The 134,134-nt window shown below is 42.3% G+C and overlaps 1 protein-coding gene across 1 annotated transcript; it reads right to left on the bottom strand.

Moving 5' to 3' along the window:
* Positions 1 to 13,890: 13,890 nt before the first annotated feature.
* On the bottom strand, positions 13,891 to 120,126 carry LOC142202753 (tetraspanin-15-like). Its single transcript, XM_075273054.1, has 8 exons — positions 119,980 to 120,126; positions 88,458 to 88,643; positions 73,462 to 73,536; positions 61,434 to 61,529; positions 50,808 to 50,924; positions 30,053 to 30,106; positions 18,518 to 18,634; positions 13,891 to 14,376 (listed from the first exon to the last, which is right to left on the bottom strand). Exons 1-8 carry the CDS (start codon positions 120,064 to 120,066, stop codon positions 14,167 to 14,169), a joined length of 942 nt encoding a protein of 313 aa, XP_075129155.1. The 5' UTR covers positions 120,067 to 120,126; the 3' UTR covers positions 13,891 to 14,166.
* Between the last annotated feature and the right edge of the window lie 14,008 nt (positions 120,127 to 134,134).

The following is a 134,134-nucleotide window of genomic DNA, read 5'->3' as shown; positions in this document are numbered from 1 at the left end:
GAAAGTAGATCCTGTCTTGGGGAAAGAAATTTCTTCAAGACTCCCAATTGTTTATAGCAGGGCTCTTCACTAGAGATGAGCGAGGACTGTTCAGATCAGCCGATCCGAACAGCACGCTCCATAGAAATGAATGGATGCACCTGGTACTTCCGCTTTGACGGCGGCCGGCCGCTTAACCCCCCGCATGCCGGCTACGTCCATTCATTTCTATGCGAGCGTCCTGTTCGGATCGGCTGATCCGAACAGTACTTGCTCATCTCTACTCTTCACCATAACAGTACCCTGTTTCTCCAAAAATAAGCCCTACCCCAAAGTAACCTTTTCCCGACATCAGCTGTACTAGAAGAGTGGATGCCAGGTGTTTAAAGATGGTGGGTGCTCAGGAGACCGGTGGCTGCCATAGCCACCGGGTATCTGCTGTTTAATACAGCAGACATCCGGCGCTAAGGCCCAAACTGATCGCCAACATTAACCGCTCTAGCGCCTTGGTCAGCTTTTACCATTGTAATGCATTGTACTGGGATCAGACCCTGGGGTTCAAGACCCCTAGAGGGTCTAATAAATGCATAAATTAAGAAAAAAAAGTTAAAAAATTTAAAAAAATAAAAGGTCAAATCACCCCATTTCCCTAGAACACATATAAAAGTACATAAGTACTGTGAAACCCTTACACAATAGGTATCCCTGTATTCGAAAACGCCCGTTCTATAAATCTATAAAATATTTTTAGCAGGAAAAAAAAAAGAAAAAGTGCAAAACCACCGTTTTGTTCACTGTTTTGCCTCTTATAAAAATTTGAATAAAAAGTGATCAAAGCAATAACGATTCCCCAAAATGGAATAACTAAAAAGTACACTTGGCCCCACAAAAAAAGACGCCCTATACATCCCTGTATAAAAGTATAAAAAAGTTACGGGTCTCAGAATATGGCGACTTTTAGAAAAAAATTTTTGGGGGCACTTATGGATTTTTGATAAAGGGATAAAATGTAAATAAAACCATAGAAATTAGATATCTCCGGAATCATACCGTATTTTCCGGACTATAAGGCGCACATAAAATACTTCGATTTCCTCAGAAATCGAAAGTGCGCCTTATAGTCCGGTGCGCCTTATATAAGGCTTGAAGCGGCGGCACGCGAGGAGTTAAGCGGCGGCCGCCGGCAAAGTCTCCATGCCGCTTCCATACATTGCAATGGGAGCGCGCTATTCAAATAGTATTCGTTCATCTCTAACTATTTGAATAGCGCGCTCTCATTGTAATGTATGGAAGCGGCATGCAGACTTTGCCGGCGGCCGCTGCTTAAAGAGATTCTACTAGAGATGAGCGAGTACTGTTCGGATCAGCCGATCCGAACAGTACTCGCTCAACTCTAGATTCTACCATTAAAAGAACTTCTTCCCCCTAACCACGTCGGAATAGCCTTAAAAAGGCTATTCGTCTCTTACCTTTCCCATAGCCAGCGCCGCCTTCTCCCTGAGCTGTGTTCGCGCCTTCCGTGTCGTCTTCTTTGGGCCTCATGGATGACGCATGCGCAGTCGGCTCTGGCTGCGAGAGCCTGTTAGAGCCGACTGCGCATGCGTCATCCATGAGGCCCAAAGAAGACAGAGACGGAGCTGCGGAAGAAGGCGGCGCTGGCTATGGTAAAAAGGTAAGAGACGAATAGTCTTTTAAGGCTATTCCGACGTGATCAAGAAGGAAGTTCTTTTAAAGGTAGAATCCCTTTAACTCCTCGTGTGCCGAGCGCTTCCATTCATTTCAATGGAAGCGTGCCATTGAAATGAATAGAAGCGGCTGGCACGCGGGGGGTTAAGCGGCCGCCGGCAAAGACTGCCGGCCGCCGCTTTCAATCATATAAGGCGCACCGGACAGCGCTGCGCCTTGTAGTCCGGTGCGCCTTATATATGGACCTAGGCAGGACTATAAGGCGCTCATGGGTAATGCGCCTTATAGTCCGGTGCGCCTTATAGTCCACAAAATACGGTACATAGAATACAGGTGACATGTCATTTTGGCTGTGAAAAATTAAGCCGTAAGAAAGTCGCGCAAGTACACTTTTTCTCCAAATCCACCCCATTCTGAATTTTTTTTCCAGCTTCCCAGTACATTGTACAGAATAAATAATGGTGGCATCATGAAGAAAAAATTGTCCTGCAAACATTAAGACCTCATATGGCTCTGGGAGCGGAGAAATAAAAAAAAGTTACGGTGTTTGGAAGGAGGGGAGTCAAAAATGAAAATCGCAAATTTCCCGGGGATGGGAAGGAGTTAAGCCCTAGCCTGATTGTGCAGAGGTTATTTTTGGAGTAGGCTTGAAATATAAGTCCTACCCTAAAATAAGCAAGTTACAGTCAGGGTATGCCATGTGATGTCACATAGAGGAAGAATAGGCATATTGTAGCTCTCACCTGTCCTGGACAAGTGCCCTGCTAACCCTCACCATGGCAGGGTAAAATCCGCTCCCTAGTCCGGCTTCCTGTCTCCTGGATCCCCCTCCTAGCCACTACTATGCTATGGGCTTGACTACCTATGTGACCAGATGTCAGGTGCCGCCCCTGCTCACTAGAGCCCCTCCCTCTTAGTGTAAAGGAGAGGAGAGAGAGAAGGCACGAGCCAAACAAATGGCTTGTTCACAATGAGTTTTTTGGCAGCGGATTTTGATGCGGAATCTGCCTCAAAATTCACTGCCAAAATCGTCTCCCATTCACTTCAATGGGAGCCACTTGCTTCTGTTTTCCGCTACCTAGTAGCGGAAAAAAGAAGTGAGGTAACCCTTCTTGCCCACAGTGGGTGAGGTTCCCTACCGATTAGACTCATTATTTTGGGCCTAATCCAGAGTGGAATACCGCGCAGAATGTTCACATGGCGGAATGCCGTGTGAACATACCCGAAGAATTTAGATTTGTATATTCTTCCCATGATCCTCTTCACAGTGGAGCATCTATGGCTTAATAAAACTCCACATACCTAAATGGTGGTCTCTCCCTAAGGAGTGACGATATCCCCTTAATCCTGTCTAGAAACCCCTCACCTCTGCCAAGTCAGTCTTCTCTGCGCCGGGCTGATGAGTTCCAATCAGATCGAAACAGCTGTCCTCGGCTGAGAAGACTGACTTGGTAAAATCCCAACATTATTTGCAGCAAAGGCCTCTGGGAAGGTCAGGCATGATGTTAAAGGGAGCGCCCCCTATTGGGCTGCATGACTGAGGCACTGTCTTCCTATTTACATCATGGAAGACAGATTTGCATATTCTTCCAAAGAATTTAGAGTGAGAGCACTTAAGTATAAGACCCACTGACCCTGCAATTGTGCAATTGTTAATGTGTTAGATTTGGGGTTACTAACCCTAACAATTTTACAAGATTCATCCGCACCAAATCAGAAAATAGTTTGATTCACTCCGGTGCCTGGAAAATAAAACCTACCCTAAAAATAAGCCCTAGCACATTCTTTTTGGAAAAAAATATTATATAAGACCTTGTCTTATTTTCAGAGAAACACGTTAACTACAAAGATACTAGAAGAAAGGGACCGGACAATCCTGTATTGGCGAGCACGTGTATAATGTCAAGGCTAGCTTTAGAATGACTGTGTCTCTTTGCGTTTCAAAAAGTAGCAGGGGTTCAAATTTTGGGGGGTTGAGAGGGTTCCTTTGATGGAAGGGTGTGAATGACAAGATTGTGATAGAACATATATGACATGGTGGATATATATTAACCCCTATGGGGCTGAATGTTAATTGTGAAGTGACACTTTTACATGTAAATGTTTCTATTGTTTGTATTCTTTACTGTGGTATTGTCAGTGTCCATGCTGGCCTCACCATGGGGGCATGAGGTCAAAAACCCTCTTATATTAATATCACATTTCCAAAAAATTAAGGATTTACATATATGTAACACAAGAGGTGAATGTGGAGATAAATTATTTAGTGATGGATAAGTAACAGAAAAAGGAACATAAAATTAGAGATGAACGAACAGTATTCGAAACAGCCGTTTCCAATAGCACGCTCCCATAGAAATGAATGGAAGCGGCGGCACACAGACTTTGCCAGCGGCCAGCCGCTTAACCCCCCGCGTGCCGGCTACGTCCATTCATTTCTATGGCAGCGTGCTATTCGAAACGGCTGTTTCAAATAGTGTTTGCCCATCTCAACATAAAATAAGACAAATGCATCAACTAGTCTAATTGTGAACCTTCCAAATCTGGCCTAAGGTCTCATTCACACAGCACATTGTAAGTTTTTTTTCAATGCATTTTCCAAAAATGTGAAAGGATGGAAGTGTAAAGGAGAAGAATAAGCGCTTAAAATATCCATGGGAGAGTATGCAAATCTGTCTTCCATGATGTAATTAGGAAGTCAGGTGCCTCAGTGTTGCAAACCAATAGAGGGCGCTCACTGGAATGTGCAAGCCTGTCTTCCCTGATGTAATTAGAAAGACAGAATCTCAGTGATATGGCCCAATTTAAGGATCAGGTAACAAAAATATATATAAAAAAAGCCTAAACCTTTTATCTCTTTACACACAGTAGTTTCAAGATGATCCACAAGATGGCGCTGTTTGCTTGCCAAGATCCTCTGCCTATGAATTCACTTATCCTCCTGCCTAGTAATTCTGTTGCCATTGGCATAGTTACATTTTATCTGTAATTCCCCACTTGTTTACCATGGAGGGACCCTGGAGAAAATGTCCCCTCATAACAGCAGCTCCAACCTACTTAAAAAATGGCAGCTCTTCAAACAGAACCAGCGTGTAAGCAGTGGATTATATCAGGATCTATAATTCTTGTATTTTGTACTTTGTGTGATATAAAGCACGTTGTGTCTGGTTTACATTACGTAATCGGAAAGTAATTGAATTATAATATATACAGTACTCACTGTACACATACTATATAACTATATCATATATAAATACATACAGTTTATACAGTCAATAGGGTCTAATAGGTTATTGGAGAAAGAGAAGGGCTTGGCAAGTGGTTGGCTCCATAGTCAACTCCTCATGTGGTTGCTTTCTGCTGGACTTTTGGGGTTCATTATTGTGTTAGAGACTGAGCCACTGGGGGGATCCTCCGTTCTGTTGTGGGTCGGTCCCTGCTCCAGGAATTTGTCAAAATTAAAGGGGTTTTCCAGGTTAATATATACTGATGACCTATCCTTAGGGTCATCTATATCAGATGGGGGGGGGGGGGGTTCTGACTACTGATAACCAAATCAATCATCTTTTCTTAGTAGTCATCAATGTTGGAACTAATACAGAGAGCAGATTTGGAACTACAGCGCCATTCTCTGTGTAGTGGCAAGACCTGGTTATTGCAGCTCAGCTTCCGTTCAACAGTGAACTGACCTGCTATGGCCACTACAGAACAAACAAAGCTCTATTCTCTGGGTTAGTTCCGTTATAAAACAAAGCCATACCTTGCACGTTCTTCTAGCAAGATGAACCCCCAAGTACAAAGCGAAGGGACACATGACTTTAGGAGAGGTGGACCAATAACTATTCCCTAAAGGTTTCCTCCACAGGGGGTTTTACTCTTCTTGATTCGAGGTCAGCGCCTTGTTATAGATGACGGCTTGATGTTAACGCCACATTCTTTAGAAACAAAACTTCTAAATTAAAGTCAATTTATGAAATCTTGTTGGTCCTATTTATTGCTCCTGCTATAACATTGCAGTTGGATGTCTGGTGCAGGCAAGTTATGGTGGGATCATTTTAGTTAATGGAAGCGAGAGTTAATGGTGAACACGCTGTGGTGGTAATGGTAATGTCATTCAGGGACGGTTTGACTGTTAAAGGGGTTGTCCCATCACAAGGATCCTATCTATACTGCTTGTTAATGTGAATGTAAGACTTTTCCTAAATACACTGCTTCAGCAAAACTGCTTTGTTTGTCCACTATCTTACTTTATTCATTTTTTTTTTTTGAACACATCCCTTGACTTATCTGGTCATAAGTCAAGTGATGTATCTGCTGCTCTGAGGGGGGAGGGAGGAGGGGCTAAGTGCACGGGAGCGAGCCTGGAGGGGCGGGGGGGGGGGGTAGTTTACCCTTTGGGGGGAAGGGGCCGCCAATACAGACCCAGCATCCGCTGTAATAGAGAGGCGGATGCTGGGGACTGTTAGATGCCAGCACAGATGCACAAATGCCTGCAACATCGCTATGCTCCTGCCCTGCATGAAGCCAGCAGCGGCAGGAGCGATGCTGCTATTCCGGGGGGGGCGGGCGGAATAACAGCATCACTCCTGCCGCTGCTGGCTTCATGCAGGGCAGGAGCATAGCAATGTTGCAGGCATTTGTGCATCTGTGCCGGCGTCTAACAGTCCCCAGCATCCGCCTCTCTATTACAGCGGATGCCGGGTCTGTGTATTCACATATGCAAAGTCTCATAGATAGTGAGACCAGTCTAGCCTTCACAATGCGAATACAGACCCGGCATCCACTGTAATAGAGAGAGGCGGATGCCGGGTCTGTATTCGCATTGTGAAGGCTAGACTGGTCTATGAGCATGCACGCAGGGCCAGCGGCATCTCGCCGCTGGCTTTGCATATGTAACTCCGCCCACCAATGACGCAACAAAGCAGGAAGACAGAAGAATTTACAGCAACGAAGACTGGTGAGTATGCGACGTGGGAATACCCCTTTAAGGACAGAAGTGAAGATATTGAAGAGGACCTTTCATCACCTCCAACAAGTCCAGCTCTTTATATCTATTAATGGCTGCTGCTCCACCGATTCTGGCACAGTTGGAATTTTTTCTCTCCCCCTCACCATGCCTGAGCAATCAGAACAGTTCATTTTAATAATATACTATTTAGACTCTGTACTGTCAGGAGGGCGGAGTCATTGGCTGTCTCTGATTGGTGCTCTGAATCACACCCCCTGTCTGACACCGCCCTTCTGATATACAGAGGATAAATAGTACAGTAGGCACCAAAATTAACTGAATTAATTTCTCAGGAATAGTGGGGGATAGCGAGAAAGTTCTAACTGTGCTGGAATCAGTGGAGCAGTGCCTATTAAAAGATGCTATGTAATTAGTGGAGGTGGTGAAAAGTCTTCTTTAAGTAGTGTCATTGATGCCTTTAAAGTGGACTGGCTTTGCTAGAATGGCAGGCCAGAGCTTACCGCTCCCTTATTGCTGTAGGTCGGGCATCTGGTGGATCTCAAGGTATTTGTGAATATTTACTTAGAGTAAACATATTCCACAGCTTTTTACATATTGTCACACTGTCCAGCAGAGCTGACAATCTAAACTCCCTCTCAGGAGGAAACCCATGCAAATATACTAACTCCATGCAAATGTTGTTGGTTTGAGCTTATGACTCCAGCACTGTGAGGCTACAAGGCTAACCACTGAGCCACAGTGTTGCCCGGTAGATACTTCCCTAGCTTCTCACCTAACTCCTACTTATGTGGTTTAAATAAAGCTGTGCCCATTTGACATCCATAAAATAATGTCTTGTGTATTTATTTGGATCATAGATTCACTGTAGTTTGGGTCACTACTATGCCAGTGAGTGGGGGTCCAGGTTACAGGGGCTATCCAGAGGCTTTTTTTTTGGATGTCCATGTTGGTTCCAAGTCAGGGTCACATGGTCGGAACTGACACCTAATACCCGGGTTCCTCTGCCTCCAGTGTTGGACTGCGGTAACAAAGGCCCACCAGTAAAATTCATTGATGGGATAAATCCATGGTCATCCAATGATGCAGTTTAACCCTGACCTAATATTAATTCCCGGTCTCATCCTTTTACCGAGAAAGGGTTAAACGTACTCATGTCTATTCTGTCCAATGTTGGAAGCAAGTGATGCAGAGATACATTATGTAGAAGATGAAACAAATTATTTTTAATAATCTCAGCAATCACATCTCGTACGGCCGTACACAATCCGCTCATTTCCTCCTCAGTGATGATATTAATTTTCAGATTTGTTTGGGACACAGACACACTATGCAATTACAGCCGTCTTAGAGATGTGACGACCTCATCTCCCATCAGACTAGCTCATCTGCATACGTGGACCAGGGTCAAGGACAGCAGGGGTTAACTCCTTCTACACCACGGCAGATATCACATCTCAGAAGGAGATAAGGATTCACTGCAGCCATGTTCATGTATAGCCATATTAAACTGTGTCGTAATCCCATTATAAGAGGGACAGAACCCTATATACCCGAACATTGCCCAATCTGGGCTGACACTGTATGTACAGGAACACACCATACGGATAAAAAACCTATTGTTTACACATTCTTACATTTCCAGGGAGAATAACAGAGGAATAGTATTGGCTTCCAGCCAGTCATCAGAATGTTTAGGTTCCACCACTGTCATGATTCTGCGGGGGCCCAGTCATCTCTAGCTGGCTGTGGGCCCCCTACCCCTCCAGGGCCAGTAAGATTGCACCATCTACAACTGGGATTGTTACACCCCGAAGCAAGGTTCTTCGATGAAGCTGTTCACAAGGTGTTCCATCTCTAGTGGTCAGCTGTATATTGTCTTGTTTAGAAAACTCATTGTCTCGATCAGGACCCTTATTTTATAGCGAGGCTGGAGCATAGCTACAAATAATATGTCATCTGAACTCTTACCGACAGGTTTTCCCACAGATCACGGCTGATCACTAGAGGTCCCTTCAGTGGAACACCTTGTGAACAGCTTCATTTGGTTTAATGCATATTGCACATTTTCTGTTAGTACAATAAACCTCATTTCAATCCTGAAATATTACTGTGTCCATCAGTTATTAGATATATCAAACTGAAATGGCTGTTGCAAACACCAAAATATTTAGAACAAAAAATGATTAAGATTAATAGGGGTGCCCAAACTTTTTCATAGGACTGTATATACCGCTAGAAAGCCAACAGTGCACTGAGTGTCAGGAAGGAACTTTAGCTGGGCTGTGAGGAAGCCCCTTCTGAATATACTCGTCCATAGCCCTGTACTGTCGGAGTTGGAGTTCAGCCATGACACTAAGCTGTGAGGAATGCCCCTCCCCTGACAATACTCATCCATAGATTAGTACTGGGGGACACTCCACACAGCCTAGCATCATCGCTGGGCAATAAGAAATGCCCCTCTGATAGTACAGAGCTATGGACAAGTACTGTCAGGAGGGTCGGTCCTCACAGCCCAGCTAGACTGTCAGGAACACCCTTCTGACAGTGAAGAGATATCAGTAATGGCACTGGTATCTCCAGCCCTGGGACACATAACGGGAAAGCCAACAGTGCGCTGAATTCAGCGCACTGTTGGCTATCTACAGGTGTATAAAGCCGCATGTGCCTGAGAACATGAAAGGAATTTTTTTAAGGAACGATCATGTTGATCAGGAGGAATGACTTGATGAAACCTCTATTGTGGTGAAACGCATAGAGGGTGTTTTTTGGATTGTTTATCTGTGGGTGCCGGAGCCTTCACGATCACGATGACTGCAGGTATATAATGTTCAGGCTCATTGCCTTATGCTGGAAGGATTGTCCACCTGTGATTACAAGTTCATCTCAAACATCGAACCTTGGATAGATATTTTGTATATGAAAACTGTGGACTTATTGAGTTGACCTCTATCAATACATATATACTCTGCACAATCTCGAATGACGATGGTTTATTTGATGATGCATGTGCAGGATTATTAGGTATATACACTCTAGTTAACATATTCCTAGCCAGCTCTACTTGTGCTTTTTTTCCATTGGTGTATATTACATATATGCATTTGACAGGATCCCTATATACTTACACCCATTTGCTAGCACTTCTGTACTTTCAGTGAAGGCTCATGTGCACCTATGTGGTGTCTTGAAGTATTGTTTTGGCCTTTTGGACATCTTCCTTGCTGCTACAATTCATTTTAATTATTTGATAAATATCGATTTATTATAATATTGTGGTCTCCTATTTTGTAGTTTACAGTCTTCTTTCTGAGTTTTGTTGTGTATTTCCTTGGGGGTTCTGCACATTATGTGCTTGAGTATTCTTTTTTGTGGTTGTTCAATATAAATGTACAACCAAAAGGACGCACTCCAAGAATTGATCAGCCAATACTTTTTTTTTTATTTCTCCATATAAAAAGCATGTAAAAAATACAATTTTGATAAATAAAAACTACCAAATATAATTCACACAAATTAACAAAAACACAATATTTAAAAAATAATTAAATTAAAAAACGTATCCCAAACAATTTTTTTATCACTTGTCCATGACAAAGATCACACACAACTGAAGCATCTAAGAGTATAAAGTCTTCATCCATCCAAGACACGATAAACCTTATATAGAGATGAGCGAGTAGTGAAATATTCGAGATTCGATGTTCGTTTCAAGTAGAGCCTCAATATTCGACTACTCGATCGAATATCGGATCCCATTATAGTCTATGGGAAAAAAAATGCTAATTTCAGGGGAACCCACTATTTGACTAAAGGAGAGTCACCAAGTCCACGAATAGCAGGAAGAGAGTGTTTAGGAGGAGCGCTTTGCAGTTAAAACGCACGGACCCCATAATAGTCTATGGGGTCTGTGCGCTTTAACTGCACAGCACTTGCAGTTGCGCTGATAAAAAGTAAGCTCCCGTGGAACACCAAGCTGCCAGCTCTCCTGACTAGCAAGGACGCGAGCCTGCTGCAGAACCAGCGTTGATTTGCCGCAAGCTCGTCCTTGCTAGTCGGGAGAGCTGACAGCTTGCTGTTACGAGGGAGCTTACTTTTTCTCATAGGTATGAATTGACCAGCGTTGATTGGCCAGTGTACAGCATTCGGCCAATCAACGCTGGTTCTGCCGGAGGCACATCTGTGAGGAGGTGGAGTCTAAAATCGGACCACAATGGAGACTGCTGTGGTCCGATCTTAGACTTCGACTCCTCACAGGCGAGCCTCTGGCAAAACCAGCGTTGATTGGCCGAATGTTCTACAGTGGCCAATCAACGCTGGTCAATTCATTCCTATGAGAAAAAGTCAGCTCCCTCATAACAGCAAGCTGCCAGCTCTCCCGACTAGCAAGGACAAGCCTGCTGCAGAACCAGCGTTGATTTGCCGAATGCTATACACTGTATAGCATTTTGCCAATCAACGCTGGCTCTGAATTGAATATTTACTACGAATAGCTAGTAGTATTCGATCGAGTACGAATATTTTGAATACTGTAGTATTTGATCGAATACCTACTCGATCGAATACTACTCGCTCATCTCTAATCTTATACATTGTAAATCAGGATTAACTCGAATACTTCAGAAATCTTAAAGATTTTTCAGTGGTGGTACATGAATAACATGCTCACAATAAGTCATCTGGATTAGGGTTGAGCGATTGGGATCGGAAAAGACCGGATTTCGATTGGCGATCGAGTAAATTTTACAATTGCGATCAGAATTCCGACCCGATATTTTCCAGCGAGGTAGGAGATTATTTCAAGATTGGCTCAACCCTCAAGTGACTTTTCCCATAGAGAAGCATTGAGTAGGGTTGAGGATCGGGATTGGAAAAGATCGGATCCCGATCGAGCAAATTTCACAATCGTGATCAGCTGGAAAATGATCAGAAATCGGATTTTGAAATCGATCCTTAAATCTCAAGATCGGCTCAACCCTAATCCGGATACATCCCTTTAACAATAAGTGCTCTGGTATTCTTGAACATGGGAAGACAGGTAAAATAGGAGGTACGGCCCCTTACTGTTTCAGCCATGTTTACTATAAATTAGCTCTGAATATAGTACTGTGGAGACCAAGACCTTTAAAAGTCAATGGAGTTGGTCGACCATGGCTGGTATCCATCATCAATGTGAACATAGCCAAAATTGATCATAATCAACTAGGGGAGGAGACACAAATGACTTATTTTCCTTCTACTGATCTAATGGAAGTCAAAAAACCAAAAAGAATCATAAAAGCAATGGTGCACCTATAGTAGTGTAATATAGGTTGAACCCAAACCATGGTGCCGAAGAAGGTCCAAAGACTCCTCTGCTTCATAGAAAGATAATATTATAAATGGTGCATGGTATTAGAGCACCCTGCCGGTAGGGCTTACAGTCTGCAAGTTACACCCTATCAGCTTGATACATGTAGCCTTCTTATCTCCTCTAGCCAACCAACTGGCATCTCCAAAACTGCACAATGCGGTCATTAAAAAGCATTCTTTCCTTTTTGATGTGGACGGACTTCATTATGTCCTGACCCTCCAAGGCTATGAAATGTACTTCATGTACACAGGTAATTCCATTGGGACGCCTCAATACACATGAAATTGTTGGTGAACTGAACAAAATTGGAACAATTTGCCAAATTGTAAAATATTTTTACAGGTCCAAAGAGCTTGGTGTCTCTATGGTAAGTAAACCCTGTGTAGTCTGATCCAACATTCATACATCGATTTATCTAGCCAGTACTTCTCGCTAAATATTCAATGTTTGTTAGAAGTAAGGATCAGACCTAAGGGAGTATGGCCGCACAACGTAGCAGATAAGGCGGATATCCAGTAGACAATGTGATGCAGACATTTATTCTCCTACTGAGTTGAACTGATGAAGCAATTTAGTTGACTACTGAAACATCTTTAAGATTTCATTAAGAAGTCTAGTTGATCTTGACTTACCACTAATTACCCTTGTGTATACCTAGGCGTTTGTTATAGTGATAAATCTAGTCACTAAATTCGGTTCCCTTTATAGAAACTACTGTGATGTTCTCTCAAGGTGCATTGCCTGTAAAACGCCTTACGCCAGCTGCTGGATCTACGAGAAGAAACTGCATTCCTCAAGAGGTATTTTACATCATAGGCTTGTTAGCTGGGCAACCAGTGTCCAGCTCTGTACCAACAAGGGGCAAGAATCCCAAAACTTCTATCTTCGTTTGGAAGGACATTGTGGCTTGGGTACAATCCCTAGTCAAGTTTCAAGGTTCTTTAATGGGCTGGACATTGACATACTGGGTAGATACTTAGGGGATATCCAGGGAGAGAGCAAATTTGCATACCTTTTCCCAGAAAGCATTGCCTATAAGTCTCTCTAAGCCAGCTGTCCTCTCCGCAAGAAGAAACAATACCCCTGAGAATACTGCACATGAACACAGTATATAATATTGATAAGGTAAACAATGGTGGAGTCCATAGCAGTGGGATTCCAGTTCCATGTGCTACTCTTGTCTATGGGCTAGGTGCCATATGGCAGGTCCTCTCCATTCAAGTGAATGAGACTGAGCTGTAACAAAAATCACAGCCTATGGACAAAACTGGGGTAAGTTCCAAAAGTCACAGTGGGAATAACCACTGTAGCATCCATATACTCCTAGTTCAGAAAGTGCCTTGGACTACTTGTTTTGACTCATATATGCCAAAAAGTAATAATGTTCTATAACTGGAAACATGCACTGGGCGTTTTTACAAAACTTAAAGGGATCCTATCATTATCCGAGCCGAATTCATTTGCATACCGACGAAAACCGAGATTTATACTGAACGACGGCGTGGAGAAGATATCTAAAGGTAGGAGAAGAATAGCCTTTCTTAAGGCTATTCCTACTTGTTAGTCACAAAAAAATTGTGTTTTAATGATAGGATCCCTTTAAAGGGAATGCCAGTATTAGAAACGCATGGCTTTTTTTTCTGAAAAAAATGTGCCAACAGGTTGTGCATAAGACAAACGCCATTCATTTCAATGGAACTAAGTTGCCATATCAGGCATAACCTGTGAATAGATGTGGCACTGTTTCAAATGGATAGTCATGTCTTTCTACTATTGGACAACCCCTTTAGAGATGAAGCTATACTAAGCAGAATGTAGGCGTCACTAAAATATTGCAAGTATAACTTACGATGTGCGTTCAAGCCCTTTTCACTAAAAATTTGCACAGAAATTATTAAACAAAAATGTAAACATTGTACGCAGGCGTCGCAGGTACGTGAACATCAAGTTGCTTCCTTGTTATTGCATTAGAAACATCTTTACCGTGCCCTTACCAAGAGCACAGTTTATTCTAGTAAGTTTGGTTCACCTGCAATCTTAAAGGTATAGTCTGAGATCAACCTGTCGGCAAGAGTAGCGCCCTTTCTAGGAAAATAACCACTTTAAATTCTCAGACAATCCCTTTAAGCATCACGGCTGAGCCATTTGTTCCCAGAGGGATTTGGATTTACTGGATGATCTTCTAGCTCGCTGCCTCATCATCACTGTCCATATTGACTGGGAGGTAACCTCCTTCCCGTGGTAAGCAGAGGCAGCAGCCCGCACCAGACAGGTCAAGCTCCTTGAAGTTAAAGTCTTTTATCTTAAGACATCTGAAGTCCGTCTCATCATAAACACTGCAGATATCCTTGAGTTTTGTCCAAAATAGATAAGACAATCCAATACCTAGAGCCTGTAATGAAGACCAGGAGAAAACAAGAATGCATGGTTATATACAAAAATCATAAAGTAGAGTATTTTTGTACATACAGATGACTGACAGCCTTAAAGGAGCACCTTTAATATATATATATATATATATATATATATATATATATATATATATATATATTTAAACACATTTTGGCTTCTTTCTGTGAAATCCTGCTCGTCTTTATTATGTCCCCGGTTCTCTATTGAGAGCTGAACTCTGTGCACTACTTCTCTCTATGTACGGAGGAGTGGGCTCATGTATAATGCAGGGCAGCTGAGGGTGGGGGTGGTCATTTCCAACAGGTATTATTTCAGGCATTATACAACTAACAACAGTATCCTATCTGGTGTTATAAAACAGATGGGATTCTCATCTTTCATATGACACCAAGATTATGGTTATACCTGTAGAAATTCAAGACAGAAAGTTGGTCCCTTGGAGAAAAATAATAAAACATATCTTTAATGGCGGGTTCACATCTGCACCCGGTCTCCGCTTTGTGAGTTTCCGTCTTCTGCCGGCAGTCAGTGTCCGCCTGTGAGCGTCCGGGAGAATCTTCTGGTCTCTGCGGTGAAACCGTTTTTTTTAACTGGATCCAAAGTCCTGCATGTCCGACTTTGTGCCCGGTTTTAAAAAAAACCCGTTTCGCCACGGAAAGGCAGAAGACGCTCACCGGTGGGCACTTTGCAAACCCATTCAAATGAATGGGTTTGAAAAGTGACTGCCGGTTTCCATCTCTGTCCCGTTTCTCGGGGCAGAAGACGGAAACCTGAAAGCAGAGACCGGGCACAGGTGTGAACCCGCCCTCACTTAGTTATTAAGATAAAGTAGCGCTAATAAGTGTTCAGAGCACTCACTAAAATGAGACGCATGGCTCAAGTAGATCCCTCACACTTTTCAAATAAGAATACAATAGGGGACCAGAGTATTTCTGTTTATCCCGCAAACCCATTTATTATACCTTGGGGTATGAAGAGACCGGAGAGTATAATCATAGAACTTCCATCTCAGACCACAAAATTGTGGTCCTAAAAAAACCTGAATATCACAAAACGAACCTTGGAAGGTTTGTCAATCTCCAAGTAGGAGCATCTGCATATAACTACGCTAGCCGTGACTGTGTTCAACTGGTGAGATCTCTGGGAATAATACAAGTAGAACTGCAATCTCGGTGTCATATAAAAAAAAAAAGCTCTGTTCTATGTTTTATAATGCCAGAGAAGTAACTGTTTGATGTGACCTTCCTCCCAGCCTTGGCTTCCCTGCATTATGCAAGCGCCCCCCACCATACTCCAGTGAGATCCAGGGTGCAGATTAATACTGAGAAGAATAAAATAAGGACGGATGTGCATTGCAGCAGAAGGTTTCACAAAAAGTTACCAAAATTTGTTAATATAGAATATTATTACATTTACTAATGTCACAAATACTTCAGGAAAACAACAGTTGTTTGTAAGTTTAGGTACGCCTTAACTTTGGTGAACTACAAGAAGCATGGCTGATTGTCTAAGACACTGCATAGCACAGACACTGCAAATCTAGCCAAAATCTAAAAGATCTTATCACAAAAATAAGACAAATTTTACTTAAGAGTTTGTTGAAGCTTATTCACATACCCCATTGGCCTTCTTTGCTTACCTGTGATGGATATAGACCAGTAGCAAAGCAAACACTGGGGACCACAGAGCAAAAAAGACTAAGGGCTAGTTCACACGGGGATAAACCCCGCGCATTTTGGGCCTGTTGGAAGTAATTTTGGCTTCCCCCTCCAGAATAGGCTGAAATTAATGGGCCTAGCCTGGAGGAAGCTGCCGCGAGGTGGACGCCGGGGCTGAATCAGCTGTGGAGTCCGCCTGAAGAAAGGGCAGCTCGCTTCTTTTTTCCGTGAGCGGGAACAGAGCACTCACGGAAAAAAGAAATCTAGTGGTCTACATAAACCTCTTGCCCCGTGTGAACGAGCCCTAAAGGGATTTGTGAGTAATCCCCACAAACCAGTAGTCAAAGTGAATTTACAAAAATGTTTTGTGTTTCTGGTAAAAACCACAGAGTTAGAATATTTGGTGTGACCGCCCTTTGACTTCCATCACTTCTATATACATTTGTACACAGTTTTTGAAGGAACTCTGCAGGGAGGTTGTTCCCGCCATCTTGGAGAACTAAGCACAGATCTTCTGTAGATGTAGGCTTGTTCCAATTTTTCTGTCTCTTCATATAATCCTAGACAGACTGGATGATGATGAGATCTGGGCTCTGCGGGGGTTGTATTATCACTTCCAGGACTCTTCCACAAGGCTGGTCACACCAAATATTGTTGGGATTAAATTTCTCTTTTCTTCATTCACTTAATAGTTTATTTTTGTCACGTAACAATAACATTATTAATAGCATAGTATAGCATTGCATATAGTATAAAACAAAACACAAACACATCAATATCAGCATATGTAAATACATCGTAACTGCTCAGACATATTACAGAGCTGTCCAGAGACACAGAGTCCTTGTAGTTCTGTACTCCAAGGTCGTGGACACACCATGTGCCGTGATGCTTGAAGGGGAAAACAGCTCTGTAATAGGGCGTCTGATGGAGCATGCCATGATTTAGATGACATGCCATGACACTGCATTGTAATGAAAAGGAAAACTGGGGAGAATTTCTAATGTAAGTTTATGGCAAAGTTTACTTTTGGGACTAGAAAGAGCTTAATGAAATTCCTGGAAAAAGCCTTGTAAATAAATCCAGTAAGAAAAAAAAATATTATCGATTTATAGATAAATTATTTTACGTCCACTTAAGGGGATCGTACAGGTTGTCTTAGTTTACTTCTGCCAGGGTTTATTTTTATGCTATCCCCGAGCTGGATCAATTATGGGTCTCATGGATGGACCCTTTGTATTATTATTGTATTATCTATGCAGCTGTAACACACTGAAGTTCCCCATGGTGGGACTATTAAAAGGATCTATCTATCTATCTATCTATCTATCTATCTATCTATCTATCTATCTATCCATCTATCTATCTAATTATCTAATATCTGTCTGTCTATCTATCACCTGTGAGAAAAGGAGAGGAGGAAGAAGGCAGAGGGACTGTGGACACAAATGTAAAAGGTATAGGTAGCTACTCCAATAATGTACAACAATTACGTACATGAAAAAGTGGAAGGACCAAAACACAGATCAAACCGGCCCCCACTTTACAGGAAGTTATCAGGTATTGCCACCAAGAACAGGCATGCCTCATATTTACTTCCACCCCATTACCCTTAGAGTACATTCACATGGCTGAATTGTTACAAGTTGAAAAATTCTGCCTCAGGAATTTGCAGCTGAATTTTTCCGCTTGCCCAAATTCTGCTGTGGAATTTGCAAATATTGTACCAGTCAGGGTGGGTTCACACCTGCGCCCAGTCTCCGCTTTCAGGTTTCCGTCTTCTGCCCGAGAAACTGGACAGGAGATGGAAATCGGCAGTCACTTTTCAAAACCATTCATTTGAATGGGTTTGCAAAGTGTCCGCCCGTGAGCGTCTTCTGGTCTCCGCAGTGAAACCGTTTTTTTTAAACCGGACACAAAGTCGGACTTGCAGGTTTTGTCGCACAGGCAACATAACACACACGAGCGGATACTGTCTGCCGAGTTTCTGCCTCCTGTTGGCAGAAGACGGAAACCTGAAAGCGGAGACCAGGCCGCAAGTGTGAACTCGCCCTAAGACAGTAACTTTTCACCACCCATGATAATATCAGCATCTGTATCCCAATTATATGAATAGGAGGCAGTTTCTGCAAGAATTTGGTGCAGATTTTGAGGCGCACTTCTTTCTGAACATTTGGCAAATAGCAGTTCTGCAAAGGTTTTTACCACCTAGTAACAAAGGGAACCAACCGGGGGCCCCACAGTCTGCCTGTATACTATATTCTCCTCTGTGCTCAGTACTGCAGCCCCAGAATTAATATGTAAAATGTCAATTCAGGATTAAAACAACTGAAGTTCAAGAAGAGAAATTTACTCATAAGGGTTGCTGAGAACTTCAGACAGTAGCTCATAACTTCAAGACGACAACAAGGTTCATAAGCACAAGTGACACACATTATACACAGTTACCAAATGTGACATTACCTGAGGGGCCAGCACTGCCGATACTAGACCAAAAGTAATTCCAAAATTATCATTTAACCACAAGCCCACGGCATGGATACATCCTCGGACATGGATGATATTCACAACGTCAAGTCTCTAAACAGAGGAGAAGATAAAACAGAATTCAATGATGTGAACTTGTCAGACTGTTATGGAACTTAAAGGGGTGTGCAAGATGGAAAATTTTCACTTGTTCACGGACTGTCATCTCTAGAACTGTTGTGTACTAGAATATCACACAACCTATGGACAGATGTGAAATCTATTGGAATACAGTAACACTGTTAGCAGCGGGTGGGTACAAAGATGTTATTTCCATTGTACAAGACTGGGTACCAATTCTACTTTTAGGCTTAGATAGCAATTTGCTGAATGCTTGTATCTCTCCTAATTCTCCACGAATATTCATGCCAGTCTTGGCTGAGCGTGCATGTGTTCTCAGTAGTAAGAGAGGAGAAAGTTGATAATCTCCCTGATAACAAAAGTATTAGGCAGTTGAAATCTATTATCTATCTATCTATCTATCTATCTATCTATCTATCTATCTATCTATCTATCTATCTATCTATCTATCTATCTATCTCCAATCCTTATATCATCATGGAAGAGTCAGGGGGCCAATATACACATTACATGGTGAAACTGATGGGTTAGACAGATATACATCTAATGGGGGTTATTTATGACGACCAGCACTATTACTATTACCAGCACAATATTCATTGTATTGCCTATTAAGAAGTGGCCAGGTTAGTGCATAATAGCAAAAAGTCACATTTTTTGCACAAAGAACCAGCGTGCAACAAAATGCAATTTTTCATACACTGTATGCCAGAAAACCCTCATGCCCAAATCTGTATGCCCAGCTTAACATCTTCAGTATCCCATTACACTGAGGCAGGAGATGGATACTTACACACGCAGTATGGCAGTATGAGAACCGTGGGAAATGTCATATTATACGTGAATAGGAGAGCTCAGTTTTCCTGGTAAGTATATAAAGTACTAGAGGGAGGACCCGGCTTCGCACGGGTATATTACATTTTATGTTTGTGTAGTGGCCCCATAAGAATTGTCCAATTTTGCATTGGTGTATTTTGTATGTGGTTTGTGTGTATGTCCATAAGCGTCATGTGATTATGTGTATCTCATTTTGAATGTCAGTGAAAAACCTGTGATCAGTTGTTATGGATACCTGGAGTAAAGCTGTATCTAATCCTTCCCCATGTAGTACTGTGTTTAGATGCAAGTATCTAATCCTACGGCATGTGGTACTGTGTGCAGACGTGTGCATCTAATCCTATGGCGTGTACAACTGTGTGAAGACACGTGTATCTAATCCCCCCCTGTGTGGTATTGTGTGAAGAGGCGCATATCTAATCCTACGGCGTGTGGAACTGTGTGTAGACGCGCGTATCCAATCCACCAGCATGTGGTACTGTGTGCAGACACACGTATCTAATCCTATGGCATGTGGTACTGTGTGTAGATGCGCGTATCTAATCCTCCCCCGTGTGGTACTGTGTGCAGACGCGCGTATCTAATCCTCCCCGTGTGGTACTGTGTGCAGACGCGCGTATCTAATCCTCCCCGTGTGGTACTGTGTGCAGACGCACGTATCTAATCCTCCCCCGTGTGGTACTGTGTGCAGACGCACGTATCTAATCCTCCCCCGTGTGGTACTGTGTGCAGACGCGCGTATCTAATCCTCCCCCGTGTGGTACTGTGTGCGGAGACGCGTATCTAATTCTCTGACTTGTGGTACTGTTTGCAGAGGCATGTATCTAATCCTCCAAAGTGTGGTACTGTGTGCACACACACGTATCTAATCCTCCCCTGTGTGGTATTGTGTGAAGAGGCGCGTATCTAATCCTTCGGCGTATGTAACTATGTGTAGATGCGCGTATCTAATCCTTCGGCATGCGGAATGTGTGCAGACGCACGTATCAAATCCTTCAGTGTGTGGAACTGTGTGAAGAAGTGCGTATTTAATCCTCTGGTGTGTGGGACTGTGTGCAGACCCGTGTATCTAATTCTACGGCATGTGGTACTGTGTGTAGACGCGCGTATCTAATCCTATGGCGTGTACAACTGTGTGAAGACACGTGTATCTAATCCTCTCCTTCATGGTATTGTGTGAAAAGGCACGTATCTAATCCTACGGCATGTGGTACTGTGTGCAGACGCGTGTATCTAATCCCATGGCGTGTACAACTGTGTGAAGACATATGTATCTAATCCTCCCCTGTGTGGTATTGTGTGAAGAGGCGCGTATCTAATCCTACGGCGTGTGGAACTGTGTGCAGACGCGTGTATCCAATCCCCCGGTATGTGGTACTGTGTGCACACACATGTATCTAATCCTCCGCTGTGTGGTATTGTGTGAAGAGGAGCGTATCTAATCCTTCGGCGTGTGGAACTATGTGTAGACGTGCGTATCTAATCCTACTGCATGTGGTACTGTGTGCAGACGCGTGTATCTAATCCTCTGGCGTGTGGAACTGTGTATAGACGCGTGTATCTAATCCTAAGGCCTGTGGTACTCTGTGCAGACGCGTGTATCTAATCCTATGGCGTGTACAAATATGTGCAGATGCGCGTATCTAATCCTCTGGAGTGTGGAACTGTGTGTAGACGCCTGTATCTAATCCTTCGGCATGTGGAACCGTGTGCAGACACACGTATCAAATCCTTCAGTGTGTGGAACTGTGTGCAGAAGTGCGTATTTAATCCTCTGGTGTGTGGGACTATGTGCAGACCCGTGTATCTAATTCTACGGCATGTGGTACTGTGTGCTGATCTGTGTATCTAATTCTACGGCATGTGGTACTGTGTGCAGACGCGTGTATCTAATCCTATGGCGTGTACAACTGTGTGAAGACACATGTATCTAATCCTCCCCTGTGTGGTATTGTGTGAAGAGGTGCGTATCTAATCCTACGGCATATGGTACTGTGTGCAGAGGCGTGTATCTAATCCTATGGCGTGTACAACTGTGTGAAGACACGTGTATCTAATCCTCCCCTGTGTGGTACTGTGTGCAGACGCGTGTATGTAATCCTATGGCATGTGGTACTGTGTGTAGACGCGCGTATCTAATCCTCTGGAGTGTGGAACTGTGTGTAGACGCCTGTATCTAATCCTTCGGCATGTGGAACCGTGTGCAGACGCACTTATCTAATCCTTCAGTGTTTGGAACTGTGTGCAGAAGTGCGTATTTAATTCTCTGGTCTGTGGGACTGTGTGCAGACCCGTGTATCTAATCCTCTAACATGTGGTACTGTGTGCTGATCTGTGTATCTAATCCTGTGATGCGTGTATCTCAGTTTGGATATCAGTGTTGTATTGTGTATGTGGAGTGACCGTGTGTATTGCAGTTGGAATATGAGTGAAAGTCTTGCAGGTTTGTATTGGCTAAGGGGGGGCACTGTGTTTGGAATGCTGTATCTCAGCAACGGTACGTCCGAGCGAGTTGGAGTCTCGTCTTAAACCTTCCCGGATACCTGAAGTATCTCTGTACCAAATTTGGTGAAGATCGGTCCAGTCGTTTGGTTCGCATTAGAGCACAGACAGACAGACAGACAGACAGACATTCATTTTTATAATATAGGGAGATATAATTCTGGCTGTATGCAGTCACCACTAGGGGGAACTAACTTTGCACGGACTTCGTATTTGTTCACACGGTGGTTTTTGGCTCCAAATTTTGCCTTAGCCAGCCTCCATTGAAGCTTTTGCCTGATAATTCCCATTGCAGTGAATGAGAAGCAGAAAAATACCACCTGGCAAATTGACACTGAATTTGGTCAAGTGGAAAAATTCTGCATGAAGCTGAATTTTTTGAGTTAGGTAAAATTCAGCTGTGTGAACGCACACTTATTTAGCTAACACTGTACTCAGTACATACTGTACTCAGTATGCAGAGAGCTCCCCCTAGGGGTGGCTGTAGATGCCGAGCCCACTTCCACCCATCCTGTCTCTGTGATAGGTATACCACTAGGCGCGTACACAAGTTTGGGCGATCAATAACTTTTGCTCAGTTGTTGCTTCCCTCAATATAATCGATGACTAGCATTAACGAATGCTCTTCCCTCCTGACTTTATTAGGCATAGCTTTGTGCCCCATGCTTTAAGCATATAGATCAGCACTTAGAGAATATATGATCATATGGGTGAGTTACCGGATGTCAGACATAGAAATAATGGCAGAGTTTACAAGAGGGATAAAGGCATTACCTGAAAATTAATTATTGATTTCCTGTAATAACGCACTGTGCCATGCAGATATGGTGTATATGGGGACTGTATATATGAATGAGGAATAGGTGGTCCGTCATCCATGCCTTCATTCTTCATGTTGGATCATTACTTGTCAATGTACGGATTATAAAACTGACACAAATCTACTCCCCACAATGTGGATAGACTCCCTCTATCAAGTTATGTCTAATGCCAATGACAGGGATCCTAACAGCAGTTTTATGCCCTTTAGTCTGGTACATTTACTAGAAGGATATTCCTAAATATGCCGTACTCCTGTGACATTAATAGTACAGTTACCCCAGAAAAAGTCATTTTAAAGTGGTTATGATTAGAGATGAGCGAACACTAAAATGTCCGAGGTTCGAAATCAGATTCAAACAGCCGCACACTGTTCGACTGTTCGAACGGATTTCGAACCCCATTATAGTCTATGGGGGGAAATGCTTGTTTCAGGGGTACGCAAAATTCCATAAAATTATGGAATTATGGAGCCGACTACACATGTGAGGGCATGCCCGCGCATGCGCAGTCGGCTCTGCCTAGGCCGAGTGAATTCCAGCCGGAAGACGCCGCGGGGACGCTGCACGGAGAAGACTTCTAAAGGTAAGAGAAGAACCAGCGTTGATTGGCAATGTATAGCATTCTGCCAATCAATGCTGGTTCTGCATCGAACCTTAAACTTCGAACAGCTAGTAGTGTTTGATCGAGTACGAGTATTTCGAATACCGTAGTATTCGATTGAACACCTACTTGATCGAACACTACTCGCTCATCTCTAGTTATGATATACAAAGCTTACAAGTGCTTTCCCTGACTCACTAATATATACAGTCCTATGAAAAAGTTTGGGCACCCCTACTAATCTTAATCATTTTTAGTTCTAAATATTTTGGTGTTTGCAGCAGCCATTTCAGTTTGATATATCTAATAACTGATGGACACAGTAATATTTCAGGATTGAAATGAGGTTTATTGTACTAACAGAAAATGTGCACTATGCATTAAACCAAAATTTGACTGGTGCAAAAGTATGGGCACCTCAACAGAAAAGTGGCATTAATATTTAGTAGATCCTCCTTTTGCAAAGATAACAGCCTCTAGTCGCTTCCTGTAGCTTTTAATCAGTTCCTGGATCCTGGATGAAGGGATTTTGGGCCATTCCTCTTTCGAAACAATTCAAGTTCAGTTAAGTTTGATGGTCGCCGAGCATGGACAGCCCGCTTCAAATCATCCCACAGATGTTCAATGATATTCAGGTCTGGGGACTGGGATGGCCATTCCAGAACATTGTAATTGTTCCTCTGCATGAATGCCTGAGTCAATTGGAGCGGTGTTTTGGATCATTGTCTTGCTGAAATATCCATCCCCGGCGTAACTTCAACTTTGTCACTGATTCTTGGACATTATTCTCGAGAATCTGCTGATACTGAGTGGAATCCATGCGACTCTCAACTTTAACAAGATTCCCGGTGCCGGCATTGGCCACACAGCCCCAAAGCATGATGGAACCTCCACCAAATTTTGCAGTGTGTAGCAAGTGTTTTTCTTGGAATGCTGTTATTTTTGGACGCCATGCATAATGCCTTTTTGTATGACCAAACAACTCAATTTTTGTTTCATCAGTCCACAGGACCTTCTTCCAAAATGAAGTTGGCTTGTCCAAATGTGCTTCTGCATACCTCAGGCGACTCTATTTGTGGTGTGCTTGCAGAAACGGCTTCTTTCTCATCACTCTCCCATACAGCTTCTCCTTGTGCAAAGTGCGCTGTATTGTTGACCGATGCACAGTGACACCATCTGCAACAAGATGATGCTGCAGCTCTTTGGAGGTGGTCTGGGGATTGTCCTTGACTGTTCTCACCATTCTTCTTCTCTGCCTTTCTGATATTTTTCTTGGCCTGCCACTTCTGGGCTTAACAAGAACTGTCCCTGTGGTCTTCCATTTCCTTACTATGTTCCTCACAGTGGAAATTGACAGGTTAAATCTCTGAGACAACTTTTTGTATCCTTCCCCTGAACAACTATGTTGAACAATCTTTGTTTTCAGATCATTTGAGAGTGGGCTGTCTATGCTCGGCGACCATCAAACTTAACTGAACTTGAATTGTTTTGTAAAGAGGAATGGTCCAAAATACCTTTATCCAGGATCCAGGAACTGATTAAAAGCTACAGGAAGCGACTAGAGGCTGTTATCTTTGCAAAAGGAGGATCTACTAAATTTTAATGTCACTTTTCTGTTGAGGTGCCCATACTTTTGCACCAGTCAAATTTTGGTTTAATGCATATTGCACATTTTCTGTTAGTACAATAAACCTCATTTCAATCCTGAAATATTACTGTGTCCATCAGTTATTAGATATATCAAACTGAAATGACTGTTGCAAACACCAAAATATTTAGAACTAAAAATGATTAAGATTAATAGGGGTGCCCAAACTTTTTCATAGGACTGTATCTATAGGCCCTATCGCCCATCTAAGCAGGGGTCCAGAGGTCTATGTATTCAGCATCTGTGCTCTACTCCTGCTGCTTGTACATAAGTTAGAGCGGGGCCAGTCATGTGACCCATGTGATCAGCAAATGAATGAGACTCCCCATTCTCTACTGTGCTCTTCTATTTTTCCAAATCCTGACTGCCTCCTTTAAATGACATGGCGATTCAATTCCTATTAAAGTAAATGTGCATCAATTTAATGAAACAATAATTGTACAATATAATTAAAAATAATCATTTTATTTTGAAGTCGAAATGCTAATACTTCGGGCCGGAGCCTCCTCCGCACCACGCGGAGGCTGACGGCCCGCTCTACTGTCAATGCGCATTAGCGCTTCCGGTCCTATGGAGGAGGGCCAGAACCTCTGCAATAGTCTGCAGGGATTCCGGTCTCCTCCTGGGACCGAAGCCTTACTTCTGGTGTCGGCGAGGTCAGTGGCGGGCCAAAGGCTATTTAAGCCTCATTTTGGCTCTGGCCGTCACTGGTTATTCAGTATTCCTGGTGACAACTCCCTTCTGAACTTCCATTGCTATCCTGACCCTGAACCTTCCATTTGTCCTTCGGTATTCCTGTGTATGACCTCGGCTTACCTTCCAGACTTCCTCTCCTTGACCTCCTGATTTGGCTACCTTCTGGCCTCCTGTGATTGACCTTGGCTTGTTTCCTGGCTACTCCTGCTTGATCTCCTCTTGGCTACTCCGTGAAGTATTGTACATGACCCAGCTCTCCTGACTACGCATTTGCTTCTCCATCCTGCTACCTCATGACCTCTTGTGTACCGACCCAGCTTGATTGACTTTGCTTTGGCTATCCCTGGAACCTGCGAGACCTCCTGTGTATCAACTTGGTTTGCACGACCTTCCTGCAGTGCTACTTCTATCTCCTGGCATACCTCAGAACATCTCTCTCCTTGATGACCAGCTCTCCCGGTTCTTCATCTACTGAGTGTTTCTGGGTTCTCTGCTACTTGGGGTGCGCTGGGTGTGCGGCGCTCTCTGGGTTGTTGCGGTTCTGGGTTTCAGAATTTTCCAAGTCCAACACCACCATCAGGAGCTCTGGCGAAGACCTCTGGTTAGGAGAGCGTCTGGTTGCCCAGGACTAACTGTCCGTTATTGTCGCATCAGGTTCCTAACACGAAATCGGAGTAACCTACGCATGCACAGAATTGATGTATAGACTAGGATTCATCTACTGCACATGCTCTGCTATTGTAGCCTACAGCATATAACACCTCTAGGAAAGATAAGCCAGGTTAGACAGAGGATCACTGGCATATGTATTTTGTCACTTTTTTTTGTTTTTGTTTTTCACCAGTCTCACCATCTTGCCTTCTTCCCTGCACCACCTCCCCTTTCTCTATTTTAGCCATGAATACAACACCTGTACATCGCGCAGAGAATGGACCTGCTATGGGAATGCCACATGTTGATCGGACAGGACAGGGCTGCAGGGGAATAAAAAACTCTTCTCCATAATTTACAAGAGTCCTGTATAATATACACATAGCCAGGGGGTGGGAATGGGCCAGAGGGCTGCTGTAGGGTGGGGATAGCTACTGAAATGAGATTTTATTCTTCAGGAGAAAATCTTAGTTTCAGGATTTTCTGTAATAACATTAAATTGTGCATGATTTGAGGATTTTCTCTGTATAGTATTCGATTTAGTAGTCCATGTTTACTTGTATACTGTAGATTGACCTCAAGCAGTGGCTGCCCAGCTGTGACACGGATGTCATGACTTCAGCATACAGCATGTCAGGCCTATTGGTGTGACCCCCTCCCACATATACTGTATATGAAGATATGCTATGTAAAGCGAATCACAGAGGGGGTGTCTTTATTCCTGCTATCAAAGTGTGTCGCAGAATGGAATAAACCTACTAGAAAAATAAAACTAAACTTTTAATATAGTATTAAACGGTGGACATACCACCAAAACGTGAGCCCCTAAGATAATGTTAATGTACCTACAAATAACTTGTGGAGCTAATCACTGAGACTATCATCCTACACCAGGATATAGCATGAATGGAAGATGCTCACTTTTTGGTGGTATGTCCACCTTTTAATACTACACAGTCCAGTCACATTGATGTGACCACCTGTCAAAATCCAGAACAACCCCCTTTGGCAGAGCGGACCCTGCGAGACGTGCAGGAAGAGAGGGGATGTTGTGATGATGTTCACTGGGATGTTGAGCCATGCCGACTCCAGTGCCGTGGCCAGCTGCGCTAGGTTATGCAGTTGAGCATTCATGGCGTGAACAACCCGATCGAGGTGGTCCCAGAGATTCTCAATTGGTTTCAAGTCCGGGGAAAATGCTGGCCAAGGGAGTATGGTAAACTCATCCTGGTGCTCCTTGAACCACGCACGTACACTGCGAGCTTTATGACACGTCGCATTGTCCTGCTGGTAGATGCCATCATCCTGAGGAAAAAGATTTCGCATGTAGGGGTGAACATGGTCCGCAAGGATAGATACATAGTTGTGTGGATCCATCGTGCCTTCCACAATGATGAGTGCACCTAGATGGCTGATGACACGGGCCTTCTGCGATTGGTTATTTAATGTTGAGTTCGAAATTAGGAGGTGGTCACATTAATATGACTGGACTGTGTATATTAAAAGTTAAGTTTTATTTTTGTTTTTTTTCTAGTAGGTTTATTCCATTCTGTGACACGCCATGTAACGCGGGAGCATTTGCCTAATTCACTAAGGTGACCCTAGAAGTAAATCATCTCATCAGTGACTACAGTGTGATTGTCAGTAGCTAGAATAGTTACAGTATGTCGCACCTCCTACAGCGACACAATAGGAATATTTATGTCTAAAAAAGAATTTTAGAATGTGCTTTAGAACTAACAAGATGCCATTTTTCATCCTGACTTTGTCTTACACAGCACAGCTTGCCTATATCATCCTTCTAATGCTGACCTCCAAAACTTGTCTTCTCAAAGTATTTTTATACTGCATCCAAAATCTGTCTAGTTTAGTAAATAACATAAAACAACTATTCTGCCATATCTTTTCTTAGAACTTCACTTCTCCGTAATTTCTCCAGGAAATTCATTAACACAATGACAAAGAAGTGTTACCATTATTCTTGTACTGGGGCATGCACTTACCCTACTGTTGTCAGATTGTATAGAGACACACCTTAATAACTGTGGTAATGGGAACACCCAGTTGTCAATAATAGAGGAACTTCCCAAATACGGCTCTAAAGGCTGTATGAGGCCAAGACCCCATGTAGCAGGCTGCAGAGAAAAAGCGCAGGGGGAAAATTCGTAACAGAAAAGTATTGCAGTTTTTCCCACAGCGCTTTTCACAGGAAGTGTGCAGAGTTTTCCTCTGTAGCCAATCTGCTTCAATTATACCTATGGGGAAACACCAATTCCATAGGTATAGATGACATGTTGCGATTAAAAAAAAAAAAAAAAAAAAATTATTTAGGAAATTGCAGAATTTGCGCTGCAGGGATTTTTCTGCAATGTGTGAATGGGATTTGGCACCACAGTTGTGTGAACGTAGCCTAAGACAGGGCAATTATCGGCACAAATATTGTCCCATCTAATAGGGCCTTAAAGGGATTCTACCACTAAATAGCTATTTTTTTCTGCTTTAGACCTCGGAATAGTCTTTAGAAAGGTTATTTGTCTCTTACCTTTAGACGTGGTCTCCGCGGCGCCGTTCCTTAGAAATCCCAGTTTTTACCGGTATGCTAATGAGTAATGCGCATAAACGGCAATGGGGGGGGGGGGGTCCCCACTGCTGCCCGAGAACTCTCTCTCCAGCGATGCCATCTTCTTCACCTGCATTCTCCCCTTCTCTGTCGGCTTCTTTCTGCGTCAACTCTGACGCCTTTGCAGTCGGCACTGCCAGCAAGACACTAGTAGAGCCGACTGCGCATGCCGGCGGCCATATTTTCGAGGCTGCAATTGCGCGCACGCGCAGTGCGCTCCTCGAGTTCTTCGCCGAACAGACCTTACTGAGCATGCACAGTACGCTCTATTCGGTGAAGACTTCGAGGAGCGTACTGCGTGGGTGTGCAATTGCGGCCTCGAAAATATGGCTGCAGGCCGGCATGCGCAGTCGTCTTTACTAGTGTCTCGCTGACAGAGCCGACTGCGCAGGCGTCGGAGCTGACGCAGAAGGAAGACAACAGAGAAGGGGAGGATGTAGCTGAAGAAGGAGGCGTCACTGGAGAGAGAGTTCTCGGGCAGCAGTGGGGATCTAATAGGTTAATCTTTGCATTAATTTATTCCTATAGCTATTCAATGGTCTGAGCTTTGTTTTACTAACCTAAATCCGTGAATAAGCATAGAGTAAAACTATATTGATTTCAGTACCGCCAGCTTCCATTAAGGGGCACTCAGGATGTAACCTGTTCCTAAATTACTTTTAGTGGTGACTGCAGATTGGGGTCTCCTTTCGTATGGTTTTGACCCTTCCCAGGTCAATCCTTAGCCATAGCAGTTTCCCGTGTCGAAATTGGCCAGGAACTAAAGACCAGCGCTGAAAATAGTAAACGCACAACTGCGAGGTATTACATTTTGTAAACTCAATCTGAGACTCTTGTGAGAGACAGACAACTGTAAACTTGTCTTTGCGCAGGACTGTGAGCTGGGGATGACATTAGAGACATATTCTATTAGTCTCTATATTATGCACATTTTTGCTGATGCAGGTTCCCATAGCACACTCTGTTCTGTCCTTAGATACAGTGATGGATTCCTGCTAGTGACAATGTATCTTACCTCTTTATCCAGGGTTTGGTAGCCGCACAGAGTATTCTTCACTCCGCCATTGTTCTGAAAACACAAGGATAGCGCCATGTTACTCAGGATTTCCATTGTATAAAGAGGAATCATTACAAGACATGGTACGCTGCGCCCTGTATAAAAGAGCACTCTGAAAAGGAAAGGATACGGATATTGGCATGAAGTCCTATATTTGTCGGCTAGTGTATATTATCCCCCATAGTTAAATGCTCCTGACTGTGCTCAGTGTAACAATGGGTTAAACAAGACCCTATTATTCCGCTGGAGGAATAACAACTCCCCCGAGATGGATATCGATTGGACGTTTCTGCTCTCATTACCCAGTAAAGTCTTTAATGGGACTGCCAGAATTTTTGGACTTTTTCCATCCCTTTGTTAATTTCTCAGCTTACGAGATACAACCCTAATAAAACATTGCTGTAAGTGTAATAACACACAGCTTCCATCCTACTGGTGAAATCCTCCTCATGCGCTGCACGGAGATCTCCATTCTGTCTGTAGCCGACCTCTAGATTTCTATTTGTGGAGACCCCCACCCTCCTGCCTGTTGCACTTTTCAATAGCATTAGATGAGGAGTGGCTACATATGTAAGGACAGAGCTGCCATTGAAGCTGAAAGGCACTGTTATTAAAGGGATTTTCAAAGATTTTTCTTTAGTGGTCTGCCTTACACATCTGATCCCCATACTATACAGTGCACAGAGTCAGAATCAAATAGCTTTGCACACTGTATAGTGGCTGGTCTGAGGCAAAAAAAAAATCTCTTCACATTATAGAGCACCGATAGACATCCAGACACTTGTGTAGGCCATGTATCAAAGGGGAGAAGGAAAGGAGATTAATTTATGTAAGGCCTGGTTCACATCTGCGTTCGGGCAATTCCATTCCCCCCGCCACATGGAAAATGTGGAGAGAAAAGTCCTGCAAGCACCATTTTTTGTGTGGAAACAGAGTGGAAACCACACGGACCCCATTATACTGTATGGGGTCCAAGGGTTTCTTTAGGTAACTGCTTTTATATGTGGAGTAGGTTTCCATTTGGGGGATCCCCAAGCAGTCTCTCTGAACGGAAACCCATGTGAACCGGGCCTTAGTCTCATTACCACCAAATATTCCTAGCATACTTTATGTGCTACTAGTCCAGCCACCAGTCTGTGGAAAACCAAGTCTGATCAATTATTTGTAGGTTGGAGAGAATTTCATCGTCCCAACATACAAAAGCCAAATTTTTATATCTTTATTCATTAGGAGAATTTATTAAGATGGGTATTTTCAATGACTGGCTTATTAATAATTTTGGAGCTCCCGCGTGCTTTGACACCTACGCAGACTTCACGTTATGTTTCTGGCATAAGTTGTCTTAAATTCGGTAACACAGTAACAGACCAAGCCGCCCGGCCTTGCACCTAGATCCCAGCGCGCTCTGCCAAGTTTCCAAAACGGCACCGGAGATGAGATGCGCCATTTTGCATCTAAAATGCACCAAGTCCAGGCACAGTGTTGGACAATTTCCTGGTACAGGCCAGTTAGTAAATCTGGGCCATTGTACTTCTTTTTCCTTGTCTAGACAATGATTGATACACATCCGATGATCTCCATGAATACATTCTGTTCATGTACGCCATTGTAAATACAGAGCTGCAGTAAATTTTCAGGAATGCCGCATTATGTTAAGACCATATTAAGCCATTAATTATTGATAATCCAGTACAATGCCCTGAATATTGATGAGAAAATCACAAAAGGGATCGTCTAGAGAGACAAAAAGTAATGGAAAATCAAGCCGAAAGAGTCACTCCTGCTTTTAAGTTGGTTATTTAGGACGGCGGTTTCCTGATCTATGCCTCAATGAATATTTTTATTACAAAATAATGAGATTTTCATAAACCATCTAGATTATTATATTGTACGATTATGTACAAGGTGTCCCTTGTTGTCATTTCAATTATATACAAGCTTGGTTTGTCCTTGGCATGAGATACATTCTGCTAAAAGGAGTGATGTTCTTTATATTCTGCAGGCCGGTCTTGATATAAAGCAACCACGGAGGTTAGAAGACTTATTGCTCAAGCTTGCGCTATATGGCGACTTGTCCCATAGGTTGTTACACAGCTATAGCAGTATAAATATGTACGACAGACATAGCGTTGGGTGAACATGCATTGGCTAACAATTATATCTAATGCATATATACTATCCACCATCTTGAGGCTATCTTTTGCTAAATACTGAATCAAACTCGAGGATCCTAGAACTAAACGCCACCCCTTCTATTCTATTGCCGATGGATTCTATTCTCCTTCCCTCTCCATAGACGATGAACTATGGGGAGTCTTCAGTGATGATGGAATTAAGCAATAAATTGCGCAGTTTGGCAAGCAGGACAGAAGTTGACAGATGCATTTTATCCTGATGAGATATATTACAAAGTTTCTTATATTCACCTGCACTAGTCATTGCAAAAAAAATGCAAAAATAAAAAATAAAAATTGATACAACAGCTCGTATTTAAGTTTTTCCAGCGTGAATCCTCTGACTTCATCCACTCACAGTAAGCTAGTAATTGCTCCTGGTAGACATAGTGCGATATAAGATATTAAAGTGCTGCCTGACCTATTCCCCTGTGGCCCTGTCCCTGTGATGTCAAGGAGGCCATCTCTGATGAAGAGCCTCTGTCAGACACTGCTGACAAGACACAAAAGATAAAAAGCTTAGCTGAAATAATTGTATTCCTTGGGCTTTCTGCGCCTGCCGGTTACATCTTTTTCTGCTTCAAAGCCCTAGCATGAGCGATAGCTTGACAGCTTGTTATACTGTCCACCTGCCCAACCATCATAAGCCGCAATAACAGGTATAGAGCAGCAATAATAAAAGCACTGGTCAGGCTTTGTATCCCTAGAAATATAGATCATACCTTTATGTTACAATCCCCTTATAACTGGGAACCCCTACCTACTGTACAATTGGCCTGTGACAGTAATTGCGAGGACCATAACCAGGATACGGAGATTCTACCAGATACTTCCGGACGAGACGGCCAACCCTGAAATAGTCTACTGTTACTCAATATGATGATTATAGAGGGAGTCTGCCAGCAGTTTTAACCTCTTGCTATACCGAGGATATGGAGAGCAGGGCATACTGAATATGCCGAGAAATCCACATTTAATTAGAAACAAAAGTTTTTTTTATTATTCCTATACATCCACTGTTTGATAGATGTAACTTTATTTAACTGTGAGCACAGGGGCGCCGTCGTGTTGCGCGTACGCGATGGCGTCACTAGTGTGTCACGTGATATTTGTGGGCTTTGTCGGCGCGTCTACGCGTGTGCGCTGGCAATTCTTCACTTAGGGTGCATTCACACTGAGTAAACGCTAGCTTATTCTGAACGTAAAACACGTTCAGAATAAGCGGCGTCTAAAGCAGCTCCATTCATTTCTATGGGAGCGGGGATACGAGCGCTCCCCATAGAAATGAATGGGCTGCTTCTTTCACTCCGTGCAGTCCCATTGAAGTGAATGGGGAGTGCCGACGTATACGGCAAGCTCTGCTCATGCCGGAGCGTACACGCAGGATGTCTCCTGCTGACGTCGTCGCGTGACGCGTGCGTGATGACGTCATTGGGAGGTGCAGGTTTTTGTTCAGCTGGAGCGCCGTAGGAGATCAGGTGCGAGTTATCCTAAATCATTAGCCTGTAGACATATATATCGCAATGTTACAATGTTAGTTGCACCTCTTGATGAAGCTATCCAGGCGAAACGCGCATCAGGCGTTCTTATTTTTGTCTTCCTGGTAGTGTGCGGTGGTTCTTCCCCCCTGATTGGTGACCATTCACATTTCAACATGACTTTGGGTATGTGCTGTTTATTTATTTGTATGTGATCTTTATACATATTTTGCTATACTTGGCCAGTACATTTCCCTTACATATATATGTTTGGTATCACCGGGGGTTTCCCTCTGCCCACCTATCAGTGAGAAGATTTAGTATTAGTCTGCTACTATGTGGTAGACCGTCTTTTGTTGTTTCCCCATGTCATTTTGTATGTTTTTTTATTCCTGTTAATAAAATATTCTTCTATTTTTATTAGTATTTTTGTTTGTCTCAATTTTTTGGTTAAAATATTTGTTTGGTTTGAGACTTTGTATGCTATATTATTTGAGGTATTTCTTGTGCTGGTTGTATTAGAAACAAAAGTGCCCAGGAGGTACATACATATGGAAGGCCTGTCTCCAAGGCCCTTACAATTGTGACATTGGGGCCAATAAAATGGGAACAACCCATCCTTTATATAGTGCTATGGGCAATTTTGGGCGGTCAAATGTGGTTTTCCAGCCCCAAATGGCCGATTCATACAGAATCCCCAGACTCCACACAGATCAGCTGTTCTAGCATCCTCCGGAAAGTAGATACTGGTGCAGTCTTCTCCTATTCAAGTAATAAGCGGACAGGGCTACAGCCTCGCTCCTAATACTTGAGTAAGAGTTGCCTGTAAGTACTCCTTATCCACTACCACACAGATCACACATGACCCCACAGTATGTGGCCAAAAAACCATTACCGATGCCACTGAGAAAAATTTAAATTTTTTGTAAGTGGTTTAAGTGGTGTTAACTCCGTGCCACAGATGTGGTGGAGACAATGGATAAAATATATATTCCTTTATACCGTATGTACTCGAGTATAAGCCAACCCGAATATAAGTCGAGGCCCCTAATTTTACCTCAAAAAACTGGGAAAACTTATTGCCTAGAGTATAAGCCTAGGGGGGAAATGCAGCAGCTACTGGAAAATTTTTAAAACTAAAATGGTTGGAGTTTTTGGGTGCAGTAGGTGCTGGGGAAGGGGAGGGGGTGTTTTGGTTGTCTGTCTGCCCCTTCCCTGAGCTTGAGGACTGGGGTTTCTCCCTCCACTTGGAATTCAGCCTGACTGAATATAGGGTATCTGCAGTGCTCCTATGAACCCCTTCCCGACGGAACAGGAGCACTGCAGATCCCCTATATTCAGTAGACTGGGCACTGTCAGAAACAGGGATACCTAATGTGTTTGTGTTAGGGTGAATTCACACTGAGTAAACGCTAGCTTATTCTGAACGTAAAACACGTTCAGAATAAGCGGCGTCTAAAGCAGCTCCATTCATTTCTATGGGAGCGGGGATACGAGCGCTCCCCATAGAAATGAATGGGCTGCTTCTTTCACTCCGTGCAGTCCCATTGAAGTGAATGGGGAGTGCCGGCGTGTACGCTCCGGCATGAGCAGAGCTTGCCGTATACGCCGGCACTCCCCATTCACTTCAATGGGACTGCACGGAGTGAAAGAAGCAGACCATTCATTTCTATGGGGAGCGCTTGTATCCCTGCTCCCATAGAAATGAATGGAGCTGCTTTAGACGCCACTTATTCTGAACGTGTTTTACGTTCAGAATAAGCTAGCGTTTACTCAGTGTGAATTCACCCTTACACAGTCATTTTCTACTTTTATATGTATTCAAGGGAAAGGAGGGATTTAGAACTTTTTTTTTTTTTAAGCTTTTTTTTCCCACTATTTTATGGGAGATTCTATACATTGATATTGCGGCTGGTCATAGACCCTCCCCCTCCTTAAAAAAAAAAATTCTTTTTTTTTTTTTTTCTTTTGCTGACTCGAGTATAAGCACAAACTGTGCTGAAAAATTCGGCTTATACTCAAGTGTATATGGTACTTACAGATAAACTGAATTAAATCCTAACTTTTGTAGACACTCCCAGGATTAGCTCAATAAACCAGAGCAAAATCTGCAACACAAAAACAGTTTTTCCACAACGTGGTCCTCAGCCTAAAACTAAAAATTGTTCAAAAAGAAAAATTGATATTTTGTTTTTAGCAAAATGACCCATCTCTGTTACCAGCACTAAGCTAAGCCGTGACCCCTAAGTGCCTAAATAATATATAGGTTCAGTCCAGTAACTATTACGTGTGACCTTCCAAGGCTCATACATAAGGACTAACCAAATGATAACTACAAGTCATTTCTGCAGATTTACCGATTGATATTATTGTACTTCATTCAGGGCTTTAAGCGTCGAGCGATTCACAGGTTGTATTTCAGGGCAAAGAAGACAAGTGGATAGACGTGCCAAATTCTCCTTGTCTGGATGAATGATGAGGCGGTACACGGCTTCATTTGCAATAGTAGAACAGGCCTGGGAAGTCATTTTTTATCTACTGCCCGGGAGCACAGGGATGGAGAAGGACTCCAGACTACCTTTGGTTAAATTTACATAATTTTGCTATTTCTCTTTCATGAGCACAGAACTGCTGAAATAGGCAATCGCTTTTCCTACCTCGACATACATTTATTGACTATTTTTGGTCTAATAATTATGTTATTGCTGCGTGTACTATTGGGTGTTCGGAAAAGAATCTCTGAGAATCATTTATCAAAATTGTCTAATACCAAAAAAATCGGCCTTGTTGCCCATAGCAAGAGTCAGCTTCTGGGGTTTAGGTTTTAAAGTGTTCAAGTAAAAACAAATATTAAACTATGATTGATTGCTATGGGCAACGAGGCAAGTATGAGCGCTAGATGGTTTTGAGAACTGAGGCCCAAGCCTGAATCAAAATAGGGGGCATTTGTGTGACCGTACATAAGTTTATGTGTCAGGGAGGATGTAGACAGACAAAAACGCCCGTAAGGCTAAGTTAACATCTGCACCGGAGTCTCCAATGGAGAAAAGTCCTGCACGGTGTTGTAATGGGGTCCGCCGGGTGACCTCTTTTTCCATACTGAAAGCAGCAGTCACCAGGTGATCCCCATTATAGTCTACAGGGGCTGCTGGTGTCCATGGGTAAGCAGTGTTTTGGTGGTCCAGCTCTCCCTCGTTTGTACGACGGACATCCCAATGCAGATGTGAACCTAACCTAACAGCGTATTTTATATCCATTTATCAGACCCATTTGCACCTGTCATCTTAATCCATTAAACAGATTAGCTAAAATCTTAAAATTTAACCCCCCCCCCCCCCCGTTTTTGTGGGAAAAATGCACTGTATAAATCCATCCTCAACCACCGTGTCTCCAGTGTTTCCACGTCAGAATGGCCTTAAGAAAGACTATTCTTCTCTTACCTTTCTTTTTCTGATGCGCGCCGCCGTTCCTGAGAAATTTCTTATTTCTTCCATATGTAAATGTGTTTTCAGACAGCACAGGATGCGTCCCCTGTGCTGTCTGAAAAATCTCCAGCGACGCCTCTGTCTTCTTCTGTCAGCCGCCTCTTTGCCACATCACCGCTGACTGCGCATGTCTGTCGGCCATTTTCCTGTGGCCTCTTACAAAAGCGCCCGTTCGGCCACAGGACACGCGCAGTTGGAGCTTTTGGATGGTTTGTCCAGTGATGCGGCGAAGAGGCGATCGGCAGAAGCAGACCGAGGCGTCGCTGTATAGTTTTCGGACAGTATAGGGGAACGCCCCCTATGCTGTCTGAAAACTCATTTACATATGAAAGAAATTTCTCAGGAATCAAAAAAAGAAAGGTAAGAGAAGAATAGTCTTTCTTAAGGCTATTCCGACATGTACTTAGTTAAAAAAGGGATTCTAATGATAGGATCCCTTTAAGGGACCTAGTCTATACCCACTATCTCAGAAACCACTCAGAATCAGATATTGGGCCTGCAAAGGGGGAAACAGCTCCAAAAATTAGGCTACAAGTCATATAATGATAATGTTATTCCACATTTACACACGGGACAATCCTCCTCTGCTCTGCTGGGACGGGTCTTTTTGTATTGAGCACCATTCCCTGTAAACTCTGGAGACTATTACACCACAAAGTAGAAGGTTAACCTCTTTATACTGTCTATGCTTTTAAGTGTTGAATTATTGGCACACGAATGGCCTATTAAATATCTGCATTAATGGTTGGATGTGCCGGTGTCACTAATAAAGTGGCCACTTAAGTGCAGATAACCAATGATAATCTCACAAATGCAAAAATAATGGATATATAAGTATCACTGCTGCCCTGGACATTAGTATTAGAATAAACAGAAGCAGCCTTGGATTCTCTTCTGAAACAGTCCAGCATTAGTATTGTGAGTCCTCGGAGATGAAATACTGTAGCGATAGCAGTCACTGCGCTATAAAGCAGCACTCCCAGCATAGTGCAGAAATGTGATATTATTAATGACAGTGTGGTCCCGGGATGTGTCACATGACCAGCAATAAGACTTGCTGACAAGGTCTGCTGTATAGGATTGGAAGTTTTCCTATACATTCCTATGAGACTAACTTTGAGTGTCAGCCAAAATTTTCTTTTTGCTGAGACTGCTTCTTTAATAAAAACCCTAACATATACATCATAGCAGACAAAAAAGGGCCTCTCTGCCTGCAAAAGCCTGTATAAAGAACACGTATAATAAAATTGACAACATCTGATTAACCAAAAATGGACTTTTAAGCCCAGTCAGATGCGGCCACTATCACCATTCACTTCAGGTGGAAGCCGCCCAAAGATCAGGCAATAAATTTCAGAAGAAAATAATCCATCTTTGTCTCAACTCTAGACTTTAATGTCCCACGATTTCTTGCCCAGGTATCACATCAGTCAGAAGCCACATTTAGTAAATTGTTTGAGACAGAAGCAGTACAGGCTGGCTATGACAGACAGAAGAGGGGCAACGTGCCGCAGTAGGCATGTCACAGGCAGAAGATTTGCTCTTCTGGGATTTTATAAGCAGGAAAAAGTATAAATAACTTATACTTGCCCTTTAAAACCAGTGACTCACATAACCAGGGAATCACTGGCCACAGTGGTAATGTCTACATGTATGGCACATGGACATGGAGTCATATGAATGATGAACATGGTGAAATTGCTGTAGGACTGGCAGGGACCACCAGAGCTGGAGTGGCTAGGGATTTAAAGAGGTTACCCTTTTCCTTATAATAGACCTTCAATATAAGAATAGTTGGTGTCCGACTCTTGGTACTGCTCCAAGTGAGCCGATTCAAGGGGCTGGCAGACAAGGGAAGACTAACCCCAGCTCCAATTGGCCCCGAACCTGGTACCAATAGGGCTGGAGGGAAGGACAAGACCAAAAAAGATAGAAGATATGCGCTACACGGGTACCACAGTGCCAACAACTATCCGGGACAGACCTGTCAAAGGAATGGAGAAGAGCCTCAAGGAGCTGTTTAAGATTTACATCTGGTTGCACATCCATCAGTCTGGAGAATGCTTTACTTTTTTTACAAAGGTTGCTCTGAGTATGGCAGCTTGGTCCTATTCACTTAAAGAGGTCATCCATTTTCTAACATGGATGACCCATCCTTAGGATATTAGTTTTGTGAGGGTCTGACAGTCGGGACCTCCGCAGATCAGCTGCAGAGTTCAATGCTGCCACTGTGTATAGTATGGAGTGTGCAGGGGTCTTGGCTTTTGGACCCTCACCCTAGGGATAGGTCATCAATATCAGTAACTAATCATCTCCTTTAAATGGAACGAAGCCACCATGTCGAGTATGGTATTTTGAACCAGCCTGTGACTGGATATAAACATTGAAGAGGCTGCAATGCTCATCTGATCAGCTTTGCCCTTTCAAATAGCTGATCAGCAGGGGTGCCAAGAATTAAACCCCCACAAATTTAATACTGATGGCTTTTCTCTGAATAAACCACCAATTTTAAAAGGTTGGAAAACACTTAACAACGGATATAGGAGGTTTCTTCAATTTATATTATTTTTGGCATATAGAGAAATTCCTTCAAATCCCAGAGATCCTTTTTACACTGTAAATATACTCTTACAATCTGGTTTGAATGGACAAAATGGACAAAATTTTCAATGCCCGGTCACTAAAAATTGGCAGTGGCGTGCCTGGAATTGTCGAAGGGCTGCTTCTGGCCATATACTTAGTATGAGACTTCTGACACCGGTTCCTGACCGATCTGATACCGATGATTTATTGTGTTTAGGTCTTTTTTATCAAAAATGTTCAGATCCTGGAAAACTCCTTTAAATAAAAAAAAAAAAAAAAAAGGTACAAAAGCCATAAATATCGGTCAACTGAAATATATGGCCAAGTCTAATGTTTTTGACTCATTCCTTTGTTGGGATTCTCTTAATTTATTTTTAGGACTTGTGTGTAAATCTGATGTCGCGCAGAAATCTAGCACATTTGGAAGGCTTCATAAACTGTCAAGGACCAATGCAGATTCTTTGCATTATGTAAATTTACGGTGGTTATCCTCACCTGACACCAGATCTGTCTTCTCTATAAACCCAGTGACTATACACAAGCATGCCATTTAGCAATGGTAGATCACATGCCGGCAGCATTCGGAGATAAATGTGCCTATTATCTTCAGTATAGTTTGCTTAGTTTAACTACTGTGCAGTTATTTGCATTTTATGTGCTGTTGAGTGCTCAATAAATATTCTGCTATAAAAAGTAGATCATTTAATTATTTAGTGAAATTTTCATCAAATATGCATAATAACAAAAACTGCGCTGTCTACAGAAATGAATGGCGGGAGATGGTATAATTAATACAAAGGTATCTATCCATCTATCGCTCCCATAACAGGACATTGATTATAGTATAATGGCAGACGCAGCAGGATACCGACACTAAAGGCACAGACGGAAAAGGAAAGTACCGTAATCATTCTTCTGCCATTATTATTACCACCCTGACTCGGGTTTATTACGTTTTTGTCTTTAGAGGATTGTCTGTTGTAGAAAAGTCTAATAAACTATTAGAGAATGTAGAAAGAGGACGGAGCTCCATTTAGGACCCTCATCTATAAGCAGCTGCAAAAAACATCTCTCACTATGGAGTTAGTCACATGACCACAAATAGTTACGTATCCTTAATCTAAGGGGCAGTCACACTTGCGCTGCTGTCCGCCCGCCATGATTCTAGGAAAAACAGCTTGGGGATGGTTTGCTGGTGGGGAATTTAAAAACCCTTTCATTTCAATGGGTTTGTAAAGCAAATCGCCGGTGTCCGTATGCAACCTCTCTGCGGGGAAACCATTTTTTTTTTTTGTCCTGCATGTCTGACTTTGTATAAAAAAAACTGGTTTCACAGTGGAGAGGCATCATATGGACACTGGCAGTTTGCTTTACAAACCCATTGAATTGAATGGTTTTTTAATTGACCGCCGGCAAGCTGTCCCCAAGCTGTTTTTCCTTGAATTTTGGCGGAATCACGAAGGGTCGGACAGCAGTGTAAGGGCTCGTTCACACGGGCACTAAGGGGGCGGATTATGGCGCGTAATCCATGTCATAATCCGCCCCTTACAATGGTGGTCTATGTAGACCGCCAGGCTACTTTTTCCTGTGAGCGGCATGCTGCTGCTTACGGAAAAAAAGTAGCGGGCTGCCCTTTCTTCAGGCAGCAACCTCCGGAGTCGGCCCATTCATTTGAGCAGACTCCGGAGGGGGAAACCGAGACTGTGACAGCAGTGGCAGGCAGGTTTTGACCCGAGAGTGACGCGGCTCCTTGCGTCACTCTCGGTGTCAAAATCCGCCATACCGTCACCCGTGTGAACTTAGCCTAAGAGCGCTCCTTAGAATTAAAATTAATAAATAAAAGTCTCAAGGTGGCTAAACACAGACTTATATCAGAGGAATTAGCCAGCTGACCATTTTATATGTAGTGGATGATTGGTGAAAATTCATTCATCCTATGTTTGGGGGGGGGGGAGATGACTAGGCAGATCCATAATATTCAAGGGTAACAAGCTGTCAGAGGTGAAGACGTGTCTACTAATGGGTTACCCAGCACTTCTGCATTCAGAACCCAGTGGACATACACTTCGCATGAAGGTGGGAAGACAACAGCAGCCAAATGATGGCTACTGAATGTGCAGGGCCAACATAAAAGGGTAAGTTTGGGATTTTTGAAAATGGCGGCAATGCAAGGAACGAGATAAAACAACAAAATAACCTTTACCCATTTAGTAAATCTTTTGCCACTCTAGCAATGGTCTTCCCCAACAGTCCTTATGACCTATCCTACAGTGATGATGTGCAGGTTTCCCATCCATAATCACTGGCCTTAGAAGTCGCATGCAGATCATGAACCCTCAATCCACAGGTCAGTGACTGGTTGCCGCATTCTCGTGCATGTCACTGCCGGACCTGTAAAAAGGACTGATGGGACCCCCAGTGTGGCAATGCTGGGGGGAGGGGTGCAGTATATACTGTGTTATAGTAATTTTATCTCACCCAGCCTTTTCAATGATCTTGTTTAAACCCTGGACAACCCTGTTGAGTTGGCTCGGTTTCCGACGTAGCCATGCATCCGGATAGCTCTTTATTTCACACATTACCAACACAATACAACACTGTGGGTGGAAATCCACTAGAAGGGCTTATCCACAAAGACATATTTCCGCTGCATGACGACTGATTTATCAAGCTGTGCATGGTCAAAAAAAAAATCTACACAACAAAAAAGCAAAACATTGATCCCAATGACAATCAGAGGGTCCATTTATAAGAATTTGTGAAATTGGCGCAATGCGTAATTACATGGTCAGCTAATAGCAGCAATTTTCCCAGTTAGGCTATTTTCTTACGCTAAGCCTTCAACATGGCAGTTTTAGGTCATGACCTTGCATTGTAAATCGCAGGTTCGACGCTGTATTCCTCCTTTCTCCTTACATTTCGCTCCGTTCCTTAATGTATGTGACAGCTTCGGCGGTAGATGATTGTGAATGTATAAGTTATGAGTAAACACCGTGTAAGAACAGCGTCTTTATTAATACGCTCTGAATTGTAAATTGGAGATAAAAATAATCGCCCTTCCCAATCCAAGCTCTGAGTGAGCGCACCTGCTGTTTAGTGCCGAAATAAAAGGGCAGCTGGGAAATGAAGGACTTAATTTTGTAGGGGATTTGTACCGTGCACAGGAGAGCCATTCTTCAAATGAACTTAAAGTGCTCCCATGTTACATAGCACTGGGAAAGTCATATGCTTTACATTATGACACCATTTAGGGAAGAAAATGCAGAAAATGATGCCGTAGATGATGTCTGAGGCCAAATGGCAAAAGTTCAGTGGTTATAGGAAATAGAAGCCACCTGCTGTTTTAAGTGGCCGATTATGTCATCATGTTTGTGAAGACTTTCATTATGCATGTCGAAAAGAATGGCGAGCGAAGAATATTAATCTACAAATTCCAAATTCCATCCCATGTTGACTGCAAATTCAAACAATCTCAAGAATTCAGTCTACGAATACATAGAGGCCGTCTTTTAGCGACAAGAAATAAGTTATGGTATCATATAAGCATAGAGAGAAAAAAAAGCCTAAAATATGAACATAAATCACTAGCCTAGGAACAAAACTAGAAGGATTGGATGATGTGGGTGTTTATTGTAGCAGGACCAGCCGACCATCTAATAGGCATGAAGAGGTCGGAGGGAGGGGGAGAAGTGTTGGGCAAACATTTTGCCATCAGTGGAGATACAGTAAGGCTAGGTTCACATCTACGTCGGATTCCCGTTGCAGAGGGTGCTGAAAATTGGCAGAGAAAAAAAGTTCTGAAAGGAGGACTTTTTTTTTCTCTTGCTTTCAGTTTCAAAATGACAGTGACCTGTTAGATCCCATTATAGTCTATGGGGTCTGCTATGCTCCACGTATAACTGCGGTTTATAGTGGTCCACCTTTCTGTTGTTCGAGATACCCAAATGTAATAAGAGAAAAAGGTAATTGCGGCTCACCTCCATTTATAGCTTGATCCCAGTGGTAAATCCTTCGGGGTGCACGGATACTCCGGACTTGGTAGAGTAGCATAGAGTCACATAGAAAAAAGGGGAAAAAAACGGCAGCTCTCCGAAGAATATAAAATTTAACTGTTAATTCCAAAAAATAAAATCAATACATAACAAAAAAGTAACAAAAATAACAGAAAAAAACCCCATTAAAAGCACTGCTGATGCGTTTCGAGATTGCTACATTTTCGAAACGCATCAGCAGCATTTTTTATGGGTTTTTTTTTTCTGTTATTTTTGTCACTTTTTTGTTATGTATTGATTTTATTTTTTGGAATTAAAAGTTGCATTTTATATTCTTCGGAGAGCTGCCGTTCCCCCCCCCCTTTTTTTCTATGATACCCCAATGTACCTGAACAGCAGAGATCCAGCATTGTGTGTAAACCTAGTGTAAGTCGCAAACAGGTGTGTCTGGTAGTGACCTTCTCTCCTCTTCCCCAATGGAGAACATTAGCATACTCAAGTAAGTCTATGTGAGAAGGGGTGTTGGGAGGAGTAGCACTCAGTTAAAAGTGTTTGACAGACAGTTAAAAAGTACATTGTCAGCCCAACGCTCTCCAACTCTTTCCTTCCTCCACATCTCAGAAGGAATCGAGTTTCACATGCTGGGCAGCAGATAATTTAATGTCTAGTAGGCACAGAAAGTACAAAGTAATGTTTCAGTAACAGATCAGTGCTGCGTGTGACTACAGTACCCCTAGTAATATAACAGCATATAGAGGCAATGAGAGGAGAGATGAACATTGTCCTTATTGGTAATCCCAAACTCTGCAAGCCCTGGCAGAATAAACATAAAAAGTATGTTGCAAAACTGGACAAACTAATTAAAATATAAAATAACTACTGTTATCACCAGGGGAGTAGTCAGACAGATTTAAGTATTTTTTATAATCCTTGAAAACTAATTTAAATGAAAGTATCAAAAGTTCTTGTGATTTATGGCTATAGCTATATACAAAGCAGAAAAAAAAAAATTATATATATGTATATGTGTGTGTAAAAGCTTAAAGCTTCATAGACATGTAAATGTAACTTGCCTTGTAGTGCAGTCAGCTTTTCACTTCATTGACCTCTATAGCATTCTCATGCAAATTACTAACACAATGTACAGAAAGGTACCAACACTATGCAAACTGCAGTCATGTGGAACAATCGCGAAAGAAATACCCTCAAGCAAGGCACTGAGTAGGTCCATTCTAATATTTTTCTCTAAAATTGGAAGCCCTATAAAGTGTCAAAGACAGTCAGAATCCGCTCAAGGCTGCCTTCAGTCCATGGAGATACTTGTGTTCTCGCTTCCCAGTCCTGCTATACTACTTTACTATTAGTATAATGGCCTTAATAATCATATTGTTGACATTTCAGTCCGTACTTATGTCAGTAAGGTCAAGACAATACAGGATTCTTATCCTAATAACTGCTCTTCAGCCTCGCAGCCTTAAGTGAAGACTCTACAGGCGTCACAATGATCCCTCCGAGAAGTGCAAATCTGATAAAGTATTTCCTAATTAGAAAAGCATTTTTTATGTTTGTAGAGCTCCACATGACACAGTCCCAAGAAACTTAAATAAACTCTCAGTATATCTGGGCAATGCCACAGATGAAGGCAAACATAAGACCCAAAGGAAGTAAAAAAAGACAGTGGGAGAGATTTACCAAGCAAAATGCGCATAATGTTGACCATTAAGACTGTCTACCATGCTGTGCGCCACATTCATCAGGTGTTTTAGACACTTAATGACATATTTCCAACTTGTGTGGCCTATCAGCAAAAGGGTGTGGCCATAAGAGAAACAAATCCTTGAAAAACGTGGTAAGAACGTTTGAGCCAACGACTAAGTGGTGAAACATTAGGCAAGACAGTCAATTGCAATACAGGTTTATCAAACTGAATCAGAAACTTTCATAAATCTGGAGCAGTTTAAGAGTGTGTAGTCTACAATTGCACTGTCTAGTCTTAGGGTAAGTTCACATGGAGAGCGTGTGGGGGGATTTTGGCACCGAGAGTGACGCGGGGAGCTGTGTCACTCTTGGGTCAAAACCCGCCTGCCACGACTTCCGACAGTCTCGGCTTCCTCCTTCGGAGCAGACTCAAATGAATGGGTCAGCTCCGGAGGTTGATGCCGCAACGAGCCGCGTCTTCCGCCTGAAGAAAGGGTGGCCCGCTTCTTTTTTTCCGTGAACGGCAGCATGGGGTTTAATTTAGAAACAGCTAAAGATGACCATAGACCTTCAGTAGGTGTCGGTTGAACACCCACCCACAGACATTCTGATCGCTCAAAGAGGGGTAGGCTACACTGATAGTGGCTTATTTCTTGTGGGAACAAAGGGTTGGGCATATTAAAATTTGACATTTCCAACCCTTCTTTCCCCTGACATCCTGTTGGTGGTGAGCTGGTACAACACAATACACATAAGATAGTGGGACAAGTTGGAGAGGATGACAAGACTCACTACAGTCATCTGATCAACAGTTCTTTCTTCTAACCCTATAATACATACTGGACATGTAGGTTGGTCTGGTAATAAGTCACACTCAGCAGCTACCCCATTGCCCCAAAGAGCTCATTTAAATATTGATGAAAACAGCAATATTTTGCCAATGAATATATAGACTCACAAGGGAAAAACACCATTTGTTTTAGGTGGCCTTAACCTATCTATCTGCAGGCTGGTCTGATATATGGGTTCTGGTACAAATATCCTTTCAGGGACTAGTAATGCTAACCAGCACTAGAAAAGAGCTCCATTTTAATCTTTGCTTAACCCTGCTAAGAATTACTTGTATCGACAAACAAATTCAATGCATTCAAGGGGTTGTCCAGGAGGTTGCGGAAAGTAACCACCGCCCAAAAAAAAACAAACAAACAAAAAAAAAAACCCACTGTCCCAGAGTCGCCTGGCATGAGACCACTGAGGCCATTTAGCAGTCTAAGAAAAGGACCCGGGATGTAAGTCACATACGTTATATGTGGAAACAAAAGAGAAAGCTGCACCGAGCGGATCTTTGTGCATTAACAACAACCCTTGATACATGTAACAAACAGATGGTATGGAGTCCGGGGAAGCTGCTGTGAATCGCCACAAGGACGTCAAGGTAATGGTGCAAGACTGACCAGCCTCCTCACAGGATTTGGCCAAGAAAAAGAGAGCGCGCCCAAAGGTGGCAATGATACTTTTTTATTAACATAACATGTTTCGGGCTTGTAGCCCTTTCTCAACTGTACAGGTCCCATGCTGGCTGCTGTGCCAGCAAAATATGCCACGTATGCCACTCTTGGTCTATTGACACTGCCTCCCTGTTCACCCAAGTAATGGCATGGACTAGGCCATTCAGTCTAAGAGGAAGACCCGGGATGTAATTCACATATGTCATCTATGACATCCAAGCTACTTTTCGTAGAAACACCGGTCACGGGCGGTGGGACTTCTGCCTGAACAAGTCGTGGGGTGCCATGGATCCAGATAGCGGCCAGGGACCCCAGAGCACTGGGGACAGGCAAGTAGGTTTTTTTTATTTTTCCCAGACAACACCTTTAAAGTCAAGTACCAGTCATGTGCTTTTATCCTAATCCTACACCTGACCCCACTGCAGACTGTAGCCATGAGTTATTTGGGTCTAAATGAGCCTAAATGTATCATGTAAAATGCCTGCAATAACATTGTGTATATATACGTATATTTTATGGTGACATTTCTCACTTTGAGTAAAACCATACAGCAGGTGTGATGTAAAGCAGTACGGTTTGGATCGGATTACGCGTTTTATTAACTTCCTAAATTCGTACATTATTGGCCCAATAAAGAAGATGGAGGATTGTTTACAGACACATCTCTATATATCTCCGAGCGCCAGCAGTTAATTTCCGTCGCAGACGGTTTAATGCATTTTTAAAGTGCTCATTATTTCGCCATCCCGATAAGCACCCAACGTTTGATGTATACCAGCATCATTTATTTGCAGTTTTCCGACCGGCCCTATACCTGAAGCCCTCACATTTATGAGATGCGGGCCTGTAAATGGAAAGGTTTTTTTTTCATTAGTTGTGTTTGCTGTGGAGTTAGTTCTTTCACCGGTCACACTCCACCGATTATTGAAATGAGATGAGATTTTGTCGTATCGGTTTCAGACATGAATCTCTAATAAATTCTTTTCATGAGGTTCCGATGATGAGTTTTGTGTGACGGGGAGGGGCAGCCGTTGCCTTTTTTCAGAGGATGATAATATATTTACTGATTATTAAAACATGAATGCAGATTTACATTGATGTCTACCAGCTTCGGAGATTTCAATATGTGCAGTAGGAGATGACTAACGTTCCTTTGGTTGCTAGTGGAATCTGAAAGAGATCAATTGACCTTTCAATGAGCACAGGGAATTTGTGGATTTGACACATCTGGCAAGGACATTGCCAACTTGTCACTTACACCAGGACAAGTGAGCTGGTCAAACCACTGACTACTAGTCCAACTTCGACTAAGACTCCTGTTCTGACAGACACGGTAAGGATATGCTCATATGGCGTAATTTCATGCCAGATTCTGCCTCCTATTGTTTTCAATGGGAAGAAGCGATCAAGGCAAGACGCTGATAAACATAAGTGTCTCGATTTCTCCACAGCTAACTCAACAGAGTCTAAGATGTGAGCACTCCGCATTTTCTGGACATCCATTGAGAGGGCTAATATGAAAGAGGAAACTGAGGCAGAAGTTTAATTTTTAACTCTACCCAAAAGTGTATACTCAGTGTGAAGGTTCCGCTGCAGTTCCATAGGAATGAATGGAAGCAGCCGGCACACAGCCTTAACCCCCCTGCGCACCGGCTGCCTACATTCATTCGAATGGGAGGCTAAACTAAACCTCTCTAGCAGCTACTTATCTCTAGAGATGGCTGCTCCGGTGCCCTCCTTCTTCTTGTCCTCGCTGCCGCGCCACGCTGCTCTTCTTGCCTCGCTGCCGCCGCCTCCCAGGTTAGTGTTTAAAGCGCTAGGTAGGCGGGGTTTGTGGCTTAGGAGAGTATGGGCGGGTACAGGGCAGGGAGACGTGATGTCTCCCCTCCCAGTACCCGTCCACACTCTCCTAACCCACCCACACTCTCCTAATCTGGCAGGGAGGGGGCAGCGAAGGGAGAAGAGCAGCGTGGAGCGGCAGCGAGGCAAAGAAGAAGGAAGGCACTGGGCACCGGACCAGCCATCTCTGCAGGTAAGTGGACACCAGGGGGGACTAAGTAGCCAGAGGATTAAAAAAAAATAAATCCTCTGGCTACTTTAGTGATTCACTACACAGCATGGATTCTAACAATTAAAGCGTTCAATCGTTAGATTCCATGCTGTGTAGTGAATAGGATTGCTTTTAATATCCGATCTCTGATTAATAAAAAAATCCCATTGACTTGCATTGGGATTGAGATCGGGTTCGAATGAAAAATGATCGGAAATCGGATTTTAAAATCGATCCTGAAAAGTCAAGATTGGCTCAACCCTACTCGTAATATATCCGAAATTTGCTTACTTGTAATCCACTCCAATCAGATTGGAAAGGCACTGCATGGATACATAACCCCTCAAGTAATTGTGAAAAAGTAAAAATTACATGTAACAGGGAAAAAAAAAAACAAGGAAAAAATCCCCCATACTGATATAGAACGCCTGACTGACGCGTTTCAGAGTGTCCTCCTTACTCATAGTCTATGTACATACTTACTATGAGTACTAGGACACTCTGAAACGCGTCAGATGGGCGTTCTATATCAACACAGAGGATTTTTGCCCTGTTACATGTAATTTTAACTTTTTCATGATTACTTGATTAAAATTGATATTTTATCAGACATCACGTTTTGCTGAATCTCTCTCTACCTCTGGATTTCTTCCCGCAGATAGGCTTTTATTATGAAGGGTAACTCATAGGCCTGGACAGTGATTTGATGAAGACCTTGACTTATGTAGAATGACCTTTCCTAAAGGCATTCACTGTAAATATCAATGAACTTTGCTTCGTGTTTCTATAGTTAGATATACAGAAGAGTGGACTTGCTCTTGAGATGATGATCTCACTAAATGGTGTGATTGATCCAGGATAATAATCTTATTGCTATCTGTTCCAAGTAATGATTTTTCGCCCAGATCATGAAAACAAATTGTCCGCCATCTACTGAATTACAATAGCAAAAGATTATTACAGGTTACATTTGACAGACCTGTCTTTTTAACTTTGCTCTAAAACTGTTGCAATAAATGTAATCTAAAAAGTCAATGTCTTATTGGAGATTGTATTCAAGACTCCTACAGTAAATGATACTTATTGTCAAATACCTTCCTTATCGTGAATTGTGTAAAAGGAAACCTGTCACAAGGAAAATGCAGTCTTATCTGCGGGCAGCATGTTACTGAGCCGGAGGTGAACAGATTGATATATAGTTTTGTGGGAAAAGAGTTAGTGTAACCTGTCATTTATATACTGTAATCTCTACTCTTTCCATGTTGAGAAGTCAAGGGTGCCACCCTATCAGTCATTGCTAGCTATCTCTGTATGTACAGGTATAGACTATATCCAGTCTGTATGTACAGGTATAGACTATATCCAGTCTGTATGTACAGTTATAGACTATATCCAGCCTGTATGTACAGTTATAGACTATATCCAGTCTGTATGTACAGTTATAGACTATATCCAGTCTGTATGTACAGTTATAGACTATATACAGTCTGGATGTACAGTTATAGACTATATACAGTCTGGATGTAACCTTGAAACATAAAAACAATCCCTACCCAATCTATTCACCGTTCTTATGAATTACTTTATGGTCTCTTATATAACCCTTTTTTTATACAGGTCTTCTCCTGAGCTGCTCCTACTCTCTAGGATGCTCTTCATCACAATACAAAACTCCATTTTTCACTAATTTTATATGATGTTAAAAATATTTTGGAACAAAACACATTATGACTTATTGGCCTTACCGTTCCGGTTATACAGCATGTGTATGGCACCCCACAGGATAAAGGCCCGGTGCTGTTACATGAATGGTATGGATTCACCTTCCAGTCTGTAAACTGGTCTCCTCCACAGCAAGAAAACTGCAAAATACACAACACAGAAGTCTGTGAGAAAGCCCAAACTCAATGCTACCAACCATGTTTTTCCACTTGAATAAAATAAGTATTGTCTTACAGAATAGGTTTGGATTTGTCCGTTAATGTTGAGCCAAAAACCTCACAATGAATTATATGATTTTTTCACTTTACACAGTATTTTACACTTTTCCTTGACCCACAGAAAATAATGTTTTACTAGCTCTGGTTTTCTTTGTATACTACAGAAAAAAAATATACCTCAATGGAGGGATGGACCAGAAGGTAAGAGGAGAAAAAGTGTGATACAAGGGTGAAAGAACTGAGCATTCCTTAGAAGAAATTGAAGGGATTTTCCAGGAGTTGAATACTAATGAACTATCCTGGGATTAGGTCATCAATATCTGAATGGTGGGGGTCAAACACCCAGGAACCCACTGATCAGCTATTTGAAGAGACTGTAACATTTGGGTGAGTGCCCTGATGTCCTCATTGAATACCAAGAACAGCACTGTACATTGTGTACAGTTCAGCCGCACCTGCAAACAGGCCAAGTAAATGAACATTATGGCCTGTAAAGTGGAAGCAGCTGATCTGTGGGGTAATGGGAGCGAAGGACATCAATATTCAAGTACCAGAAAAAACCCTGTAAAGTTTTAAGGAACACATGAAATGTTTGCATTCTGTTCTGTGACTGTATAAGCCATCATACATGGTGTCCTATCAGTTTCTCTGCAGCCATAATATTACCAGCAGAGAAACTGATAGGACACCATGTATGATGGCTTATACAGTCACAGAACAGAATGCAAACATTTCATGTGTTCCTTAAAACTTTACAGGGTTTTTTCTGGTACTTGAATATTGATGTCCTTCGCTCCCATTACCCCACAGATCAGCTGCTTCCACTTTACAGGCCATAATGTTCATTTACTTGGCCTGTTTGCAGGTGCGGCTGAACTGTACACAATGTACAGTGCTGTTCTTGGTATTCAATGAGGACATCAGGGCACTCACCCAAATGTTACAGTCTCTTCAAATAGCTGATCAGTGGGTTCCTGGGTGTTTGACCCCCACCATTCAGATATTGATGACCTAATCCCAGGATAGTTCATTAGTATTCAACTCCTGGAAAATCCCTTCAATTTCTTCTAAAGAATGCTAAATTGAAACAGACAATTTTTATTAAATATACAAAACACAATAACAAGTTAAAAAGGGTGACAATACCACATCTACCAGCAGTAGGTGTGGGGGATAAATCCAGCAAAATGAGTATAAATAGGGTAATTATTGTTCCCAGTATTTGAAATAAATGGATTTGTACAAAATCAAGTTGTAAGCTTATAGTAATCGCCCAAATGTAAGGGTGATACAAACCCAGGAACCTATCAAGGTATATATGAAATTTCAACATCAATGACCTTCATACATCTCTGACACAATTCACACAATAGACTAGTAAGTGCATGTCAGTTAATACAAATGGAGACATAATGTTGCAAAGAAAGCCTATCCAGGTGAATACACTTCATATTAAAAGTAGGTAGTGCACATGTCAATGAAGTGGAGGTAGTAGGTATAACATGCTAAGAAAAAATATAAACAACAAGCAATAGGTAACTGAGGTCAGAGGTATAACATACCCATGGATAAATTGTGAAGATTGTTGCTGGTTTAGCCCACACACCAGGCAAAAGCAGTAGGTGTGGGGGATAAATCCAGCAAAGTGAGAGTAAAAATAGGGTAACTATTGTTCCCAGTGTTTGGAGTAAATAGATATGTACAAAATCAGGTTATAAGCTTATAGTAATTGCCCAAATGGGGCAAGAAGGGGAAGAAGGCTCATAGCCGAAACGTGCGTTGGGGTCTGGTGTGTGGGCTAAACCAGCAAATATTTTTACAATTCATCTATGGGTATGTTATACTTGTGACCTCAGTTACCTATTGTTTTTTGTCTACATCTTTACCTAGCATGTTATACCTACTACCTCCACTTCATTGACATGTGCACTACCTACTTTTAACATGAAGTGTATTCACCTGGATAGGCTTTCTTTGCAACATTATGTCTCCATTTGTATTAACTGACATGCACTTACTAGTCTATTGTGTGAATTGTGTCAGAGATGTATGAAGGTCATTGATGTTGAAATTTCATATATACCTTGATAGGTTCCTGGGTTTGTATCACCCTTACATTTGGGCGATTACTATAAGCTTACAACTTGATTTTGTACAAATCCATTTATTTCAAATACTGGGAACAATAATTACCCTATTTATACTCATTTTGCTGGATTTATCCCCCACACCTACTGCTGGTAGATGTGGTATTGTCACCCTTTTTAACTTGTTATTGTGTTTTGTATATTTAATAAAAATTGTCTGTTTCAATTTAGCATTTTCTACCCCTTTTTTCCGTTTACCCCTCATTCTGGGTTTTTGAAAATGCAATTATTTGATGATCTACAGTGGGTATTAGATGTTGTTTAAATGAGTTACTTTGATATACCCTGTTCTTCATGCTTGTATACATACATCATTATGGCTGCAGCACACTTTGCTTTTTATTATATACAACCTCTGCCTCAGAGACAGATGCAGTCTGGCATCCTCCACTATGCATTCTGAAAAGGTTTCTTTATATGCAATTCTTCCAGGAGTAACTGTACAACAGCACACAAATTGCTGAGAAAAGCTCAAGTAACCATAATATAGCAGGAGATTCAGGAACACTGATCTGCAAATACAGGGTAAATACATGCAGGCATGACGCAGCTAAAAGGAGCCCTGTCACAGAAAAAAAAAAAAACAAAAAAAAAAAACTATATGAGCACAATTCCTAAAGCCATTTGCTATCTGTGAATATCATCAAATCGGCAATCACACAAGAAGCCTAAAGTAGATGCAAGTAATTAGAATACTGTTCTTACATTGTAACCTGTGAGATTTATAGAATGTTCAATCCTTTGCACAGAGCAAGCAGTTTGTAGACACGTATGCGGAGTCTGTAAGGAGAATCAATCCCTCCCCTCTCCATTCACTATAAGAAGACAGAACAGACCCTTTCCTCCACTCACTGTGAAGAGGTCTTGCTTTTGGATAGTATCTATGGACAGACCTTCTCTAGCTACAGACTTATCCAAAAACTGTCACATAAAGGCTTTGGTGTGAAAGATGTGACAGAGTTGTGAGCGAGATTATAAAATTACATATCTTGGCGACAGCTAGACTAAGACTGGAGGAGATCCTTGGGAAAAACATTTATGGCAATTCAATGGCACCGGGAAGATGATAAGCTCAATAATACTGCCAATTTGTTTCCCCAAAAGTTTAGGGTTAGTATGTCATTTGTAAAGAGAGCCTTTCTCCTACTGTAAGTCAAAGAATGATCTATAGGCAAAAAAATAGGGGAAAACATGGTACTGCAGAGTGATGGAATTTACTTTACCAATAAGAGTAGTGATAAATAGGAAGGGCATTGCTATATAATAGTAATAGATTGATTAACTTATAGCTGCAGGAAAGCCATCAAGGGAATAAACTAATGGCTTTCTCCACTGTAAATGGACCATATAGGTAATCACATTAATGGACTCTCCACCTAGGAACATGATGGCATCGAATGGATTATTGTATTATTCTATGGACTAAAAGAGGAATGTGCCTGAACTTTATACAAATGTCAGCAGAGATGGTATTTATGGATTCCAAAACCGAACATACCATTTCTTGTTTAAGTGGACCTGTCATCCTTACATTAACTTATGTTATACAATAATGGTTCACGTGCTAACACGGCATCTATTCGAACAAAAAAAAAAAACCCACACTAATCCACAGACACAAAATTCCCCGTCTTTCGTCTAGCTGGCCTATATGACTGATGTAGTTCAGGGCAAATTCTGCATTTAACTACATTTTCACCTCCCCATACATGTACTATTTTAACTTTAAAATTAAAAAAAAAAAAAGTCTTATTTTTGAAAATTTCTTTACATTATTGTAATTTACATAATTAATCTTGCCCTGGGATTAGCCAATTGCTGAGCTCCATTGTGTTTCCTATGCTCTTTTGCATCTGCACATTAAATTCAACCAATCTACCAACATGCACACTTGGTCAGCAGCGCTATTATTGGGAATGATCATTGACCCAATTCTTTGCCCATGAAGGTGGTCATGATGGTTGTGAGAAGGTGACAGCTGAAGTCACAGCATATCTCCCCCAGGTTTCTGACCTATGTTCGGTCCAGGTTTGGGTCATAGGCTCATTACTTGGTCATAAAAGGCTGAAGTCTGCACTTCAGAGCAGATCCTGGGAGCAAGAAGAAGCGCCTGGGTCTGTCCTGAAATATTGAGAGTCTGGTGAGACTGTACTGTGCTATTTTGTTTGTTTGTGTTGTTAGTAGTAAGCCACACGTATAGTTAGTTTTTTACTGTTTAGTTAGTGCTCAGAAGAGCAGGGTTTTGTGTGACGTTTTTTTGCCTGAAGTTAAGGTTTATTTATTTTGCCGTTTTTCCAAATAAACCTGTTTGCGGCTTGTAAGTTTCAAGAAGCGGGCTACAAGATTCTCACCAGATGGTACCATGTGCCGTCTCTGCTGTATAAGTTCTTCCCCTCTACCTCTTCACTCTGCTGGCGCTGTGGGTCGGAGGAGGGGACCCTCCTTCACATCTTCTGGAGTTGCTCGGTTCTGAGAGACTTTTGGGATGGTGTCCATCGTCTGACGTCCCAAATCTTTCAGACTACCCTTCCCAATACCTCAGCTTGTTTCCTTCTATACCTTTCCAATATCCCCAGCCGGGCCTACCGGTCGTCGGCGATTCGGCATTTGATTAACGCCGCCAGGGCTTGTATCCCAGCCCTTTGGAAATCCCCCAACCCTCCGTCTCTTCGCCACTGGCTCCGTAAGGTGGAGGACATCCAGTCCATGGAAGACCTCACGGCATCTCTTCGAGACAAGCATGAGGCCTTCTTGAGAGCCTGGACTCCGTGGATCTTGTTCCAGGGGTCACAGCTGTACAGGGACATCATGGGCCGGACTTGAGGACCGGCTTTTGGTCTGGACCCGGCCCCCTCCCCCCCCCCCTCTCTCTCTTCTCTCTCGCCCCCCCCCCCCTTTGTTCCCCTCACTCCTTCTTTGCTTTCTCTACCCTCTGGTATCCTCGAGCGGTGAAGGTGCCTCTCCTAGTTTGCTGGTTGTTGAGAGGTCCTGTCTCCGTGTCTTATGTCCTGTTCTGAGTTTTTGGGTCCTCGTTGTTATTCCAGGCCCTCTTTGTTCTGTTACTCACCTGATTGATATTTCAGATGGTATCTTTTTCTGTTTATTTGTGTTTATAAATAAAGAATTTATTAAAAAAAACAAACAAACAAAAAAAAAAACCCCTGTTTGCACCTGATATTGTGCCTCTGTCTCTGACTAGTCGGGTCCGCAACATTACTGCTACATTCCCCACATGGTCTATAGCGCCATAATAACGTGTTACACCCCTGCTGGATTCTAATGCTAGTTCTCTTGTTAGCTTTTCATACAGAAGTAGATATAACCGCTACAAAGATACCAGTTACACTTGGGATACGAGTTGGCCCAAATGGTCCTCTACCACTGGAGAATATACCAGCAAACACTGGTGCCCAGAAGTTGCAAGTTGACATCCCGGTCCAACTATTCTCCAGACATTAGCATCTGCTTACGTCTTCTGTTACACTACTTTGGAGGTATCCCCTTACAATGATTATAACTCCATATTCTGCTTTCCACAAGCACATCTATGGACAACTCATGAAATTCCCACTCAAGATGCATCCTTCCTTTTTATGAGACGTTGTTTCAGGGCTACACTGGTCCATTTACGTGTCATTTAAACATCATCTGATGGTCAAATCTGTACATTACGATGACCTTATGTCTCGAGTGATACCTATAATCTCCAAATATTACAGCGGTGATATCACTTACTACTAAAGCTTATTAATATCTCGGCCAGTTACAATACCTTCACAGGATACTCAATGTATACAAACTACCTATAAAGATTCCAAAAAGTAAGACTGCAAATTGCAGGCTTCATGCCTACATGGTTTTTAATAAAGGACTGTGACAAGTATAATCCATCTATGTCTGTGCTTACCTACAAGTGCAAATAGATGGCTTTTCCAGCTATTTACTTTTTATTTTTCATAGGTTGGGAACTTGGTAACATTCTACGTGCATGCCTTATACATCTACAATGTGAAACCACTTTAAAATGTACCTCCAGTTATAAATAACTTTTCATAAATCAATAGTATGGGTGAAAATAAGAAACTTTGTAATATATCTTATGAAAGAATTATCTTTTCTTCTATACTTTTCAGGTGTAGTTGCTTTCTACATATTAGTCTATGAAAAGGGCAGGGGTAGGAAGAAGCTGCTACAAAATACACTCCAATACACTCTGCTATCTCTGCTCCTTTAACACTGCTAGGGTTAAAGGCTACCAAATTTTTTTTTTTTATTATTTTAAATGTAGATTGTGAGCCCCACATAGAGCTCACAATGTACATTTTTCCCTATCAGTATGTCTTTGGGATATGGGATGGAAATCCATACAAACACGGGGAGAACATACAAACTCCTTGCAGATGTTTTTTTGCCCTTGGCGGGACTTGAACCAGGACTCCAGCACTGCAAGGCTGCAGTGCTAACCACTGAGCCACCATTGAACATTTACAAGCAAACTGAACCACGGAAATACACAATATGGAGTACAATGTGCATGGCCACATCTGTGAGACAACCAGAAGATCATTCATTCAGCAGTTGTTCTACCATCATTCTTCTTCTGTCAAAGGTGTAAGAATGTCTGGAGGACTCCAGTTACCAAAGGGTTGTTACCTAAAAATGGGACTTAAAGGCATATTCCAGGGGCATTACTTGCTGATCTTTGGGGTTCGAATGTTAGGACTCCCACAGATCACAAGAACTCACAGACCCCAACTTCTTAGTCCTGGAATATACCCTTGATTCCCCCTTTAAGTAATAACCCTATTGGTAACCTGAAGTCCTCCATTCCGGCATTCTTACACATGCCACAGAAGTAGGCTGATCGTTGAACAAATGAAGGCACAACTATCCTTCAGACACGGTGTAGCTTCTTGCTACTGGATCAACCATTTAATATTCAACATTTTTCTTAAATCGGACACTAAGAAACCCAGTATGAAACCAATGAACACAAATGTATGTGGATAGATATTGTTAAAATCGGGTGCTTCCATAGGTTCCCAACCCCAATATAATCAAGAAAAGTAACTTCAGCACTTGTCTTGAAGGGGTTGGCCACTTTCAGACCAATATTGATAAACAAATGTACAATAAAAAGATATACAATCTTCCAATATACTTTCTGTATCAATTCCTCACAGTTTTCTAGATTTCGGCTTACTGTCATTCATTCTGTTACTTCTAGTGGATAAAACTCTGACCATGGTCATGTGATTTACGGTCCATGGTCATGTGATGAGGACATTTGTTTGTCAATATTGGTCTGAAAGTGGCCAACCCCTTTAAGTATTGAGTAGTACAGTAGTTTAATGATGAACCTCGTAGGATATAAGAGTACAAAGCAGGCAACGTTTCAACCCATAGGGCCTTCATCAGATGCTGGTGGAGGCGATCCTGCAGCAGAATGCCCATCTTGTGTGGAAATATCTCCGCTCCCTTACTCCATCACTAAGATCATCTTCAAAAATAATATCCATCTCTCCATTTACCACAGTAGATGCCTGATGAAGGCCGTATGGTCCACAAGGTTACTTCCTCTGTACTCTTATATCATACGTGGCTCATCCCATTAGACTGCTCTATCGTTCAGTAATTAAGAGTAGCGATGAAGTTCCTTTACTTCAATATGAAGCCAATTTAATGCATTATAGGTGACATTGTCCTAAGCACATCATACCTTTAGATAGTCCAACAGAGGCACAATTTTCTTGAAAAAGCAGTTTTTAGCAAGCGCAATGGGGCGTTTCCGATCCTTCAAGAGCTCCATCTCCAGCTGGGACTTTGCCCCTGCACACTTGACCGACAGCTTCTTCCTGTCTGATACCCATGACGCTGCTCATTGAATTCCTGCACCCGGGGTTTCCCAGCTGGAGTCTTTGGAAGCTCATTGGTGGATTTCTAAAAATGGCTTTTTTCAATAAAATGGTGCATTTACTGTACTATCTAAATGTATGTTGGTGCTCAGCATAACGTCCCCTACAATTCACTGTGGCTGGTTGGATTGAGTTTCCTGGTGACAGGATCCCTTTAAGAAAAACCTAATCCATTAATGTTCCCCAATATTCCCATAGATGAGTAATGTATATAGCGTACCCGAGGGAAATGCATTGATTCAAATGGTAAATCAATTCTGTGTAGTGATTTATGTGCGAAAAAGTAGAGAGGCGCAGCGCACCCTCATGATGCGATTAGGAGGTTCCTGTCTTCCTGTCTACGCATTCGCCGACATTAAAAATCAGTTTTGCAAGGTTTACTGTTAGACGTCATTCATGGAAGATTTCATTGAATTCAGCCACACATACCATCCAGCTTGTTTGCACTTTCTCGCTGTACATTGTATTATACATTATGTTCCCCGCACGCTATTTTTAAGCACGCGTGTATCCGGCCTTAATTATAAGATGTCACATACGGAAACGACCGGTCTTATGTACCCAGATTGATAGACCCCGACTTGTATTTGAATAACCAACAAAAAATGCCATAACAAGTAATATTAATTTAAGAGCCACAACCTTGTGACACGTAGAATGGATGTGCTGGATCCGGCTTCATGCTAGGAATGCATGATCAGGAAATCACTATTTACAGCTGGCTTTGGCTGTAAATGAATGATTCGGGATGCCATGCACAGACCATACATTTTATTTAATAAACCGCTTGTTAAACTTATAGAGGCGTTGATTATAGAGACTGCTAAAGTTCTTGGAAGCCATTTACATTTGTGGGAAATGTACGGTATTAATATTCAGAATTTTTATTAAGCTTCCGTTAAACGTAGCATTTTATTTTTGCTATTCTGACGTGTTCAGCTATTTTCGTCAGTTCTATAGCTACTACGTGACGCTGGAGGGCACATACTTGACCGCCATATTATTTAAACTCCTCTTCCCTGCGGTCGGGCTGTATGCGGCAAAGTTTACCTTTCTTTTTTACAGCATGTACAAACTAGGATGGTTAAAAGGGGTTGTATGGGATTTTTCTTTCTATTGCCATAAATATTTTATTGATGGGGTCTGACCAGGGGTGTAACTACCAGGATAGCAGCGGTAGCGACTCCACCAGGTAAAAGGCCATATTTACTTACCGATCTTCGCTCCTGCTCACGGCCACCAGCGCTTCCCATTCTGCGGCGACTGTGAGCAGGAGCCGACATCAGTAAGTAAGGCCACGGGCCTGTGAACCCCACAAACACTGCTATCATTATACACAGGGGTCTTTTCTGAGGGAAGGGGCCCACGTCAAATATTCGTCGTGGGGCCCCACCATTCCTACTTACGCCACTGAATCTGACAGCTAGCCCCTGTAAAAATCAGCTGTTAGGGGTTGTGTCTGATCCTAGTACTATACAGTGCATGAAGCCGAAAGCAGATGGCTCTGTAGTGTTACTGCATCTTATCTGCCATACATGTCAGTGGAAACTGAGCTACAGTAATTCTGCTGGGTCACTATATAGTGTACAGAGCCATCTGCTTCCAGATCCATACACTGTATTGCAGAAGTAGGGAACCTACGGCTCTCCAGCTGTTGCAAAACTACAACTCCCAGCATGCACACTTGCTCTGCTGTTCTTGGAACTCCCATGGAAGTGAATGGAGCATGTTGGGAGTTGTAGTTTCACAGCAGCTGGAGGGCCGAAGGTTCCCTAGTTCTTACCCCTGCTGAATAGTATGTGAATCTGATGCAACCTGAACAGTTGATCCATGTGGAAGTGGGCCCACTACGTATCAAGAGATATGCAGCCTATTCTAAGAATAGGCCATAAAAAAAATATATATATAGTGGAAAATCCCTTAAAAAATATAATATCACCTAAGATTAGGTTTACAAGGTAGATTTTTACAGTGGAATCCACAGAAAAAAAATGTTGTTTTGCATTTATTTCAATGGGGGGGGGGTTGGGTCAGACATTTCTTCATCTAGAAGAAACGTCTGCCAGTAGAAAAAATAAGCATCCTGCTCAGTTTTTGGGTGAATTATGCTCAAAGCTCCCATTGACGTCAATTGGAGTAGGAAACGTTTCTGCAGGTAGCAGTAAGAATTTCCACACCGGATTTTGCATGGTAGGTCATGCCACAAAAGATCCGCCATGTGAACCTAGCCTAAATTTCCAGGTCTCATTGTGTGCCTGGACCAAGTTTATATCCATGAAACTTTTCTAGTCTTCCAGATCCCAAATGTGTCAATAAATGTGAAGAGTACAACTTAATAAGAACAATAATATATACACACATGTACAGACCTTTTCTTGTACGAAATCCATGATGTTCTTAAAATCCAAGTCATCATAATAATGTTTCAACCCAACCAGTATATTTGCATGTGCAAATTTCTTCATCTGTAAAAATAGAAACATATGAATTACTATTCTAATCTATTCTATATCTGGGAAGTCACATTTCTACACCACACACTAGTGGGTAGTCCCATTGGTCTACCTGCATGCTTTCGGCAGCTGCAACGTTGGGTAAGTGGGGGAGAAGCTGCAAAGTATATCAGTAAACAAGACAGGGATGAGAAAGGAGGAGGAGGATGGAGCTGAAATGTAGGTCTGTAAATAAAAAAGCAAGGAGAAAGGAGAAAGCAGAGGAAGAAGCAGCAATGTATAAAACAAGACAGCTGAAGATGAAGCTGCAATGTATATCTGTAAATAAGACCGGAAAGGTAAAAGGAAGAAGGGAATGCAGCTGCAGATTCTGTATTTCAGTGAAACAGAGTTATGGAGATAGGGAAAAGAAGTAGCAAAGCAGTGACCGAATTAGTCAAATTTCACAGTACAGCCCATATAAAACACTACTTGGCAATGGAATGCATTTACAGAAAGAAAGACCTCAAATATGGAAGTTATACACAACAGCTCTGTTTGTACTTCATCAAATATATGTACAGTGTTGGCCCCCTGCAATTCTGTCAGATAATACTTATTTTCTTCCACAAAATGATTGCAATCACACATTCTTTGGTATTATTATCTTCATTTAATTTATTTTCAATAGAAAACCACAAAAATAATTGTAAAAAAGCCAAATTGGATATAATTCAACACCAAACATAAAAAGGGGGTGGACAAAAGTATTGGCACTGTTCGAAAAATCATGTGATGCTTCTCCAATTTTTGTAATTAACAGCACCTGTTACTTACCTGAAGCACCTAACAGGTGGTGGCAATAACTAAATCACACTTGCAGCCAGTTGAAATGGATTAAAGTTGACTCAACCTCTGTCCTGTGTACTTGTGTGTACCACATTGCGTATGGAGAAAAGAAAGAAGACCAAAGAACTGTCTGAGGACTTGAGAAGCAAAATTGTGAGGAAGCATGAGCAATCTCAAGGCTACAAGTCCATCTCCAAAGACCTGAATGTTCCTGTGTCTACCTTGCGCAGTGTCATCAAGAAATTTAAAGCCCATGGCAGTGTGGCTAACCTCCCTAGATGTGGACGGAAAAGAAAAATTGACGAGAGATTTCAACGCAAGATTGTGCGGATGGTGGATAAAGAACCTCGACTAACATCCAAACAAGTTCAAGCTGCCCTGCAGTCCGAGGGTACAACAGTGTCACCCCGTACTATCCGTCGGTGTCTGAATGAAAAGGGACTGTATGGTAGGATACCCAGGAAGACCCCACTTCTTACCCAGAGACATAAAAAAGCCGGGCTGGAGTTTGCCAAAACATACCTGAGAAAGCCAAAAACGTTTTGGAAGAATGTTCTCTGGTCAGATGAGACAAAAGTAGGAAAAGGCATCAACATAGAGTTTACAGGAAAAAAAAAAAAAGAGGCCTTCAAAGAAAAGAACACGATCCCTACAGTCAGACATGGCGGGGATTCCCTGATGTTTTGGGGTTGCTTTGCTGCCTCTGGCACTGGACTGCTTGACTGTGTGCATGGCATTATGAAGTCTGAAGACTACCAACAAATTTTGCAGCATAATGTGGGGTCCAGTGTGAGAAAGCTGGGTCTCCCTCAGAGGTCATGGGTCTTCTAGCACGACAATGACCCAAAACACACTTCAAAAATGGTTTGAGAGAAAGCACTGGAGACTTGTAAAGTGGCCAGCAATGAGTCCAGACCTGACTCCCATAGAACACCTGTGGAGAGATCTCTTGATGGCAGTTTGGAGAAGGCCCCCTTCACATCTCAGGGACCTGGAGCAGTTTGCCAAAGAAGAATGGTCTAAAATTCCAGCAGAGCATTGTAAGAAACTCATTGCTGGTTACCGGAAGCGGTTGTGCGCAGTTATTGTGTCTAAAGGTTGTGCTACCAAGTATTAGGCTGAGGGGGCCAATACTTTTGTCCGGCCCAATTTTGGAGTTTTGTGTAAAATGATCAATGATTTGACTTTTTTTCATTCTCTTTTGTGTTTTTTCATTGCAAGCAAAATAAATGAAGATATTAATACCAAAGAGTTTGTGGAATTATGTACTTAACAAAAAAGTGTGAAACAACTGAAAATCTGTCTTATATTCTCGGTTCTTCAAAGTAACCTCCTTTTGCTTTGATTACTGCTTTGCACACTCTTGGCATTCTCTAGATGAGCTTCCAGAGGTAGTCACCTGAAATGGTTTTCACTTCACAGGTGTGCCCTGTCAGGTTTAATAGGTGGGATTTCTTGCCTTATAAATGGGGTTGAGACCATCAGTTGTGTTGTACAGAAGTCAGGTGGATACACAGCTGATAGTCCTACTGAATAGACTGTTAGAATTTGTATTATGGCAAGAAAAAAGCAACTAAGTAAAGAAAACCGAGTGGCCATCATTACTTTAAGAAATGAAGGTCAGTCAGTCTGAAAAATTGGGAAAACTTTGAAAGTGTCCCCAAGTGCAGTTGCAAAAACCATCAATGCTACAAAGAAACTGGCTCACATGAGGACCACCCCAGGAAAGGAAGACCAAGAGTCACCTCTGTTGCGGAGGATAAGTTCATCTGAGTCACCAGCCTCAGAAATCGCAGGTTAACAGCAGCTCAGATTAGAGACCAGGTCAATGCCACACAGAGTTCTAGCAGCAGACACATCTCTACAACAACTGTTATGAGGAGACTTTGTGCAGCAGCCGGCCTTCATGGTAAAATAGCTGCTAGAAAACCACTGCTAAGGAAAGGCAACAAGCAGAAGAGACTTGTTTGGGCTAAAGAACACAAGGAATGGACATTAGACCAGTGGATATCTGTGCTTTGGTCTGATGAGTCCAAATTTGAGATCTTTGGTTCCCACCACCGTGTCTTTGTGCGACACAGAAAAGGTGAATGGATAGACTCTACATGCCTGGTTCCCAGCATGGAGGAGGAGGAGGTGTGATGGTGTGGGGGTGCTTTGCTGGTGACGCTGTTGGGGATTTATTCACAATTGAAGCATACTGAACCAGCATGGCTACCACAGCATCTTGCAGCAGCATGCTATTCCATCCGGTTTGCGTTTAGTTGGACCATCATTTATTTTTCAACAGGACAGTGACCCCAAACACACCTCTGGGCTGTGTAAGGGCTATTTGACCAAGAAGGAGAGTGATGGGGTGCTATGCCAGATGACCTGGCCGCCAGTCACCAGACCTGAACCCAATTGAGATGGTTTGGGGTGAGCTGGACCGCAGAGTGAAGTCAAAAGGGCCAACAAGTGCTAAGCATCTCTGGGAACTCCTTCAAGACTGTTGGAAGACCAATTCCGGTGACTACCTCTTGAAGCTCATCAAGAGAATGCCAAGAGTGTGCAAAGCAGAAATCAAAGCAAAAAGTGGCTACTTTGAAGAACCTACGAATATAAGACAGATTTTCAGTTGTTTCACACTTGTTTGTTAAGTATATAATTCCACACGTGTTAATTCTGAGTTTTATGCCTTCAGTGTGAATCTACAATTTTCATAGTCATGAAGATACAGAAAACTCTTTGAATGAGAAGGTGTGTCCAAACTTTTGGTCTGTACTGTAATGTGTATATATATATATATATATATATATATATATATATATATATATATATATATATATTCACAGCATCCCAAGGAGGGTCTATAATTTTCTAAAATTAGTATGTTTTAGGTTGAAAAAGATAGTTCTATAGAATTGTGTGATCCTGGAAATAAAATATGTTGTGCTTCTGAATAACTGGAGATCCATATATTACAGTAAAACTCGTTATAGTGCTACTGTATACTATTATACAAGACTGTACCAGCCATCAATGGATATTCTACATAGCACATTTTATGTTTATTGTGAAGTGTCTATAGCCCTAACATTGTAAATTTTCACTTTCATTAACCTAATGACATTTATGTGGTGGACAAGTTTCTCCTGGCTTCCCGTTTAGAGGTCTGAAGAGGGTTTGCTTTAAAGGTAGTGTTGGATTAAGGTTCCTCGGACCCTCACATAATACTGGGGGCCCACTCTCCAACAACCCCTTGGAAATAGACCACAACACATTTTAAATTTGGGGTCTTCTATGGGACCATTATTTTGCTAGAGCTTGGGCCCAGTGGAGGATCTTCTGGTACTATGTTAAGGTTGTCTCATCTCAAAATGTGGCCACTAGGACATCCTATTTTGCTAAGGAAAGCTGTAGGTGATTAAGATGAATGGCCATTCTTGTAATACAAGGACAGTTCAAGTCTGCCAGAATGAAAATCATACCTGGACTTCTTATGCAGGAAGGGGACACCCTGTATGAGCTCCAAATGTAGGGGCTGTCTTTATGACACATCCCTTTTAATGACCGATATGCATCTTGTGCCCCATCATCACATCAGTGTATAAACTAGCAAATCACCCCAATGATCAGCTGACTGTAGGGGCAATAGGGCTCTGATAAGTGACACATCCCTTTAAAGGGGCACTATCAGCAAAATGTTGCTGTATTTTCATAGTCATAGTCATTTTCATAGTCATAGTCATTCACATATGCGTGAATAGCCCTTAAAAAGGCTATACAGGCACCGCTAATGTTATTTTAACCTTCCGCCCCCCCCATTTTAAAATAACACCCTAAAAATGAATATGCTAATTATACTTATCGTGCACGGTGGGCAGTCGTGCACGGTCTGACGTTATCTTCTGGCATGCCTTCCTTTTCTTTCTTCTTGCAGCAACGCCCTCTGGTCCTGGCTCTTCCCGGCTTCATCGTCCTCTTCTTCCGGCGGATTGGCTCAAATCCCATGCGTGTGTAGTAGCGTTCCTCCGGGTGTACTGGGAGGGGGGGGGGGGGGGGGGGGAATGGGCTACTGAGCATGCTCAGTATGCTTAGTTCCCCTTAGAACTACACGAGCGTACTACGCAGAAGAGGAAGGCGTGCCAGAACATGACATTGGACAGTGCACGACCGCCCACGATAAGTACGTTAGCATATTCGTTTTTAGGGTATTATTTTAAAACGAGGGGGGTTAAAATAACATTAGCGGTGCCTGAATAGCCTTTTTAAAGGGGCTCATATAGCAAAATTTTGCTGATAGAGCCCCTTTAACTACTTACCAGGCGCAGTGCCATATATTTGATACTAGTTGTTCCTGGTATGGCAGCACTTTGAAGCCCCATTTATATGGATGTGGCAACCCTCCCGAGGAAAGGACATAATAGTAAAGTTCTGGGGAAAAAAAAACCTACATACACTTTACAGCAGAGTGCGATTTGAGAACGTATATATGGTATAGATCTTTTCTTGTAAAATAAAACTACAAGGAAATTCCTTTGATCCAGCATGCGATAATCCAGAACGTGTGATGATACGAAGAGAATACGGAATAGATAATGTTGATGTCCACAGATGGACTGGCTTTTAACCGGTTACCACCTGCCAGTCACCCTGAAGCCTGGAATGATGTCATGTCTTGACATACGCTGCTTATATTATTCATATGTTTACAGCACCGGACCAGCTATTTTTATTCAGTCCCTGCTGAGAACTGCAAAACCTTCATTGTACAAGCTGAACGCAATCTCCAGCAATGGATTATTTATCGCCCAGTCCTGGGGTGTAGAATGGGGCGAGTCTCAAGGTGATAAAGGTCTCATGGACATATCGAATCCTCTTTTTGCGTACAGAGTGGCTGCAGTATTGACGTTGTATTTACAGGACGGGTGCAGCAGTTGTATACAGCTGTGGTGTTTGGCTGCCATGGTCATGCTATGTGACATCACCACTGTGGCCGCTCTGTGTACAAGCAAGGCTGTGGATGTGACGCCCGGCTCAGCGCAGAAACGGAGTATGAATGAGTTTTTATTTCCTCTGCAGTGTCCTCACTCTGTATTAGGCACGGCGCCATAAGTTGCCCAACATCTGTGCCCGATATTGCTCAGTCCTATTAGTTTCTGATTTAAAACTCTCACAATTCTGATATAAATTTGTATCCGTTCTTTATAGCATCAACCTTTGACCTCAGAAAAAAAAATAAAAATCTATGTTTTTTTCCTATACAAAAACACAGTGCAGCAAGTGTGTACTTAGCCCATCACGACTTCTATTTAGTTACTAACTGGCCGGCACTTGTCTGACATGTCCCTTCACGAATGACCAACAGATGGTGGTAGAGAGCAAACAAGGACTCGGCAGAAGTCATCTCAAATCCGCATCCAACCAAGCAAAGAATAAATTAGTTATGGCCGATCATAGCACAATGGGGAACGTCTAATTAATTATAGCAGCGGTAATTAATGTGCCTTCCTAGCCGTGACCATAAATCAAGTCAACACATCCAGGAACTTCAATACCTTCTTCTGCGAACCATACATCACCATCCAGCAGAAAAAACCACAATTGTTATTTACTTCTTCTTTAAGGCGTATTTGCAGTAAGATGGGAGTGTAAGCAGACGGTTAACACTTTCAAGGCTGTACAGAGTTTACTAAGCCACAAGACCAATGAATCTCTTATTGTTTTAAGTTACGAAACCTAGTTGGGACTTTTGGTAGTAGAAACTAAGTAAGCCCCTAATACTTTATATTATGACGAACGAACAAATAAAAGATTGATTTCTTTACCCCAAAGTGCGACGTAAAAGTGCGCCATCATAAAACAACCAATGGCCAACATGGCATAATAGGTGATTTTTACAGATCGCCTCCTCCCCTATCTTGTATGATAATCTCTGTAGTCATCACGGAGAATATCTAAAGCACTTCCCCACCGATTTATTATGCCTTGTACGCCAGGTATCTGAATTAATCACTTTCATGGATGGTGGCATGGTGTGGGTAATATACACTTCACTAGGTGAGACTCTGATCTGAATTTCTCTCTTAGGCTCCATGCACACAAATGTGCTTTGTTTATGCAGAGAAGCACTTATACAGAGAAGCACTGTCCTGTAGTGATATGCATAAAATGCTTTGGTTGTGATAAAAGTCTTCTATTCATCTCTAGCAGCAGTCTAAGACCTCATGCACACAGCCGAGTGCACAGCCAGTATGCTCGCCGTGTTTTTCACAGCTAGAACACTGACCCATTCATTTTTATGGCCCCACACACTCCACTGTGTATTGTCACAGTCCAGTGTAAGAAGCCTTGAGCAACACTCAGGACAGGTCCTATTCCTATCCGTTTTGCAGACCATGCTCATTGCTCTCAATGAATGCACAGGCAATGTACGTTCAATTGCAGCCGGGCAACACGCACATGGTCGTGTGCATGTCGCCTTAGGCTGGATTTCTTTCAGTTTTTTCCAGCTTTTCTTGTTAAAGGGGATATCCAGGTTTCAAAAATTAACTCTAAACACTAGAGATGAGCGAGTACTGTTCGGATCAGCTGATCCGAACAGCACGTTCACATAGAAATGAATGGACGTAGCCAGCACACGGGGGGTTAAGCGACCGGCCGATGTCAAAGCGGAAGTACCAGGTGCATCCATTCATTTCTATGGAGCGTGCTGTTCGGATCGGCTGATCCGAACAGTACTCGCTCATCTCTACTAAACACATCACATCAGTGCTAAATACTCACTATTCTCTTGTGCACCCTTTGCTTTATTTTACTTGCTGCTCCTTGTATCACTATTATTCACAAGTGGAGAATCTGTGGACAAACTACATTTCCCATGATTCATCTGCCTGCTCTCACTCTCTCTGTAGCCCTCCTTTCTCCACTCTCCCTTGTAATGAAATCACAGGTAATAAATCACCCCACATCTGAGGTCACATGCTGCTATGATCTATTGTTTGAACTGCTCACAGGGAGGGGTAGCGAGCTTGCAAACGAAACATCACTATGAGGTCTTTGATCTGAAAATAAATCAGATTTTTTTAAAAACGCAGCTATTTCAACAACAAATAAACCAGTGCCAGAAAAAAATAAAAAATAAAAAAAATAAATCGCTGACACAAAGGACAAAACTGGCTGCAGTGTAAGGGGTTAATCATTTTACTGTGCGATTGTATTTTTCACAGAAGTCTCCTTTTCTAGCAATGTATGCTCATTAGTTTGGGCAAAAATTTCATTCTCAGTCAGAAGGTGAGGAGGTCGTGGACATCGCTTACACATCTTGCATAGTGAACTGTAATACAAAACTTTGTTAATAAGCATTATAAGCAGCGACGGCCTCACAGTAGGGCGATCGCAGTCACTTCATAGATCCCGGCCTACCGAGAATTAGTTTATTAATAAAAAGCTATAGGATATGGAATAAATGTGACTATATTCGTGTAAAAGATATGATGCTGTAAAAAAAAAAATCCTATAGTTGAACCTCCCACCTCCTGCAGTAAAAGGGAACCTGTCAGCAGATTTGAGATACAAAAACCAGACCCAGTACTTTGCAGCGTATCCCATGGCTGCCCATATGGAGAGCTTTATAACGCTTCACCGATTCTGACATCCACAGTTAAATAAGTTTTATTTTTATGTAAAGGAGTTGAATAAAGTCACAGGGGTGGAGATCCAACGCTAAAAATTAGGGTAACCAAGTATCTAAAATGTAGTATACATGTAGTAATATAGAGACAGATTTAGAAGGGAGTCTATCATTTAGAAAAGTCATTTTGGAGATAAACATATGCCGGAATAGCCTTTAAAAAGGCTATTCAGATACTGCCACCAGTTCTGCCAAAGATCCCCCAGTTTTTAGGAAAAACCGGTAAATAGTATATGTAAATGAGGGCTCACCGAGCACCCTGGGTGTTCCCCGGGGCCAGCGAGCACCCCCAACATCATATCTTATCAAACGCCCCTGCATAGCTTGTGCTCTGTTATGATCCTCCTCCGGACGTCCTGTACCACCCATATATTCAGCATTCTCACTCCGGCCGGTTGAAATCCCGTGCATGCACGATAACACTCTGTTGTGAGCGTTGCTGCACATACCCAAGCGCCATTTTGTTGTGGAGAACTGCACGACCATACTACGCATGTGCTGCATGCTTGTGTAGTTCTCAGGGGAACTGAGTATACTAGTGTAGCACAAGCTATGGAGGGGCGTTTAATAAGGTATGACGCGGGGGGTGCTCGGAGGCCCTGGGGAATGCCCAGGGTGCTCTGTGAGCCTCATTTACATATACTATTTACCCGTTTTTACTAAAAACTGGAGGGGTCTTTGGCAGAACTAGAGGAAGCACCTAAATAGCCTTTTAAAAGACTATCCAGGCATATGTTTAACTCAAAATGGCTTTTCTAGATGATAGACTCCCTTTAAGCCAGAATTCTGGCACATTTAGACATTTAATTTATTAAATCTGCCCCACCGTGGAAACCCTCTATAGAAACATATGAAGATCTGTGAGAGGAAATATACCAGAATCAATCTTTAAATGTCTAAAGCCAAACCTTATATTCCCCAAATCTGTGGCAGACAGGAGACATCCTTGAAGATGACATCCTCCATCAATGAGTTTGCACTCCACAGACTTATCTGTTCTGACTGATGTAGATTTATTAAGCGTAAGGTGCCAGAATTCTGAAGTAATTTGCGCCAAAGAACTGTCTAACATGCCATGCACCATATTTATCAAGTGTTTTACAACTTTTTTGGCGTAAACCAAGACTACACTGACTTCTGCGACGGAGTCCATCTGGCACAGATTCCACCTAAAATTACAGATAAAGTTCTGCAAGCGCAACTTTTTTGTTTGGCGATGTGACATACCCGACTGTAGTCAATGGGTCCCTTGGGACTCCTTGTTATTGGCCATTAGACAGATTTGTCTTTATTGATAAATCTGTTCTTCAGGGCCTACAACAGACCAAAAGAACGGATTAAATGATGCAGATGTGAATGCACCTCAAGCCAAATAATAAAGTTAAAGTTAAATTAGACACTTTAATAATGTCACAAATTTATCGTCCAGGATCAGACACTTCGATTAATCTGGCGTATTTTAGGACTAGTTTGCCCACTTATAGACAGCGTGAGTACATTTCCCCATTGTGGGACTATTAAAGGATTATCTTATCTTATCTCTTACATCTTCCCCATTGTCCACAACAGCTCAGTAATGCCAAAATTTAATAGCGTATGTCCAATAATTTATTATAAATAGACTCAATGTGCCCATATATTACCACCCACCCTCACCACTTAGCCCAGTAGAGTCACATTTTCTGATTCCTCTAACACCTCTTCCTGTCAACAGACAAATCTTTTACTGACGTACATCTGACGCAAACGCCTTTCATAGCCCGATACTTAAGATTCGGTGTGAAATTGTGTCTCTTGAAGCAGCAGTCTGACTATTGCACCAGCTCACAGCGGTCCTGATGCCAAGAAAGACAGATTTATGATTCATATCCTCTATTAACAGAAGAGCAATTCACCCCTCAAGTCTTTCGTAAAAATAGCAGAACGATAAATCCGACCATAGCACACACCCTGTCAGGAAATATATGAAACACTGGTTCATGTTCACTTTGCATCATATTATCCATACCCCAGAGGTAGGTTCTGTCGAACGGTATAATGTGAAGATTAAAGGTCGCCGGATACATCATGCAGCATGCTATGTTTAGAACACATATACACAACGCATGGTATATTACAATCCCTTAAAACCTTATATCCCAGTGTATCTATCTAGGGGCATGTTAAGTTGTGTCCAAACATCCTAAAACTTTGTATGATTCTAGGCTGACAACTTCCAGAGGTCTCCCATAGGTATAGTAATGTGTATCCGGTCTCTGGCCCTTATAAAGTCGCCTCCTGATAATCCTGTGTCTAGCCCGGGGTTGGTTTTATCTTAATATGGCCGCAAAAGTGAACACAAGGATCCCTACAAATGTACAAGTAGTTGCACTCTGGTATGGTCCGATACGTGATATCAAGAACAAGGGGCTCTTCAATATACATATAGATCTACAAATGCAGTAAGGCTACGTTCACATCTACGCTGAGTGTCAGTCTGGCGCGGATCCGTCAGATATCATAAGTGTGGCAAGCCCAATTTATTTGACTGGTGAAAAAAAAAAACAAAAAAAAAAAAAAGATGCCTGATGGGCCCCATTATAGACTCTGAAGCCCCATGAGCTCCATTCATGTCCATTCACCAGAAGAACGGACAAAACAATGCAATGTGAATTTAGCATCAATGAGTAACACATGCTCATAATTGTACACAAAATATAGAATATGTTTATTGAAGACTAGAGATGAGTGAACACTGTTCGGATCAGCGGTTCCGAACAGCACGCTCCCATAGAAATGAATGGAAGCAGCTGGCACAGCGACCGGCCGCCGGCAAAGTGTACATGCCAGGTGTTTCCATTCATTTCTATGGGAGCGTGCTGTTCGGAACGGCTGATCCGAACAGTGTTCGCTCATCTCTATTGAAGATGTTGTATATACTGTACAATATAAAAAGTACTCTGCGTGGAACAAACAATGGCCCCCATAATAAATAAAAAAAACACTGAAAAAACTCCTTGTCTTCTTAATCCAAAATGAGTGTAGATGAATGGTCCAAGGGTTAAATAACCCAAGTCACACTTGTAAAAAATAATCATAGCTGTGTAATATCGGCCAAAGGTAGCGTAGTCGCAGCGCGTTATTCACCTACAGAATCACCAGCGTGCAACTCGATGTGATACAGAGTTAAAATGTAGGGGATGAGATCCAAACAAATCCCTTAGACACTGCTGACATAAAATACGGTCCTAGACTGCGGGTTCTGATCCAGCGACAAGTGAATAATCCAGCTAGAATATGGTGGATGAACCATGTCATGTGAATAAGCTCTAAGACCTAATAATCGGCATAATTTGGCTTAGGATGCTGCATTGTCCATCCTCCATGCCTTACATGACACCCATCATACGATTTCCATGCCATTTATATAGGACTGTATATCTTCCCAGTAGTTTAACATACCTGAGTTTCACACACCAGCTCAACGATAATGAGGAGAAGCTCAACAATGAAGATGACAAGTAGCACCCAGAAGAACTGAAAGAAGAGAGAGAAGACATCGATTAGATTGTTAATCCCGGCGTCATGTCCTTGTCTCTGGATTCAGGAACTGCTGATTTGTAAATCACTTGTATGGATTTTATTTCAACCCAGGCCTTTGCCTTTAAGGTCACTATTACCATAAGACAATAGTCCATGTAACTCATGCTCTTCATAAACATGCATGTTCATAATGGCTGAGCATGCATGTTTACTTTAATAGGTACAGAAGATACGAGTCCAGCGTACATATGGTGCCACTTTCTGCCCCTTATGGGGGGAGGGGGGGGGGGGGTTCTGTTACCAGAACCCAGCCTGGCAGATAGATAGGTTGGGATCACCTGAAACAAATGGTGTTTTTCACTAGTGAATACCTCCATTGCCGACATATTGTCATTTTTGTAAATAAGCAAATGACCTCTTTAGAGCAATGAGGAGTGTTGTTCTAAAGGGGGAAAAATGGATTTAACCCAAAAGCAGTGGCAGATTGTATTCCGCAGCTTGAGACTCCCGCGGAACGCCGATGCATTGCCATGCCACCATGGGGAGCAGAAAATGAAGAGGAATCCGAGGCAGATGTCCGCCTCTTCATTTTCTGATGCCCAAGTGTGCAAGAACATCCCCCCCAACTGCTAACACCCAGTGGTTAATCTATTGATAAATTTCTCAGCGGAAGAACGGAAGAACGGCACAACACATATGGCAGAATTTCGGAAGTGCCTAATTTCGCTCCATATCATCTACTAGAGCAGGACACTTCTGACTGACATTTTGATTATATTCTATAAAAACGTAAATGGAAGCGAGCATCACATCGACATCACCACTTTCATCCATTACACTTAGTTAGATGAAGCCCTCCTGTGTCATTGCCTGTTAATATTTGATTCATTGTCTAGCTGGCGACCTGTGCCCTCCATTTTATCTATGCCATTTTGAAGGGAGAGAGTACAAGTCTCCAGCATATTAAAATGGCAAGCGTCACAATTAAAATGCAATAAAAAAAAGCGCGTACTAGACGGAAAAGCGGAAGGCGGGAGATGTCTCAACTTGTCATGTTATCACTGGCTGCTCACGTGTCAGGATATTAGCTGATCACATAATAGAGACAACATATTTGTGCACAAGTCCCCTGTGACTGGCGGCATACCGTCACCAGCATTGTGCGCCGATGCTGGTATTAACCTCTGTGCTTCTAGAAAATGACATGAAATGGAGCGCTCGTGTCTCTCATCCCTGCTGCACCGATGATGAATTAGGCCATTAGACCCGAATGAGACTGAACGATTTGCCATGGAAATCGGATTTCCTTAACTCTTTGTTGTGATGACCGACGGATTAATTACAGAATATGGAGCTTTTCAGAAATGGCGCCTAACTAAGGCTCATACGCTTTAAAAAAAAAAAAGTTTACCATCACCGTGATCACTTGTAAACCACTTATATGGGGACGGCCAGTGGTAGAGGATACATCCATTTTTTGTGTCAAAGTCTAAAAACATCTTCTAACTAGAGATGAGCGAGTACTGTTGGGATCAGCCGATCCGAACAGCACGCTCGCATAGAAATGAATGGACGTAGCCGGCATGCGGGGGATTAAGCAGCCGGCCGCCGTCAAAGCGGAAGTACCAGGTGCATCCATTCATTTCTATGGAGCGTGCTGTTCGGATCGGCTGATCCGAACAGTACTCGCTCATCTCTACTTCTAACGTGTATACAAATAATCTGCTTGGTGCACCTGGAGAATGGCTGCATCTGCGGGAAAACCTGCTTCCATCTGTAGTCAATACACATTGAGGACGGTCAACCTTCATGTTAGGAGCGGTGCTGGGTGGAGATTACAGTCAAAAACAACAGATCTTATAGGCGCAGCCACACCCCAGCTATACAGGGCGATTTCAATCTCAGGGTAAGTTCACACTGGGTTTTTTGGACTGGAACCTGAGGCGGAGGCCGCCTCAGATTCCGGTGCAAAGTACGGGTAGCTGCGACTGGATGCCGATGCACTGCAGTGGGCACTCCGCTCCAGATTAGGCCCAAATGAATGGGCCTAGTCGGAAGGGATTGTCTTCAGGTGGATGTCGTGAGACGAATCCACCTGAACGAATGATCATCTCACTTCCTTTTCCGGGAGCCGGAACAAACTGTCTTTTTGGTCAGTATTTTGAGGCGGATACGGCCTCAAAATCTTGACCAAAAAACCTCGTGTGAACTTACCCTAAGAAAGGATTGTCCATACGGGAAAGCCCTATCATTGCTCCAACCTATTTTTCATTGAACCCACGTTGGAATAGCCCTTATAAAAGCTATTCTCTTCCTACCATTTTTTTTCTTTGTGATCGCCACTGTTTTTGAATTATTACGCCTGAAGAAGTAGCAGAGCCGACAGCGCATGCACAGGATTTGAATCCTAATGAACAGGACACCGACGGCTTACGAAGCGAAGAGGACGTCTTGAAGAATGTGGGACGTGAGTAAAAGTCACTGAAGGTGGCGTTACTTGGATGACGATACTGTGCTCGGAGCACAGCGGAAACGCCCCTTGCGTTCCCGGACCATCATTTGTATAGAGGAATAAAATGTGACAATTTAAAAATGGCAGTGAACGTAATAGAAAAAAAAAAAATGTAGGAGTAGGATAGCATTTATAAAGGCTATTCCAACATGGGTTCAGAGAAAAATGGGTTGGAGCAATGATAGACTCCCTTTAACCATTCCCGACATTTCTTGTAATAGTACAGTGGATGTTGGGTATTTAGAGATAGGCGGGCAATGCTGGGATCACCAAGATCTCTGATCACGGGCACATAACCCCAAAGATGCCATCGCAGCATCTGAGTATTCACTACCACTTTAGTTTTGAGTCTCAGAATGGTTTCTTCGTGGCGAGATTGCAGGAGTCATATATTTGGTGGCTCATTGTTTAGCACTGCAGCCTTGTAGCGTGGAGTCCTGGGTTTGAATTCGGCAATGGACAACATCTGCAAAGAGTTTGTATGTTCCTGCCGTGTTTGTTTGGGTTTTGTCCCAAACTCATAAGACATACTAATAGGGAAGGTACAGTTAGGGCCAGAAATATTTGGACAGTGACACAATTTTCGCGAGTTGGGCTCTGCATGCCACCACATTGGTTTTGAAATGAAACCTCTACAACAGAATTCAAGTGCAGATTGTAACGTTTAATTTGAAGGGTTGAACAAAAATATCTGATAGAAAATGTAGGAATTGTACACATTTCTTTACAAACACTCCACATTTTAGCAGCTCAAAAGTAATTGGACAAATAAACATAACCCAAACAAAATATTTTTTTTTTTCAATATTTTGTTGCGAATCCTTTGGAGGCAATCACTGCCTTAAGTCTGGAACCCATGGACATCACCAAACGCTGGGTTTCCTCCTTCTTAATGCTTTGCCAGGCCTTTACAGCCGCAGCCTTCAGGTCTTGCTTGTTTGTGGGTCTTTCCGCCTTAAGTCTGGATTTGAGCAAGTGAAATGCATGCTCAATTGGGTTAAGATCTGGTGAATGACTTGGCCATTGCAGAATGTTCCACTTTTTTGCACTCATGAACTCCTGGGTAGCTTTGGCTGTATGCTTGGGGTCATTGTCCATCTGTACTATGAAGCGCCGTCCGATCAACTTGGCAGCATTTGGCTGAATCTGGGCTGAAAGTATATCCCGGTACACTTCAGAATTCATCCGGCTACTCTTGTCTGCTGTTATGTCATCAATAAACACAAGTGACCCAGTGCCATTGAAAGCCATGCATGCCCATCACGTTGCCTCCACCATGTTTTACAGAGGATGTGGTGTGCCTTGGATCATGTGCCGTTCCCTTTCTTCTCCAAACTTTTTTCTTCCCATCATTCTGGTACAGGTTGATCTTTGTCTCATCTGTCCATAGAATACTTTTCCAGAACTGAGCTGGCTTCTTGAGGTGTTTTTCAGCAAATGTAACTCTGGCCTGTCTATTTTTGGAATTGATGGTTTGCATCTAGATGTGAACCCTTTGTATTTACTTTCATGGAGTCTTCTCTTTACTGTTGACTTAGAGACAGATACACCTACTTCACTGAGAGTGTTCTGGACTTCAGTTGATGTTGTGAACGGGTTCTTCTTGACCAAAGAACGTATGCGGCGATCATCCACCACTGTTGTCATCCGTGGACGTCCAGGCCTTTTTGAGTTCCCAAGCTCACCAGTCAATTCCTTTTTTCTTAGAATGTACCCGACTGTTGATTTTGCTACTCCAAGCATGTCTGCTATCTCTCTGATGGATTTTTTCTTTTTTTTCAGCCTCAGGATGTTCTGCTTCACCTCAATTGAGAGTTCCTTTGACCGCATGTTGTCTGGTCACAGCAACAGCTTCCAAATGCAAAACCACACACCTGGAATCAACCCCAGACATTTTAACTACTTCATTGATTACAGGTTTACGAGGGAGACGCCTTCAGAGTTAATTGCAGCCCTTAGAGTCCATTGTCCAATTACTTTTGGTCCCTTGAAAAAGAGGAGGCTATGCATTACAGAGCTATGATTCCTAAACTCTTTCTCAGATTTGGATGTGGAAACTCTCATATTGCAGCTGGGAGTGTGCACTTTCAGCCCATATTATATATATAATTGTATTTCTGAACATGTTTTAGTAAACAGCTAAAATAACAAAACTTGTGTCACTATCCAAATATTTCTGGCCCTAACTGTAGATTGTGAGCCCTGTATGGGGCAATGAATTAAAGGAGAAATCCACCTCTCTTCCTTTATGGGAAGTAGACTTTTGTTTGAGGACTAGTTGGTAAGTCAAAGAATTAAAGGGGAAGATCACTGGACCCAACTCTCTTCCCTTATTTTTGGGTGGTGGACTTTGGTTTGAGGACTGCTTTAGATAACTAGTTGGCGTTTTGGTGAATTAGAGGAGAACACCAAATCCAATTCTCCTTTCTCATTTGAAATTCTCACCAACTTGCTCTTCCAAGATTTTTGCTCTTTTCTTCATTTGCTGTTAAAAAACGATTCTTCTACCCCAGACGACACATGGTACGGGATGTAAAATTTTTAAGACCGCAGACAATTAACAGATAGAACTTGGAGAATTTTGTCAGCATGCAGAGAAGCCTGCCAACTTCAACATGCCTTGCTCACAGTCTGATATTGTGGTGACAAGTCCATGCCAAGGATTGAATTAGTGCACCATATGTAGCGGTAGCCACACTGTCTATAAAGAATAGCGCAAAAAAGCCACAGTCATCAAATACTTTATTACCACTGAATGCAATAGAAGAACAGCAATAGTAAAAAACAAGTCCTATAATGGTCAAAAAAGACCCAGCCAAATAGATAAAAATACCTTAGAACCCATACACCCCTCCATGAGCAAAAAGAAACCAACAAATTTGCCCTGACAAATAATTTATTGCCCCCTTAGTGTCCTCATAAACAATATACTGCACTCACAAACTATTTAATGCCCCCTAACTGCCCACACACACAGTACTGCCCCTTAGTGGTCCCCAAGCTTGCCACCAGCTGCAAGAACCTGGTGGTGCCAGCAATGGTAGCAACATCGAGACGTCATGTATGGCAACATGCTAGGCTGAAGAGGAGAAGCGATTATTAATATTGGCCATTTCATCTTTAAAAACCAGGGCAAGGGGCAACACGGTGGCTCAGTGGTTTACACTGCAGCCTTGCAGCACTGGAGTCCTGGGTTCGAATCCCACCAGGAACAACATCTGCAAAGAGTTTATATGTTCTCCCTGTGTTTGCGTGGATTTCCTTCCATTCTACAAAGACATACTGATAGGGAAAAAAGTACATTGTGATCCCTATATGCAGGAGGAGGCTCCATGCAATTGTTTGTAAAGGGACCACTGGATGGTGTACTCCCCTGGTCACCACTGGATATATCTACAGTATATATATTCTGAATACAGGGCACTTTTGAGCACAAAATGGAATGATCACACAAGTGAAAATCTGTATTTTCTGCACACGCTTAAAATGCCAACTTCATACATCAAAACATGAAAAGCTTCAGTAGCCGAGTCTGGACTTTCATGCACATGGAACGTGGGGCCTTTGTATTAGCCAGTGCAGGACTTGGAGAAGAATAGAGCCTGTAAGGATCAGCAGGGGACAATGAATCACCTTTGGGAAGGTGGCGGAGATCACTGACCCCTGATATTTATACTGGGGCTGTATCTAATGAACTTTAATAGACTGCCGAACAGCAGCCACAGAAATAATCACTTTGCCGAGGCTTATACGGTTTTTTTTTCTGTCTGGGCTTTATTCTTGTTGAATGTCACACAGTCTGGGGCAGAGGTGCGCCATATCGATGAGAGGAATTTTAACAAGATATTTAGTGTTAAAAAAAGAGGGACACCGCATGGATGACAAGCAGGTACTGTGTACACATTCTGAGCCGGAGGTTAAAATCTTCATCTATGAAGCCATAAACTAAACCTGTGAACTAAGCCAGAGGAGCACAACCCAATATTATAGTGTTGGCATTCTTCCGTAGAGCAATGCTAGTTGGTGACCTACACACCGCAGAGGAGACAATATTCATATAAAGTACGTCTTATGCGTACTCTTCATACACAGGTCATCACTAAAGTGAATGTCACAATGGGACCAGACTCTTGTAGCCCCCTACAAGGTGCATTAATATTTGTTAGGGCATTCCAAATTAATCGGACAAGCACTGACGCACTCATTTAAAACTTAACGTTTATTGTATAACCCCTAAGAAAGGCTAATAAGGATATCGCCAAACAAGCATTATTAAAAATGGCCAACTGAGTCACAGTCACCAAAAACTCGTATCAATATATACACACAAAATGTAATCCTTCAGGTTCAAGCCAGGACCAGTACTCCAAGCATATTCACACAACCATATGTAGGTAGAAAATGGTTCAATCTTACTCACTTCGATGACCATGCTTACTCGGGATGGCACCAGCGGACTGACCCTAGATGTCCCTAGACTGTCCCTCAATTCCCCATATAGTGACTCCCGCCCTGAAAAGGGGAGTCCCGAGCTGAACCTGATTTTGAACAGCTAGCAGTCCCTACGCCACGTTTCAAGGTGTGTCAACATCCATCATCAGGGGACCTAACTAACCTGACATTGATGAGAATTGTCATCTACAAATACCTAACCAGCATCTTTCTGCCTTAGGAGGGATAACCTATATAACCGGCACAGTGGTGCACTAAGATAGGATCACAAACTGAAGTCTGCTTCTTATCTAGACTTGGAGTACTGGCCACTGTCATCCATTTTTCAGTTTTCATATCATATGATCATCATACTGGCCAGGTGCAATATATTTTTTATGTAGATTGTGAGCCCCATATAGGGATCACAATGTACTTTTTTTTTTTTTTCCTATCAGTATGTCTTTGTAGAATGGGAGGAAATCCATGCAAACATAGGGAGAACATACAAACTCCTTGCAGATGATGTTCCTGGCAGGATTCGAATCCAGGATTCCAGCGCTGCAAGGCTGCAGTGCTAACCACTGAGCCACCGTGTTGCCCTGCAATAATTTTGTACAGAATGGAATATAGCACACGGTTGTCACCTTTCCCATACCGGGTAGTAAAGAAGTAACAGTAAATCCTACATTTTGGCATTAGGAGTCCTTTGCATTATGGATGTGTGTCCATCTGACCCAGTTGGAATTTCCGTTTTTCTCTTCTTACAATAGAGATGTGAAAAAAAACCTTACTAAGATTAAAAGGGGTTGTCAGCTAGCACTCTCAGGAATGAAAGGAGGATTACATAAGATAATACTCACCTCTCCCGGGGCGTTGGTTTCCAGGGGCAGCAGCTACATTAGTCTGTATACAGGTTCCCTGGCTGACGTCACCAGTGACGTCCTATTTGTACTAGGGGACCACTATAGCCTATCAAAGGCCTAAGCGGTGACCTCTAAAGACAACAGCATGTGACTGCTGGGACATACAGTCTTGTAAACAGGGGGGGGATCACTAAAGCCTATGACTGGCTGCAGCGGTCACCTGGCACAAACAGCCCAGTAGTATTGGTACAGATGAATGAAGCTGCTGGCGATGAAAATGGAGACCTGTAGAGAGGTGAGTACTACTTGGTTATGTTTATGGGTCCTTCAGCAGCCTTACGTATATAGAAATTTATTGTATGTTATAAACACTTCTTGCAGCTCAGTCAAAAAGAGAGTGTGTCTTAAAACATGGCGTGTCAAAACTGTGCCAAAGTTTTGGCACAATATCAGCCAACCAATGGGTACAATGTCAGCCAACTACAGCTCCAACAAGTCTAGCTAGAGAGCATCAAATTTAACATATAGTATAAAAGGAGAGTCTGCGCTTAGACACTTCTCCTGAGGATAGCTGAGAAGTCTTGATCTTAGGATGAACCCTTTAAGTAGCACTAATCTTTGCAAACTTAGCAGAACTCTCCGTACTGTCACGGCACTCTGTAATGTTTACGACTCTTTATAACTTCATCTTCCAGATTTCTCACATTTCTTGCCGCTTGTTGACACTCTGTACTATATGTCACATTTCTAGACATTAATGAATGCTGCCTCCCCATTACTTTGCTGTACACGGCTATAAAACTCTGAATAGAGAAAAATCAAATGACAAAATATCCATTTCTCAACTTCAGCGACCTGATGGATGTCCTACAGAGTGGAAACTTTTCATGTTCACTCTCTGATACTATGAAGGCTCAAGTCAAAGTAAAACTTTTTTGTATTTTTTTGTTTTATTTTACTGCTGACAAAATATAAAGCAGTAATATTCTATTGACCCGTGATGTATAATAACCCATAAGGCAGCAAATGTTATGTCATTTTCGTGACACTACTCCTAACATGACTATCTATTTGGGACATTCGGATTTCAGCATTTTTTATGGGGAAAAAGACCACTGGCTTGGCTTATTTGGGTCACTTTGCTGGCTCAATTTAAGGGGTGACTCCAATGATGCTGTTAATGGAGGTCAGTTGTTGTTGGATGAAGAAGTGTCAGATTAGAATATGGGAGTTTACCCAGGCTTTGTTACATTTTGCATGTTCAGTGATTTTAGAAGCAAATTGCAAAAAAACTGCAGCCCTGAAGACACAATTGTGTGCAGGACCTACCTTGTGCAGGTCAGGTTATGGGGATAATGTCACTCCTTGAGGAGAGACCACCTTCTCAGGCGTGTGGAGTCTTACAAAAAGCCATTTTAGCTCCACTGGGGGGATTTTGGGAAAAAATATGCATATCTGTTTCCCAAGATGTAAATAGGGAAACAGTCTCTGTTTGCTGCCCTCTAGGGGTAGCTCCCTTGAACATCATGCCCAACTTACCAACAAGCCTTTGCTGCAGTGATGTGCAGGTCCTGCAGCAAAATGCCAAGTTCCAAGGCGCCACTGAGTCAGAGTATGAGTAAATGCATGTAAGGGCCCATGCAAAAGAATGAGTGGGCATCGGAGTTGGTGCCAAAAACAGTCACGGAATACAGTCGGATGACATCTAAGTGCTTTCGATAATGCATTCACATTTATGGGGCTTCCAGATCTAGTCCGTTCTGATAACTCAGAAGATGGAGCAGAATAGCACCTGCTCAGTGTTATTGGAACAGAACAGATCCATAAGCCCCTTAGACGTGAATGCATTACAGAATGCCCTTGGATCTCGCTCAGAATCATCTGACTGCATTCTGTGATGAACTTGGCCCCCAAATCAGTAGCAAATTCAGTCATGTGCATTGGCCCTTATTGTTTGGGGTGTGTAATAGCTTATGGGATCTAGGTCTGTTATTAGAGTTCTGGTGTGGGGTTTGCATTTATTAAGGAGGTCTTGTTCAAGGTTATTTATTTAGGGTGTCTGTTCTGAGGTCAGTATTAGTTTAGAGGATTTGAGGTCTGTTTTTCTTCAGGGTATTTGGTCAGGGGAAGGGGAGGGTTATTATGGGGTCTATTCTGGCATCTACATAAACTTATGGGTCTGGGTTCTGAATTAAGTCAGGGACCTGAATTTATTTATATTGCTATAAAGGCTGTGGTCTAAAATAATGTAGGAATTGGGTTTGGTGTGTGAATTTATACCTGTAGCTATGTGAAGCAAAGAACGACTGGCCAATGGTATCTCATCAGCAAACTCTGCAATTATCAGGAGAAGTTGTCATGGTGGTCTGAACTGGATGAAGAAGTAAAGTAAAGAAAGATACTCTATTCAGAGAAGTCATTACAGTGGTCCCTTGACATTCGCGGGCCGACCTTCGCGGAAGGGCTATACCACGCGTTTTAATAGTAATATTAATGGAAGGATACTCGTTTTTTTTTTGACCACCATGGGTTTTCCCACGGCCGCTCATCAATATCATCAGAAAAGTTTTGTGTATATCTTCTGCAATGGTGAGTACCCATATCACTTCCTATACTGTACTGTAGACTATTTTGGATATGAACAGTATTGCAGGACATCCCCTAACATGAGATTAAACACCGCATCTCCACTTCGTGGAAATTTGACTTTCGCGGGAGGCCTTGGAACGTATCCCCCGCGAAAGTCAAGGGACCACTGTACCAGGAAGTCATGGGACTTCTAGAGGAGCGGTCACCTCTGTGGACATGTTCGTTATAGAGTTTATATTTCACAAGAAGTACCCACCATGCCATCGTAAAATCCGGTTGTCAATGCCAACACAGAATTCTGGTGTCAACCATAGACACTGTTCCAAAATTGGGGAGCAGCTTTATGGTTTACATAGCCCACGTTATAGAAATACAAAGGCAAAGTGAATTATCGTGTAGGTAAGGTTAATATCGCCACATTTCATGTCTGTATTGAAATGAATCCCGATTTAACCTTCCGCCATGTTCACAGCAGCATAACACTTCCAAGCTAATATATAGCAGTATAGCACATACAGCATCTCTGTCTTTCCTTTCTTCTCTGTTTGATAGAACTGTGAAAAAAAAAAATCCCCCGAAAAAACGACAAGAATAACATAAGACTCAAACATTATTATCGGAGGAAAATATAGTTTGATGAAAGCTTTGGAGCTTAAATAAAAAGGCACTAAAATCTTCAGTGAAGCCCCGAATTACATCTTAAAAGAGATTCAAAGCGTAAAATCTCCACATTCCAGTCTCCCGCTGTGAATAATGAACTATACAGACACGAATTACAGGAACACACTAACAACCACAATATTAAGTTTAGGCTTTTGTATGATAAAAACTCCTAGCGACATTTACGATTTTCTATTACGTAACCCCCTCTCTATACACAAAGCCAGCCGTACTTCATAGGCTATCCCCTAAGAAGTAACATTATGCAAACATCAAAATCCAGGGCCGCCAAAGATGTAAAATACCCTTGAGGGCAGAATATATCCCATACATGCTGTCAGTAGAGCGTAAGGTTAACCCATGAATAATGGATGCTTTCAGGTAGTCACAGGACGTGACTGTATTGCCGCACTGTAAGGCTCCATACTGTGATTTCTGTACGTAGAATCTACTGTAAACAGATGGAACATCTCAAGGCTCGTTTTACATATTACAATGGCACCGCCTGCTTGGTCTTGGGCATCATACATTGATTCTAGTTTATTACATTCACCTTAGGTCTGAAGATGGTCAATTTGACTTTGAACATAGATAGATTCTTAGCCTTGGATACAGCCCCCCCCCCCCCCCCCAAAAAAAGAAAAAAAAAAACACCCATAGATTATGGCAACTCAAAGGAATTTTTTTTTTTTTTTTAAATGTGTTAAAATATAACAAAAACTATGAAAATTTGGTAACATATATACTCCGATATAAGCCGACCCAAATATAAGCCGAGGACCCTAATTTTACCACAAAAAACTGGGAAAACTTATTGACTCGAGTATAAGCCGAGGGGGGGGGGGGGGGGGGGAATGCCGCAGCTACTGGAAAATTTCAAAAATGAAAATGGTCGGAGTTTTTGGGTGCAGTAGTTGCTGGGGAAGGGGAGGGGGTGTTTTGGTTGTCTGTCTGCCCCTTCCCTGAGCTTGAGGACTGTTTTTTTTCTCCCCCACTTGGAATTCAGCCTGGCTGAATATAGGTTATCTGCAGTGCTCCTATTAACCCCTTCCCGACGGAACAGGAGCACTGCAGACCCCATATATTCAGTAGACCGGGCACTTTCAGACACAGGGATACCCAAGCTTCTTTTTTTTTTCCCCACTATCTTAATGGAAGGTTCTATACATTACTATCGTGGATGGCCATAAACACCACCCCCCAAAAAAAAAAATATATTTTTTTTTTTATTGACTCGAGTATAAGCCGAGGAGGGCTTTTTCAGCACAAAAACTGTGCTGAAAAACTCGGTTTATACTCAAGTATATACGGTATATCTGTTATAGTGCTGAACTGTAAAATGCGCATAACGTTATTTTGGCCACACAAACGCCGTGAAAAAAAACAAGACCCATAAGAAGGTGGCACAAATGCAGTTCCACCCCATTCTGAATTTTTTTCCAGTACATGGCATGGAATATTATATCGTACCATTATGAAGTCCAGTTTGTTCAGCTAAAATTAAGCCCTCCTACGGCTCTATGGAAAAATACAAATATTATGACTTTTAGAAGAAGAGATGCAAAAAAAAAACAACCAAAAGTCAAACTCCAAAAATTGGCTGGGTGGGAGGGGGTTTAAAAAAGGGGTCCTGCTAAACCAAGGCATGTCATTATAATTCTGGAATTTTGGGATGATACTTGGGCGCCAATGCATTTGTTGGGCAACGGACCCAGCACTAGGTTGTGGTTTCTTAGTAAACAGAAACTAGGATCGGATGTGGGCAGAGGCCTAATACACTATTAAATGGGCACACTTGGCCATGTAGATCATAGGATCCATGGGTATCTTTTGTAAGGCTGCTCCTGCTGCTTTCCTGTATGCTCCGGTCCCGATTCTAAAAACTCATCCAGTAACCTGTATCGCAAATGAAGTCCATGCGTCTATTGCAGCACATGCAGGACCATTTACACACTGCGGTCATAGTTTACTAGTTCATTAACTTCAGCATGAGACAATTCAGAAGTAATTGTGAAAGGCAGAGAGAGGGAGCAAAGTCCAACCTTAGCGATCCGGGAACTAAGCTTCCAGCATATTGTATGCCACATACTTTTGGTTTCTGATTTCGGAGGCAGGAGAAGTCTGTAGAGCAAACAGCTGTGCTTTACAAAGACAGACAGGAATTGCTCATACATGGATAACTACCGAGTCCTGCTCCCCTGACTATGCTGAATGACAGCGTCTGTGTATGACTGTGTATACAAGAACAGCTGTCAATCACTCTGTGTGGGTGGAGGGAGCAGGACTTTAGCAAACCTAGAATATGTCATCCGCTATAAATGCAGAAAGCTGTGTATGTAGGGGAAGAAGGAGTCATGGGGGGGGGGATTCTTTAACCCATCTACACCAGTTTTCCAGCATAGATGGGTTTAATTGTGGCACATTTTTGGCACACCTCCCCTTTTTGCACCAAAAATGTGCCATGTCATTTGCCCTTTGCCTTGCTCGTCATTTTTTTGCAAAAGGCAGCAGAACGGGATTGAGAACAAGGTGAGCCAGGGGACACCTCGTGCCAGTCAAGGTCTTTATTACGACCGGTGTAGGAAATGGCAGTCTTAATAAATTCTCTGCAGAGGCTTTCCCTTTCTTTATTAAAGAATTAGGTTTTCTTCTCCACTTTCCAGGCTATTTACTTTCAGCCTATGAAGAGGGGAGGAGTAGGATGAAGAGGCTGCTGTTAAAAATCACACTCAAATTGCTGCTGTTTCACTACTTTGTGCTCTTTTAATTTGTAGATAAGAGGCTTCTAGTGCATAGAATGAAACAGTGAATAAAGTTCTTTTCATCATATAATACGTGCAGCTAAAACAGCAAAATTACCAGTAGCATGCTGGCACCCCTTCCATATACACAGGTTGTAAAGAAAATTCTACTTACACTAGGTTTACACTAGCGTTCGCGACTCCGTCGTTTGGATCCGCATGGGGACCTGAAAGCCGCCGTTCCAGTCTACTTAAAAACCGGTTACTATCAAAGACTTAAAGAGGACCTTTCATGAGTTGGGGCACATGCGGTTTTATATACCGCTCGAAAGCCGACAGTGCGCTGAATTCAGCGCACTGTCGGCTTTCATGATCTGTGCCCCGAGTGAAGAGCTGTCGGTGCCGAAACCGTAGCTCTTCACCGTCAGAAGGGCGTTTCTGACACTCTGTCAGGAATGTCCTTCCTAACACTAGCGCCTCTAGCGCTTTCCTGTGAGAGCAGGGAGGAACACCCCCTCCCCCCCAGTACTCGTCTATAGCCGAGTACTATCAGGAGGGGAGGGGGCACAGATCGTGAAAGCTGACAGAGCGCTGAATTCAGTGCACTGTTGGCTTTCCAGCGGTGTATAAAACCGCCTGTGCCCCTAGTCATGAAAGGTCTTCTTTAAATGGGGTCCACCAGGGTTTCTGCCCCTTGTGGGACTTTTAATCGGAAATTACAGCAGAGTCTAATACAGAGACTCCAACTCAGGTGTGAATCCAGCATTACATCCACAAGGATAGAAAAGTGGCTGGTGAAAAATAAAGTTGGCCCTAAAAACTAAGACATTTAGCTTTTGTTCAGTTTTTCACTCACCAGATCATAGAACAGAAGATATGTATCTATAGCCCCCCCCCCCCCCACCCCACCCCAGTGTCTGGTACTTGAGCACTCACTAAATCTGCCACTTCCAGAGAACTAGTTCTCTGGCATCATCATACCCCTTAGGGTACACGTACAAAAAGGTGTCACAACATCTACTATAGACCATAGTGTTAGAACCAAGAACATTTTATTTAATCCCCAGTCTTACAACATGGGACACATAAAATTCATATTACAGTCTGTTGACTTACAATTTTAAGAAGCAGTAGGTTGTCTCTTAAGGATCCGACCATCCCAATAAAGGAGACCACAAACATGAGGATGCCCAGGAGAAGCAGGATGATAGCTGGGGCCAGAAATATCCCTTCCAAAGTTTGATGTTTCCGTCTCTCACTCTCGGCGTATATTCCGATGCACAAGATCAAGAGGCCTATTAGCTAGAAGAAAACATGGGAACTAATTAGGTTCTGCTTGGCTGATAATAATGAATAGAAAGATCAAGTCACCATTAACTTATTTACTTCTGCTGAGCCATCTTTCCGTAATGATGCATGAACGGGCATCCAGTACTCTTACCCCACGAGAAATTAACTCTACTGATGAGAAAATGTTTATGTATCCATCAAAATTTAGGCACCGGAACAATTACCGTAGATAGTCAGTATGACACTAGATGAAAATTACCTTCTGCTACACTTGTAGGAAGTCGGCAGGGGTACAGCGTTATCCGAAACATTTCTTGACAAACTTGTATGTATAGTTTTCTTTACACAGCTATCTGTCCTCTCCTCTCTCAAAGCAAGGAGTGCACTGCACATGCACAGATCACTCCCAGTCTGCCACATACAAGGTAATTTCCCTGCTTGACATCTGTATTGTGCACGTGTTGCCGCCATATTTCATTACTGTACATGCACAGCAGCTAGATTTTAATGCCAAGGACAGTAATATTGCAGAATGGTGTAGTGGCTCATGCAGGGTTTACTAACAAGACCCATAGTACTTGCTGGGCTTGGGACCGCCCTCAGTGCGACTGCATAACTATTTGCATAATAGATCATATATATATATATATATATATATATATATATATATATATATATATATATATATATATATATTTTTTTTTTTTAAATCTATCTGCAGCAAAAAAACATTTTTGGAACACATTTACAGCATACCTCCACTTCTAAACAACTTTATATAAATGAATAGTAGAGGTTAATATGTAAAACTTTGCAATATAACTTATTAAAGAATTATGTTGTTTTTCTTTTCCACTTTTCAGACTAAGTTACTTGGTATATATTAGTGTATGGAGAGGGGAAGGGTAGGATGATGATAATGTTCTAAAAAGATTTAAAAAACACCCACTCAATTAATTGCTGCTGTTACACTACTACTTTGTGTTCTTTTAACACTGCTAAGATGTAGATAAGAGGCTAATAGTGCACAGAATGAGATAATAAATCAACTAAACAGCCTTCCTATACCATTTCTCCACCCGCCATAGAGCTCTGTGTGTAAGGATGAATATGGACATGAATCTAAAGTAAAGAAGCAAAAAGGACCTTTCATTTCCTCCAACAACTCAAGTTCTTCTCACCTTATAAGTGCTGCTCCACCAATTCTAGCACAGTTGAAAAATTTTTCTGTATCCCCACTGTTTTCATATGATCAGTGAGTTAGTTTTGATTTCCAATATGCCAACTAGACATACTAATGTCAAGTGGGTGGTATCAGGCAGGAGCAGACAAGGGGGCATCATTCAAGAGATGATGGCCCTTTACAGAGGACAGTGTGCTAGTTCAGTGCATTATCCAGGTTTTTCCCAGATAACACAGTGACTCATTCACTGACAGTCCGGGCCACTAAACTTCTTTTCCATTTCTGCTATGGACTCCTAGTATATCTTCTCTTCTCCGCATATGTGTGTCTACTTCCGTAATATATTACTGTGTATTATCCTGTATCTGTATTACTATGCAGCTGTAACATACTGAAATTTCCCCACTGTGGGAATATTAAAGGATCTTATCTTATTTCTGTCCAGTTTTGTGGCCATGTTTCAGCTGCCCTTATTCATTGAATGAATAGGACTGTAGAAGTACGACTAGTGCACGTGCAGCACACAGATGACATCCGTGTGCCGCCCATGCACCGGCTGTGCCGTTGCATGGGCTTTCGGCCTGTACATGCTCATGTGCAATTAGCCTTTTACAGAAGCAGCCACTGTCAAAGCTCAGAATCACTTCCCCTTACCTGTTCCTTCCTGACATCATCCCTTCGATATTAGAGAGTCTAGATGGCATATCCGGCACCAAAACTAACAGCGCTCATTGCTCAGGAACGTTGGAGGGCTACAGAGAGAATTTCAACTGCAGCAAATAAAAAGAGCTCAAGTTGATAGTCGTAGTGAAGTCAATTTTTCCTCAACATAAAGAACTTGAATGTAAATGTCTTTCAGTTAGAATACGGTCTGAACCTCATGTATACCAGACATACAGTGCAGACCAAAACTTTAGCCACACCCTCTCATTCAAAGAGTTTTCAGTATTTTCATGACACATGTGGGGGTTATATACTTAACAAAAAAGTGTGAAACAACTGAAAATCTGTCATATATTCTAGGTTCTTCAAAGTAGCCACCTTTTGCTTTGATTACTGCTTTGCACACTCTTGGCATTCTCTTGATGAGCTTCAAGAGGTAGTCACCAGAAATGGTCTTCACTTCACAGGTGTGCCCTGTCAGGTTTAATAAGTGGGATTTCTTGATTTATAAATGGGGTTAAGACCATCAGTTGTGTTGTGCAGAAGTCAGGTGGATACACAGCTACTAGTCCTACTGAATACACTGTTAGAATTTGTATTATGGCAAGAAAAAAGTAGCTAAGTAAAGAAAAACAAGTGGCCATCATTACTTTAAGAAATGAAGGTCAGTCAGTCTGAAAAATTGGGAAAACTTTAAAAGTGTCCCCAAGTGCAGTTGCAAAAACCATCAATGCTACAAAGAAACTGGCTCACATGAGGACCGCCCCAGGAAAGGAAGACCAAAAGTCACCTCTGCTGCAGAGGATAAGTTCATCCGAGTCACCAGCCTCAGAAATCGCAGGTTAACAGCAGCTCAGGTTAGAGACCAGGTCAATGCCACACAGAGTTCTAGCGGCAGACACATCTCTACAACTACTGTTAAGAGGAGACTTTGTGCAGCCGCAGGCCTTCATGGTAAAATAGCTGCTAGAAAACCACTGCTAAGGACAAGCAACAAGCAGAAGAGACTTGTTTGGGCTAAAGAACACAAGGAATGGACATTAGAGCAGTGGAAATCTGTGCTTTGGTCTGACGAGTCCAAATTTGAGATCTTTGGTTCCAATCACCGTGTCTTTGTGTGACATAGAAAAGGTGAACGGATGGACTCTACATGGCTGGTTCCCACCGTGAAGCATGGAGGAGGAGGTGTGATGGTGTGGGGGGGCTTTGCTGGTGACACTGTTGGGGATTTATTCAAAATTTAAGGCATACTGAACCAGCATGGCTACCACAGCATCTTGCAGCGGCATGCTATTCCATCCGGTTTGCGTTTAGTTGGACCATCATTTCTTTTTCAACAGAACAATGACCCCAAACACCTCCAGGCTGTGTAAGGGCGATCTGACCAAGAAGGAGAGTGATGGGGTGCTACGCCAGATGACCTCGCCGCCACAGTCACCAGACCTGAACCCAATTGAGATGGTTTGGGGTGAGCTGGACCACAGAGTGAAGGGAAAACGGCCAACAAGTGCTAAGCATCTCTGGGAGCTCCTTCAAGACTGTAAGAAGACCATTTCCGGTGATTGCCTCTTGAAGCTCATCAAGAGAATGCCAAGAGTGTGCAAAGCAGGAATCAAAGCAAAAGGTGGCTACTTTGAAGAACCTAGAATAGAAGACAGATTTTCAGTTGTTTTACACTTTTTTGTTAAGTATATAATTCCATATGTGTTAATTCTGAGTTTTGATACCTTCAGTGGGAATCTACAATTTTCATAGTCATGAAAATACAGTTGCGTCCAAACTTTTGGTCTGTACTGTACATATTTCTGGGAAAGCTGGGTCACAACAATATGACTGAGATAAAATTATTATGACAGTTGCTTAGTTTCTAGTTCCTAATTTAAATCTGACCACGGTGTGGTTTTACTACATAAATGTTTCTTTGTGGCTGACCACATCCCGCTATCACTAGCAGAATTCCTTTTTTGTGTGTAACTTCTCTTTTGCTCATGTAACTCAGAACTTTTCATTTACTGTACTTTTTATAGACTATTCATTGTTCTTGGTTGCCTTCTGCTGCAGCAGTTATTTATTACATTTTTTTTACAATTGGAGTTACTGGGGAAATTTATCCCGCCATCTACATCAGTTTTCTGGTATAGCTGGGTGTTACTATAGCACATCTATGGTGCATGGTCCTTTCTTGCCCAAAATATGTGCCGCATCTGCCGTTCTGCGCCTCACTCACGAATGTGTTAGGCCTCGGCCTAACATATTTATTACATCTCACAGCAGAAATCTGCCATGAGTTATACAGAAATGCTAGGCCAGTTCCTTTCTTGTACAAGTTTCCATTATGGCGTATGGGCGTGCACTTAATAAATTAAGAGGCTGGGGGCTCTAATAATTCAGATGTCAGTCAAGGCCTTTACTGAGAGTGACGCAAAAACGACAGTCTTACAAATTCCCCTCAATGGGTTCAAAGTTTTACATCTGTACTACACAACATCAGACTTCCGGGGCGTTCACACTAGCGTCTGTGTCCGACAGCTAGTGTCCGATGCTAATGTCCGCGCAAAATCTTGCGCGGACATTAGCATCGGACACTAGATTTGTCCGTTACATTTTGCATTCATTTAATGGGACATCATGTGCGTTCTTTTACAGTCAGTGTCTGTCCTTAAGTGTCCGTTCACAAAGATGTCCGATATTTCAAGCGGACAGCAAAAACCTACATGTTCTGTTGCCTACATAAGGAGATTTTTTGGAGATTATAATATGCTGAATGTGAACTGAACCTAAAATTAGCGACCGTGAATTAAGCCACTTAGATATAGCCATTTCTGTGAAAATTTCCCAGAATATTAAATTTTTAATTTTAATTAACCTAGTTGTATATTGATACATGGGATATATATATATATATATATATATATATATATATATATATAAATTTTTCAATGTTCATAAGTCAAGTAACCCTACTCATATAAATTATACATCAAAGTACCCACAAGGCTATGATCACTCACTACTCTGCCCTTTAAAAGTACCCCGCAGACAAGGAATGTACCCCCTGTGGTACACGGACCACAAGTTGAGCACATAGGCCCTAGATCACCAGGAAGCTCGGATATTCACTAAAGGAAAGTCTGATGGCAACCTCGGTGGGTTCAGTAATTACATAGAGATGACTAGAAAATGCCTGCAAAGAATTTTGACCCAAGAGGAAAACTTGAAAAAGAGAGAAGAAAAAAAATGAACTAGAAATGTAATCTAACTGTACATTAAAAATATACCAACATGTGTCTAAGTCAAGAAGACAAATCCCAACATACAATATTCTGTGTATTTTCACTTTAGTATAGACCAGGGGTGCCCAATACGTCGATCACGATTTACCGGTCAATCGCGGGATGCATCTAGGGATCCCCGATGTCTGCTTGTTCACAGTGCAGGCTGAGAGTCGACTCTGAGCCTGTGCTGTGAACAAGCATCCCGGACACTTGCAGGCTTGCGGGCAGCAGCAGCTCTGGGGAACGACGCGCTCCCCGCTCTTAGGGATGGAGAGGGCCGGGGTGCTGCTTGTTCACAGTGCAGGCTGAGAGTCATCTCCGGACACTGGCAGGCGGGCTGCCGCAGCCCCAGCCTGCCAGTGTGCAGAGATGACCCTTAGCCTGTGCTGTGAACAAGCAGACAGCGGGGATCCCTGGGCAACCACAGAACGCCGCTGTCTCCTGCTCTCACGCTCCGCTCGGCCCCGCCCACATGCCCAGCCCCACCCACAGACCTGCTCCGGGCTGCGCCCACAAGAAGTGGGTAGTAGATCTTTGGACTTGGTCATGTTATAAAGTAGCTCACATGCTGAAAAAGTGTGAGCACCCCGGTATAGACCAATCTTATCCCTTGCTCACAGTAAAACCGGACAGGGCTACAACACAGTCTTAGAGGGGTTTCCCTGTAAACATAACCATATTTAGATTTGTAGAAAATTTTAAATTCAATATTTTTGAAAAAATGAAGAATTTTGCAGATGTTTTCTAACTAGCTTAGCGATGACAGCCTTTTCTCTTGATCAGTTGCCAACAGATATGTCCAGGAACATCAATGGGACGTAAGCCATGATTTCCTTATTGTGGCCACTATATCAGGCAGGGACACTACATGTATGAGAAGATAACCCGGCCACAATAAGGAAACAATGGATGGGTTTCTGACAAGTAATGACCATAGAAAGTTCCTGCGTTCGTGGTCGTGTCCATTGACAACCAATCAAGAGATGGTTAGAGAAAACTTTTAAAACTCTGAAAAAGTTTTAGTTATTTTAGATTTGCAAAAATGTTTAACTTCTAATTGTCCTCAAATTGAAAAATGGTTGTATTCATGGTGAAGCCATTTTGATGCTTCCATATTGCAAAGAAGGTGGCAGGCAATCTTTCCACCATTGCAAAAATAGATCAGGACTTTGCACTTTCAAGGTGGCTAATGAAAAACACTGAAGTTCAGCAGACAGAGTATTCCCACAATTGTATCTTGGGTCGTGTATCTACAGTAGGTGATATGATATGTATACAGTATACCGCTATCACTACATCTTTAGTGTAGTCTGAGATATTTCTCTCCCTCCCGTCTATACTCCAGGGAGCTCAGGCAGAGATGAGTTTCGATATGTGGTGTGCATAAAACCTTCATTAAATACCTTATTATATTTGGAGAATGACAGGCTGAGGATGTAATTGAAATTCTAACGTGTAAGAGGATCTCAGATGTTTCACACTTTACTTTTCTTGCAGAACACAATCAATTTTCTTTACCTTGAGGATGAACATTTCGCAAAAATATAAAACTTCGTATCAAAAGAAGAGTTTACAAAGTGAAAAAAAGGAACATTTTAATAGCGTGAACTACCAAGGTGTAGAATCTGCCGGTGAGCGGCAGAGACCCCATGTCAAGAGCTAGATCTGAATACAACAGGTGTTGTTGACATTAAAGGAGTTGTCCATTTTCAGGCCAATATCAAGAGAACTATATTATTGTTTGTATAATAAAAAGGTAGGCAATTTTCCAATATACTTTCAGCAAACCAATGACGACTGGTATAAAAATGGGAAGAATATGCAAATCTGACTTCCATGATGTAATTAGGATGCCAGTGCCTCAAGTATGCACACCAATAGAGGGCGCTGACTGAGAATGTGCAAGTCTATCTTCCATGATGTAATTAGGAAGACAGAGTCTCAGTCAAGACATCCTATAGAGGGCGCTCCCTTTAACATCATGAGGGCCTTTGTTTGCAATGATGTTGGGATTTTACCAAATACAGTCTCAGCCAAGGACAGCTGTTTCGATGTATTTGCATCTCATCAGCTTGGCGCAGAGAGGACTGATCTGGCAGAGGTGAGAGGCTTAGACAGGGTTGAGGGGATATCGTCACTCCATAGGGAGAGACCACCATTTAGGTGTGTGGAGTCTTATTAAGCCATGAGCGCTTTGCACAGTGGAGCGCTCATGGCTTAATAAGACTCCACACACCTAAATGGTGGTCTCTCCCTATGGAGTGACGATATCTCCTCAACCCTGTCTAAGCCTCTCACCTCTGCCAGATCAGTCCTCTCTGCGCCAAGCTGATGATTGGACATGTATGGACTGAGATTTATGGCCGAAACTCTATGATGTGAAACTATGTTTAAATTGTCATAATCAGTAAAATGAGCTTACCTGTCGCACTTAATATACCAGGATTGGTAAATCTTTCACTGAATTCACTTTGCATTCTTGGCAAACCCAATTCAAGAGAACCTGTCATCAGATCTGAAAAGCCCAATGACCTATATCATGTGATAGGTGTGGTCACTCATTTTACTGTGTTTGTCAAAATCTATCCGGCCATTCCAAAGATATAACAAGACGTAAGTCCTTCTAATATTAATGCAAATTAGGTTGTACTAACCAAATGGGCAGCAAATATGGTTTCTCTGTCTTTCCAAATTCAGTTTCTCTATTCTTTCCTAGGAGACTGACTTAGAATAAGGATCAAATAGTCCAAGAAAAGGACCAAACTGAGAATAAATCTACATGAGTAAGTTTTTATAGCCATACTATTACTATCATATCCTACTGCAAACAATTTAGGCAAAGAGTTTGTATGGCTCCTGAGCAAGCGCCACCAACTCTGCTGGCATTGGTACATACAAGGATATAGTGCACTAGAAGCAATACCTCCATGTGTACAGAGTCCAATGAAGTATCTTACTATTTTTTTTTAGACCAGATTTATCCACATTCCAAAATGACAAAACAAAACCTAGAACTCTACAATAAGTGCCCACATACTTCTATTGTAACCCTATTATACAGTAGATCCATACAAACAGGAAAATTCTACGACAATGTAGTCATACCGTAGTCTACAGGTTATTCTTGACATGGTTAAGCTATCGATAGAAATCCTTCATAATTCTGTGACTCCTCTAGTAGTCTCAGTAAAAGTGGGGGCATTAATAAGTATGGCATTCAACCTTGGTGAATGACTTTCGACAATGTACCAGAAAGATCTGCCAGGAGATGGTGATGGACTCCAATCGAATGCATTGCAATTCTGAGCGTTCACTTTCTATTGTACATTCCCTCTCCAAATTCAAGAAAGATAACGTGATTGACTTCCACCTAATGACATTAGTACTGCGTTAGAATATATTGTGCGTTAAGTCTTCCACTAAAACAAAGGCTGGATCACAAATCATCCGGATACGATGGCAGTTTTATTACCATCAAAATATCCACAGTGAATGTGTTAAGGGCTCCGAATCCCGTTCACAGATTAATATCCATTATATTAAGAAAATTAATAAATTATAGATTCATTTTCCTTACAGTGCAAAGTGAATTTTTACTACTGTGAAGCGTAGTGAATCTTTTAAAATACGATGTATGGGTGTTAGTATCCGCCGGGTGTCTGCCATTTTCCTGGCCAGTGCTCTACTCCAGCACACACCACACCGACCATGGGTCATGCATAGGCTTTGGCCCATCTCAGAGGACCAGTAGGTGCAGCTTGTCCCCGATTCCAGGCAATGACCGATTGCCCTAGCTTATGGACCTCTAATCTACCATTCACAACCAAACTAGATCTGCCTCAACATGTACACCATCTCGCTATATTCCTGCCCAATACTTGGACACATTGACTTGATGTATACACATCAGCCATTGCTAATGGAGACTACTCGAGGGGGTAGACAAAGAACATAATCCATTAGACATTGCTCCCTGGTTTATCCTCAGCCAAATGTTCTGGATGCCCAAAGTGTTCTTCCATCTTTCAATGTGTAATTTAACCAGACACAAGTGGTTCATTTTCTACATAGTCTTCATTAAATGAGTCACTCTGCATGTGCTATCAAGATAAATGACAGTGTATGGACAAGTTACTGGTATATTAGTTTCTAGCAGACAATATTTATCTTGATAGGAGCTAATGGTAAATGATTATGTAGAAGATATTTCCCAGGCCATCGATAACTCATGAAAATATCCAGAACTTTGTTACTAAGTTACTGCCTGAAATAGCACCATCACCATTTCCATTGTGAGCCTTGATTTTAAATTAGAGGGCTTGTCTGTGGTAGTGGCGGATCCAGGGTGTGCGTGGCCCTGAGCAATTGACTTTGGCAGGGCCCTACTTACCCCCAGGGGAACGGGGTGTCTGGGGGCCCCCCCACCAGGATTTTTTGAAAAAATTAGCCCTAAAAATGAGTTTGAGGCGTGTTTTTTTTTTTTTTTTTAACTAGTTAGCGGTTTTTGACCAACTTATAAAACAGGCCTTATTTGTGTACTAATAGCTGCATCGGGAGCGCGCATGCAAGGCCAGTGGCATAGAAGTGACGTCATCTCGCCGCTGGCTTTGCATATGAAACCCCGCCCACCAACTGATGCAAGAAAACCAGGAAGAAAGAAGAGTTTACAGCAGTGAAGACTAGTGAGTAAGGGACATGGGAATACCCTTTTAAGGGCCTCACGCTTCTAACCCCTACCTCCCAACTTTTGAAGACTAGAAAGAGGGAATAAAACGTGCGGGGTGCGCTGCGGCAATTTTGGCTCCGCACACTTTTATGTTGACTCCGCCCATTCTCATTCATTCATCATGTGCTCCCACGGCCCTGGATCCGCCCCTGGTCTGTGGAGTTAAATTTACCTTAACTCATCTGATAGATTCTTCATGTTGGTCCCGGGGATCAGAAGTCAGTTGTAAACTTGCCTAAAACTTCCATCAATCTCATGTTTGACTCTGATCTCTGAGGATATCCTAATATGGACACTGTATAGGTGACCCAGAAATCAGAACCAGGCTGGAACCCCTAGTCCATCATCCGTCAGAATCCGTTGGATGAATTAAGGTAAATGTAACTTCTTGGACAACCTCCTTAAATAGGCACTGTTGTTTCATCAAACTTAGCAAAGATGAATATTACAGACGATTGTAAGATGCTTTGTAATGTATGAGTCTTCCTATTCTGCTTCCCTAGTCTGCTTCCCTTCTCCCCATTCCTCTGCTATAACAACTTTAACCAATCTCTGCTGTATCCTTATCGAGACAGAATGCAGGCCACATGACTCATGTCTACAGAAATTTATGGAGAGGAGAAGAAAGAAAAGTGAGCAAGAGCACAACCAAAGCAATTTACTCACATCGACACAGGACACTACTTCTTTATATAGGTCCTATATGGTCCTGGGGTTTCTGATTGAGAGATAGTGAGTAGTGGAGGATCTTGCACTATGTGTGGCGTATGGTGCCTAGTCACTGCCAACCAGCTATGAGAGAACTGCAAATTCAAGATGTAGAATGTGGAGGTAACTTTTGTTCAAATTGGTCCAAACTCCGACTCAGGGTTTCCAATCCCTACAGTGTGTGGAGCTCCTTTAAGAGTCTGTCATCAGAACCAAGCCCTGCAGATAGATAGGTTAGGGTACCAATTCACACTGCTAGATTCAGGTGACCCTAACCTATCTGCGGGGTTTGGTTCTGGTGACAGACTCCCTTTAAAGAAGCTCCATTGGTCCAGAATTGGGACCAATTTTGGCAGGAGTCAGTAACTTTTTGCCAAAGGCATCGACTCATAAGAGGAAAACACAGTTTGATGCAATGACCATAACCTATCTATATGTGAGGCTGGGGATATGCTGTGTTCCTTTAACTCAATAAACAAAGACTTTGTTCCAATCGACAGAATGACATTCCTTTGTCCAACTTGCTCCGCGTATATTACGTCCATCAATATTCAAAAGAATACTCGTTCTTTATGGTGTCACATAAGCCTAAGGGATTTCAATTACCTTACTACAAAGATAAGCTGAATTATCTTGAATATAGACTCAGAAGTTGAGCTCTAAACTAAAATATATCTAAAATGACTTCGTGTCCAATTCTACATTTACGACAGCCTCTAACTTCAGAATTTTCACTTTCCGTACTTTAAAACATTTTTTAAATGAAATTCTTATGAGCTTCCCTGTCAAACCTCATACACCATCCATGCAGAGACCTAATGAGGTCTCTCCTTTTATTCCACCTTCAGAAAGACTATGAAAGGAGTAATTATGAGAATGACACACGGCTCCCATACATGGACACATACGAGTGCTAGAAGTGCATGTCACGCGGCTCACATACATATGTGGCACTCCTCTCCGAGAGGCTGTGTTTAACAAGATTGCTTATGACCTCGGCATAGACCTCTCCATTAATGCGCTTCCAAGCAAATTTGTTGTAATATTAACACAGCCATAAACTACTACATCATTCCCGATTTCACAGGAAATGAGCTGCATCTTGTCACACGGAGGTTACAGATTCTGCTTTTAATATAAGGAGATATCACAAGGACCAGCCAGCCATCAAATTACCCTGTAAGATCAAAGCATCTCCTGTTGTACTACCGCTGCTTCCAAATGCCCTTCTCCTTGGTTTACGACGTAGTTATGTGAAATGGATGCGCAATCGTATTTAAGGTAAAATCCAAACTACTTTTAACATACGTTAGGCTATGAATATTTACATTTCCTGCAATAAGATAGAGATCAGTACTCAACCTTGAAGGGAGTCTGTCAGCAGAGCTCAGCATATCAACCCAACCCTGCACAAGATAGATTATGGTCAACTGAATCAAGCAGTATTTTCATCTAATACTACCCTTGTTGCTCCAAATAGCTCATTTGCATGATGACAAAAAGGCAACACGGCTTAATTCAGGTGACCTATCTATGTGCTAGGTTGGGTTGAATGCTGCGCACTGTTGGCTTTCCCAGTATGGAGATATTAATTTCGGCACCAATATCTCCCCACTGTCAGAAAGGAAGGTCTTACAGCCTAACGTCATCGCTGGACTGCGAGGAATGCCCCCCCCCCCCCCCAACTGTGCTCTTCCATAGCCTTGTACTGACAGAGGAGGTGTTCCTTACTGCCCAGAGATGATGCTGAAGTGTAAGAAACGCCTCTTCTGACAGTACAAGGCTGTGGGAGAGTACCGTAGGGGAGCCAGTGATGACCCTATGGCTGTAAGGCTCGCCCTTCTGACAGTAGGGAGATATTGGTGCTGAAATGAACGGCTTTAGTATCTCCACCATTGTAGCACATACAAGGAAAGCCGACAGTGCACTGAATTCAGCGTACAGTCGTCTTTCCAGTGGTATAGTATACCGCACATTGATGAGGACATGAAAGGTCCACTTTAAGTGAATCCCAAGCTCCTGCTGAACCAAATAGATGATGCTGCCTAACTGCTTTGCACATGGTTGAAACTTTTTTGTAATTCAAGGATAACTCCTAGAAAAAAAAAACAAAAAAAAAAACAAACACTCTCTCTACATCCATTTGGAATGCACTTGAGGCAAACAGATCTGCCGTTCCACTGCTTACCCTTATTCATTAATTCCATACAAGTCCTCTGTTGTACCACCGGACCCACACTCTGACTTCTGGTCCACACTGAAGACACTATACAGTTCACTGAATCAGAGAGCGGGTCACATAGTGCAGAGATAGAACGGAATACTAATAACAGAAGGGGAATGAAATAGGCAAATAAACGGCAGACCTATTCACCTGATGTATATTATAGACAGATGGAAGGATTGCAAAAATTGCTCATGTCTTACCACAACACCATTTCATGACCTGACTTATTTTAGCTTACTATGGTCTATACAGTGTCATTTCTTCGAGCGTAAAGCCAAAATCTGCTTCATCTTGACAGATCTGGTAGAATACAATGACTGTTCTACCAAAACCCCCGATTTTTTAAATTTTTTTTTTAAAGGAAAGTCAAAAAACATATTGAGAAGGTTCATAGTATTCCAAAATCCCTGGAGCCAAAGCATCTAGAAGTGTGTAGCTTCTTTCCCTAGAGCTACAAGTTGGATATGCCCACTCTATAAACAGAAGCGGCGGGCATCATTTTACTTTACTATGTACAGAGTGGTGCTTTTGCAGTTTTGCTTCTTTTCTTGAATGCAGATTCACAGCACAAAAAAGACATATCAATTTGAGATCCCCAATCTAAATTACATGGCACTGAGTATAATTGATGGGTTTCCAGGAAGTTTCAACAGAGCAAGACATTAATTTACAGACTCTTTGCAGAAAAAGCACGTTTTGTTACAATTTGTTCTTCCCTTCTGTTCCATCTAATGGTAATTTTGATTTTAACTTGACCTTCATTACCACTTCTTCTCTGTGAATATTGCTGCCACGCATGGGCCATTTCTACTTCATTTTTTCATGAAACTTTAATGTGTCTAAGCTCATAGTTGCTGCTTAGGAATACAGAGTAGCGCTGGTCTTTTTATAAAATTATTCAGATTTATTGTAAAGCTATTATTAACGTAGGTGAGGACTACTGCCATGTTATTTTAGTAAAGGGCAACTCTGTCAGTTTTGCCCTTTTATATTATGTGCATATGTTTAGAGAGACTTGTTAAAGACAAACAGCCGTAGAACCAGATTTACTCCGCTGGTGCTTGGGCTGGGATAGCAAGGCGATAGCCAGATCTTTGGGGATCTTAAAATTAGATGAACAAATCATTAGGGGAGTCTGTCAAAGGAGGCAAAGCAAAGTGCACTGCCACGGCTTCACTGAGGATATGCGCATGCGCCAGGAGCACCAGGGAAGAGTCCAATGAGAATATTGGATTCATCTCTCAGATACTATGAAGGTTTTTTATTTTTAGAAATATATAATCCCAGGCAAGGACAGATTACCATTGAAGAAGACCATGAAGACAGGAATGTTTTATAGTTTGGAAACCCAGCAATGATAAAATGGATGCAATAAGGAATTCTTCTCATACATGTTGTATCTCTGTCCTCAATAAAAAAAATCCTGGCCAGATTAGTCCATAGAAAGTTCCTGCATTCATGGTCGCAGCCATTGGCCACCGATCAGCACAGCAGGTGGTCACGATAAGATGGTTAGAAAGTATCTTGCTAATGTGAATTAACATGATACAATTTAGTTATTTAATCTATATTATATAGCACCAACATATTCCACAGCACTATATATATAGTAAATATATGTATATATGCAAAAGAGTGCCCTCGCAGCACTGGGGGCGGTCCCAAGAGCTGAAACAGCACTGGGGGCATCCCCAATGCTGCGAGAGAACTCTCTAGCGCCACCTCCATCTTCTTCAGGAACGGCCTCTTCACGCGTCTTCTTCTGGCGCTGGCGGTAAGACTTCTATGCCTCGGGCAGAGCCGACTGCGCATGCCCACAAGAAAATGGCCATTTACTTACCGAGGTGGCGTTCCTCACCTCTCTCACAGTACAGCGCAATAGACACTACTGTGAGGAAGGCCGTTCCTGACTGACTGTCAGAAACACCCTTCTGACAGTGAAGAGCTACGGTGCCGGCACCAATAGCCCTTCACCGGGGGCACAGAACTGGAAAGTCGATAGTGTGCTGAATTCTAGTGGTGTATTAAAATACATGTGCCCCGGATGGTGAAAGGTCCTCTAAGTATATTTTCTGTCTCCAGGAATACTCCTTTAAACATTGATAGGCAACGCACAAGTCAATAAACTAAAGTCATCTAAAGATGGACTGTTCTTGCAGTTAAGTTACAGGAACGAGTAACCCTGCAGGAAAAGTTACCTTCTAGATTTACTGTACCTGTAAAAGCCAAAATAAATTTCACATTAGCTTCTCCTAGCTTTTTTGCAGGAAACACTTGCAACATGCAATTACATTTAGTCTTTTTAAGAAAGAAGTCATAAGTCAGTGATAAAAGAGTTTTTGACAATTTTAGAAGCGGGGAAGTCTCTTTGTAGAGGCGTGACGGGTTGACCTACTTCTACGGGAAATTATAAGCTGCAGTAAATGTAAATTGTAAGGCTGAAGTTTGTGGTAGGCTGAGAAGACTTTGTGCGGCATTATTGATGGGTTGGGATGAAAAGTATTTATTCTAGCCTATTATCTCTTATTTGCTTCTAACCAATATGCAAGGCGCTCTGGAAATGACTAGTTGTCTGAACCAAATACAGCGCCAGTCAAGGCTAAGAGCGCTCAGGAATGTAAAAAGTCCATAATCAGAGGCCTAATGCAAGATTCCCTCATAATGATAAGACATCAGCATCATCTATGCCCTCACACGTGGCAGAGACGGGTGGACAAGAGTACCATATGTACACAAGTCAAATTATTGGTCTCACAACCATCTAGAAGTTGTCACAGATATAGTCACAGGACTGAATTTCAACATACCCAATCTTTTTGTTCTACAAGCCATAGCGTGTATGTGCATGGAGCAGGGGTACGGAAGGTATAGCGGGCAACCGAATAAATCACCATCCAACATCCAAACTGCATGGCCGGCTTAAGCGGTAATAAAACCATTGAGCGGGAACTTTTATTTTTTTAGGATATATTATAGATGCTTTGAAATGAAATTGGCCTGTCTAGTGAGATATCGCATTTCATTCTTTGGATTTTGGGTGCTCCAATGGTGTACATGCGGAGAAAATGTCCAAAGTGTAGTCAATTATACTTTTTGATATAAAGGTATACAAAAGTAGTATACTTTTTTTTTTTTATGCTGTCAATGGTATAGGCACATTTTTGCATATTTTCAACCATGTGATGGGGCAGCATGGTGGCTCAGTGGCTAGCACTGCAGCCTTGCAGCGCTGAAGTTCTGGGTTCGAATCCTGCCAAGGACAACATCTGCAAGGGAAAAAAAAAAAAGTTCATTGTGAGCCCTATATGGGACTCACAATCTACATGAGAAAAAAAATAAATATCTATCTATATTTTATTTTCAACCATATGTTTGGTGGAACCATTCCAGAAAGAGCTGCTAAACATATACAATTTATCATTTCAGCAGATCTTCTAAAAAATGGCTGCTGCAGACTTCTATGAACTACTGCTGGATACATCAACCTATCAGGTGATTGAGAAGAGACCAGCATATGAAAACATGCAAAAGAAATGGAGAAGAGACCCCTAAATGTGAAACCATATATGTAAAACCCTTAAAGAGGACCTCTCATCACTTGGGGCACATGCAGTTTCATATACCGCTCGAAAGCCAACAGTGCACTGAATTCAGTGCACTGTCGCTTTCATGTTCTGTTTCCTTGGTGAAGAGCTATTGGTGCCATTACCTTGGCTCTTCAGTGTCAGAAGGGTGTTTCTGACAGTCAGTCAGGAACGCCCTTCCTCACAGTAGCGTCTATAGCACTGTACTGTGAGAGGGGTCGTTCCTTACCACCCGGCCATGACACTGGATGGTGAGGTACGCCCCCCCTCCCCTCTCGTGTATGGACAAGTACTATCAGGAGGGGAGGTTGCGTTCCTCACCACTCTCACAGTACAGCGCTATAGACGTTACTGTGAGGAAGGGCATTCCTGACTGCCTGAAGAGCTACGGTACCGACACAGATAGCTCTTCAACGAGGGCACAGAAAGGGAAAGCCGATAGGGCGCTGAATTCCACCACACCGCATGTGCCCCAGGAGGTTAAAGGTCTTCTTTAAAGGGAGTCTATCATCTCCCCCAGTCATATTTAACTGTCACCACTATCTTACAGAGCACCAACATGTCTTTGTTATGTCACTTGAAGACTTATGTAAATGAGGCAGTTGGTGCACTGAAGGCGGGCCTTCAGCCCTTTAGCACTGCTTTGCTGCTCATGAAGGAGGATGACGTCATAAAAGGGGAGAATCAACTCTCACTGCACAGGATGGTGCAAGCAGGAGATGGTAAGGGTCTGAGTTGCAAGACCAATTCTCCAGGGAGCAGAAGGCCCGTCTCCAGTGCACCAATTGCCAAATTTGCATAACACGTCAAAGTTGTTTTTCTCCAAATTTAACAGTGACATACTTAATAAAGGTATCTTATGTATCACTGTAATGCAGTGGTGGCAGCTGAAGTGATAGACTCTTTATTCTCAGGAATAAAATATTTGAGGATCATAAGGCCCCTTTGTCAGATACAGCACCTTATTACCCAGTGAAGAAACCTTCAAACTCCAAATGCAAAAATAGAAGATCCTCTCCTGTTTTGGACATAGTTACGAGATGGTTGCCCACCGAACTATTTCTTCTACCGTTTTTTTTATGCAAGTCTATTAAATAGGGCAAATAGCACAAGAGAGCAATAAACATGACAAATAGATCAGTTTAATGACCCAAGGTCACTCAGGTACATCAATAAGGGTGACACGGTTACCAATGGGGCAGGATATATGATCCGAGGTCTCCTTTACTCACAGTATTACGTATCCAGCCCCATAGTAAACTACGGGATCAACAGGACTGCGGAGGCGGCAATCAATACCAGCAAATATTACTCATTAAATCATTAAGGTCGTTTAGGAATTTCCAGCTGACCCTGTGGCAGGGGTTATGTTATCTTGATTTACAGTATTTTGTGAGCCATAAGAAATGTCATAATGCAATTATGGAGAAATAATTGGTGCCACGTACAACGTGTTAGTGAGATCTTGTAAATTTAGCTCTCTCATTGAGAGCGGTCGTACTGAGGGAGGACTAGTAATCATACTGTATATAAAAAAAAAAGTCAGAAAATGTAACGGTGTGCACTGGTTCAACCAGAAACAAATAAAATAATAGCTAAAGAGGTTCCATAGGAGTATCCTACTATTATAAATGTGAAAGTTTGTGTGTTTGGATGTTTGTTCCGCAATCGCCGCGACGGGAGAACGGATTTCCCTCATGTCACGGCATGACACTGGGGCAGATGAAGTGGGGGTGAACGGCATGACACTGGGCCAGATGAAGGGGGTGGGGGGAGAACGGCATGACACTGGAGGAAATGAAAGGAAAGGTGAATGGCATGACACTGGAGCAGATGAAAGGGGAAGAACGGAATGACACTGTGGCAGATGAAGGGGGGGGGGGGGGAGAGAACGGCTTCACACTGGAGCAGATGAAGAGGGGAGTAGCATGGCATGCCACTGGAGCAGATGAAGTGGCGGGAGAATGGCACATTTTGTCCCTCTTTCGACTACTAAAAAGTTGGGAGGTATAGGTAGGGGGCCATAGGTAGGGGGCCACAGGCTGTGGGACCCATGGGCGCACTGCTGTAGGAAGGGCCCGCAGCGGCCACACGGCAAGCGGGGGGAGGCCCGGGCCCACCATGTAAATGGATCGTGCAATAAGTGACGGCTCCGCGGACGAAGTTGCGGGTACTGCTAGTACTCCATATAACATATCCTATACTAACAAGAGAGGGAAATAAATCATTACTGTGCTGCCCCACGCTTTACAAAGCTCGGCAGCTCAATTTGGTAGAGTGGTACTTTTTATTTATCTATTTTAGGTGCATTGTTCTGTCACAGTCCTTTGTTAGGAAATCCCTGCAAATATTTGCAAAACATAATTTTTGCACACAATAGGAACCATTTTAAGAGAAAATAGGGTGCAAGGGAGGATATGGGGACACTAGGGGTTTGGCCTGGCCTGTACTTCTTAAAAGGGATTGTCCAGGATAACCACCTTTTTAATATAATATCCATACTCCTCTGTCCCCGATGCTCCGGTGTCTCCCAGCACAATCCAGACTTCCACCAGAACAGCAGTACCAGATGGCAGAGCACCGGGGACAGGCGAGTCATTATTTTTTTCACCTTCCCAGGCCTCATATTAAAAAAAGTGGTTATCCCAGACATCCCCTATAATAATCGTGCCATATCTAAAACTTTTGGACCACAGATTAACGGGAATCTGTCAGGTTGATTTGGGACGTTACAGGTGCTTATAGACTAGGGTTCTAGTGTCCCAAATCGCCCTGGTATAAAGTCATCAGCGCCAATAGTAAAAAAATCTTTACACTTACCCTGCGCTCTAGAAGGAGTACATCTTGGCTTCAGTGTACATGCCCCATACCTCCAGCACTTGCACAGTGAAGCCGGGGCGTATGTCCTCAACTTCCCTGAAGAACTGTGCAGGTGCTGGGAGCACAAGAGTAGAGTCCAATGAGACTCATCAAACTCATTTCTAAGCAAGTTTTTTTTTTTTAATTTTTTTTTTTTTTTTTTTTTTTTTTTTTAAGTATGGGCACAGATGGATTTAAAGGGGTATTCCCATGACGCTTGTTCACTAACCTGCAGGCTGTTGTGCTCTCTTCACTTCCTGCTTTTCTCGGCACATTGGTGGGCGGGGTTTCACTTGCACGGGATTGGTTGTAAATTAATTACCACAGTGTGAAGCTGATGTAGCAGAGCTGGATTTGAGTCAGTTTGCATTACATACAGAGGTAACGGACTCCCTATCTCAGCCCTTATCAGCCAAATTCAATTAAACCAACTGATTAGAGCTCAGAAATCCCGGAGCTCTCCCCTCCCCTATCTGAGAAGCTCCGCTACTTAAAAGACACAAACAGCTCAGAGCTGCTCCCAGCCCCTCCCCCCTGAGAGCAGGCAGCTACATCACTTGACAAATGAGCAGATAATCCCAAGGGCCATAGAAACATAGTGTAAACAATGAAGTGAATAAATTAAGATAGCGGCCAAACAAAGCAGTTTTGATAAAGCAATGCATTTAGGAAAAGTCTTAAATCCACATAAACTAGCAGTATAGATAGGATCCTTGTGATGGGACAACTCCTTTAAAACACTAGTCTATAAGGACCTCTGGGTGGTTAAGTGCCCCAAATTGACTTGATAGCTTCCCTTAAAACAGAGTCATTGGACCCAACATATCAACTCAGCCCCCGCAGATAGGTTAGAATCACCTGAATCAAACAGTGTTTTCCCCTTGTGAATCGGAGCCTCTGTCCCCTTTTTTTGTCCATATGCAAATAGGCAAGCCTATATATTTAGAAACCATTCTGACATATACTTCCAATAGTAAAAATTAAATGCAATAGGTGAAAACAGCAGGGGGGGAAATTTACTATGATTTTTATAGGAAATCTCTGGCAGTGCCTCTGGTGCACAGGAGGCAGAGCCTCTTAGTAATACAGGCACTCAGTGCCAGCAAGGGGCTAGATTAAGACAGTCGTACAGAATGACAGTCATAACAAGTCCCCTATATGAACAAAGGCTTAATCATAGTACTATATGGATTTATTCCTAAACTTAAAATTTCCACCTTTTCATTCATACAAATGTAATCTTTCCATTCTCTGCGCTGTACAGTAAGTTCCCAGAGATGGGACATCTGCTAAAATTACCTGGTGACTTTTCTGGCAAAATGACAGAAGCCCTAAAAAAACAAAAACCTCTTCCCACTGGTGGTTCTTTTCTGATATGTATAGCAGTCATACACAGAATAACACAGAAAAGACCGACAAGCCCATGCAGATATTTCGACTTCTAACGAAAACTCACCTGGAGATTCCCTGTTACTTCTTCTCCCTCCGCCAAGTCATTAGCATTTTTTAATTGGTTTTACCTACGAGACTGTCACCAGTGAGTATGGAGAACAAGAGCACTTACCGCACACATCTTCCCTGGTACAGAACACAATTTAAATGCACCTAAATGTTCTTGGTGGGGTGCGGAGAAGTGGCATTTAGGCTGGATAGAAATGGATCCATTAATTAAACATCCCCTTCTTTTAACCAAAAGAGTCAATCGCTCCTTAAAACAACTCCAGACAATTAGCTGCGGAGTCCCCCTGTATATCAAACACCAGCTCAAGCACCAGAAAGCAGACAGGACTGCCACAAATCGGTTGTCTCTGCTGAGCCCCGCTGTGGACCAGCTGATTTTATAAGGGCATGTGCAGAGATATAATCACATTATTAATTCTAACTATTCAACAGCATTTCCTTCCACCATTAATAGGCATCCTGAGAATTTCAGGATCAGAGTTGTCATTGAGGAGGAGGAGGAAGGGGAGCGTTGTTTTACCAGAAGTGTCTTAAAGGAAAATGATGAGCGCCCACAACCTAGAGAACGAAACAGGGCAGCACAGGCAGACGTACAAGTCACGGGAGAACAGACTGTGCCAGCACTGTGACCAGGGGGCCCTAGAAGACGAGGTCCACTTCCTGCTACACTGCACCAAATACTCAGCTGTGAGGGCTGTCTACTACCAAAGACTCTCTGCCCACATCCCAGACTTCATATCTGCGGACGAGAAGAGGAAACTCTACATCCTACTGAGAGAAGAAGAGGCCACTGTGGAGATCGCTGCCCAATACGTGTCCAGGTGTCACCAAACAAGAGGAAGATGAGACACATGGACTATCAAACACCCCACGCACCACCCAAAAGACCTCATGGACTGTACCACCCACCCCCCATGGACTATTAAACCCCCCTAAGCCCCCCCATCACCTGTCTACCCCTTACCCACCGACACCCCAAACAAGAACGAGGAGACCCTAAAGACACTCAAACCCCCAACCCACGAACCCCGTACCCATCCCCCTCCACCACCCCCAACTTTCTTTTTGCTTTGGCAACAAATGTTTTATTCTTTGGTAATACTAATAAAGCTCATTTGTATCTTGTTGTTGTAATGCTGAGGTCAGGATGCTGGAACCTCCAGTGGGAACGCCAGGACAAGCATACTTATATATGGTACCCCTTTGGACATGCAAGTAACACGTGGTCACACAAACCCTTTGCAAAAGTGGGGACACCACTCTACAAAATCCATTGGATAGCAATGTTGCCCTGCAACGCTAGGGCCCTGGGTTCGATTTCAGCCAAGGAAAACATCTGCAAGGAGTTTGTATGTTCTCCTCGTGTTTGTGTGGGTTTCCTCCGGGTATTCTGGTTTCCTCCAATACTCCAAATACATACTGGGACAGTGCTGACTATATCTGTAAAGCACTGCAGAATATGACGGCGCTATATATGTAAGCGAAATAAGTGCAGATGTGAACGGAGCCTTAGTGATGTTGAAAAGAAATGGGTGCAATAATTATTACAATAATAATCAATAAATAGCCTAAAATGTGCACTACTTTTCTATTAAACCCCACGTGGATCCAGAAACGAAGGCACGTTGGTTCTTCCCAAGATGTAATGTAGCGCTGGAAGCTTGTCAGAACGTCTCGTGAAACATTTATATCTCACTTCTGTCACAACGTACTTTTTTTCTAGATTTAATACGTATCATCACAAATCAAAATGTCATCTTTGCTCTATGACAGAAATGATCAAGCAGAATAGGCCATTTACTCTCCAATATGGCAGAGCTGCCAACTTCATACAGTAAGCCAAAAATGTATATTGCATTAGAGAACCTTACCACTGAGATAAATGTAAGGTTATGAGCCTGGGCCGGGGAAAATAGGTATATAATGGCATATTGTATAATAAAACACTAGGTAAGGTGGCACCGATATAGACTTAGGGATAGAGGTGGACAGTAAACTTAAAGGGGTTAGCTAGCTTTGGAATATTCATGGTCTATCCTTAAGACAGGCCATCAAAATTAGAGCTATGGGGGTCCGACAGCCGGGACCCCTTCCGATCAGCTATTCCAGGACAGCATGGTTCCTGTTAATGTTTATATGCATAGTGCATGCTCTATAGATACTGCAGCACTGCCGGATAGACTTTAATAAGTCACCACTGCAGTACCGAAACCCGCTGCTACATATTGTACCGCAACTGACCAGCGTAGCTCCAGGCATGAAAACTGGGAAGCATCAAAAGTGGCAAGAACATGCTTGCTCTAGATTACAATCTACTTTTCTGTCAGAGCACAGGGACCCCATTATAGTCTATGGGGTCTGTGTGCTTTCACTGCAAAGCGCTTGCCAGTGCGTTTGGTATGGGAAAAATAGACGGGGCCACACCAGAGTTGATCTTGATCTGGAAAGACCCACATGAGCACATATGGCGATCACAGGATTACCCGATATTCACACCATATATCAGCCATCTGATGAACAATTTTTTTAATGCCCATTACATGGACAAATTAATTTCATTATATGTGAATGGGGGCCATTCACATGACTGATATTTTTGACGGTCATTTTATTTTTAACCATATTCATGGATCACTCTATACTCTGACTGCAATGTATGAGGAATTCATGAAAACGGATGCCCTTTGGGTGTAAAACACAGCCATTTTCACCATCAGTCATACGAATGTAACCTTAGTCATAGATTTTCTGAGTCCAATAGAGGAAGCAGCAACGCCCTGTGTATCCCATAAAAGAGAAAACAAGCGATAATAAACTGCTTTTGTCTCTTGTACAGTCTGTCTGTCTGTCTGTGTCTCCGACACCTGAGGACCCAACCACTTACTGCTCGATTGCAGGAGCTTGAAACCTGTGTTTCACACAGGCCGGGTTCACATAGGGATTTTTGGACCGGATTTCGATGCGGAATCTGCCTCAAAAAACCGCCTCTCATTGACTTCAATGGGAGCTGTTCACTTCCTTTTTCCGCGAGCGGTTTCTTCGCACTTGCGGATAAAAGAAGCGAGCTGCCCTTTCTTGCTGCAGATTCCGTGTCACAATCCACCGCAGAGTCCACGCAGCAACACTCCTCTCCTGAATAGGCCCATTCATTTGGGCCTAATCCGCAGCGGCATCCAGTCGCGGCTAGCCGTTTTTTGGACCGGATTCTGAGGTGGCCTCCGCGTCAAAATCCGGCCCAAAAAACCTGTGAGAACCCATCCTAAGTCTAAAGTCCTACGTTGCAAAAAGCGCTTTTTTATTGCAGATTTTGCTTCAGCTTTTTTGAGCCAAAGCCAGGAGTGGATTGAGAACCTCATATATATTTTCCATTCCTTTATCAATCATTCTGAGATTTGGCTCAAAAAACCACAGGAAAATCAGCAACAAAAAGCTGCATTTCCGCAACATGGGGCCTCAGCCTGAGGCCCCAGACATTGCAGACATGCAGCTTTTTTTGTTGCAGATTTTGTTGCGTTTTTTTGAGCCAAAGCCACTAGTGGATTGATCAGAAGGGAGAAGTATAAGAGCTTCATATACATTTTCAATTCCTTTTGTAGCCATTCTCGGCTTTGGCTTAAAAAACACCACAAAAAAGCTGCATTTCTGCAATGTGGGGCCTTAGCTTAAAGGGGTTTTCCCATTTTTCTTTTCTTTTAAATTGATGACCACAAGATGGGTCATCAATAATAGATGAGTGTGGGCCCAACATCAGAGACCCTCCCTGAGCTGCTGTTTGAAGGGGTTTCAGTGAATTAGAAAAAAAACAAAAAAAAAAGGAAATTTTTAAATCCCAGACAACCCCTTAAAATATATTCACGCAATGCTTATTTGCTACAGAAATTTCAGAAATTAAAATTACATTCCATAGACGAGCATGGATTTCTTCACAAATCATTCAGATGAATGGGATAGTTGTGAAATTTCTGCAATGAAACAGCCACCTGTGAACATACCGTAACAATTTAAGGGGCTAAAACAAAAAGAAATCCTATCGGAACCCTTTAAATCTCCATTGCTAGCACTGACAGATACTTTATCGTCTCTCTGCTCTATTAATATACTACCAGAGAAGGGAAATTGCTCTTGAGTAAAACAGTCTGCAGATCCTTAGAAGCATACAGCGGGTATATATCATTCGCTCATTAGGTCAGTACCTCAATAAAAGGAAATCTGTGGCCCTCAGCTCAATTCTTCCCTCAGTAAGCAGTTTTTTCAAAGAAAAGCCTGCAGAATCTTGTCTGACAAGAACAGGCGGGAGACTATCAAAGATAGTGAGAGCTTCTTATTTCTGGGAAGCCTTGACCTCGCCGGCGCAGGGTGCAGCCAGTGTAATGAGAGGGACCTGGGGCGCTAAAGAAAGATTTTCATTTAGTACAAGAGACTAAACAAAATTTACATATGAACATTACAGCGAACAAGACGGGGCTAGTGCAGGCTCACTTTACTGTCTACCGAATCTCCGAGATGAACGGATTTATCATGGCTGAAGTTTCCCATTACTGGTCTATGTACTGCAGTTCCCATGGAGTCTATTAAAACAGAAGTGGGTTATCTTACTACATACACTGAGGGTACATATCGCTATGATGCCCAATCTGTAGGGGGCAGAATACTGTGGTCTATGGTGACCATTGAAGTATAGTGACCATTCACTTTGTATAACAGGCATCAGGACAAAGGGGTGTGTGGATAGATAGATGGATGGATGGATGGATAGATAGTGGTTAGGGGTCCAATCACAAAAAGGATGGTTGCTCAAGAGTCCCCTATGTAAATGGAGTACTGCGCATTCATGAACAGTGCACAGTATTGTAAGTGGCTATTGTCTTGTGGCCAGCAGGCATGCGCAGTCGGCTTTGCCCTAGGCCTAAAAGTTAGAAGCCACTGCCGGAAGAAGACCCGTTCCTGAAGAATATGTAGGCAGCGCTAGAGAGTTCTCTTGCAGCATTGGGGACGCCCCCAGTGCTGTTTGAGTGCTTGGGACTTCCCCCAGTGCTGCGAGAGAACTCATTTGCATACCAACGGATTATATACCTAACGGCGGCCCCAAGAAGACATCTAAAGGTAAGAGAAAAATAGCCTTTCTTAAGGGACAAAAAAAATTGACTTTTAATGATAGGATCCCTTTAACCTATGGATAGGTGACATGTGGTTTGTGGACCTGTTCCTTTAAAAAAAAGTAGAGGTGACTATAATGGGGTTTTCCAGGACTTGTACTTTGATGACCGACCTTTAGGATTGGTCATCAATATGTAATTAAAGGGGGTCCAACACCCGAGACCACCGCCGATCAGCTGTTTGAAGAAGCCGCAGCACTCACTAGTGTTGAGGCCTCTTTCCTGTGACAATTACGTCCCGTTCATCGGCTCAATTCAAGTTAGTGGGGCTGAGCTGCAATTCCAAGTATATCCCCTATGATATGGATGGTGCAGTGCTTGGTATTTCGTGAAGAGGACACAAAGCTTACGCTAGGTTCCCACCTGTGTATATCTTTCTGTTCTTGTGGTCTGGCAGAGGAATGGAAAAAAAATATAGACACCACTGGATCCATTCTACAATAGACACAAACAGCGTTTTTTTGTCCAATGATTTCCAACAGACACTGTGATGGGAACCCAGCTTCATCCAAACATGGTGACCTCTTTAAACAGCTGATCTGTGAGGAATCTAAGTGTGGGCCATTACTGATCAGATAATGATGACCTAAGGACACGTCATCAATATAGGTCCTGGAAAAACCCTTTAACAAAGTGCACTGCCACTATGGTTTGGCTTAGCTTTTGTACTGCAGCCTATATAGTAGAGCTGCACTTTACAATGACATATATAATCTGAATGTGTGAAATGCATTAGTTTCCAAGTAATGATATTACAGTTTATAAACCAGCTGGTGCTTGTGTGAATGAAGGTGTATAATGTCACCATTTATACAATCTGTATAATAAAAAGTCTAGAAAATAAGCAGATGTCTGTTTTAGTCTCAACTCTCATAAAATGCCAATGTTTTCTTAGAACACTGTGTAGTGACAGGTCACTATTATTCCTCCTGGAAATACATGAATTAGGTTCCGGCTACCATAGACACTTTAGATATGCAACTACAAGCTACACGACTAAAAAATATGAGATTTGTCTGTGGCAGTAGCAATGGTATCATACAATTATTTCAGGGTGTAATTTGTCTACTTATCACATTAAGGGTGCATTCACACTGAGTAAACGCTAGCTTATTTTGTAGAGTAAAATTACACTTGTAAATTTTGCTATCCCATTGACTTCAATGACATTTTACAGGCGTATTTTTACAGGCGTATTTTTACACTTGTAAAAAAATATCATTGAAGTCAATGGGATAGCAAAATTTACAAGTGTAATTTTACTCTACAAAATAAGCTAGCGTTTACTCAGTGTGAATGCACCCTAAGGATTTCTATCACCTCTTAGCCACTTAGAAATGTCTCACTGATTTGTTGCCATTGAGTCACAGTCACAACCCAAACAAAGGTGCGTGTATATCCAACAGCTAGTCATGCAGTCTCCCCATACACAAACATGAGCCATTCTGTCCGAGAATATACGTGTTAATGGGAGATGAGAGTAGGCTCGGTAGTTAGCACTGATGACCTGGGTTGCAATAATACCAGGGCAACTTCTGCATGAGTTGGTGCAGGACCATTCATGTTCTCAGGCACATGTGGTTTTATATACCGCTACAGCATTGATATCTCCAACCCCGGGGCACATAACAGGAAAACCGACAGTGCACTGAATTCAGTGCATTGTCGGCTTTCTAGCGGTATATAGAACTGCATGTGCCTGAGGACATGAAAGCTCCTATTTAAGTTCAGAATTTTTGTGAAAAAAAAGTTGCAAAGTAGAGTTTGTGCATAAAACTTTGGAACATATTAAATTCTCCCACCACTCATTATACATGTGAAAAGTGGATTAGAAAGTAGACATGGTTAGCCTATTGAGCTGATGTGCAGGTTTCCTTCCACACCCCCAAAAATATACCAAAAGTTCATTTGAATTTTCCCACCCAGATTTATACTGTGCTCGATCCAGTGTTAAAAAAAAGTGGCAAACATACGTTACCAAATAATACAAACGTGGTACGTGACCAGCTCGAGGTGCATTTTGACTACCTTGCGCATCCAGCTTTATAAGGGTCAGTTCACACGTGAACAAAGGGGCGGATTTCGCTTCAAAATCCTCCCCTTTACAATGGTGGTCTATGCAGACCGCCGGGCTTCTTTTTTCCGCTAGCGGCGGGCTGCTGTTAGCGGAGAAAAGAAGCGACATGTCCTATCTTCAGGCGGAAGCCGTGGCACGCTGGGCCGCGGCTTCTGCCTAGCGGCAGCACCCTCCTATATCGGCTCATTCATTTGAGCCGACATAGGAGGGGAAAGCCGCGACGGTCGCGGCAGGCGGGTTTTGACCTGAGAGAGATGCAGCTCGCCGCGTCTCTCTCTGTGTCAAAACCCACGCGAACCCCCGAAAGTGTGGATTAGCCCTAAATGTGTGTTTGTGTGTGAAACTACCCTAAGGCTACATTCACACCTGTTATGGGATTCTGTTCCCCATTCCCCTTGAACAATGCGGGGAGAAAAGTCCTGCTTGCACTTTTCAGGGTGGAAACCTGACAGACCCCTATTATAGTCTATAGGGTTTGCGGGTTTCCACAAATAACAGCTTTTTAAACGGATTGGGTTTCCATCTTTCGGGTCCTCAAATAGACCTGAAGAACAGAAACTGGGCGCAGGTCTGAACCTATAGTAAGTGTAGCTTCTGTGTTGGAAGTTCTATCATCAAACATCTCAGATTTTGTCCAGCAAAGTAATGGGCACCATAACAGATACCCAACAGACCCCAGTATAGTCAACAGGATAGGTGGGATTCCGCTGGTGCCTGTCATTGGACAGATCCATCCTTTATACCTCCATTCTGATTTTGTTCCTATGATGGTGCACAAGTATAACATGAACACCACCAATGTGAATCTAGCCTAATAGTGATAGTCTGTGACTACGTTATATTGGAAATGGTGACTTGGCCACCTCTGCCAAACCTTACACCGAGCCTGATGTTACAAGCAATGTCATGTTTGAAGTCTATTAAGCAGAAGCTGGCATCGATCACAGGGAACATGTCTGGCAGGACGCCATAACATTTGTGGTTTCTAGAGTCGAGAGCGGACTTGTATGTGAGATAAATTGTTGTATACACCAATCATCTCACATTACACAGTCAGAAAAGATGATTTTATGTAACCGTGGTCTACCTACAAATTACAGAAAAACAAGAAAGATCACAAGGATCTTACAAAGCTTGAAAGAGCTAAGGTTAGAGGAAGCTGACACACACCACAGAAGCTAAAGGAATGTGTAATATTACTATTCATTCCTACAAAGTGAAAGGGAAAGTCGTGTAACTTGAATCCCACAAGGTCAAGGACTACAAGTTTCCTCTAATGCTAGGTTCACACCTGCGTTCTGGTCTCCGTTCTGTGCTTTCCGTCTTCTGCATGCAAAAAGACGGAAAGCACAGACCGGGTCCGGCCGTGAGCGTTTTATGCTCTCCGCCGCGAAACCGGATTTTTAAAATCCGGACACAGAGTACTGCATGTCCGACTCTGTGTCCGGATTATAAAACTCGGTTTCGCGGCGGAGAGCATAAAACGCTCACAGCCACACAGCTTTCTCACCCATTCAAATGAATGGGTGAGAAAGACTCCTGCAGGTTTCCATCTCCTGCTCTGTTTTATGCAGGAAACGGAAACCTGCAGAACGGAGACCGGGCGCAGATGTGAACGAGCCCTGAACTAGACGTAATGCATAGCATGGCGCCCAGTATATCTCCATGCCATGGTACAGCTGGTAAAGCCACCAATAGGTTCTGGCTGACCATCTTCTAACTGGGTTGAAGCCCCACATCATGCTGGGACCTCCAACAAACAGACACTTTTCCCTGTGGATTGGACGTTGTTATGGTGGGACAACCCTTTAACCCCAGTATTGGATGGGCATATTCAGTCTGTAAAACACAGCTCATATGTTGGATATATTTCTAGGACTGAATAGTGTCTGAAGACCGGATGTCTAAGCTTTCATAGTCACTGCCTCACCTCAGGACACTGCCCCGTTCTGTAGCCATACTTTTAGGTAATAGTGCTCCGCACAGTGACTACAGTACTGTGAGACTGGGACCCAGATGGTGTTTAGTATGGGAAATACATCCAACAGACAGAATAGGACCATCTGAAATTGTCCTTAAAGAGGTTGTCCCACCAAAACTTCAAATCGACAAAATACGTTTCTTCTTGTTGAGATCCCACCGCTGGGATCTACACTGATCAAGAGAACTACTCCAATGTCTATGGGACAGACAACAATAGCCAAACAGTGTCCCAGCTATCCCTATCAGTAGCAACAAGATTGAATAGAGGCTGACGGATATGGGATCCCCCCAGTGGTCGGGGCAGTAGCTTTCACTTTACTGAGCTCCAGAATGGATCCCCTGGATGATCGAGTGATCAACAGGTCAAAAAAAACTGCCAGAAATAATTTCTTCTATGGAAATCTATGAGAGCCGGATGTTACATTCTTCTAAACTAGCACAAAAAAAAACAGGGACTTTCAGTTGACAGAATCTATTTATAACCATTTCTCCTTATTATACTGCTATAGCACTCTAGGAGGGCCATGTACAGAGTAGAAGTGGTGGTACCGCCACATTTATTAGACCAGCGACCACGATAGCCACGTACCCCAGCACTGCAGATCAGATCCCGAGGATGTCGTCATTATAGGATACAGTTTTTACATATAACTGATGCTCCAGTTCAGGCCTGGTCATTTAAGAGTTAATGAATGACAGTCCAGCTGACCGCTGTAATTCAGGGAATGAGGGGGGTGGGTGCACCCTGGAGACCCCGACTTAGGCATCACAAGCGCTTCCAGTTCCCATTACATTGGCGTAAGATGGTTGTTCACATTGTATAAGACATCAGAGATATAGACACATCTAGACAATATCTTGACATATACAGTATATTCCTGAAGCATGCTACTGTATACTGTATATTACAGAGGTAAAAATACACAGTATATAGTGGACTTCTATTTGCGCTGGCTCTCTGTATAAGAAAGCGCACATATGGCGAATGGCGTCTGCTTGGTGAATGGGGACTTATGGAAATGGTTGATGTATAAACCAGGAGCGTGAACTGCAAACGTAGTGTGAACACATCCTTACGCGTTTACACAAATAACACTGACATTTTGGATCCGATCAGATACATACTGGATCCAATGGATCACCTAGAATGGATCACCTAGAATGAATGGGCAGCCATAGGCACTTACTTACTGTGGACTGCTGGCTTTGTATCCTCTATGTATACAGTATATAATAGCAGTGTACACTATATACTATAGGTCCATGTACATACATACACTAGCCGCTTTGTGTCAGGCACAGACCACACCCCCACACTACCACAGGCATACACGGCGCTGGTTGGCTGCAGCCATATACTGTACGCTATGTATGGGCACGGGGGCAATGTCACCCAATACCTAGTGCCCCGTCATATGCCACCATGCCCCCCACACAGGCACCTACCGAGAAGAGGGTGGAGTAGAAGGACAAGGAGAACTTGATGCAGTAGTAGGTGCGCAGAGCCGCCCTCCACGCGTTACTGCCGGCCATGGCTGCTGCTTATGTGCGCGGCACTGCGCTCTCCCCGGGCATTGTCTCAGCGCTGCACACACTGCACTTCCGCATGTGCTGAGAGACAGTGCACGGGGGGGAGGGGACACTGCTCAGTAACCCTTCACTGCACCTGACACAGCTGAGGACTGGGCACAGTGTGGCAGGTGTGTGTACAGTGTGTGACTATGGTCAGGGTGTCTGCTTGTAGTGTATGTGTGTGATATCAGCAATGTATGATATATAATATAATATATATGTATATATATAGCTTGTAGTATTTGTGTGTAGTATGTTCACTGTGTGATATGTCTGTATCGTTTGTACTTTGTGCAATATATTGGGTAATATATATATATATATATATATATATATATATATATATATATATATGTCTTTAGTGTATCTCTGGTAAGGAAAGGGCGTATTCTACAGCACCATGGAATTAATATAATGTACAAGACCATTGACTTAATAGTGATATATAAATAATAATAATAATAGTAATAATGATAATAATGATAATATATATATTTACTTAGAATATGCTTAGCAATATCTATAATTAATACCATCGGTCTAAAATATTCAGTGTGTGATATGTATATCTACAATAGCACATATATACGGTACCATTTGTGTGTAATATGTCGTATATACATATACAGTGAAACCTCTTTGAGACAACCACCCAGAACAACCTTCTATGGGGTGATCTCAAATAAACAGTCCATTTCCCTTTCTGTCATAGACCATCCGGTCTGGATAAAGCTGTGTTCATACTGCTATCATTGAAGAACGTTGTTCTGATCCATCATCAGACCAGTACAATGGACTAAAATGCCAACAAAATGCATGATGCAGATAGAGCCCCGGCCGTTTCCTTCTTTCTCTAGTCACTGTAATGCTAAAAGATGATGGAAACTTTCTTTATCTTGTTTGTTTACTTCAAACAGGAAAAAGTCACATCTGCAAAATATTATCGAAACAAACAAGACAAGAGGTTGTAAGATTAAGGACGCTGATGCTTATCCCATATATTATTATTATTATCATTATTATCATTATTATTATTATTATCATTATTATTATTATTGTTGTTTATATATCACTATTAAGTCAATGGTCTTGTACATTATATTAATTCCATGGTGCTGTAGAATATGTCCTTTCCTTACCAGAGATACACTAAAGACACTTATTGTATCTCTGATTCATTCTCGCCTTGACTACTGTAATTCCTTACTAATCGGTCTTCCCCTCACTAAACTCTCCCCTCTACAATCTATTCTGAATGCAGCGGCCAGGCTCATCTATCAGGCTAGACGCTACAGCGATGCCTCTGGTCTGTGCCAGTCGCTACATTGGCTGCCTATTCATTATAGAATAAAATATAAAGTTATCACCCTCATCCACAAGGCTCTCCATAATGCTGCATCTCCCTACATTTCCTCCCTCATCTCTGTCTACCGCCCAACCCGTGTTCTCCGTTCACTCAATGACCTAACACTTACATCCTCTATAATCAGAACCTCCCACGCTTGTATACAAGACTTCTCCCGAGCTGCACCACTTCTCTGGAATGCTCTACCCCGGACAATAAGATTAACTCCCAATTTCTACTGTTCAAACGCAAACTAAAGACGCATCTTTTCAGACAGGCCTATCACAATTTCTAACGTAAACCCTTCCGTACTATAATTAGAATCCCCAAAATGTAAGGGTTAGTTCACACGTGAACTGCCCGCGCAGGTTTTGACACACAGAGAGATGCGGCGAGCTGAGGGGGATCATCGACGCCAACAACACGCTCATTATATGGCTTCCCAGCGAGCTGCTGAGATGCCAGAACAATCACAGGCACGGCATGAGGAACAAGTTCAGCAACAGGACAGCTTGAGAGCTGCTGAAACGCCACAGTAGGCAAACCAATGACGGCAGCATTTTACTGCATATAGGCGGATCATTGATGCCAAGAACACAAAGACGAAGTCTCAGGAAGAGGCTAGTGTTCAATACATCGTGATGTTGATTCAGGTCATAATCGCCCATTCCTATAAGCCAGCCTCTAACAATAAGTTATTTAACGGGGTATTACCATCTCTAAGTAAGGCGGTTATTGGGGAGTTATACCACACACCAAAGAATGTATAGCGCATGGATTGGCTTATTAGGGTACAGTAAATTTTGATAGTTCTTGGCTGAAGCAGGGCCATATTTGTAATAGAGGAGTGGATTCTGTGGGGGTCAGAATTTGTTTTTGAGGCTCTATGCCTACGTGTAATAGTGATCTTGTGGTTACCTACTACAAATATGGCCCTGGAAGGTAATTCATATTCCACACGGTGTCACTCTGATTTTGTATATAGGTGACATATGACAGCAGTTTGTGTTCTGTATATGTGATATCTACTTCAGTCATGACCCACAAGTGCACAAATACGATTCACATTCACCGCACAGCAAGTGGGCCTGTGTGCTGTCAAATGCCAGGGGTGAAGTTCAGCCAGCGATGGTGATGAACGATGTCCAATCCTGACAGCACGTCATGTAAGTCTCTATCCACAATGATGATATGTGATCTATTCCATAAAAGACCACCTGAGGATGAAGACAAAGGTGACAGCAGAATGCTTGAAGAATAGCAAAGGTCAATAGGCATGACAACTTTTTTTTTGCATTTTAGCATCAATGAGATTTTTTTCTCCTTGGAGAACTCCTTGAAAGGACTTGTCCCTATAAAACAAGCCATATGCCATTCTAGGTCCCATATAAAGATCTTTGACACTACAGCAACATGGACGCCATGTACATTTCTCCTGCATAGGAATTGAGTACATGCCTGCTACATCTCTACCATAGGGTTTTTTGCAGTAGGTCCTGCAATTATCAGGTGAACACCAAGATGGCCTCCTTATGATAAGGGATTGTCTGGTTAAGATTACCTTAAGAAAGTGTAAAGCCAGTCTTGCATTCAAAGAGTTTACAATAAGAGCTCGTCTACACTACAGGGTTCCTCAGCCACAATCAGGTCGTTGTTTCATGTGTTGGACCAAGTCTTATTTCTGACCAAGTTCACCGATCCCTCAATAGACTCATGTCAGATTACTCTCGGCAGAGTGCAGGATCCTATTGTGTGAATATGACCTAAGGGTGAGCACATACTATGCAGTACTGACCTCATCCAGACGTTGACCTGAGCTCAACATCTGCCGCATCAGAATTCAGTACTATTTTGTTGTCTATAACTAAACCACACACTGCAGATGCTGAAGAACCTCTTCTTTTAAGGGGCTTTCTGGAAGTTATATATTGATGACCTTAGAATAGGTCATCAATATGTGATCAGTCGGGATTTGAGACCCAGGACCCCCACAAGTCAGTTGGTTGAAGAGGTCATAGCATTCAGGTGAGTGCTGCAGTCTCTTCACTGAATAACAAGCACAGTGCCATACATAGGACAGCACAGGGAAGAGGCCGCAGTGATCTACATCGAGTCCTGGGTGTTGTACCTTTACTGATCACATAAGGATAGCTCTTCAATAAGCAAGGCCTGGAAAACCCTGTAAGGCTAAGGCACGGTTCACATCTGCGTTCGGTATTCCACTTGGGGACTCCCCCCCGAACAGAAACTTATACACATTAAAAAGCAGTTAGCTAAGAAACCACTTGGACCTCATAGACTATAATGGGGTCTGTGTGGTTTCTACACAGTGTGCACATGAATCATGCAGAGAGAAAAGTGTTGCTTGCGGCACTTTTCACTCCGCATGTTTCGTAGTTTTGTACGGAAACCACACGGACCCCATTATAGTCTATAGGGTCCATGTGGTTTCTTAGCTAACCGCTTTTTAATGCATATAGGTTTCGATTCAGGTGGTCCCAAAGCAGACTCCGAAACACAATACTGAATGCTGATGTAAACCAGGCCTAAGACCCCATGTTGCAGCAACGTACCGTTTTTCCTGCTGCAGAAATGTACCATTTTACAGTACCAGCAAAGTGAATGAGATTCTCGCTAATCCCATTCACACATTGCCGGAAAGAAAAACTGCGGAAAAGCTGTGTTTTCAAAAATATAGGTCATGTCTAGAGATGAACGAACACTATTCAAAACAGCTGTTTCGAATAGCTCACTCCCATAGAAATGAATGTTAGCGGCTACGTTCATTCATTTCTATGGGAGCGTGCTATTCGAAACGGCTGTTTTGAATAGTGTTCGCTCATCTCTAGTCATGTCCTATTTTTGTCCATTTTCTTGGATCCCTCCATACACTGAAATGTGCCTTGTAAGGGCAAGACAGCCGTGACATATGCACGTTTTATTGCGGCTGCTGTGTGCCTTTGTGTCAATGTACCTTTAGAGTTTAGACTAAGGTTATACGTTGCAGAAACGCAACATTTTTGACTGCTATGAAAACACAGAGGTTAAAAAACAGTTTTACAGTCCCATAAAGTGAAAAATTTAAAGATGTATTCTCATCCACACATTGCAGGAAAAAATGCTGCCTAAGGGTGAATTCACACTGAGTAAACGCTAGCTTATTCTGAACGTAAAACACGTTCAGAATAAGCGGCGTCTAAAGCAGCTCCATTCATTTCTATGGGAGCGGGGATACGAGCGCTCCCCATAGAAATGAATGGGCTGCTTCTTTCACTCCGTGCAGTCCCATTGAAGTGAATGGGGAGTGCCGGCGTATACGGCAAGCTCTGCTCATGCCGGAGCGTACACGCCGGCACTCCCCATTCACTTCAATGGGACTGCACGGAGTGAAAGAAGCAGCCCATTCATTTCTATGGGGAGCGCTCGTATCCCCGCTCCCATAGAAATGAATGGAGCTGCTTTAGACGCCGCTTATTCTGAACGTGTTTTACGTTCAGAATAAGCGAGCGTTTACTCAGTGTGAATGCACCCTAAGGCTAAGGCCCCACGGGCCGCAGAGCTTTGAACAGAAAGTATACAGCGTTTTCCTCCGCGGACTTTCTGTTACAATTCTACGTGAATGCCGCCGGCGTTTCCGTAAATATAATTGACATGCTGCAATTTCCAAAACCATGCCGATTTTGGAAATTGCAGCGTGTCCACACTGTAGTTTTAAACGCAAAGTGGGCATGGGATTCTCATAAATCCCATCCATTTTACCTGTATTGTATAACACAGCGTTTCCGGGCCTGTGGAGCCCGGCCTAAACTTCATGCTGGGACTCCTAGCATCCTAGTTAACTTTGATGATATGAGTCCCACATCTCCAAGTTATATTGGTTGCACCATCATAAGCTATGTGCACGTTGTCCCTTTTATGATAAAAAAAGGCAGTTTTTAATGCAGTGTGACCTGATGGGCTTTTTACGCTGCCCAAGTACAAGAGAACTTTTGTGCTTTTTGTCCTTTTATAACATAAATACAACATGAAAGGATCTCCATTTAGTCCACGCTTCCTTTTCCAAACAAAAAGCAAAAGTTGCGAGGTCAGTGTAACATCTGAAAAAAAAGGCGCAAAAGCTTCATAAATAAAGTACAGGGCAGAAATAAACCACAAAGAGGAGCAATATATCCCAGAACGGTGCATGGAACATAACAAATGTGCCTCCAAATGTCAGTCAGTAAATGGTTAGCAAATTCATTTCCTGCAGAGTTCACTCCTACTAGAAGAGATATATAATATATACCAATCATCTCCGTGTAATCGTCTTGTTGTGACATCAGAATGTCATGTTTATACAAGTATTATTTACTGACATGTCTTTGGAGAATTAACACGGATATACACATTATATATATTTATAGTATTGTACTGTATATGCGAATTCCAAAAATTCACATTTGGCTTACCGTATATACTCAAGTATAAGCCGACCTGAATATAAGCTGACCCCCCTTAATTTTACAACAAACAAAATGGGAAAACTTATTGACTCGAGTATAAGCCGAGAGGGGAAATGCAGCAGCTACTGGAAAATTTCAAAAATTAAAATGGTCGAAGCTTTTGGGTGCAGTAGATGCTGGGTGCTGGGAAAGGGGAGGGGGTGTTTTGGTTGTCTGTCTGCCCCTTCCCTGAGCTTGAGTATAAGCCGAGGGGGGCTTTTTCAGCACAAAAACTGTACTGAAAAACTTGGCTTATACTCGAGTATATACGGTATATTCTAACCACATAGTTTACATAGTTGTCAGACACTCCTCATGTTTGAGTAGATCAAGACAGAAAATTGACAACAGAAGACCACCTAGTCTGACATCATATTATTTCCAACTTGCAGTATTTGAGTACACTGCAACGCTGGAATCTCTGTAGCAATGGTGTATCTGAGTATTGTATGTGAGTTTCCTTCCTCGGACTTTCTGTTACAATTATATGTATGGGGAAACCGCTGGCATTTCCGTAAATATAATTGATACGCTGAGATTTCCAAAACCGCGCCAGTTTTGGAAATCGCGGCATGTCCTCACCACAGTTTTTACCGCAACGTGGGCATGGGATTTGCCAGAATGCCATCCACTTTGCACTTACTGGAAAATGACGCTGGGGGCAAATCGTGGCATATCCGTCTTGTGGGGCCCTGGTCTTAGGCTGAGGCCCCATGGTGTGGAAACACAGCTTTGTTTTGTTGCAGATTTTGCATTTTTATGAGTCTAAGCTATAGAGGACTACAAATAGAATGGAAGATATATAAGAAGTTCTTATGCTTCTCCCTTCTGTTCAATCCACTCCTGGCTATTGCTCAAAAAATGCAGCAAAATCTGCAACAAAAAAGCTGTGTTTCCATAATGTGTGGTCTCAGCCTTAATGGCCATTCTTTAATCACTTTTTATCAAGTTTTTTTGGGAGGTGGAATGAAGACAAACTGCAATTTTGATATAATGTTTTGTTTGATTTCTTAAAGTTCTTACATATGGATGATGCTAGGTTTACACTAACAGCGGCCTTTCCATTGTTCTTTTCTGTTGGAGGGCCAGATCAACGTCTAGATAGACTTCTGAATATGGAGCTCGACTATAATATATATTATATTTCCATGTTATATCTATAGGGAAGAACATTCTGTATTTTGAAAGTGCAGCTTTTCTACAGCTTGTTTTTTCCCATAATGTGAAGATGAAATTAACCACAATGTCATTCACTTTTCTGGCAGTGTCTTTTGCAGTAGGCAAAAGCACTGCGTTTCTGCAAGGTGGGGCCCTAGCTTCAGCTAGAAAACACTGCTTTCTGCATGGAACATGTGGACAGAAAAGTAGTCTATGGGATCCATGTGCTTTCACTGCACACCACTTGCCAATGCATTCGGTAGTCTGTTTAGGGGGGTCCCCATGCGGACTCCCCCAAACAGATTAGCAACGTGGATGTGAATGAGGCCTTACCCTACTATTGCAGCAGAAAAAACACTGATAATCTGGAGGATTTGTTGCAGCTCCTGTGCAGCTCACTATGGCTTTCAAACTTTGCATAATCAAGGCTGAAATCTTTGGCTAAAGCCATCTTTAAAACCTGTAGCACAAATCACATTGTTTATGAAGACTTTTTTTATGTTTTGATATACATCTCCATCAAATATTTGACTACAGTGTTCCAGCTAGAAAAAATCCTGCAAAAAATGTCTGAAAATACAGCTAAATGTGTGTGACACCCGCCAATTATCCCACTTCAGGCACATGGGTAGGAGTAAGACTGGGTTCACATGGGTTTTTTTGGGAATCGCATCAAAATACGGTCCAAAAATCCCAGTGTGAACTTACCCGCGGAAAGCTAAGGGTATGTTCGCGCGGCGGAACATGGTTTCCGCCATGTAAACTTCCGCACAGCTAGCCACGACGAGATGTTGATGCAGTGCATTCGCATTCTGTTGCGGCATCCCGCTCCTGAATAGGTCCAAATGAATGGGCCTAAACAGGAGTGTGTCTCAAGCCACAGACGGACGGACATAATCCGCGGCAAGGTAGGTCATGTCACTTCTTTTTTCCGCTACTAGCTAGCGAAAAGAAAAAGCGAGCAGCTCCCAATGAAGTCAATGGGAGCGATTTATGCCTGCGGATTCTGCTTCAAAATCTGCTTGCAAAAAACTCTGTGTGAACATACCCATAAGGATCTGAAAATCATTCTGTGTGTTGGTTCTAAATTAGAATCCAGTATATTTTTGTAGCACATCAATTGCTTGTCCACCTTGGACGTAGGAAACAGGTACCCATGTGGACACTTTATATTCTGTATTATTGCCTTTTACATTAACGCTGCTGGAAAACTGAGATATTTCTTTGAGATGTCCCCTGTGCATAGAACTGATATATAATACGTCAGCTGTCATCCTCTTCATTCCTGTCCAGTCACCGAGGTCTGTCCGAGCAGCCATAAATTTCTCACTTGCTATTCCAGGTGATTGTGTAAGCAGAAAAACACATCAGACATTGTCTGACAATAGAATAGATGAGACTGGGGGGAAACTAAGAGAGTGCGCTGGTAATGGCGGTGGGATTGCTTCAAAGAAGTGGCCTGTCCTGCGTACACCATAGCAATAAATGGTAAATCCCCCATGGTGACATTTTAACAGTGACCTATAAAGTTTTAGTTGCAGCATATATTCCTGCAATATTACACTTTACATTTTTTTTCACATATTTCAAGTTATGCAACTTGTATGAAACATGAATGTGTTTATAGGGATTCTAAGAATAGTATTAATAACTCTAGGGAACTATTATTTTATGGGGTATGTATAATAAGGAACTATTCATGATAAATTGGGGGTAGTGGAGGGAATTTATATATATATACTGTAAATGCTCGAGTATAAGCCTAGTTTTTCAGCACAGTTTTTGTGCTGAAAAAGCCCCCCTCGGCTTATACTCGAGTCAATAAGTTTTCCCAGTTTTTTGTGGTAAAATTAGGGGGGGCCTCGGCTTATATTCGGGTCAGCTTATACTCGAGTATATACAGTATATATATATATATAGAGAGAGAGAGAGAGAGAGAGAGAGAGAGAGAGAGAGAGGAACTATTATTAATAACAGGGTCTAATATGTATATATAAACTGCTAACTATTAATAAAGGGGCTCAGCCTTATTAAGTCCCTCCCTATACATAGCTCCCATTCTATATATACTGTATATGTATTGCAGTTGGATTTATAAGGAGAATCTAATATATATATATGTATATATATATATATATATATATATATATATCTGGCATAGATGGGATGCTAGATTTCCCCCATTATTTAGCAAACTGTTGTGCTCCTTTTGTAACCAGTCTTTCAGTATCAAATCAGTAATATTGCTGCCTAGGGGACCTTTAGTATTAGCAGAAACATACCATTGTAGTTACAAACCAATGAATTAATGCTAAGATAATTGTCTTTTTATGAATATGCAAATGAACTGGCAAGTGCTTTAGGGGTGGGGTCTGATTTGCCAAAGTTGCCTGAAGATAGCCACAAGTGATTTGATCCACGTCTGGAATTACTGCCGCTTTAGTAGTGAATGACGTTATCATCCTCTTCCACATCCTCTTCCTGTGTCATGGCCGTCTATAATCAGATGTGGAAAATCTGACCTGCCCGTGGTGCACTTACATAAAACATGATTATTCTTGCATTGCTTCATTGGTTGGTGGCCACACAGTTATTTTTCTGCTTTTACTAAAGGCACTTATTAGCCACTATTATTGGTTTTGGAGGCATTTTGGACCACATAGACTCTGTCTAAACCAGTGGTTCTTAACCAGGATTCAGTCAAACCCTAGGCCCTATGCACGGTTCATTTTGTGTACCAGTAAAAAAAACCATATACCTATGTCTTGAATTTGGAAAAAAATCATATTTGATTTATTACTATAGAAGGGTTCGGTGAATGTGCATATATATGAAACTGGTGGGTTCGGTACCTCAAACAAGGTTAAGAACCACTGGTCTAAACCCACAAAATGTGAACACAGCAGTTCTGAGATGAAACCATCCCTATAGCTCCCCCAGCACTATGTGTGATTGGTCTTCGAGGGGCTTTTTCAGCATTTTATCTTTTCAGTAACTACTTTTGATCATCTAGTATTAAAACCCATATTAACAATGTTACCTAATCCTACAGAGAACAATGACATGACCCAGTAGAGGTATTTTTATGATGATACAGTACATGCTGGCGTATGATGTAGGTCCTGGACTAGTAAAATGAATGCGCCTTCTCTCTATATAACACAAATAATGATTTCCGTGAATCAGCTCCCTGGTTGTTTGCAGTTTCATTAACCCATTTGCCCCAGAGACCTGCAGGATATTGCATTAACCAGGTGGCTAAAATAGTGCTAAAATGAATGAAATGCTCGGTTTAGCTTGTGTGCTGAGAAAAACTGCAAAGCACAGGGCGAGTTATATTCACATGCCGGGTCTGAGTTATGGGTGGGTTATGGAGTGGACTGGATTTATAGGCTGCATGATTGCTTTCCTGTGATCCACATTGGTCTGTATTCACAGTAGCATTTTATTTTAATAACATCTGATATTGGAACAGAAATCCTATAAAACCTGCACACCTATTTTTCAATTATTCTCATTTCTGTGTTGCAAAACTAATGTTTGTTTCCAATTTGATGCATTTTTTTATAATGATCCTATGATAGTATTATTAGAGTCACTGTCTGAGCTGTCATTCTGCTGACCCTAAGGATGAACACATTTGCATTTCTACTAGACTGAGTCATGCAGTATGCAGCAAACTCTGACAGATGTGATAGATCTCATACCCATCAATTACCCCATTCCCTTAGATCCCTTTCCAGATGTACAGTGATACATTTAATGCTTTAGGTTCAAATGAATGGAAGGATGAATTATATATATATGTTATGTGCCACTTCTCACAAGACTGTAAAGCCTCGGTATAGTGAGGGACAAAGCCCCCTATTCCATGACAGCCATAGCCAGTGGCAACCAGTCCAAAAAAGTGAACGATTAATTATTTTTAATTATATTTTTACTATTTTTAATATTATAAAATTAATTACGGCATATTTATTTTTATGGGAATTTAATGACTGGCTTTTTAATGAATTAGAGAAGCTTTACTGTTTCTTACTGACAATAGCCGTCAGGCATTTATAAAGGAGATGTATCAGGAGTTGAGTCAAAGTCAGTGGTTAAGTCTACTGATGCTAGGTTGGTTCACACTGGCGTTCAGGCTAATCCGCCATAGGTTATGCTTAAATTGGCATAAACCCAGAGGTCCCCATTATAGTCTATGGGGTCCACGGGTTTCTGCAGGTAACCACTTTTTCAGGCGGACAGGGTTTCCATCCTTTGGATTCTGTGAGAGAGTGAAGGGTGTGGTCTGGGAAGACGGATACATTTCAGCCAGGCACCTAAAGGGTGTATTTGTAAAGAGTCACACCAGGGAGGTCACTGACTAATCAGGCCCTAATAACAGTCTATGTGTGAAGACTAGCAGGGTGGCACCACACTGACAGAGCTGACCTGTCCAGACCGGACCTCCAAAGCAGGTACTGTGCCACCCGTTGTTGTTGCCAAGGTGGGAGACTTGTAGCCAGTCTCCTTTTATAGTCAGGGAAAAGTTTCCTTATGTTTAAGTTAGTGTTTCAGCCGAGAAGGGTTTTGTTTTTGTTTATTCTGTGCCTCTGCAAAGGCAGTGTATGTGAATAAAGTAAAGTGAATAAAGCCTGAACTTGTGTACAATCCAATGTCTGTGTCCCTGTTTCCTGCACTGCTACAAGCATCTACCTGAGCGATTCCCCACAGTTCCCATATGGAAACTGAGAGCTAGTGTGAACCTAGCCTGACTCCACAGCCACTCTTTGCATGGGCTTATTCACAAGACAGTGAAAAATAGCCATGTGATGTCCGTTTTTGCAAAATCCATCACGCAGCCATTTTGAGAACACATTGAATTCAATGTGTCTATTCACATGGCCCATTTTTGATGACCGTCAAAATAAACTGACATGCTCTATCTTTGTCCTGCTTGTTGGTCCATGACATACAGCATGGACGGGTGAATAAGGTCTAACAGACCATTTTCATAACAGCCGCTAGTTCCTTCTTAGACCCCATGCAAACAACCAAGTGTGCATACAATGTGGGGCCAAGTTTGCTGTGGAATGCAGTTGGATGACATTTGTAGTGACATTGAATGTCATCCAAGTTCATTCCATGCTGTATTCATGTCTATAGGGGCTTCCTACTAGGAACTATAGTGTCATCAGACTGCATTCTTTTGCAAACTCGGCACCACATTGGATGCATACTGTATGCTGTAACAGACCATCAAAATATATGATAAGTCAATAGGAAAAGGGAAAAAGGAAAAAATACTCAGCCCAACTGCAGTCATATATCTTCTGGTTATACTCCCATTTGAATTTCCTTTCCACAGCCTTGCTCGGATATGCACTCCCACGGCCCGGAGGAGAAACCAACAAATCCAAAGGTAAAAAAGTATCCAGCACAGCCGTGTACGTTGTAAAAAACTTTTCTTGATTCTTTATTCCATACAAAATTCCAGATGAAATTAATACATCAAACACACGTGTCGTTTAAAATGTGCGTCCAGACTGACGCGTTTCAGAAAACTTGTTCCTTTCTCAAAGCCTGTCTTGCACCAAATGAACCTTCTCATTTGTAGTCCCACCAATCAACCACACACCTACAATTAATATAGTTGATTACCATTTTAGCGTTGTTGGTCACGGAGTACAAATGTGAACGGGGTCATTTGAACATAACCACACCTTACATTAAAAACATACCCTCTACCTAAACTTCGATCAAGATACACATATATTTAATTGGACATAACCCCAACATGTAAAAAACATATACAAAATATTATCACATGATGTTATTTCAGAGTAGAGATCTGAGAATGCGGTTTCTCTAGAGTCATCACGATATATTCTACTAGCAATCTACTCCACGTGATAGAAGACGTCTTAATTCACATAAAGTCCATATTCCAAAACTACAGTGGATGTATAGAACTCAAGTTGAAAAACTTCCAAATAATCCATATACTTCAGAGGGTTTTCACGATGTCAAAAAGGAAAGTAATGCCCTTTTTCTCCTACATTCCTTATTGCACGGTTCCCACAACAAAGATGGCCACGATAGCTTGCTGGATTGAAACGCGCATGCTCAAAGCTAGGTCACGTGATCACCATACTCCCATTTGATTGGTTGAGCTTTCAATTCAATGATAACTCTGCTAGAAAGAGGTAAGCGAAAAGTTTTATGAGAATCAATAGATATGAAACAAGTTATCATGACTGTATCTATCTATCTATCTATCTATATATTTTTCAACAGTGATACAAGCTACTCCATGATATTTCAAAAATTAATTTCTTAAACACTAATTTGTTTGCCGACATGGCAATACTATGAAGACAGGAATGGAAAACAAGGTTAAACACCCGTTATCCTTATTAACAGCATTGCGAAACAGGGATAGAGGAATGATTCCTAAAGTTGGTAAATATAAGCAACATCATTCCTCTGGTTCATACCCAAGGGGTAACGGGTACCAATTTTAAAGATCCAATAAACTTCCCTGATTCTTAATTGGTGCTCCCAGTTACCCCCCCCCCCCCCCCCCTGGTCATTTTTTTCACTATTTCTATTCCTTTGAACTTAAAACCTGATATATCTCCGGCATGATGATCCTTAAAATGCCTGGACACTCCCGTGCTTCGCAAGCTGTTGACGTTTGTTATGTCCTGTATATGCTCTGATATACGTGTCTTCAGAGCTCTAACTGTACTGCCAATATAGTGTAGATTACAAATCTCACAGGAAATCATATAGATAACATGGTTACTCATACAGTTTATGAAACTCATCATTTTGAATTGTTGTTTTGAATCTACACTGTTGAAACAGGTAGTGTTAATTGCCATTTTACATACACCACATCTGCTCAAACCACACTTGTGGAAACCCCTAATGTGGAGCCACGTTTCAGATTTCATTTTATCTTTATCTACCATAAGACTAGGTGATATATGATTGCCTATGGTTTTCCCCTTTAATGATACAAAATCACAGCCCTCCTTAATGATGTCTTTTAAAAGTG

The sequence above is a fragment of the Leptodactylus fuscus genome, chromosome 5, assembly GCF_031893055.1.
Source record: "Leptodactylus fuscus isolate aLepFus1 chromosome 5, aLepFus1.hap2, whole genome shotgun sequence".
Taxonomy (NCBI): domain Eukaryota; kingdom Metazoa; phylum Chordata; class Amphibia; order Anura; family Leptodactylidae; genus Leptodactylus; species Leptodactylus fuscus.
The sequence above is the reverse complement of the archived record's forward strand: the minus strand, read 5'-3'. Positions and strand labels throughout refer to the sequence as shown.

What these genes read in the sequence shown, in the direction of transcription:
- LOC142202753 (XM_075273054.1), bottom strand. Translation starts at nt 120,066, where the DNA reads ATGGCCGGCAGTAACGCGTGGAGGGCGGCTCTGCGCACCTACTACTGC. An exon ending in TCTACTCCACCCTCTTCTCG is followed by an intron (nt 88,644 to 119,979) that starts GTAGGTGCCTGT and finishes GTTTTCTTCTAG; the next exon opens with CTAATAGGCCTCTTGATCTT. An exon ending in AGCTGGTGTGTGAAACTCAG is followed by an intron (nt 61,530 to 73,461) that starts GTATGTTAAACT and finishes CTATTTTTACAG; the next exon opens with ATGAAGAAATTTGCACATGC.